We start from the raw sequence: 135,356 nt of genomic DNA on the forward strand, positions 1-135,356 counted from the left end.
AAAAATAAGTAAGCTATAAAAAAAAAATTTTTTTTTAAGAATCCTGTATTAACTTCCATCCAGCTTTCCCCAATAATAGCATCATATGTAACTACAGTACCTTATCAAAACCAGGACTCTGACATTGGTCCAATACTATTAGGTCAGGTACAGACCTTATGTTGAATCATGGAAGAGTTTTAAAAGGAGAGTCATGGGGCACCTGGGTGGCTCAGTTGGTTGAGCGTCCAACTCTTGATTTTGGCTCCGTTCATAACCCCAGAGTCCTGGGATAAAGCCCCATGCTCAGCAGAGCCCCTTGGAATTCTCTCTCCCTCTCCCCCTGCCCTTCTCCCCTGCTCACGCTCTCTCTCCCTCTCTCAAAATTAAAAATTTTTTAAATTTTAAATAGGAAAATCTTGAGAGACATTGAATTTTTTGTGTGATTCTATCTAAGCAAGTTTCTACCCCTCTCTGGGCTTCAGTTTGCCTCCCTGTGAAAAGGGCTTTCCTCTTATCACATAATATTGAGAACTAACACTGAGCATCTATTATCTGACAGCCTCTGATACAAAATGCTTTGTACATATTTAAAACGTGTCTCCAAGTCGCCATTCATTTTTCATTTCTTTCTCTCTCTAGTTCAAGACTCTTGAAGCTTGTGAATTCTTTCTTCTGACAATTCAAATCTACTATTGAGCTCTTCTGGAGGATTTTTCATTTTAGATATCCTCCTTTTTGGCCCCAGAATTTCCATTTCTTTTTTTTTTTAATTTTTTTTTTAACATTTATTTATTTTTGAGACAGAGAGAGAGCATGAACAGGGGAGGGTCAGAGAAAGAGGGAGACACAGAATCTGAAACAGGCTCCAGGCTCTGAGCTGTCAGCACAGAGCCCCACGTGGGGCTCGAACTCACGGACTGCGAGATCATGTCCTGAGCCGAAGTCGGCCACTTAACCGACTGAGCCACCCAGGTGCCCCTCATTTCTTTTTAAAATAACTTCTCTCTCTGTTGATAGTCTCTCTTTGGTGCCACATGGTTTATTGCTTTTAGGGTTTTTTTTTTTTTTTTTAAGCTTTATTTATTTTTGAGAGAGAGAGAGTGCAAGCAGGGAAGGGGCAGAGAGGTGGGGACAGAACATTCCAAGCGGGCTCTGCGCTGACAGCAGGGAGCCTGATGCAAGGCTGGAACTCAGGAGCCTTGAGATCATGACCTGAGCCAAAGTCGGATGCTCAACGGACTGAACCACCCAGGCGCCCTTGCTTTTATTTCTTTAATCACAGTTGCCTTTTGCTCTCCAAACATATTTGTAATGGCTGCTTTGAAGGCTTTGTTCATTCCAACATGTGGTCACTCTCCCCAGGGTGGGCAGTTTCTCTTGCCTCCCTCCCCCTCCAGTATGCCGTTCTTACTTCCACACCTATCTCGTATTTTTTTGTTGGGAACCGGACATTTCAGATAGCACATTATGGCAACTCTGGGCACCGGCCCCAACTCCCTGGGGTTTGTTTGTTTCCCTGGTTAGTGACTGGCTAGGTGATTTAAGTCTATTCTCCTTTCTCCAGCAAGTGTAGAGCAGGGGGGAGGGTGGATGGGGACACAGACTCAGATATGCCCAGTCATCCTGGGCTGGTGGGTTTGGGCAGGTTCTCTGGGTCTTTCTGACTGTGCCGGGCAGGTAAGCTCCACCAACTGTCAGCTGTTTGCTCTACAGTCCTCATTGTTTTCAACACCATGGGGGCATCAACTTTTTCAGAGACAGATCCAATCAAATTAAGGATCCTTTGAATGGTTAGCTCCCAGAGTCAGTTTGAGATTAGTTCTGATCCCAGGAAGGCTCCTCCCAGCTGTCTCTTTCCTTGGCTCTCCAGCAAACTAGCCAGAACCTACCCATCTCCTTCCATCGCTTTCCAGCACAACTTCCGCTGTTTTTGAGGCACCTTCAGACTTGAACTCCACACTGTTGTGAAGAGTCTGTTCCTTTGAGAAAAGACTTGGGAGCTCTCTGTTCTGCAGCCTGCCTTCCCAACAGACAAAATCTCTGAGCCACAGCTCTGATACTGGGGAGGGGGACAATGGTAGGCTTGGCTCAGAGTAACCCCACTTTAGGAGCGGAGTCCTCAGCGGGGTGAGGCGGCGGCCCCAGGTCTCTTAGCTTGCCTTCTGGATGTGAACCCCCTGCCCCAGGAGCCAGGGAGGGACAGTCAGGGCTCCGGCATTCTTGGCCACAACACATCGAACACAGAGTCCCCCAAGTACGGGCTGGGCTGGAGAAGGGAGCCCCCACCTCTTGGTGGTGCTCCCCCAGAAATCAGCCTCAGCAACAAGTAGCTGGTAGCAGGATGAGATAGACTGACGCTCTGCCCCTCCCCTGAGGACAGCCTCCAGCTTGGAGCTGGGGGCGGGGAGGGAGCCCAGGCAGGAATGGAGGAGGGGGGGTGTTACTGGAGCAGGGTGGGGAGGGGGTGGGGGGAGGGTATTGGTTTACTTGTTACTGATTCTCCCTGTTCTCACCAAACGTTTAGTAGATTTTCTCGAATGAACGGTTATTGATTCGCTATGTGCCTTCAGGATCATTCCCAGAGGCTTTAAACAGTTGATCTGTCATTTTGTTTTTATAATTTGCACCAGTTGGCCGGCAAGCGGGTCTGCCGAGCTCCTCCTGAGGTGAATGCCAGGCGAACTCCATACAGTCCATTTTTAAAACACAAATGGTAGCACCCTATACATTCCTTTGCACCTTGTCCCTTCCCCCCCAGTCTTGCACAAAATGCATAGATGGTAATTTCATATTAGCACATCGATATCTGCCTCGTCCTGTTAACAACTGTATAATATCCTATTTATAAATGGCCCCTAATTAATGTAACCAGTCCCCTCTCATCAGACACTTAGGGTGTTCACAGCCTTTCGCTATTATAAACAACCACTGCAGGGGTGCCTGGGTGGTTCAGTCGGTTAAGCATCCAACTTCGGCTCAGGTCATGATCTCACAGTTTATGGGTTTGATCCCCACATCAGGCTGTGAGCTGTCAGCACAGAGCCTGGAGCCTACTTCAGATTCTGTGTCTCCCTCTCTCTCTGCCCCTTCCCTGCTTGTGCTCTCTCTAAAATAAATAAAAACACTACAAACAACCACTGCAATACAGACACCTTTGTGCACAAGTGAAAGTTCACGCGTAATTCGTATCCTAGACACGAAACCACCAAATTGAAGGGAATGTGAATTTTTCATTTCACTTTTTTAATGTCACATATTTATTTTAAGGGAGAAAGAGAGAGGAAACAAGCAGGGGAGGGGCAGGGGTAAAGGGAGAGAAAGAATCCCAAGCAGGCTCCACACTGTCCGCACAGAGCCTGACACCGGGCTCGAACTCATGAACCTAACCATGAGAGCACAACCTGAGCCGAAATCCTGAGTTGGAAGCTTCAGTGACTGAGCCACACACGCGCCCGTGAATTTTTCATTTTAGAAATTATATTAAATTACCCTTCTGATGTTTTGTGTGATACGTCATAAACATCAGGGTGTTGAGGCAGCCAACACAGCTGCATTTTTGGTGTTTAGAAACAAAGCAGCACAACCACGTCCACACAAACCCTATAGCTCTTTAGCACCGAGGCGTCAGGAAGGACAGCTGCATCCCAAACCCCGCACTCACCGGCTCTGTCTCCGCAGTAGTTACTTCCCTCTTTGAGCCTCAACTTTCTCTTCTATAAAATGGATCCCTTCTCCTCTCACTGACTGGTTCTGTTGTGTTAAAAAAGAAAGCGCAGGGGGGGCGCTGGGTGGCTCAGTCGGTTAAGTGTCCGACTTCGGCTCAGGCCATGATCTCATGGTTTGTGAGTTTGAGTCCTGCGTGGGGCTCTGTGCTGACAGCTCAGAGCCTGGAGCCTGCTTTGGATTCTGTGTGCCCCCACCCCTGCCCTCCCCTGCTTGCACTCTCTTTCTCAAAAATGTAAAAAATTAAAATTAAAAAAAGAAAAAGAAAAGAAAGCACAGGCTGGAGGGGGCGGGTGCTGGCTGGCTCAGTAGATGGAGCGTATGACTTATGATCTCAGGGCTGTGAGTTAGAGCCCCACGTTGGGTGTAGAGATTACTTAAAAATAAAATCTTAAAAAAAAAAAAAAGTACAGGCTCAAAATGACGTCACTTGGGTGAAGTCACCAAACTGGGGCTTAATACCCAACCTATTTGCAGTTTCAACTCCACCGAAAAAAATGTAAGTCTTAACAGGTCAGGCAGGAATTTTCTGGTCAGTACCCATAAGGTGATCAGTCACATGGACCTCTCCATCCCCCAAAGCAAGCTGAGGTTAAGTCCCCAATAAGACCCCCTGCCCTTCCCCTAGAGGAAGGTGACAGTGCCTGGAACAATCCTTTCTTTGATAACTTCCTTGCCCCCCTCTCCTTCCTATAAAAACCTTCCACTTTGTGCAACTCCTCCGAGCGTCCCTCTACTCACCAGACAGGAGGCTGCCCAATTCACGAATCCCTTTATAAAGCCAATTAGCTCTTCAAACTTACTCAGCTGTTTTGCCTGCCTGATACAATACTCTCAGGTCTAGTAACAAACCCGGATTTGAGGCAGAGGGAGGGACACTGCTCTAGCCACATTTTCCACCTGATTTGGACAGCCTGACTCACTTCACTTCCCGCCGCACGCTAGACAAATAACCAAGACTGACGAATCACAATAAAACATACTTGGGGGGGGGGGAGGCCACGTGACACGCCAGAGCCAGTGAAAGCCCCGTTTGCAAATGAAGTCGTTCCCAGACACAACTGGAGAAAGGGGGGGGGGGACTCCCGGTCCTGAATTCAGCTCTGCTGAAACTACACCCACTACAACATTCATTTTTATGAACTAATACATTCTCCTTGTTTAAGCCACTTTGAGGTGTTTCTGATCCCTCCAGCAGAGTCTTAACTGGTATGCTTCCCAGGAGACACGATCTCTCCCCTCAGTCCCAACACGAAGTACAAAGCACTTAGCCCAGTGAGTCAAAGCTGAACAAAGTAAGAGCCTTTATAGAGGTCTCTGGAGAGATGGAGAGAGGAGAAAATAGGATATAAATAACCATTATGTACAACTCCCAACAGTAAAATTCTCCCAGCCACCCCCTCCAGCTCCAAAGTGTCTAAGGCAGAACATTGGGCACCACCAAGTAAATACAAAAATATCCGGGTCCTGTCTCCAGGCGCTGATGGACAAGGGGCAGGTCAGGCCTAGAAATGAAATGAGTAGGTGGCATTAGAAAGGGCTGCCCCTCTGCCTCCTCTCCCTCTCCCCAGGGAGGGGAAAACAGTGAAGCTCTGGCTGAGGCTCCCACTGTGACCTCACGAAGGCCACAGGTCTGCCAAAGAGAAGATGGCAAATAGCTCCAAACGACAGCAAAAGGGCTGCAAACTAGAATTAATTTAAGCCATAACTGAGGGGTGGCTTAAGGACCTTCCAGAGACTCTACCCTCCTCAGCTTACAGATAGGGTAAAGGAGGGCTACGGGAAATGCAGGGGCTGCCTCCGCCCAGCGTGCCCAAAGTGCGCGGAGCGGGTAGAGGTGGGTAGCTACCTCCCGGGCATAGATGGAAGGCGCAGATATGACGTAAATCGCACGAGAGTCTCCATCTTCGGGGTGACTCCAGTCCGCGGGCTGGCTGCGGGAGGAAAAGAATAAGATCTCGACCCTTCAAATTCTCAGTTCTTGTTTCCCCCACCCACCATGGAGAGAACCCAAGGCCAACTAAGGGGGCTAAGGAACCTCCCAATCAAAGAGGCCTCGGGCAGATAAGGGGAAGGAACCAATCAAGAAGGTGTATCGAGGAAGCAAGCCAATTGCACTATGGAGGCTGAGGTAAGCAGCCAGGAGAGACAAGGCGAACGTCTGCGGTCCCTCACCTCGGGCCATCCTCGGAACCCTCCTGCGTTCTCCGGTTGTTGAGTGCGTCTGGTAGCGCATGCACCGACGGCTCCGGGGTCCCCGCCAGCAAGCGAGACCCAGTATCCCGGACAGGACCACGGCGTCGCACGTGCACCAGCAAGAGCGCAGTGCCGGCCAAGCCCGCGGCCACCAGCAGTCCCAAAGCCGGGGGCAAAAGGAAGCGCTGGGGATCCCCCTGCCTCAGGCCTGGTAGGGCCGCGGGTAACGCGCCTGTGCCGTCGTCCACGCCGACGGGGTGAACCGGAAACTCGCAGCGCGCGCCCATGTAGCCGGGCGCGCAGGCGCAGACGAGGCCGGAGAAGTGGGCGTAGCAGCGGCCGCCGTGGGCGCAGGGGCGCGCGGCACACGGGTCGGCGCGCTCGCGGCAGTCACGGCCGCCGAAGCCCAGGGCGCAGGAGCAGCGTCGCGCGCCACCACCCTCCAGGCACGTGCCGCCGTTGGCGCAGGCGCGGCCGGTGCAGTCGTCCAGGTCGTGCTCGCAGCGCGGCCCCGCGAAGCCGGCGCGGCAGCGGCAGCGCAGGGCGTGGCCCAGGTCCAGGCAGAGCCCGCCTGTGGGGAAGGGGCGTCAGCAGCAAGGCCCGGACGGCACTTCCTCGGCGGGCGTCTGCTCCTCCGCTCTGTAACCCCTGCCCGCCCTTTCCTCTGGGTCCCCACTCCCTCCATCTAACTCTAGGGCCAGCCTCTGGGAAAGCAAGCCCGCTTTTCTCCCGGTGAAGTCTTGGATTAAGTCGGCCTCACCTCTTCGGCGCCCTGTGTCCCTGTATCTTTCTCTCGGCTTCAACAATACTCAAATGGCAGTTGCAGAACATGTTTTAGCCAGCTGGCCTTTGCCGGTGCCTTCTGCCTGGGATGCCCCTTCCCTTTTCACTTCCTCCTTTCCTCCCATTCTTTTCACCTCTTCTCTTCCTGAGCTCACCCTTCAGGTCTCTGCTGTCTCCTCCAGGAATCCTTCCCTGACTCCATCCCAGCCCTGCGCTCCCCCATCACAACCCGGACAACTCTGGGCTCCGAGGACAAGTGTGCCCTCCCCCACTGGACTGGTACCCCCATGAGGGCGGGGCCCAGAGCTGTTCTGGTCACTGCCACGACCCTAGTATCTCTCAGCCCAGAGTGAACACCCAGGGTTTTGGAGAGTTTTTACACTCATGATCTTCTGACACCTATATCAGATCAGGTCTCTCCACTGCTCAGAAGACTCCTGTCGCTCCATCTCCCTCGGGGAAAACCAAAAATCCTCATCATAGCCCATGAAGTCCCACCGGGTCTGTCACCTCCCTGACCTCATCTCTCACCACTCTCCCTGCTCCTTCTGCACCAGCTTCCCTGGGACCCTTAACCAGCCAGGTACGTTCCGACCTCAGGGCCTCTGCACTTGCTGTTCCCTCTACCTGGAACATACTCTTCCCCCAGATCCCCGCATGGCTCCCTCCTTCACTACCTTCAGCAAGCTTTTCCCTAACCGCTTTGGCTCAAGTGTCAACCTTCCAGCTCATACACACCTGCCTCTGACTTTATTTTTCTTCTTAGTTTTTATCACCATCTAACGTCCCATATAATTATTTATTTAGTTTATCAGCTCTATGAGGGTAGGGATTTTTGTCTATCTCATTCCCTGCTGTTTCCCTAGTGTCTAGAACAGGACCTGGAAGACTGTAGATACTCATTTTTTTTTTAAAGTAATCTCTACACCCAAAATGGGGCTTGAACTTACAACCCCGAGATCGAAAGTTACATGCTCCACCGACTGAGCCAGCCAGGTGCCCCCTACTCCAATATCTTTGAGACAGGAATACCACCTTGTGCATTTTACAGAACAAACAGGCTGGGCAGAGGGGGAGGGTCACTTCCACAGGCCACAGGCTAGAGAGAGCACAGCTAGGATTCCCACCCAGGACTGTCTGAGCCAAGCCCTGCTTTTGCCCACTGACCATGCAGGGGACCCCCCCCCCATATCCCCCCCCCACACCATCCCTCACCATCTGTCCTCCCACCTCACCGTTCCGGCACGGTTTCAGGCTGCACCGGTCCACTCTCTTCTCACAGTTGGAGCCTTGGAAACCGGGTGGACAGTGGCAGACGTAGGCAGAGTCAGGGTCTGCGCCTCCCACACACAAGCCACCATTGAAGCAAGGTCCATCCGCACACGTCACCCCGCTCACCTCACACCGCAATCCGTAGAACCCGCGGGGACAGGCGCATTCGAAGGATCCTGATGTCTCCTGGGTAGCAGCAAGAGGGCTTCAGAACGGGGTCTCCTGGGAGCAAAACCCCATCCCCCTCCTCCCTCGAACATGGGGGGCTGCTCACTGTCCCGTCCTGCCTCACCTGGGAAGTCCCCCATGAAACAATCCCTCGCTGCACTCCATGTTTCTGGATCCGCCCATCCAAGCCCACAGAGGGGAGGCTCTGGAGGCCCGGAGAGCCCCCATTCCCACTTCTACACCTTCACCTACAAATGCTGCCAGCCTGGTCTGCCCTCCCGATTTTGTCCGCAGAGCCAAATCCTACTTCCAGGTCCTAGCCCTAAGACCACCTCCCCCATGAAGCCTTCTCTGATCTCCCCTTCTCAGGCCCTCCCCCTACCTTGAACCCTGACTGTTCTCACAGTCCTTTGGTGGCACTGTTCAGGTGGCCCACGCTGGGCTCCACTTTATCCCAGTACACCCCAGCTTCATGCCCACTGCCACATGTTTGCTTTCCCCAGGCCACTCAGCTGGTCTACCCACTCCACTGCCCCTCAGCCAAATTGGACTTCAGAAGCCCCCAGCCCTGGGCCCATCTCTAGGAAGCCTTCTCTAATGCTCCTCATCCTAAATTCCCAACTCACCTGGCCCCAGTGCTGCCCACTTTGAGCCCTCAGGTTGTTCTCTATTCTGGGGGGGGGGGGGGGGAAGTTGGTAGTCCCATAGGACTCATCATCCACGTGCCCGCACCTTTAGGTGCCACCCACTGGGCCTGTTCTTCCCAATCCTATTCCCATCACCTAATTCCACCTCGTGGCCCCACATGCAGGTTGGACAGCCCCAGGAAGCCCTCCCCTGACAGCTACCCCCAGCCCTTCCCGGGGTGTGATCTCAAACAGCCCCAGATGGGGGTAAAGTACGGATCAGGATGACGTAGGAGGGGGTGATACTGACACTGCAGCTGCCCCCGTTGGCACATGGGTTCCCATCACAGGGCCCAGGCCTGGGTACAAGGCATCCAGTGGCAGCAGAGGATGGGCCCCTGGGAGTGAGGCAGCTGCTGGAGACGGGGATGGTGCAGAGGGGCCCAGTCCAGCCCTCCAGGCATCGACATTCATTGGGCTGCTCACAGAAGCCGTGGTCTGGACTGCAGCCGGCCCGACATGCCGCTACGGGGGAAGAAGAGGCAGAGGGAAGAGTAACATTGATGAGAGCAGGGTCAGGAGGATAGGAATCGGACAAGTGTCTGGGCGCTCTGTGTGCACCACCTTGTTTCATCCTTGTGACAGACAACCCTCTGGGCTATATGGTATTGTAACTTCCCCCTCAGTTTCCAAACAGGGAAACTGAGGCCCAGAAAGGAAGACAGGAAGTAGCAGACAGAGGATGTGAACCCAGGTCACCGAGCTCCAGAGTCTGTGTTCTCAGAAGGAGAATGGAGTGGGGGCTCCAGGGTCTGAGCTTGGAGAGAGGAGAGTGAGAGAAGGAGCTTGGGGCTTGGGGAAGGGCCCCTGGCCTTTCAGGGGGAATTGGGAAGGTCTTGAATTTGGGCAGGTCCGGGAGAATCTGGATAAGCCTGGGAGTCCTACGGGCTTCCGTGGGGCTCAGACGTTTGGGGAGGGGGTCTGAGGGTACCCATAATGGAAGTCAGGGATCCAAGCTTTAGAAAGCAATGGTATCTGGCCCGCAATTGCAAGGAGAGGATAAAGAATCCTTTAATGAGGGGGTTGTGGGAAACTGCGAGGAGTTTCCAAAGCTCCTGGGTGGGGGGTAAGAAGGGCCCCAAGCGTTAGAAGAGTTTAGAGGGTCCTAGCATCCGGAAAGGGGTGTGGCATGGGTTAGAGGTGGAACCGGGCGTGGGTACCGGCATGGGAAATGGGTGTGGGTTCCTATTAGGGAAGACAAAAGTGTTAGGAAGAGAGAAGCGGGTGGAGTGCCCAGGCAGGGCTAGAGAGAAGTCTAGGGTCCTCAGTTTCCCCGAAGGTGGTAGCTGGATCGTGGGGAGGGGGCTGAACAGCGAGTGGGGCTGGAGCGGGGCGTGGGGTACTTGGCCAGCGGTGAGCAGCATTCCCTAGTTTCCTGGAGAGGGATGTCTGCGGTCCCCGGGCTGAGCTCTTGGGTCCCCAGTTCCCTGAAGACGGTAACGAGGTTGTGCAAGGGGCCTGGGGGCCGCGAGTGCAGCTAGGGAAGGGCAGGGGTGGAACGCAGGACTCACGCGCTGCCTCGCACTCGTCCTCGACCGGCGCGCAGGGGCGCAATTCTGGGCCGCACCGCGAGGGGGCGCTGCGCGAGCGGCAGAGGCGCGCGCATGCGGCCCCGACGGCGGGCGGCTCGCAGCGCGCGCGGTAGGAGAAACGTAGTTCCCAGGCGCCTGCGCGCTGCACATCCCGCGCCCACGGGCCCCCGGCCGCTAGGCGGCGCCGGCCGGCCACGCGCGCCAGAAGGCTCCAGGCGGGTCCTGCGGGGAGAAGGGAGCCGCGCTGGGGTGGGGGGCCGGGCCGGAGCCGACCTGACTCAGTCTCGCAATACAGATGGAGCTTGCACTCTCCCGGCTTGTATTCTCCCTGCCCCTCTTAGCGAGGCCCAAACACCGCTTTGAGATCCCTGAGAATGGCGGTTCAACCCTTAGCAAGGCTGTAAACTCCTATAATGTACCCTGGGACCTTTGATGTCGCGATCCCGTTAGTACCCTATGACCATCATGATGAGAACAGTTCTCCCACAGAAGCCGAAATAACCCTATATTTTGCACCAGAATCTGTGTATATTAAGGCAGTAATGAGACCTCTTAACACCCTGTGACATCTGCTGTCTCTATATGACCAAGGGGCAATGGCAGGTCTTTTGAAGTCGTAACACCCCCAAATTGTGTCTCAGGATCTTCCTAGAGCAAAATGGTGACAGAGATCCCAATTACTAGACCATAAATGACCCTCGTTGCCTGAAGCCTTGGGATACCGAGACAGTGGCATTTTCTCCCCAGCAAAACTGTCACCCCCTCCCCAACATTGTGCCACAGCTTTCTATATCTACACGGTGACAGCACACCCCCACTGTGGGCCTTACATGGTACCCAAATCCCCCTCAAATTAAGGATAAAATACCATATCCCTCCCTGAAACCTTTGCTCAATATTCTCTCTGGTGAAACTGTGACATCCCATTAGGGCTCCGGGGACCTCTATAGGGACACCATGACAGAACTCTGAATGGAGAACAGGAAGTAACCCATATTGAACCCCGGGGTTATCATATTCAGATGGCGATAGAGCAGAACTGTGAGATGCTATATCCTGCTCTGGTGGCTTCGATTCTAAGATAGTACGAGAGCTTCCCTCTGGCATACTTCACCTGGGATCCGGCCAGAGACTCCTACATCCAGAACCAGGACATTTCTACACTGACATGCCACGAGCCCCGGGGCTACTAACACCCAGCACCACACTCTGGGAGCTGTGGGGACCTCCTGGGTCCAGCGATCCCGTGAACGCTCCACTCTACAGATAGCCCCATGTCACTATCTTGGAACTTACATCGGGCCCGATTCCCTGGAGCCCCCACACTCTACACTTCAGTCTGATGACTAAAGACACTCACCGCCAATCTGTTCTAACTCTTCTCTCCAGGTTTCGATGATGAGAGAGAAGGTGCCCTGGTTGGGTGGAGGAAGGAGGAAAGGATGGAAGACAGTGGTCAGGGTGGGGGGGGTACTTGATGAAGGCCAGATTTTAGGGGTGATGGTCATTCCAGGGACCAAGCAGACAAGGGACAGTTCTGAGAGGGACTGGCCCAGGGAAGGAATGACAGTTTGGGCTTCCTTTATTGAGCACTTGCTGCAGATGAAAACTATACTGGAGATACCTGGTTGAATCCCTCAAAAGGGACCCCTGTGAGGTATCATGATGATCCCATTTTATAGATGAGGAAACTGAGGCTGGAAAAGGGAAAGTCACCTTGCCCAAAAGGCCAAGGGGTCTAGAATTCATACACAGGTCTGTTCACCTCTCCACTTTTGGGGCTGTGGGATGGGAGATAGGATTTTGAAGGTAAAATTCATGCATATGGGCCCCAACCGGAATATCTGAGAAGGGATAAAGTGAGAGGAGATTGGAGTCCCAAAGACAGGGTATGGGAAGGTCCCAAGTGCAGGGAGATTTGGAGATAAAGGTAAGGAGTCAAGTGTTTAGGGATCCCCAAGGAAGAGAGGTAGTATTCTGTGAGTTGAAGATTTACAGAGGTAAGTTTGGCGTTCTGGGAATTTGGGGTCTCAAGCATGCAGGGCGGGGGTCAGAACATTTGGGATCTCCATAGGGGAAGTTGGAGTCAGAAGTTTCCGGTACCTTGTGAGTAGGATTTACGGGTCTAAGAATGTGGGATTCCAGATGATAGTTACTGGTCTGGAAATCTGGGGTCCCTAGGTGGCAAGGTTGGGGTCTTGGGAGTTGGCGGGCAGAAGGCCATAGAGGTTTGGGTAAGGCCTCCAAGCACGGGGGCGAGGGGGGGGGGGCGCTGGGGCGGGTTCTCACCGGCCAGGCTTCCCGGAAGGGCACGCGCATGAAGCCGTCGGGCAGCGGCAGGTCAGGCGCGGGCGCTCCAGGCTGCTGGGTATAGACCGGTCCGCGCGCACTCAGCGCCGCGCCTAGGGCACACGGAGATTCGCCGGCCTCTTCGGAGACCCCTGGCTTCAGGCAGACCCTAAAGAAGAGGCGGCACGGGCCCTGGGCGCTGCAAGGGGACCGCGGGGCCCCCGGGCCTGGTCCCGGCCCAAAAGAGTGGATCTGCAGCTCGAAGACGCCTGCCGGCCCTGCCTGGGGCCGGAAAGGAGTACCAGGTGAGGGGGCGTGGGGGCCCAGGCTCCCGTCTGTCCCGCGCCTCCGCCGCACGACTCCTGCGTCCCACCCCTTCCCATCCCACCCCTTTCTATTCCTGCTCTGACCTGGGGAAGGAAAAGAAGCGCCAGGATCACCGTCCGGGACAGGAGCTGGGCCATCTGCGGGCTGACCATGGCCTTTCGGGGGTGCCGGGAGCCGCAGCTGCTGGCTCCCGAGCCTTATATCTGAGGGGACGGCTCCGCCCCTTCAGGCAGCAGCCCGGCTCCAGGAGACCCTAGGGGAGGAGATCGCAGGGGAAGGGGAGCTTGCTGGAGCAACCGTGAGATTGTAATATGGGCAGAAGCAATGTAGTGAGCGTGTGATCTTGTGTGTGGTTGTGGGCACGACTTTGTGTGTGGCTGAAGATGAGGTGGGGTTAGGTGCAGCCAGTGTGTAAAGTTATGTATGATTTTAAATTCTGTGCGTGTGTGGTGTGATCAAGAGTTACCGGGTGGAGGCTGCACGTGACTGTGTGCCTAAAATTGCATTTGGTGAAGACAGGTTGTGAGGTTGTAATTCTAAGATTCTGTGGTGTGTGTGTGTGTGTGTGTACGCGTGTGCACCAGCGTGGGAAAACAGGGGTGTACCTGATTTCCTGACTGTGTGACTTCTTGAGACCGGCTGTTGTGGATGTGCGTATCATTGCGTAAATGTGAGATCCTGAACACTGTGTGTAGCCATGTGAACCTTCAAATCTCTGGTCTGTGCAGGCACCTCTGGGTGGCTGCGTGGGGGGGAGGGTCTGCATAAGCTGTGAATAACCGAGCGTCCCTGTGTGAAAGAGGTTAGGTGTGGGAAGTCCGTGGCTGTAGCCCTGCGTGGACGCGACGAAGATCCAGGGTTCTTTGTGGACCCCCATGTGCGTGTACACGCGCGGTGTGTGCTCCCCTCCCGAAGACAAAGCCACCCTTCCAACCCCCGCTTCGCGGATGCACCAGACGCCGGCGTGAGGAGCCCCCGCCTGAGAGGGGGCTCCAGCTGTATGTAAATGCCGCCATCTGCCGGACGGCCGCGCCCCTCCCCCTTTGGGCCGCAGCTGGGCCGCCCGTTTGGCCTCCGGAAGGTGTGAGGAGCAAATGGGCAGGAAATTCCGTCTTCACAAATCAGGGGCCCGCTCCCTCACAGTGGGGGGGGGGGGGGGAGGGGGCACCCCGGGCCCTCCAGAAGCCCCTTAGTATTCCCGGACCACCGCAAGGGAAGCCCAGTTAGGAGCAGATGCTCCGGCTTCTCTGGCTGTAATCGTTCTGTGCCAGGTGCCGAGTGAAGCGCTTAGATGACGTGAACTCCCCGCAAATAACACGTTTTAATAGTTGGAGGCTAATAATTATGGGGGGGGGATACAGGTTCCATTTACAAATTTTTCTTTTGGAGAAGACAGAATGATCAACAAAGCATAGTCCAGCAGAACCGGGCACACACAAGCGCGCAGCGATTTTTTTTTTTTTTAATTTTTTTAACGTTTATTTATTTTTGAGAGAGAGAGAGAGACAGGGGAAGAGCAGAGAGAGAGGGAGACACAGAATGGGAAACAGGCTCCAGGCTCTGAGCTGTCAGCACAGAGCCCGACGCTGGGCTCGAACTCACGGACCGTGAGATCATGACCTGAGCCGAAGTCAGACGCTTAACCGACCGAGCCACCCAGGCGCCCCGCGCGCAGCAATTTTCAATGAAGGAGAGTTCGACGAAGTAGTTTGCTCTTAGGGGCGCCTGGCTGGCTCAGTCGGTGGAGCGATTGGCTCCTGAGCTCAGGGTGGTGAGCTCGAGCCCCACGTTGGGTGGAGATAGAGATTAAAAATAAAATCTTGGGGCGCCTGGGTGGCTCAGTCGGTTAAGCCTCCGACTTCAGCTCAGGTCATGATCTCGCAGTTTGTGAGTTCAAGCCCCACATCGGGCTTTGTGCTGTCAGCTCAGAGCCTGGAACCTTCTTCAGATTCTGTGTCTCCCTCTCTTTCTGCCCCTCCCCTGCTCATGCTCTGTCTCTCTCTGCCTCAAAAATAAATAAAAACATTTAAAAAATTAAAAAAAAAAAATTTTTTTTTTTTTTTTTCCTGAGGCCTGGGGTCTTGGAAGGATTGTGAGCAAGGGGAGCCGTGGTCACTGTGCACACTACCCAGATTCCTTTGTACAGGTCTTCCCTCTAGTTGTGTCTCTTCCACTCCCTCCTCTATTTCATTGTCCTCACCAGATTTCCCCTCCTGCAGGCCTTCCCTCACATCCACCAAGGTGGCCAGGCACCTCCTCTGAGCCCCAGAGCCCCCTGATTACTCTCTCCCAGCTGTGACCACTCTGGCTCAGGGGGCCTAAGCACAAATCTGACCCGTGTCCCTCTCCTGCAGGCTCTTGCATGGCTCTCCTGTGCCTTCAAAATACAGAGACTCTAAGGTTGACACGTGAGGCCCTCCTTCCACATACCCTCCCCCTACTCAGACTGGCTCTGTAGCCCTAAACACAGAGCCAGACCTCATGGACTGATTACCAGGAGGCAAATTAGACCCTTTACTGGGGCAGGTGGAGGAGTGAGCTTCCCATCACAGGAGACATTCAAATGGAATTTGGACAGTCCTTAAAAACTGCTGTGGGAGAAGGCAGATTCCTATCCTGGATAATAACTTGGGAAGATAACAGATTCCAGGTCTGAGATATCTCATTTTGAAGATCATAAAAATAACCAGACTTTATTGAAGGCTTGTGCCAGACAGGATAGTGTTTCAGGTGAATTCTGTCATGTCTGTGTGTAAAGTATACTTTAAGAGATTTCCATGAGTCTCTTTGGCTATTCAGAACTTTTCCTTATTTGCCAACTTTAGGGCCCACAGGTCATGCTGAGGTGACATCCAAGCAAAGACATAAGGTGGGGGGGGGGATAAGTGGGGGGAAGAGAGGGAAGTAATAAGGATCCTGGGGAAATATTCCTGGCAGAGGATACAGCAAGTGCAAAGGTCCTGAGGTGACTGCACCTGACACACCCAGATATCCCCATGGCTTTTCTCATTTCATTATGGTCTGTCAAATATACTTTCCCAGGAGGCCTTCCTTGACTGTTCTATTCAATCCAAAACAGCACCTCAGGGGCGCCTGGGTCGCTCGATTGGTTAAGTACCCAACTTCAGCTCAGGTCATGATCTCACAGTTCATAAGTTCGAGCCCTGCATCAGACTCTGCGCTGACAGCTTGGAGCCTTGAGCACGCTTTGGATTCTGTCTCTCTCTCTCTCTCTCTCTCTGCCCCTCCCCCATTTGTGCTCATTCTCTCAAAAATAAACATTAAAAAACAAAAATAGAGGCGCCTGGGTGGTTCAGTCGGTTAAGCATCTGACTTTGGCTCAGGTCATGATCTCACGGTTTGTGGGTTTGAGCGCCACCCTGGGCTCTGCGCTGACAGTGTGGAGCCTGCTTGGGATTCTCTCTCTCCTCTGCTCATGCACTCGCACACGCTCTCTCAAAAACAGATAAACATTAAAAAAAATAAAAATAAAACAGCACCTCAAGTCTCCCAACCGCTTTATCTCCTTAGCATACCCACTCCCCTTATTTTTCTTTATGCATTTATTGAGAAATATCTGACCATTATCTCCTCCATAAGAACATGTCTGTGAGAACATGAGAGCTCTAGGTCTAATTTGCTCACTGATGCACCCTAGTGTCTAGAACAAGGCTGGGCAGTCAGCACTTAGGAAACACTTGCTGAGTAAGTGAATGAATGAGGGAAGTACTACTATTAACCTCCTATGAATGAGTAAACCAAGACCCCTGAGACTTTGCTGGGGTTACAGATCCTACACCTTGGGGCTGGGGGGGTCATGCAAATTTTAATACTTCTTCGTAGACATCTGTGAGCCCTTAAAAAAACCTATAGTTCAGGGGTTCAATCTGGCCCACACAGTTACATTTTAATTACTGTAACACCAGCAGACGTCTTTTGAAAATATTGAACCGGTACTAGCACTAAATGCCGGCTGGAGGAAAGGCTGGGACAGCCGGGGCTGGGCGCCATCAAATCGGCCCAGGATACTCTCATCTGTGAAGAGTCAGTATGGGCACCTGGTAAGAAGCACCACAGGAATATAGATGCAGCCTGAGCACGGCCTGTCCTGTTTACGCCTCACAACTGCTCTAAGACAGCTCCTACCATCACCCCCATCCGAGAGACGAGAAAGTGGAGGCACAAAGATGCCCTGCCCAAGGGACACAGCTACCATCTGAGCGCCTCCAGGGAGCGTCTCGCTCAGCCCTCAAGCCCAGCCGACAACGAGGTAGGTACCGTTATCTCTACAGATGGAGAAACGGAGGCATGCGAGGCGAAGTAACTTGCCTGAGACCACACAAGGCAGGAAGTGGTAAAAGCTGGGATGTGAACTTGGGACAGTCTGGGACTTACACTGTGGAATGATACACAACTGCACTGTCCGCTGCAGGAGCCAGGAGCCACATGTGGCTGCTTGAATTAAAATTAAAATGAAACAAGGAGAAACTCCATTCCTCAGTTACTGTCATCACAATTCAGGGAATCCATAGCTCCATATGGCCACTGGCTGCTGTGCTGGCCAGTGCAGATCCGGAACACGGAATAAACATCACAGAAAGCCCCACTGCAGAGAAGCACTACATAGTCTGCCTATCCTAGTTAGGGGCCCACATTTAAGAACTGGGAGATTTGGGGGCGCCTGGGTGGTTCAGTCCGTTAAGCATTGGACTCCTGATTTCGGCTCAGGTCATGATCTCACGGTTCATGAGTTTGAGCCCCATGTGGGGCTCCACACAGACAGTGTGGGAGCCTGCTTGGGCTTCTCTCTCTCCCCCTCTCTCTCTACCCCTCCCCTGCTCGTGTGCGCTCACACTGTGCTCGCTCTCTCAAACAAACATTAAAAAAAAAAAAAAATCCCAATTTCTGGCTCTTTTTTTTTTTTTTTTTTTTTTTTGGAGAGAGAGTGCAAGTGTGCGAGCAGAAGAGAGGCAGAGGGAGAGAATCTTAAGCAGGTTTCATGCCCTGGCAGAACCCGACATAGGGCTTGATCTCATCACCCTAAGATCATGACTTGAGCTGACGTCATGACAAGAGTCAGATCCTTAACTGACTGAACCACCCAGGCACCCAACTTCTGCCTTCAATTGAGAAAGCAGTTCAAGCAACTCCAGGCCCACCTTCCCCGAGGGCCACAGCTGGCAGAGGGAACAGCAGCTGCCCTCCTGAGACAGGAGGGTCTCCGGGCTCCCAGAGCCCCACTGAGCCCACACTCGGCACATACACACAGCAGCCTGGCATCGACCTGTCTCTAAAAGCCCCAGTGCCGCCCTCTCTTCCCTTTTTCACAGATGAGGAATCTGAGGTCAAAGAGGCAGATGCTCTTTTTGTGGGTCACACAGCACATGGGAAGACATGGCCAGAGGGACCCAAGTTTTCAGATTCCCAGGCCAGGATTCAAAACCAGTCCTGATCCACCAGAGAACCTACTCCGTGCTCTGCAGCCGATCAGCCCCCATGGGACGATGACCCAAGAGTCCCGGACCTCACCCTGATGCCCCCATCTGAAGACTCTCCGGACACAGGACTGTGGCATCTGGGATGGACTTTATTGGATGTGGCTGCCCGAGCCATGGTCTGGGAGCACTGGGGCCTAGGGCCCAGGACCTAGGCAGTGAGTCTGCAGAGGCTCAGAAGTCAGGGCTGTTTGGAGCGAGGCCATAAGCGGTTGGTCAGAGAGCCAAAGAAAAGGTTCTGCTTGCTGGACTTGGAGAGCTCGGCCAGGCGCTGCTGTTCCTCCTGGGGTGAGGGACAGAGAGCAAGGTCAGCCTGGGGCCCGCAGTCTTGTCCCAGGCTCCGCCAGCCGAGAGGCCACCTTCCTTAAATCTCTACCCAGCCCAAACCCCTTCCCCAACCCCCTAGAACACCCAGCCCAGACTCAAATCGCAGGGATTGTCATGATCCCCTTCCCCAGGTCCCAGGAAGCCCCTGCCTTGAACCCTGCGAACGTATCCCAGATCCTATTTATCCTAACCTGGATGCTGCCGAGACCCTAGGCCCTTCACCAGACTGCACCGTCCTGCTCCCCAGGCCCCCAGTGCCCAGCCCTCAGCTGTATGAGCCCTGCCTGGATGCTGAAGGATCTCAGGCCTAAATCTCCAGGGCCTTGTCCTTTGGACACTCAGGAGCTCCAGCCCTACTCCCAGGCACCCAACCCGAAATCTGGTCAACTTCCATCTAGACCCCTGAGAATCTCTTTCCCAAACTCCATCCGTATTCTTAGCCTCACTTCCAAACTACCAGGATCACATCAAGACCACCAGAACGCCTTGCCCCATCCCTTCCGCGAAGTGTCCGGGGATCCCTCTCCCCAGGCTTGACTCAAACCCTCTGTCCGCACCAAACCTGGGCCCTCAGATCTGCTCAAAGCTATCACAAACTACCCTTCTCCCAGAACCACGCTTGGCGTTTCCTGCCTCCTGTTCTCAAGCAGGCTGTGGAATCTACCAGCCCCTCCCCCATGACAAGAGCCCTCCCAGACAGGTTGTGTGGAAGACAAGGTCCACACTCAAGGTCTTACAGCCAGACAGAGACAGGCTGCTCCACGGCTCCTTCCCTGGGAGCTTCGGGAACTGACGTGATGCCCCCCTCCCCCACCCGCAACTGCAGATCTGAGCACCCACCTGCTCTAGCCGGCTCTGCCGCTGTTTGAAAGCCTCCAGTGGGTCATCCTCCAGGGCGTAATGCTCTAGCACAGTCCGGACATCTTCTACGCGGTTCAGTGCAATGGCTGTGGGCACAGAAGGCAGGGGTCAGCCAGGCAGAAAGGCCGCAGGGAAGGATAAAGATCAGAGCTACCTGGAACATCTCTCAACACTCTAAAAGGGCTCCCTTGAACATCCCCTAAATACCCCAGAGCACCTCTAAACCTTCTCAGAAGCTTCTAAAGACTGCAAGATGCTTGTGAACCTCCACACCTCAAATATATCCAATTTTACATGGAAAAATAAATAAATAGAAGCCAGAATTAAGCATCTATCAGTCCTCTTGAGAGTCATGGGCTCCAGGGTCAGAGGCCAGGAGGTCAGGGGTCAGCCTCACTCTTGAGGAAGGCAGACAGGTCCAATAAGACCCGGTCATCAGAGTTGCCATCCCAGGGCCGCAGAGCAACGCCATTGTAGGGCTGCAGGCGGAAGGCTTCCTTCTTGCAGTCCACGACTACTACGCGGGCAGGGTCCCGATTCAAACACGAAATGTCCTGGAAATGCAAACGAGGCTGAGTCTCATATAACGGTTACAATTACACAGTCCCCAAAACACTCACTTCTGAATGCAGAGACAAGAGACGGCTTCCAAACCTTATATCCATGCACTACCCCCAACCGTCTTGTTTGGAGAGGTCCTATCTACCCCCACTCCCATTCCCAGATTCAGGGGGAAGGGAGAAGAGCCTCGAGGCCCAGCCTGTGCTGGGGGAAGGCTGAAGTCCTGTCAGAACCAGACCTGGGGCAGAAGCAGGATTGAGGCTGGGGTCAGAGCTCTCTCCCTCAGGAAGTGCCAGCCCCCTACCAAGTCCCAGAAGACTGCCCACAGCCCCCACATGGCACCTTGACATGGTGCCCATCCATGTATCTTGTGGCATCCCGGAACAGGCGGTAGGAGATGAAGCCATGAGGGTCCACGCTGTCGATGAGTGGGAATGCAGTCTAGGGGTGGGATGGGAGGGAGAACAAGGTCAGGCTGAGCCCTGACCCTCCCCATCTCCCACCTCACTGACCATCCCTCCCCTGTCCTGAGGCCTTACCATGCCAGTCTCTGACGTAAAGATGACGATTTCATACAAAGGGGCGAGCTGCTGGAATAAGGTCTCGATGCCCGGACGCTTCTTAAACCTCCAGCCAGTGGCCAGCTGGAGAGGCAGTGAGGACAGTGAAAGCAGTGAGGACAGTGAAACCCCAAGACCCAGAAGCCCCCAACAGGATAAAGCTCCCCCCAGCCTGGGGGGATTCCCAGAACTGGAGGGCTCTCCCCCATCTCTGTAGTTCTTGGGGGCTCAGGAGTACATGGCTGTGACCGAGGTCTGGGTCCCAGAGTAACAGCAGACTCCTCCGTAGCACACACTGGGTGCCGAGGCACACTTACAACAACCTACAGGGTGGGGAGTCTCGCAGTTGAGAAAAGCGAGGCAATGAGAGTGACACCTTCTTCCCTGGTGACAGTGGAGCTGGTTGCGGAGTCTCTGCTCCTGACCACGTCATCACAATGCAGCCACCCATGTCTATCTAGTGTCCCCAGCCCGCTGCCTTCCCCGGGACACACCGACCACTCAGGGTGCAGGAGGACGCCAGTTAGCTCCAAGACCAGTGTGTAGGGTGGCTGGTAATATGGCTCCTTCAGAGGGTCAGGGAGGAGACAGGGACTGGTGGGCTCAATGATCATCTGTGGAAGAAGGACAGAATGGGAACACTCAGACAAGGAGGCAGGAGCCGGTGCCGGAGGGATGGGGACCGGGCTCAGGACTCCTGCTCACCTGTCTATAGTCTTTGAAATATTTGTAAGTCCGGCGCAACTGCTGTATCAGAATTGGATCTAGGAGGACACCGGGGCACAAAGGGATTCCAAGATGAGCCACTGCTCAACCTCCTGGACACACCAGAGCTTTATTTCCCTACCAGACACAAACAGGTCTACATACCCACCTGGTATGAATGAGTTCATTTCTAAGTCCGAAGGTAGAAGGCAATGACGTGACCGCCAGGCAGGAACAAATACATGTATTCACCTGCCCAGTTTGAACGTGAATACTTATCCCCACACACCACCCCAAATATAGAACAGAATGTTTATACATCTGCCCGCTTAAAACTCACAAATGGGGCACCTGGGTGGCTCAGTCTGTAAAGCATCCAACTCTTGGTTTCAACTCAGGTCACGATCTCACGGTTCATGAGTCTGAGCCCTGCCATCGGGCACCATGCCGATAGTGCTTGGGATTCTCTCTTGCTCTCTCTCTGTCCCTCCCCTGCTCACTCTCTCTCTCTCTCAAAATAAATAAACTTAAAAAAAAAAATTACTTTTAGGAAAAAAAAAAACCCACATACAACTGTGCTGACGTTACGCCGTCATGTGTTTAGCTCATTTTGAACCACTAGGTTTCCAGGTATGCCTGCTTTTAGTGAGTATGCTGAGCCTATCTAAACTACACTTAGTATATACATACAGCTGTACATATTAAGTAATGGTTTTCAACTTGGAGCCACCTCGTCTGCCACTTTCCAGGGAACTCTGGCAATGTCTGAAGACCTATGTGCTTGTCAACATACTGACATCCAGTGGACAGAGGCCCAGCATGATGTTAAACATCCTTCAATGCACAGGGGACTCCCCCACAACAAAGAACTACCTGCTCCAAAGTACCAATTAAAAAAATCCTGTTTTTTTTTTTATTATTATTACTTTTTCAAACTTTTGTTTATTTAAGTAATCTCTGCACCCAACACGGGGCTTGAACTCACGACACCGAGATCAAGAGCTGCATGCTCTTCTGACTGAGCCAGCCAGGTGCCCCGAGAAACCCTGGTTCAAACGAATATACTGAATCCGATTTAAAGCAGGGAACTTACATGACTGCCTGCTTTATTACAGCATTTTTACTCTAATTAAACCACTATCTATGGACCTGCCTTTTCAAAACCAAAATACCGGGGTGCTTGGGTGGCTTAGTCAGTTGAGCATCCAATTTCGGCACAGGTCATGATCTCAGGGATTCTGGGTACGAGCCCTGCATCAGGCTCATTGTTGTCAGCCCAGAGCCTGCTTCGGATCCTCTGTCCCCCTACTCTCTCTGCCCCTCCCCCGCTTGTGCGCACGCATGTGCACGCTCTCTCTCTCTCTAACATTAAAAAAAACACAAAAAACCAAAAATACTGAAACCAGTTATGTTAATAAACACACACAATGCACGTTCACCTGCTCAATTTAAATCAGTACGCTAATCTGTTTAATCCAGGAAGACTACCCACTTAAAACTTCATACTTACCCACCTGCCCAGCTTAAATAATCAATGTGTTAACATGTGGGTTTGCAAACTTCCCCAGCACAAACAGGTGGCTTTCTGGACCTACCAATTCTATTTTTCTCCGGGGAAGGGCCAAGTGTGACAGAACTGACAACTACTCTCTACTATCCAATTTGTTAGAAACTCTCCACCAAAAGCTGGTTAACTAAAAGAGGGAGGGAGGAAAGAGACATTGTTTTGGAAATGAGGAGCCTGATGGGGTGGGGGACTGGGAGGAACAAGAGGCTGTCATAAAGAGGAGGGGATTAAGGGTGCAGACACTCAGATCTAAGGCACAGGAAGCCATGTGTTTGGTGGCAGACAGGCCCCTCTTCCCAAGCATTCCCACCATGGACTCCCCTCCCCCATCTGTCCCTGACCATCTGCTCCTGGGCCAGCCAAGAGGACTGGGGCTTTGTAATGCCCCTCCCCCCAAAGCCATCCAGCTGCTGACTCCCCTACCCCCCAATGGAAGGAGGTGGAGCAGGAGGGCACCAGATGGGAAGGGCAACATCCCTATAAATGGCAGAGTAGAAAGGTTCAGGGGACCTCAGAATCTGCGCTTTTACTCACCATTGTCGAATTCATCGGGAATCTGGAAGGTAGAGACAAAAATGTAGCATTTGGGATGGCAGGGGCAGAACCCCATCAAACCCAAAAAAGGAATCTCCGGGACCTTGGGAGTAGGCAAAGGTCCCTGGGAGGGAGAGGCTCACCCCTAGACAAGAAATGAGCCCGAACAGACCAAAGGGGAGAGGACACACAGGATGGGACCCCTGGCAAAGCCTCTGGGTCTCTCTCCCTCTCACCTTGGCGCCAGTTTCATCCACAGAGTTGTTTCCTGCAAGGAAGACAGGGAGGAATGAGTGAAATTAGGGCTCAGTCTCCGGGGTCTTGAGGGACAAGAGGGCAGGGGGCCTAGACTCCTGGGTCTGAGGAAAGAAGAAAGAGGCATGGTCTCTTAAGATCAAGAGAGAAAGGGGGCTGGTAGTCAGGATTCTGGGTTCCTGAGAGAAGAGGGACTGGGACAGGGCCTCCTAAGTCTCTGAAGGAAGAAGGGACTAGAGGGAGGGCTGGAGTTTTGGGTGCTAAAGGAACAGGTTGCTTAGGAGGCTGGTCCAGTCCTCTCCTTCTCATCTTTCCCTCTTCCAACTGACTCTCTATATCCTAGTGCAGAACTAAGACTAGAACCTTCAGCAGAGTGGGTAGAAGGAGAAGAAAGGTCACTTCTCCCATTTCCAAGGTAGATGATGTTCTAGTTGGCTGCCTTATGCAGGGAGGAGCCAGGGGATGAAGGTGGGTGAAACCCTCAGGGGAAAGAGGTTCTACAGAAAAGAGGGCCAAGGGAACAAAATTAGGGAACAGGCATATGCCCCTCACCGAAGATATAGATGACGCTCACAGTCCCACCGGCCCCGAGCAGCCCAGCAAGCCAGAGTGCGACTTTTTTGGCGTAGCTGGGACCCTCTGTGCCTCGCTGCTGCTGTGGACCCTGAGCCTGGGCCTTAGTGCCCGTGCGGCTCCCAATCTCTGTGGCCTGCAATTGAGAAAGAGGTAGGTTAGCTGAAAGAGAAGAAAGGTCAGGATGATTGGGGCACCCTGGTTGGAGAAGAATCAAGGTCGGAAGCCAGGAAGCAGACAACCACACAGCCTCGGGGTGTGGTGTCTCTGGAGGCGCAACCAGGAGACTGGATCTCTTAGAATAGTCAAAAACTAGACTGCCCCGGACCAGGCCCCAGGGATTCAAGAGTTGATAGGCCGGGTGTCCAGGATCCTGTAGGGCAGGGAAACGAGATCAGGGAGTCTGGCAAGACAGTGGGCTTCCAGGAGCAAGGCAACAGAGGGCACAAAAAGGGACAGGACGGGTAGGTATGGCATTTGGATGCGCGGGGCTCACAGCAGTAGGGTACAGAAGGGAAGGGATGAAAGCGAGGGCAGAGGGGCCATCGGAGTTTTAAGGGCACGAAGTGATCAGCCTGGAGGTCAGAATGGCTGGATCTCTGTCAGTGTAGAGGCAGGTTGAATCAAAAGCGCAAACATCACCACCAGCGCGGGGAAAATACCCCCAAGGCCGCAGTGGCACCCCAGCATCCCGGGCTCCTCCCCCTCAAGTATTACCTGGGCGGTCACTGAAACAGGGAACAGGTGACCTCCCCTCCCCTGGCGCCCACGTGGGGTCCAGAGGAGGTGGTGTTCTGAGGACGCACTTGAGCCCACAGCATCTAGCTCGGGGGCGCAAGCGTTGCCCACCCCGGGAGGCAGGCAACTCCCCAAAACGCGGGCGGCGTTCCATTCAGCACCCTGAGGTGCTGCGTCCCGGAACCCCCGTGCGGCGGCGGTCCGCCCAGAACTCCAGGAAAGGGCTCCCGGACTCGGGGCCCACCTCCGTCCGGCTCACCTGGTCCGGGGTCCGAGGGGGCGGCGTCGCTAGCCTCGCGCACAGCCCCCGCGCGCCGAGCCGCAGCTCGCTCCACAAGCGCAGGAACAGCGCCGCCGAGGCCGCCATCTTGCGCTGACGCCACGCGGCCCCGCCCACTCGCTCCCTCCTCTCCCGTCCCCGGCTGGGGCCGCGGCCAATGGGGACGCGGGGGACGGACGGGCGGACGGGAGCCCGAGAGAGACAAAGGCCTGCGGGCGGGGAGCCGCGGGCGTGCTACCCTGGGGCCCGCGGGGCACGCCAACCCGGAGGCGGTCCGCGGTGCTCCCTGAGTCTCCCTCGGGCCTTGGGGCGCTCCCCCGCCTCTGCAGCAGCACGGAGCGGGGCACCCAGTGCCCGGGGGGTAAAGCTAAGGCCACCGTGAAGGAACCTTGAAGCCGCGAGCTAGACGGTCTCGCCCTGAGGGGGTCCGCCCAGAAAGCGGGCTGCCCGCCAGACCTCCCAGACTCTCCCTCCCCTCACGTGGAGCCCGGAGGCCGAATCTGCCTTCTCTCCCGTCCTCAGAGTCCTTTCTTGCTCCTCCTCTGGTGACCTTCTAAGGAAGCGCCTGGAACGCCAGCCATTTCACCGAGGGCTCGGCCAAAGGAATGGCGGCCGGCTCTCTGGGGTCAGGCTTATTGGGACAGAAATCAATGAATAAGGGGCTACGGGTGAAGTAAAAGAGTCCATGGGGCGTCTGGGTGGCCCAGTCAGTTGAACGCCCGACTTCAGCTCAGGTCAGAATCTCGGGGTTCAAGCCCTACCTCAGGCTCACTGTGGTCAGCACAGAGCCTGCTTCGTATCCTCTGTACCTCCCCCTCGCTTTCTTCCTCCCTCCCTAGTGCTTTCTCAAAAATAAAATTTTTAAATCTCTTTAAAACGAGGGGAAAAAGTCTATGTAAGCTTATGTAAGCTTTCAAAATGTGGAGAACGACCTTGTAACATTTAGGGATAAATACTAAGGTAGTAAAAGTACAAAGGCAAAAAGATTTGGAATTCAGGATTATGGTCACCTTTGGAGGGGAATGGTCTGGGGCTGCTGCTTAAAGTGGCTCCTATCTGGTACATACTGTTCCCGAAGCTGGGTGCTGGGGACATGGGCGTTCAGGGTGTCCTAAGACCTTTTTGAACATGGGTAACATTTTAGAATACATTTCCTAACACATTTATTACAAAAAAGACGTATCAAATGAAGAAGGTGAAGGAAGGTCAAGGTACCAAGCCCCCTTCTCTCTCCCCCTCTCCACCCCCAAGCCACCAGACAAGCCACAGCAATTCTGGGGTCATTGCTCTGTGGGCTCAAGAGAAAGGACCATCAACAGCTGTATCCCGCACCACAGGAGGAATTTAGGTTTTCCAGGCGGTTTACAGATTTTCACTTAACATAACTCGAGCAACAGTACAACGTGACTAACCACGTGGCAGGCTCTGTTCTAATAATCTCGTGTCTTCTCATACATTCATCCCGAGAACCCTCCGTCTGGAATCGACAGCATCATTTTCCAGATGGGGAACTGGAGGCTTAGGTATCATCCAGTTATTTGCCCAGGAAGTAGGTGGGGTCTGCAAATGACCCCAGCTTAGAAAACACAGACACACACTTTTGACCAAACAGCTTTTTATTGAAAGACCTTAACACAAAAGCAAGCTGGGGAAGGGAGGGTACAAGAAGGTGGGGACCCTCCCCCAGACTCTACTCTGATTCCCATGAACATCAGGGAGGGAAATAGGAACCCAGAAAGGAAAATAAAGGAAATCCTGAACAATCAGATTAGCCCTGGTCCAGGCCCCAAACCTGGCCCAGACCTGTCAGAGCCAAGGGCCAGAGAAGGAAAGAGGACACTCTCCATCTGCCAGATATCTGCCAAAGTCCACCCGCCCTGCGTTCCTTAGGCCTCCAGGAGCTTCCCCAGGAAGCGGAGGTTGAGGATCTTGAGCTGCTCATCAAGATCCATGCGGACGATGCCATCCTCACCATCGATGCTCAACAGGACGCCTGTGGCTTCCCGATCCTCACCCAGGATCACCTTCACCTGGGAGGGGGGGCACAGGGTCAGGGTCTGTGTCAGCAGCCCAAGGCTCCCACGTCCCCTTGGCCCCCCTTACCTTGTTGTTCTTGGTGGGGGTGATGGGCTCCAGGTGCTCACTGGAGATGCTGACAACCTTCTCACTGTCCTTCAGGTACACAGAGCACATGCCGCCCTGTGGGTAGGGACAGCCTGGTCAGCCTGGCCTGTTTCCGATATAGGACTGATGCCCGCACTCAAGGACCATAGGCTCAGGGCTCATTCTAAAAAATCACCTTCCCAAGGTGACACAGGGGCAGGAAAGGCCAAAAGCTGGGCCTAGTTCCTGGGCCTGTGGTGTGTGGGGGCAGGGTGATCAGATCAGCATGGGAAACATTAGAATGAAGCCAACTTAGGCCAAAAGAGAGACCGCTGCTCAGACACCTGACCCTTCATGTCCCAAGTGGGCCTCATCATCTTTCTCACACTTGCTCCTCCTCCTAGGCCTGCCCAGATCTGAGGGATGGCCCCACAGCCCCCAGGCCCCGGCCAGAGCTCTGACCTCAGGTTGGCCAGCTCTTTCACTGAATATCTCCAGCTCTGAGGTGTGTTCACTGCCCTCCCGAGAGTCTCTGCCACCTCCCCCTCTCCTCTCTTCCCTACAGCCTTATAGTGAAGCCTGACCTCCCCTAGGCTCCCAGCCCCCAGTCTCCCCACCTTAATCCATCCCTGCTAGAGCAACATAGTGAATTAATCCCAAACCACAGACCTGATACCACCACCGCCCTGCCTGCTCAGATTCCTCAGGACACAGTCCAAGTTCCCTAGGCGGCCATGTGACCTGGCCCAGCCACTTCTCTTGCCTTGTCACTCACCTTCCCCCCTGGCTCTTTGTGTTCCAGCCACAATGAACATACTTCATCTCCCCAGATGTGCCAGCCTTTTCCTCACCCCCAGGCCTTTGCAAGTCCCCTCTTTCTGGAACACACTTAACCCTTTCCGCAACCATTTCTCTTGGCTTACTCCTATTCATTCTTCAGAACTTGGTGCAGATACCTCCTTCTCCAGGAAGCACCCCCCTGAACCCTCCTCCAAAGTTGACTAAGATGCCTCCTCTAGGTTCCCAGAGCTCCTCTTGCCCTTGGGACTTCCTGTACCCCAGCTCTGGCCACTCAGGCTGTTCCTGTCTGGGGACATGTCTGCCTCCCTCACTAGAATGTGAGATCTGTGAAGGCAGGGCCTGGAGCTGTTTTGGTCTCTGGTATTTTCAAGTAATGTTTACTAGAAGGCCAACAAGGTGCTGGTCCCTCATCTAGGGACTAGGGCTACTTAGGAAGGAAATACAGGCTTAGTAATCAAAGGATCACACCAGAATAAACTTTAAGCTTTTAGGCACCAGGTAGGTAACATGAAAAAAAGTTACATGGGCTTACAAGAGACAGATCTGAGACAGCTTAGGTGTTTCCCTGAAGGATGAATAGCAGTTTACTAGACAAAGGATGGAAGGAAGAGAATCCTAGAAAAAGGAAAGCGATGAGCAAAGGTCCAGAGGCTGGAGGGAACTTGGTGACCGTGAAGAACAGAGAGGCTGGTAATGCTGGAGCAGGGGGAGCACTAAGGGTAGTGGTGCCCGGCACTAAGCTGAAGCCTGGCACAGAGGAGCGCTCAGTCCATGTCACTGAACTGATCTCAGAGGAGTATATTAAAATGTAACCAGCTCCTGGGTACCAGTCACTGCTCCAGGCCAGGGGCCCCAGCCATGCACAGGACAGGCAGAAACCCCCGCCCTGTGGAGCCTACAGGCCACACCTTCTGTACCTGCTTTTCCGGGTACAAACAGGCACTGGAAAATGTGGTTAGATGGTTAAAAAGAAAAAAACCAGTAACAACAGAGACTGGGGACCCCAAAGGAGAGGGTGCCTGCCCACCCACCAGCCTGGGCTCCACTTACCGTGACGCTGCGGATGACTCCTGTCTGCCCCACCACCTGTGTATCCAGGTAGGTGTCCCGCACCTTCACCTGGATGTCAGTGGTTACCCAGTCGCTAGAGTTCTGCTCGATTCCTGAGCCTGGTGTGTGCGGGTTATAGCCACCAGGGGAGGGGGCTCCAGGTGTCATCGGACTGTAGCCAACAGGACTCGGGCTGGGGCTGGCCTGTAAGTGAAAGAGAGTGTTGTTGGAAACACGTCATCAAGCTTGGCTGTCCCTATAGACCCAAGGCCCATTCTAGCCCACCGCCCTTAAGGGCATGCAAGCTCACCAATACCTGATAGGCCATGGGGGAGGGTGTGGGGTGGTAGCTGGCTGGAGAGTGGGTGTTCTGGTAGCCCGCTGGGCTTGGCGCCACCTGGTGGTAGCTTTGGGGGCTGGGGCTGGGCTGGTAGGAGCCTTGCGGGGAGGGGGCGGCATAGGGGGAGAACTGGTCTGTGTTGTACCTGCAGAGTCAAAGACAGAAAGGAGCACTTGCTGGGGATGATGGAGAACAGGAGAAGGTAGTGGCAGTGGAGAAGGTCTGGGCAAGGGTTGATCAGGGCTGGCCACGGTGGACTCACATGGCTGGCGTCCCTGGCGTCTGTGGGTTGTACTGCGGGTTGACCTGTGGGGATGAGGGATCGGGATAGCCAGGTGTCTGGGGGTTGGGGGTGCCCCCATAGGCCTGTGGGGACGGGGTGGGCTCGTCGTCGAAAGCATACTCGTATTCTTCCTCAGCCCTGTTGGACAGAGAAGTCTGTTAAGAACAACTCTGTGGTAATCACAACAACGTAACAAATGCTTCCCGAGCTACACTGAACACCTCAACACCTCACAACAGCCCCATCAGAGACCTCCGTTTCACAGTTGAGACTGGGAGGCAGAGATGAGGCTGCCTGCCCAAGGTCACACACTTGTCATATGACCTAGATCACAAAAATCTGTCTCTGAGCCCAGGTCTTTTCTTTCTTTTTTTTTTTTAAAGTTTATCTTGAGAGAGCGTGCATGCGTGCACCGCTCCCCCCCCCCCACACACACACACGGGAGCAGGGAAGGAAAGAGAGAGAGAATCCCAAGCAGGTTCCCCACTGAGCCTGACTCAGGGCTCAATTTCACAACTGTGAGATCATGACCTGAACTGAAATCAACTATCAGATGCCAAACTGACTTGAGTCACCCAAGCGCCTCTCCAAGCCCAGGTCTTAACTACAGCCTACTACTATGGTGGGGATTGGAGAGACCATTTTATCGCCAGCCCAGCCCCACCTCCCCTTGGCACGTGACCAGCCTGGGGCTAGGAGCAGAGAATTCAGGGAGAGCCACACAGACCCCTCTATCCCACAGACACCCAGCATAACCACCCATACATGCACTCAGGGAACCCTGTCCTCCACCCCAGTTCTCACCGTGATGGCGTGTTAGGGTTGTTGGGGTCCCAAGCACCACTCTGAGCAGGAGTGCGGCTGCCGTCATGCAAGGGTGTCTGGGAACCGTAATGCGGGGTACGGCTGCCTGAAATGGGAGAGTAGGAGAGGTGTGTCTGTCTGTCAGCTCTGTCCTATCTGCAGCTCCCCCACATCGCCCCTCATCCCTGTCCCCTGGGCACACTCACCATCCTGGAGAGGTGTCTGAGAGCCATACATGGGTGTGCGGGAGCCAGAGCCATACATGGGCGTCTGGGAGCCATACATGGGTGTCCGCCCATAGGTTGAGGTCATGCCACCTGGGCGCCGTGAGCCCCTGTGGACACAGAGAACTAGATGGGTGAGAAGGACCCTCTCACCACCGAACAACCCCCCTCCTGCCCCGGCCCAGCCCGTACACCGTAGTGAGCCGCTGACGGTCCACAGAGATGGTCTGGCAGGTGGAGTGCAGCTCCACGCGGGCCGTGGACTCTGTGGCATCCTTCACCACACCGATGTAGCCTGGTGAGGAGGCAGGAGGTCAGGCTGGGTAGGGTTCTCTACCATGCCCCTCCCCAGGCCTCCAAATGGCCTCAAAGCTCACCTTTGTAGGGCCCTTGGGAGATGCGCACAGTCTGGCCTATGAGTTCGTTGTCTCTCCGCCCTCGGCCCCTGCTCATGCCGCCGCTGCCGCCACCGGGGCTGCCAAAGCCACCACGCTGACCTGGGGAGAAAGGAGAAGATCACCAGTCCCCAGGGCCATGCCCTCCCCTCACATGCTCCGTCCACAGACAGAGCAACCTCAAGCCCCTTCTTCACCTGCTTGACTCCCCCACACACCCACACTGGTTTAGAAGTTTCCTCTGGGTGGCCTGCACCAGAGCTCGGGCACAGCTGTGACCACTGCGGGCTGCCACCAGAAGCAGTGACGGGGGAGGGTCCTGGTCTTCATGGGCTCAGAGCCACATCAGGGCCAGGCCAGCCGAGCAGGCACTCAGGAAGTATGGGCTGAATAACCTCCCTCCTCCATCCCCCAGACACATCCCCGCCCAACTTCCCCTCACCTCCAGCGCTGGGGTGCATGGGGCTGCTGATCCGGGGACTCATAGGGGCAAAGCCACCCACTGTGAAGTTGGTCACATCTCGGGGCTAGGAAAGGGACAGGAAGTCAATCAGCAGGCAGGGCCTGGAGGACCGGCTCCTGGTCCCCATGCCACTGCCTGCCTCCATTTGGGAACAGTTCCTGCCTGAACTGGCCTAGCAGCTATCCCTCTCTCCTGGTGACAATGCCTCCATTTCCCTTTGAGAAAACTGTCACCCCAACACCACTGTGGGCCTGTCAATCAAGAGGCCTGGTCCTCCCCTGGCCAGGACTTTATAACCCTGCATAGCTGGGAGAATTCATGACCCCCACCTTCAGGACCATAAGGAAATCACCTCCTGGTCCCAGCTACCCAGATCCTGGGCCCGATTTCCCTTCTGATACGTGGTTCTATACAGCTTTCCTACAAGTCCTAGGACCTCTGCGTCTGCTGTTCCCTTGAGCTAGTCACATAGCTCTGCGTTCCTTCATTCAGGTCTCTGCTCAAGTGTCACCTCAAGGAAACCTTTCCTTAACCTTCTCCATCTAAATCAGCAGCTCCCGGGGCGCCTGGGTGGCGCAGTCGGTTAAGCGTCCGACTTCAGCCAGGTCACGATCTCGCGGTCCGTGAATTCGAGCCCCGCGTCAGGCTCTGGGCTGATGGCTCGGAGCCTGGAGCCTGTTTCCGATTCTGTGTCTCCCTCTCTCTCTGCCCCTCCCCCGTTCATGCTCTGTCTCTCTCTGTCCCAAAAATAAATAAACGTTGAAAAAAAAAAAAAATTTTAAATCAGCAGCTCCCATTATTCTCTATTTCCCAGTCCTGTTTTACTTTTTTTTTTTTTTATGAAGTTTATTGACAAATTGGTTTCCATACAACACCCAGTGCTCATCCCAAAAGGTGCCCTCCTCAATACCCATCACCCACCCTTCCCTCCCTCCCACCCCCCATCCACCCTCAGTTTGTTCTCAGTTTTTAACAGTCTCTTATGCTTTGGCTCTCTCCCACTCTAACGTCCTTTTTTTTTTTTACCTTCCCCTCCCCCATGGGTTCCTGTTAAGTTTCTCAGGATCCACATAAGAGTGAACACATATGGTATCTGTCTTTCTCTGTATGGCTTATTTCACTTAGCATCACACTCTCCTGTTTTACTTTTTTTCATAGTGCCTTTTTTCATAGTGTCACTTCACACTGTACTGTGTACGTACGTATTTATCTGTCTGTCTTCTAGCAGCTCTAGGACAGAAATTTGCATCTTGCTCGCTGTCATATCTCCAGTGTCAGAGACCCAACAGGTGCACAATAAAACCAAGTGGATGAATGATTTGGTGAAGAGCTCTGAATCCCAATCAACTCTGCCAAGGACCCGACACGGACATCTGCCATCCCAATCCTCCACGAGCCCACTGCTGTCGCTCCCAGGGCCAGGGAAGGCTGGGGAGCTGAGCCAGGGCGCCACCACACCCACCTCACCTTCGAGCCCCCTGCCAGGACGAGGTGGCGGGTCTTGCAGACAAACATGCCCCCATTCTCCACCAGTTTCTTGCAATGCAGGAAGGCGAAGCTGCGGAAGAGATGGCGAATTTCGCCCTCCCGGCCCTGGATGAGGAAAGGATGATCACTCTTGTGGCCATGCCGCACCCCAGCAACTTCAGGCGTGGCCGATGGGCAGGAGCTTATACTCACTGAGTGGGGGCCGTCAATGACCTTCACGATGTCTTTCACGTGGATGTTATTCTGTTCTGAGTCCAGGGCCACGGCAAAGCGGTTGTCCTTCTTCCGGGTCACAGCCTGGTGCCTGACAGTCACCACCTTCCCATACATGTTCAGTACCTATGGAGGGAGGGGAGGGATGCTGAGGGGTGAGAGTAGAAAGGGGTGACGTGGAGCAGGACTTTCCTAAAGTGGGACGATCCTTCCTTGTGGGAGGTTGTCCCAAGCTCTGCAGGAAGTCTAGACTCCCCGGCCCCGGGGCACGCAGTCTCAGGGCACCACCCTGTAGGCACTGGATCAAACAAAAACGTTCCCAATCATTCCAAAACACCCTTCAGGAGGAGACTCCATCCTGACTGAGGAACCTGAGGAATGCGTAGAGTAGATATTAACATAATAGCTGATGTCTACCCATCACTCTGTGCCAGGCTCCGTGCTAAATTCTTCACACAAGATTTCACTGAAGCCTCAAAACTTCCCTCTGAGATGAATGCTGTCATGATTCCCATTTTACACAAAGGGAATCTCAGGCCCAGAGAGGGCAAGTCACTAGCCCAGGGTCACACAGCATGGAATAACAGGGCCAAGATATAATTCCAGAGTCCAGGGTCCTAAGCATTAGGCTCTGACTCTCCCATCACCAGGTAGGGGTGAAGGCGAGGAGGGCACCCGCAGCACCCAGCCCCTGAGCAAGCACCTGGGTCTACATATTTGATCTCAGGGCTTCAATCACAATTATTAAAGTAGATGCTACCATTATCTCCATTTTAGAGGATACAAAATAGGCACAGAGAGGGTAAGCAATAGGTCACTTGTCCAACACCACACAGCCAACCATGGCTCACAGAGCCAGATCTGCCACCCAGAGCAGTCTGGGTTCTTAGCCACCTCCCAGGATGAGGAGCTCGAGGGAGAGGAAGACCCCTACACGGAAGCCCCGCCACACACACACCTGGAAGGTCTCCCGCTCCAGCCGCACAATGACACCCACGGTCTGAGGGTCTAGCTGCACCAGTTCCCCCCATTCATGCTGGCCCCCCACATCCACACCCGATGCCGTCTCTGAGCAGAGCTGCAGGTCCCGGGGGAGCACCTTCAGCTGTGGGAAATGGAAAACAGGTGAAGCAGGGTCCTGGTGGCTCATCGGCCTGGGTCTCTGTTCTGGCGTGCTCCACCCCTCCTCCCTCCCCCCCCCCCCCCCCACCTACCTCATGCATGGTGAGGTCAGAGAACAGAATAACAAAGTTCTCCTCCACTCGCACAATGAGGCCTGTGTCACCCTCAAATCGGCCAGCAATCACCTTCACGTGGTCCCCCATCTTAAAGTACTTCCGAAGTTCCTGGGCCGGGAACTCCAACATGTCCTGGGGATTGGGTGTGGGGACGCTGAGCAGGGGAAGGGAAGCCACCACAACCCACCTGCTTCCCCATCTCCAGAAGCCACTCATGTCCTCAGAAAAGACTTCTGCCAAAACCCACCCAGGCTCACACCACCCAACCACAGATTCTTTAGGCCACCTGCCCTGGAGACAGCTGACCTCAGACTCAAGGTATTAGTCAGGATACCCCTTTACTCCACACACACAAAGCCTGTCCCCAAGACGTAGAATGCCAGACTAGACACTCTTCCTCAGACTAGCTGGAGACAGCCTCACCCCAGACACATCATGGTAGCCTGGACAAACCCTCAGACAGACGTACACGCCCTTAAAGCAAACGAAAACCAGGCAGCCATCTTAGATTATCCACAGGTATGGGCAGTACGGTACCCACCTTGAGGTCCTCGTGCTTGGGCATGATGGTGATCTTGTTGCCATCCACGCTGAGGATCTTGCCCTGCAGGTTGATGAGCTCGCCCTCACACACCTCCACGTTGTCCCCAGGCTGGAAGTTGTGTTCCCGCTCCTTCCCTACAGGGACAGATGCAGGGCTGACTTGGGAGCTGCCTGCCAAGAGCCACCCCCTCTTCTTTGGCCTGAGTTACTGACAGGGACCAAATACCTGTGCTCTCAGTCACCACCTCAAGGTCAATGCCCTCTGGCTGGTCCTCAAACTTCTCCAGCTCAGAGAGTGTGGGCTTCACACCCTCCGTGATCTGAGACCAGGAGAGAGGAGAAAGGTCAGTGTCACAGTCCAGCTGAACAGGCTGGAGAGGTAGAGTGACTGCCCTGGGGATACTCGTGACTTGGAAGGCAATCCAGCACAGATCCAGATAACCCACCACTCTGGGGCCTGGACTGAAGGAGGGAGAGAAAGCTTGGCCTCCCTGCTCCCCACCGTCATAAGCAAGAGGCGCTCCAGGACCCTCACCACAGCAGACATGGCAAAGCTCTTGAACAGAAAGCCCTTCCGGCTGTAACGGTTCCCCTCGAAGATGAGGAAGTCACCATCAGAGGCAACATCGCCGCCCAGGGACCTGGGATTTTGGGGGAAAGAGAAGATTAGAAGGGGGATGAAGAAGAGAGTCTCAGTGAATCTCAGGCTCCTCTGCTGGCGAGGGGGGAAGAGGATCACAGGACGACTGACCCGTCCCGTTCCGCCGCACCCTGCTGGCCGAGCAACCCATCCCAAGCTGAAAGGCTCCTTCCTGCACTCTGCTGCTCTCTCCCCTGCTTTATTGTTCGCCACAGCCCACATCACCCTCTGAAAATGAGCCACTGTTTGATCCGTCTCCCTGACCAATAGCAACTCCCAAAGAGCAGCTTTTCACTCACTGCTATGTCCCCTAGAGCAGCGAGCATCTCGCACCCCGGAGGCGCTCGGTGAACACTAGCTGGACAAAGTATTGAACCATGCCAAACTTTCACATGCACGGAGCCCCGGTCTGCACCTGGCCTGGCCACACACCTCCACAACTCCTCCCCAAAGCCTAGGACATCACTAATGTGACCTGTTTCCTAGCGAAGTGAGGGAGTGAGGCTCGCATAGGGCACATCTCCCAGGGAGAGTGGTCTGAGTCAGGACTCAAATGTGGGGGGTGGTGGGACTCCCAAACCCGTGCCTTAACTCTACTGGCCCTGCCTGTGGGGCAGGAGGACACTCTGTCCCTGCCCACGCTTCTAGAGAGAGGAGGGAAAGCCCACCCCACTCCCAAAAAGGGAGCATAGGGGAGCAGGCTGAGCTCCCCCTGCCACTCACTCAATCCTCTTCTCACTCAAGTGCTGAGTTTGGTGGAGGCCCAAACAAGCTCTACAGGCCAGGTCAGGGCACTCAGTAAAAGGAGGTCCAGTCAAGTGGACAGCAGTGGGAGAAGTGGGTCCAATCTAGGCATGTGAAGTATTAGCCAAGTCCTGGGATGCAGCTCAAAAGGAGTTCTGTAATCCCCCTTTAACAGAACTGAAAACAGGCTGGCGGCTCATAGTGGGTTCCAGAACAGGACCAGTGGCAAAGGGTCACTGCACCTCTTGTTTCTTCCCCTCCTCTCCTGCCTTTCCCATCAGGAGCCCTCTGGCTAGCCCTGAAATGCTGGGGTCACTGGGCAGAGCTCCAGAGCTCCCTCCAGCTGGGGAGGGTGAGGGACACATCCTAATGGGAAGGGCTCTGTACTCCCACCTCAGGTGCCCAGGCACCAGAAGATCAGTGAAAGAGACCTTGTAAGGCCTGACATGTCGAGAACTCCCATTTCAGCGTGTGATACCACTAATCACACTTACTAGGAGTCAAGTGCTATTCTGGGTCCACACGCTTATTAAGTCATTTGATTCTCTCTACAGTCCCAGCAGGCAGGTATTGTTCTTTACAGCACAGGAAACAGAGGTCCAGGGATGTTAAGTAACTTGGCTGAGGCACTGCTGGCAGGCTAACCACTCATAAAGTAGACCATGGATGGGTCGGGGGACCCACTCCTATGGGGGGAACCTGCAGAAGGCACTCTACATCACAGCTGTGGGGACCCAGCCCAGCCAGTCCCCAAGGACATGCACCTGATCTTCTCAGCATCAAACAGCCTCTGTGGAGGTCGCTTAAACTTCTTCCTTTTGGCAAACCAGTCTTTCTGTGGAGGAAAGGTGGCACGGGTGGGAAGGGTGAAGGAGGAGGGCCCAGCCACCCGCAAGGATCAGGCATCCGCCCACCCGTGAGCAGCGGCATGCCCCCTCGTACCAAGCTCATACGGGCCTTGATGCGGTCATAGTCGATGCGTGGGATCATCTTCAAGGAGATGGTGTTTTGGCTGGGCTCCACATAATCCACCTGAGGAGATGGGGGTGGTCAGGAGGGCCCTGGCCCTCCCTCTCTAACCCCAGACACAGGAAGGGCATGGAGATGGCAGGGACAGGGGGTGATGGGAAAGAAATCACACTGATGACAATCCCCCAAATTCTCTCTGTCCTGTTTCCCCTCAACCCCGAAGCAGACTGTCCATCTCTCCTCGGATGTCTAAAAGGCCCCTCAAACCTAGTGCAACCACAACTAACCTTAGTCACCCCCCCACACCTGCTCCCTGCCAGCCTTCTCCCACTCCATCATTCCTTCTGGTCTGGCACACGAACTGGCAATTGTTCTGGACTCCCTCCCTACTCTTCCGCTCATCTCCGGTGTGTTAGCAACTCCCATGGGCTCTGCCTTCTAAACCCCTCGTCCCCCCTCTGACCTCGTCCCCCTCCTCTCTCCTACAACCCTGGGCAACCCAGGACTATGGTGGCACAGTCCCCTCGCTGGTCTCTGTAGCCCCATCTGGTCCAGTCTGGGGTTTGGCAGCCAGGTCCTTCTTTGTTGTGGGGGGCTGTCCCCTACACTGTAGGGTGCTAGCAGCATCCCCGGCCTCTATCCACTAGATGCTAGAGCAACTCCCCCCTCAGTTGACAGAACCAAGAAAAGGGACCACACTGTCCCCGCTTGAGAACGAGGAGTCTATCCTCGATGAAGCTCCCAGAGTAATCCTATTAAAATCCACATCACACCGTGTCCCTCCACCTCACTCCGGAAGAAGCCGAAGCCTTACGACAGGCCACAGGTGCAGTCCCCTCCCTGAGCCCACTCCCGGCCACTCTCACCCTCACACACTCTGCTTCAGCCAGGGCAGCCCTGTTCACATGCTGTTCCTTCCGCTGCAACACTCTTCCCCAAGATTTCCACAAAGCCCCCTCGCTCACCGCCTTCAGATCTTTACTCAGTGTGTTTTGAACTCTCACAGGAGATGGTCATCCATTCCCCTGGATGTGTGCTCCCAACAAAATCTAGGCTCTGCATCACCTAATCTGCCCTCTGCACTAGGAAAGGGCTGGGAATGACAAAAGGAAAAGGGAGGAGGACAGAACAGGGGAGTAGGGGCGTGAACACAGGCCCTGGCCCCTCAGCCACCCTGCCATATCCCCACCCCCGGCACCTGGGCGATGTCGTCCTTATAGATGCCCCTCTTGAGGCGGACCCAGGACTTCGGCTTCAAGTTGGCCACCTCCTTTACGACTTTGAGCACATCTGTCATTTCCTTGATGGGCACCATCTGCTGGTTCCAGTAGCCAAGCCGCAGGTTGCCCACGCCCTCGATGGCCTGCTTCACGTGCGTCTGCTTATAGGCCTCCACGTAGATGTAGCCCTTCACGTGCTCTGGTGCCACCACTGACTTAATCTGCAGGGGCTGTGGGGCCACGCCAGCAGAGGGAAACAGTGAGACGCGACTGCTACTAATGGTAATGGCCGCCACTACAGTGCTCTCTCTTCTAGGAATTCATCCCACAGTGTGTGCAACGACCCCAGGGATAAGGATGTCCACTGCAGGGTTATTGATTACAGCAAAAAAACAAGACTGCAAATTTTTAAATGCCCCCAAAAGGGATTTGTTGTGTCACAAATGTTCTGTGAAATATAGTGTACCGCTTAAAAAGGAATGAAACTCTATGTAGTGACACAGACAGGTAGCCAACACACACTATGTGTAAAAAGCAACAAGAGTGAAGAGAAATGGAACAATTACACTAAAAGCAAACAGAACGCGCTTTAAGACAAAACCTGTCACTGGAGACAAACAAGGGCATCCTAGAATGCTAAAAGGGTCAATCATTCAAGATGTCAGAATTACAGACATATATGAATGTAACAACAGGACCTCAAGGTACACGAGGGAAAACCCGACAGAAGAAACTAGAAAAGGAAAGAAAACTACACACAAAACAAGCAGAAGGAAAGAAATAATAAAGATCAGAATGGAAACAAGTAAAAGAGGGAGAATAGAGAAGTCCATCAAAACAAAAGCTCGTTCTTTCAAAAGATTAACAAATTTGACAAACCTATAGCCAGACTGACCCAGAAAAAGACAAAAGACTCAAGTTGCTAAAGACTCAAAAAGAAAGGACATTGCTACCAATCTTTTTTTTTTTTAATTTTTTTTTAATGTTTATTTATTTTTGAGACAGAGAGAGACAGAGCATGAATGGGGGAGGGTCAGAGAGAGAGGGAGACACAGAATCCAAAGCAGGCTCCAGGCTCTGAGCCATCAGCACAGAGCCCAACGCGGGGCTCGAACCCACGGACCGTGAGATCATGACCTGAGCCGAAGTCGGATGCCCAACCGACTGAGCCACCCAGGCGCCCCCATTGCTACCAATCTTACAGGGTTACAAAACAATACTACAAATAAGTGCACACCGACAGATAAGATAACCTCAAAGAAATGAACGTTTCCCGTAGAAAAACAGAAACTACCAAAACTGACTCAAAAAGAAATACAACATCTGAATAGACCTACAAGAAGATATTGAATTAGTGATGGAAAAATACCCACCCCCCCCCCCCCACACACACACAGTGTCAGGACTAGACAGTCTCACTGGTGAATTCTACCCAACATCTTACACCCAGCAAGGAGCCCAACATGGGGCTTGAACTCACAACCCTGATATCAAGACCTGAGTTGATGCTTAACCGACTGAACCACCCAGGCACCTCACTATCCAACATTTTAATAACACTGATCCTTCACAAACTCTTTTTAGAAGAGGAGATAACATTTTCCATCTCATTCTGTAGATCCAGTATTAACCTGACACTAAAAACAGACATCTTTAAGAAACTACAGTTCAATATTGCTTATGAACACAGATGTAAGTACAGTATCTCCAATTAAATAGTAGAACTGGATCCAGCAACATATCAGAAGGATCATACACCATGACCTTGAATTTTATGTTATGTGAGTTATATCTCAGTTAAAAAAAAAACTACCCATTTGTTTCAGCATTGCCTGTGATACCAAAAAATGGAAACAATCTTGTATTTACTGGGCATGGAAAGATAATTAAGGTCTTGGCAAAAAGCTCACTGCAGAATAACACATGTACGGCATAACACCATTTTGTTTTAAAAACAGGGCAAAGTTTTCAACATGCAGACGATGATCTGGAAAGACATAAACCAACAAGAATTCCTTCTGAAAAATGGGACTTAGGGACGGAGATTTGGGCTTCTACAATACACATGTACTGTTCTGGTCATTAAAAATAATAATCAGTCATAACTCAAGTGATCACCAGAATTTTGCCCGGGACACATGACTGAGGTCTGAGTACACTTGAAATGATTTGCAAATCCAACTGTCCACTTGGGCCCACTGACATACACCCACTGCTTCAGCAGGTACAAGCAATGTACTCAGCCTGACATGGACTATATTAAGTAAGAACATTACCGGCTAGCACAGAGTTAGCCGTAGCCCCATGTTTCATGAATTTTGAGCGTACCCTTCATTGGATTTGCCCTTGTTCCAAAACTGACAATTATGCCTCTGACAATAACTATATTTACTGAACACAAGCTGCAGGCCAAGTCCCACATGAAAGCTGGACATGTCCAAAGCTACTTAATCCTAGCAATGCTGAGGAGCAAGCAAGGCACCCAGAAAGGGGAAGCAGCCTGAACAAGGTCAGAGAGGTAGGAAGCAGCAGGGACAGGATTCAAACTCCAGCTGTCTAAAGAAATATCTGTGAACTTAATGTTTATTTTTAAGAGAGACAAACGGGGAGGAGGATCAAAGAGAGGAGACACAGAATCGGAAGCAGGCTCCAGGCTCGGAGCTGTCAGCACAGAGCCTGACGTGGGGCTCAATCTCACGAAATGTGAGATCATGACCTGAGCAGAAGTCAGCCGCTTAACCCACTGAGCCTACCCAGGTGCCCCAAGAAAGATCTGTGAACTTAAAGCAGCACCTTCATGCTTTGTGTGTTGTGAGTGAGCCCTGAAGGGACAGGACCAGCCCTGGCATAGTCACTGCTGTATCCTCAGCATCTCCCAGTGCAGAGACCTGACCACGGGAAGAGTTCAGCAGATGTGTGAAAACTGCACGGAAGAGGGAAGGAAGGAATTCTCCCCCTGTCAGGCCTGTCCCCTGACACACTCAGCCACACTGTCCTATCCCAGGACTCCTCCCAAACAGTAAAAGGGGGGCAGCTGCCCAACAGGGCTGGTGAACAGGCAAAACTCACTCAGGCAGAAAAGGTTCAGGAAGCTAAAGGCTGGGGTGCCTGGGTGGTTCAGTCGGTTAAGCGTCCAACTTCCACTCAGGTCATGATCACATGGTCTGTGAGTTCAAGCCCTGCTTCAGGCTCTGTGCTGACAGCTCAGAGCCTGGAGCCTGCTTCAGATTCTATGTCTCTTTCTCTCTCTGGGCCCCTCCCCCACTCCCCCCCCCCCATAAACATTATCAAAAAAAAAAAAAAAAAAAGATGTTTATTTTTTTTTATTTTTTTTATTTTTTTATTTTTTTTTTTATTTTAAAAGACTCTTTTTTTTTTTTTTTTCAACGTTTATTTATTTTTGGGACAGAGAGAGACAGAGCATGAACGGGGGAGGAGCAGAGAGAGAGGGAGACACAGAATCGGAAACAGGCTCCAGGCTCTGAGCCATCAGCCCAGAGCCTGACGCGGGGCTCGAACTCACGGACCGCGAGATCGTGACCTGGCTGAAGTCGGACGCTTAACCGACTGCGCCACCCAGGCGCCCCAAAAAAAAGATGTTTAAAACAAACAAAAAAGGAAGCTAAAGGCTGACTTCTGGAGGGCTACAGGGGGCTGCTGAACCCTGTCAGGAATGCAGAAAGAACGAAGACAATACCTCTGTCAGGCACAGAAGAACGCTTCAATCCAGGGAGTGGTTGTTTTCTAGCTAAAGCAGCTCACGTAACAGACAATGCTGTTGACCGTAAGGAGCACCTGGTACCCTTGAACCTATACTGTCCCTCCCTCTGGGTTTTTGCTCTGTATCTCATTTCCCAGGTGCCTGCCTATCTGACTTACCGTGTCTGTGAACTGGTAGGCAATGAACTTGCGCATCAAGGAAATGGCCGTGGCCCGTTCCTCCCCAATCTGGAAGAGAGACAGACTTCAGATGGAGATGACAAGGTGAAGGACGGACACAGATAAGGGGACAGAAGACAACAGCAATGCAGAGTAATCAGGCAAGAAAGATAAAATGGAAGAGAGAGAGGAACAAAAAAGATGGACAGATACAGAGAAAGAGGAATGGATGGTAAGAAAGACAAAGGTGGGAGACAGTGAATTAAGTGACGGAGGAGTGATGAGGGGCCAGGGGACGGGGGATGAAGAAGCAGAGACAGGACTAAGAGACTGATATGCCAAGGAGACCCAGGACAGAAAGCTGGGAGCTCTCCCTGACAAGGTCATTTCCCCCATTCCCCTGCATCCTGGAGCACACACCTTACATTTGACAGTCCACAGATTTGGATCCCTAGATAGGAGAAGAAAAGGAAACCCTTCAGGGAAATGGCCTCATCACGAAAGAACCGAATCCCCACACCCATCTATCTTGCTCTCCCTCCACACCCTCTCCTCCTCCATCCCTCCTTCCAGAAGCAGAAGAGGGCAAGCGCCAACATGCCACCTGTTCCCACTATCCACCACTCTGTGTCTGCATAGGCACATCACCCCAATACAAGATTCCCCCATCTCAGCCCGTCCATCCCAACCCCCTTACTTGACTCCCGGAAGCAGCTGCTGCTGAGTGATGTCATCAGAGAGCTCATCAGATCCTCCATACACCCTGGAGAGAGGACAGCAATTGGGAAGGAGGGGTGATGCTCTGTCAGAAGCCTGACCCTTCCCGAGAAGGGACCACCTGCCCCCACCCCATGCCCTTACGTCTCTCCCACAGACGACTTGGCATATTTCTTCATGTAGTACTCGCCCAGTTCTTCCTCTCGCTGGTCCCTGGGGTGTGAAGGGGAAAGTAAACATGAATGAAAGGCTGTGGAGAGGAGGGTGGGCTGACTTGCTCCCAAGTTCCCCCCTGGAAGCCAGTCTCACCCTTTCACCCACCCCTACCCCCCGCTGCTTACCTCCAGAGGTTTTGTAGGCGGCGAGCCCCAGAACGGTCTTCATCCAGGACGACATTATCGATGTTGGAGGCTGCGAAAAAATGAGCAGATGGGGTAAGTAAGGGGAGGTGAAGGGCAAGGGCGTGGAGGAAGTGATGGGGGCTGAGAGGGCCGGAGCTGGGCCCTGGGGCAGGAGATACCTCACTGAGGAACCCCCAACCCTCACCCTCTACTCTGTCCTGTCAGCATCTTGCTTCTCATGAAGAAGACTTGGGGACAGGGTCCAACAGGTGGGGACATCCAGCCGTTCCCCATCTCACAGCCATTAAGTATGCCCTGAACTCCACCCCCCACCACTTATCCCTGCTGCCACAACGCTCACACGCATACATAAACACACACACTTCCCCAGGCCGACGGCTGGATACCTGGCCTCAGAACCCCCTGAACTCTGGACCCTGTATGAGTCAGAGCCCCCAGGGCCAGACAGGGGTCAGGGGTGGAAGGAGGGTACTGTGGGCAGGAAGGAGATGTCAGGATATGGGAGGAAGGTCGGGAAATCACAGTTTTCAGATTCTTACCTTCAATCTCTTCTACTTGGAGGAAGAGGAGGTGGTGGTGGTGGTGGTGGTGGTGGTGGTGGTGGGCGAGGGCAGACAAAGTATGAGCCAAATTATAGCAGCGAAATCAACCAATGGGTTGGGGGAAGGGGAAGGGAGGGACACAGGAAGGTTGAAAATCAAAAGTAAAGGCCAGGCACCAGGTGGTTGGGGGAGAAGCCGAAATGTATGAGGCGCACAAAACGGAAAATAACAGGGAAGTGGGGGCACTGGCCCAGGAAGTGGGGGGTTATCTTGGGACAGAGCCCACCCACCCTACAACCCCCATAAGGGATTCACGGGGGCCCTGGGACCCCAGAGTCCCCTTCCCACAACACCCACCACCCACAACCCCCACCCCCCAACTCATGGGCCTAAAAGGAAAAGGGTACAGAGCTGGTCTCTCTGGCAACGACAGAAAGAAGCGAGGTGAGGAGGGTGGGAGTTGGGGTGGTGCAGGGCATGGGGGTTGGGGATGGGCTCTCAAGACCCAAGACCCCAAAGTGGGCTTGCAGAGGTGGGGCCCACACACACCTTTCTCTAAAATGTCCTCTGCTCCGTCCTCCCACTGGTCCTCATCCTCATACTCATCGTCCACATCTGCAACAAGAAAGCCACGTGGTCAGGGAGGCAGCTGCAGCAAAGGTGACTTCGCGACAGTGGTTCCCAGGAAACATCTCTGGGGGGACAGGCACTACGAATATCCACCCTGCAGATCAGGACTCAGGGCTAGACAGGTGAGGCTCTCACCTGCTGCCCTGGAGCTGCTCCAAGCCGCAGGATCGAGTCTCCGTTGCAGCTTCGCTGCCACCTGGCTCTAAAAGCCATCCCTCCCCTAACCCCATCCAGGAGCCCATTTCAAAAATCAGATCAGGGGCGCCTGGCTGGCTCAGTGAGTAGAACACGTAACTCCTGATCTTGGAGTCATGAGTTCAATCCCCATGCTGGGCGTAAAAATAAAAAATAAACTTAAAACAAAAAAAATCAGATGGGGTGCTGGGTGGCTCAGTCGGTTAAGCATCCAACTCTTGATTTTGGCTTAGGTCATGATCTCACAGTTCGTGGGTTCGAGCCCCGTGTCAGGCTCTATGCTGGGATTTTCTCTCCCTCTCTTTGCCCTTCCCTCGTACTCACTCACACACGTTCACACACTCTCTCTCTCAAAAGAAAAAAGAATCAGATCAAATTAAGCAAGCAGAAAAGTTCCCTCCAAACTATCAAAACCAATAAATAGTTTGAAAAAATTTTTTTAACATTTATTTATTTTTGAGAGAGACACACACAGCATGAGCGGGGGAGGGGCAGAGAGAGAGGGAGACACGGAATCCAAAGCAGGCTCCAGGCCCTGAGCTGTCAGCACAGAGCCGGATGTGGGGCCCCAACTCATGAACAGCGAGATCACGAACTAAGCTGAAGTCGGACGCTCAACCAACCGAGACAGCCAGAGCCCCATTAAAGACACAATTCGTGATCTGTTGGTTTTGTTTATTGTTCCCTTCGGTTTATAACACTATTGCTTACCGAGTGTACTGTATGCCCTGCTCTGTTGTGAGTTCTTGCCACAGATTCCTCATTAATCCTCCTGGTGACCCTGAAGGAGGTAACACCACCGTTCTGATTTACAGTGAGGGCTCTGAGGCCCAGAGAGGTGATTTCACTGGCCCAGACTCTCAGCTAGTACCTGAGAAACAATCTGGCTTCGGGGTCCATGCATCTAATCTCTTCACTACATTACATATCCTCTTTTGTATGCAGCCAATGTTACACTAAAAACTGAAAAGTGGTATCTGTACGTGATGAAAAACGCAAAGTGTTCAGAGGATGTATGGGTACAGGTAAGTCTCCCTCCCATTTCTAACCCTAGCTCAGTCCCCTTTACCAAAGGCAACTCTATGACCAGTTTCTTGTCTAGAAATAATCTGTACTTAAAGAAGAAATGCATATAACACCCCCATTACCTGCCCCATTTTTTTTTTTTCCCAATGCAACTTTTTAGCACACTGTTCTGTACTTTCCACTTTTTCTAAGCAATGATACTACCTTGGAACTCTTTCATAGCAGCATATGCTTCATTTACTATTATCCGACTATCTGCCTCATAACTCATTTTACCAGGCTATTACCATCAACAGACATTTAGATCACCGAACACTTACAACTGCAAACAGGACTGCAGCAACTATCTTTGGCCTCATATCTTTATGCACCTATTCGAGTTTAACTGTCAGATGAACTCCTAAAAAAGAACCGCTGGATCAAAGGGTCCCTGCATGTTAAATATCAATGGGCCCTGCCACATAGCCTTCCCACAGGCAGTGCCCAATGACACCCCAGAAAACACATGGCTGTCCCGAGCAGTCCACATCCAGGTCACACGGCATGTTATCCATTCTCTTGATCTGGGCACTTCTGCTACCTAAGATCTTTTCTCTAAGAAAGGACTCGCTTCCCTCAGCTGTTAGGAAAAGGGCCAAAGCTCTCCAAGAACAGGAGTGTTCTGAGCATTTCCTGCCCCTCTGCTCCCTGGTTTTCCCTCAGGTAAGAGGGTCCTAAGAAAGGGAGGATGGCATTCCAAGTAGCTCTCCCTTACATGCACGTGGGGAACAGGCACTGTTGAGTATGGCTGGAGGGAGTATCTGGTATGATCTTTTCAGAGGCCAGTATTCGGCCACAGACATCAAAAGGCTTTCAAATCATATACATTCCCTTTGCCCAGTAATATGACCCATACAGATTTGCCACGTAAAAAATCTTCAGGGCCCACGTCAGATAAAATACCACATCTTCGGGGCACCTGGGTGGCTCAGTTGGTGAAGCATCCAACTTTGGCTCAGGTCATGATCTCACGGTTCATGAGTTTGAGCCCCACGTCAAGCTCTGTGCTGACAGCTCAGAGCCCACTATGGATCCTCTGTCCCCCTCTCTCTGCCCCTCCCCCACTCATCCTTCTTTCTCTCTCTCCCTCAAAATAAAAAAACTTAAAAATATTACATCTTCATTTTCACTAATCTCTAACTGAAATTTAGTATTTACATCAATTACGAACAATGGAAACAAATCACGGCAATGTTAGCAGTGAACTCTGATATTTTCATGGCACGTTATACAGCTGAAGATATCTCAAAATATCATTTGCACTCATTGCTACTTCAAAATTAGATTCTTATCAGACCCTCCACTAAATCTTGTTATTTCAGCACATTCCTAACGAAACACACATGTTCTTTGAGTATTTAGGTACCGTATTTCAATATAATTGTTGTCTCTGGAATCCTATGTATTTTTTCCTTAAGCATTTCAGAACACAATTCTAAGAAGGGGCCCACAGACTTCACCAGACACCAAAGAAGCCACAGCACAAAAAAGGTTAAGAAGCCCTGGTCTAGGCAATACCTTGTGTCTGAGTCTCAACACGTATGAGAGTGTTCCCAGCAGTGCTGCTTGTAATAATGAAAAACACAAACTCCAATGTCCAACAAGAGATTGGTTACATAAAACAGATTATGGAAAAAATACTATGCAGCCATTGGGAAACAAACGGGTATTTCAAGGATGAGGACGATGACAGCATGAGCACTTAAGTGCCATACGTTGCTCAGGAAACTTTCTTTGAGAAACCAAACAGCAACTCACCCAGGGCCACATGGAGAAGAGAGCAGAGCCAGGCCACAAGGGACCCAGGCCTGTTGGCCTCCACCACCCTGTCCTGCCTACATCGAGGTCGTCTCAACTTCCCACGAGAAGCACAGACTTCAGTTTCTTAAAGGATGATAATACTGTGACTGTTTTAAAATGATTGATGTTTGGGGAATATATAAAGAAATATTTGGGGGTAAAATCATATATTTGGGATTTGCCACATCATCCAATAGTGGGCAGGAATGAAGAGGAAGAAGCAAAACGATCGGTACTAAGGTGTTAAGTGTTGACACGAGGTGACGGGACATGGAGGCTCCATACACTATCCTACTACCGTGTGTGTTCGACATTTACCAAAAGAAAAACCTTTTGGAAAAACTCATTCAAGAAATAGAACCGAAGGTACAAGTCCGGCCAACGCTCAGCACCTGCCAGCCCTGTGACATACCAGCCTCGTCCAGAATGAAGCCGCCATGGCGGGGTTTCTTGGGAGGCCTGTCATCATCTTCCTCTTCCTCTTCCTCATCATATTCTTCCTCCTCTTCCTCCTCCTCTTCTTCCTCGGGCTCTTCCTCCTTCTCGCTGCCTGCTACACTCCGCCGCTCTTCTTCTACCTGCAGGGTTACAAAAGGTTGGGGCACCAGGGTTCTGTACCCCAAAATCCAGATACCAAGCTCCCCAACCCCAAATCTGACCTTAATTCTGGCTGGCTAGTCATAAGCCCCTCTGCTCTGCATACCCTCCCTTCCACCCCAGCCTCTCTGGGAGCCATCCTACCTCAGTGATAGCACTGCCACCCAGTCAACCAATACCTGGGAGCTGACCCAGACTCCCTGCTCCACTAGACCTCCTTGCTAGCCTCCACCTGGCCCGTAAATGTTTTAGCTCCATGAGGTCGGTCCTTGGCCCTCGTCTCTTTCCACTCTACAACTCCCCAGGCCGCCTCATCCACTCCCTCAGCTGGTGGGCATCTCTGTGACTATGATTCCCAGATCTCCGGTTCCAGTCTACACTGCTCCCCAAGGTCATCGCCTGCCTCTTGTTGCTAATCCCGAGGACAATCTTCTGTTGTTACCTACGAGACACTTCACACCACTGCCTACTCCCTCCCTAAAGAAATGCTCTTCCCTTGACATCTGTCACATCACATTCTCCCGGCTTTTCTCCAACTTCTCTGGCTGGCCCTCTGCAGGCCCCTCTTCCTCTCTCACCCCTCAAGTGCTGGCTTCAGTCCCCAGGGTTCAGCCAGGGGCCCGCTCTGCTTCTCCCTGCATACACTCTCCCACTGGGCCACTTTACCTTCCAGTCCCAGTTCCTGTTTCTGCAGGTGATACCTCATCTGTCTCCAGCTCCCCACTTTCTTCCAGAACTAGAGGCCCCCCCATATGTCAGCAGCCTCCACAGATGCCTCCCTTAGATGTCTTCTGAACCCTTCACGCCCACCGTGTCCCACACTGATCTCAACGTCTTCCCCTAGACCTGTGCTGGCTCCCTCTAGCTCTCATCAGGCACCAAACTCTTGACATTTCTGCTTTTGGAACACTGTCCCTCCAAGCTGTCCCGTCTCCCCCATCCCTACAGCCCTAGCCTAGGCCAGATCACTGCCCTCTAAAACCTAGCCCCCTGCCCAGCCTCCTTTCTGGTCTCTTGGCCTCCAAACCAGTCACAAAAGGAAATGACCCAGACAAAACAGTGTTCCCCAAACTTCAATCTTTTCCGCACTAACTACACGTCTTCTTGCCAAGTTCACATCAGTTCAACCTGTTTATCTGGTATTTTAAATTCACTCATGTTTTTATTTAACTTAACAAAGAAACTTTTCCAAACTTTGGAATATTTCAGAAACAAAAACATTTTTAAAGTTAGCTTGTTACAAGTAAAAAGTAACCATAAAGATAAAAGCAAAACAGGGGCGCCTGGGTGGCTCAGTTGGTTAAGCGTCTGACTTCGGCTCAGGTCATGATCGCACGGTTCACAAGTTTGAGCCCCGTGTCGGGCTCTGTGCTGACAGCTCAGAGCCTGGAGCCTGCTTCGGATTCTGTGTCTCCCTCTCTCTCTGCCCCTCCCCACCTCTCAAAAATAAATAAAAACATTAAAAAATTATGATCTAAAATATGAAACTGATCATTTGGTCCCCTGCTTAAAACAGGGCCAGGGCTCCCCACTGCCCCCAGGTAAAGAACCAGCTGCTTAACAGCTTAGACTAGAAGCACACACTCTGCTACCGCCTCTCCTTCTTATCCTGCCTCTTCGGGCTCCCCCTCCCAAGTGCTAGGTCCCAGTCACACTGAACCATTCGTTCCATACTCTCTCAGTGCTAGTATCATCCGTGCTGGTCCTCTGCAAAAAAAAACCACAAAACGTTCTTTTGCCTCTCACTCATACTTCAATCAAAATACTCCCCCTTCTAGAAAGTCATGCCTACCCCCTACCCCAGCAAAGTCAGGCACATCCTCTGAGCTTCCTCCATCACAGCCCCGACCACTGTGAGCTCTCTCAGGCTATCTCAGGCACTGCTGGGTCCCCAACATTACCCAGTTCAGGGATGGGAACAGAAGACAACTTAAACATTTGTTTAGTACATACTCCTGGCTCATCCACAATGTCCCGCCTTTTAACAACTCAAACGACTCTGAGTAGCCTGATTTCAAGGAACCCTGTCTTCATTCCCCTGGCTCAGTCCCAGCAAAGCCTTCTTTCCAAACCTGGCTCCCTGATCCCTGAGGAAAAGAGCTCCCATTACTATTTGTGTTATCTTGGGGCCGGAACGTGCTCTTACACTGTCTGTCCTCAGCATCCCCTGAAGTAACCGCTGGTTTATAAAACTATCTCCCCTCCAGGACAGAGAGCTCCATGAAAGAGCCTGTGATCCCAGCCTGATAGGAACACTTGCTGAATGAATGAATGAATGAATGGGCAAGTTACTGTGGCTGAGAATGGGGAAACCGCTGATTCCCAACAGTGGCTCATCATCTGCCATCCCAACCTTCTATCCACAGGACCTGGTCCTTCAAGGACCATGCTAACCTTTGGCTATCCAAAAAGCCTATCCAGTCCTATCTCTAGCTGGCCTCTCATTGTCCTCCTGCCTCATCTAGTGACGGGAGACAAGTGAGCAGGTGAGTCAAGAGCCTGGTGTGGTGTTGGGGAAGTGAGATTTGCATAGAGCAAACCAGATGTCCCAGCCAGGAAAAGGACCCAGGGATCCTGGCCTCATTACCACCAGGCTTTAACCACAAGCAAAGTGCCTTGAAGCCATGAGTCGGGGAGACCAAGAACCCAGTACTGCTGCTCGAAGCAAAAACCTTTCCTAGCATCCTCCCACTTGCCTCACCCCCACCATGGCTTCCTGACTCTTCCAACTCTTCACTGGAAACTGAGGCCCCCCCGACAGGGCACAAGGATTGACAATCAAATGCCTACCGAGGGCAAGCAGAGAACAAAAATAAATGGGGCAGCTCAAAGGAAACCCATGGCACTCTCCATCTACCTGATGTTTCCTAGGACACAAGTAAAGGAAAACTTCCTTTTACCTAAATCTTCTGCCACAAGGCAGGCATCATGATAAATGGCAACTGATATATCCCAGGAATTGGAGAAAATTCCCCATTTTAAAGCAGGCTGCCACTTCTTGAGCAAAGAGCTGCTTGTTGGCTCCTCTAATTTTCCCAGAAAAGCAGAAAAATCATGATTTTTACATGAAATCGCCCTTGCAAGTGTTGGCAACTACCTTTAAAAAAACTGATCTATGCTTCTGTAGGTTAAAGGAGACATCTACAATCATCCCGTCATCTCTGTTAGTTTGTAACTGTTGCCTACTAAGTGTAAACTCCCTGAAAGCAAAAATTTGCCTTGTTCTATTCTCTCCAACACCTAGAAAGAACCTAGAAGAAAGTTGTAGATGCTCAAACATTCATTTGCTCAATAAATAAGTTAGAAATAAATAGACAAGGAAAATAGCTAAAAGGAGACTATTTAAAGTCAGTTATGTCCCAGGAAATGTTTATTTGATTCCTGAAACAGTGATCCTTTTAAAGCATTAGATCACATCCCTTCTTTGCTCAAAACCTCAAGGCTCTGTCGCACTCAATCAGGACAAATTCCTCACCAGAGGCTTCAAGATCCTATATGATCTGGCTCCCGTCACTTTCTTGTGGCGCTCACTCTGATCCAGCCAAACTTGACTCCTTGTTACTTTTTTGAACACGCAGACATGCTCCCAACTTGGCACTTGCTGTTCCCCCCTTACTGGAACACTTTTCTTCCACACATGACTCACTTTCTCACCTCCAACACATCTTTTTTCAAATATCACTCTCTCAGACTCACCCTATTTAAAACTGACCCAAGGCTCCCTATTCCCCTTCCCTGCTCTTCTCCAAAGTACTTTCTGCTTTACTAAATGATACCCACATCAGTCACGTTTGTTTATGTTCACAGGGGCAAAGACTTTCAAAATGTTTTACTAGTGCAGCCCAAGGGCAAAAAAGTGTGCCTAGTACACAGTAGGCACTACTAAAAATACATTTCTGAAATGACCGTGCATACTCCAAAATAAAAGCTAACAGTGGGTGCTTCCTACATGCCAGATCCTTTAAACACATCACCTGTGGGGCTCCTGGTTTGCTCAGTCGGTTAAGCCTCTGATTTCAGCGCTTGTCATAATCCGATGGTTCATGAGTTTGAGCCCCGCGTCAGGCTCTGTGCTGACAGCCCGGAGCCTGCGCCTGCTTCAGATTGTGTGTCTCCCTCTTTCTGCCCCTCCCTAGCTCATGCTCGCTCTCTCTCTTAAAAATGAATAAACATTTAAAAAATTAAACACATCACATGTTATTTCACTGTATTTGGAGCATCCCTGGCCTCTCGCACCTGTCCTTCTGCTTGACTTAGGCTTGCCTACTTCTCTGTCACTACCAACAATCTGGAGCCTCCCAGAGGCCAGAGCTCGTTCTGATACCCTCCGAGCTCCCACAGGGGCCTTTTTGTCCCGGTCCTGTCCCCAGGCTCAATGCCTCCCCACAACGTCCCAGCCACACACCTCGGCCTCCTCGCCGTCACTGCTGCGCTCGCTGTCCTCCTCCTCGGAGAAGTTGCTGTCCTCACTGTCCGACATCTTCTGCTCTTGCAGGAAAAGACGGCCTCAGTGCGTCCCCCAAACAGCAGCCCCACCCCTGCCTCGGTTTCCCCGCCGGTTCCCGGAGAGAAAAAAAAAATCCCTCAGCGCACTTCCGGCAGCCTGGTTCTGGCAAGGGTGAACCCGAAAGGCTACCCCTTAAGCTATCTGCTACACCTTCCGTGTCCCGGAATCTGGTCTCTAAAGCCTCCCTATGCCCCGGCGACCCCCGGTCCTGCCACCACGGCGTCCTACCCAACCCTCACCGCTCCGGTTCCACCTCAACCTTCGGTACCAGCAGCTGTTCACACGACGCCTGGCTGGGACTGATGTGCCCTCTCGCGAGAACCTACGCGTCGACCTCGCTTAACGCGAGATTTCCGGGGCTAGTCCCCGGCGACGCACTTCCAGGACGCCATCTTGAAAGTGGCAGATCCGGCTCAATGTAGAGCATGGAGTCGACATCTTGGGAGGGTCAAAGAGGAAGGATGGTTACTCCCCTTCTGGACGGCACTTCCAACCGGGAATTCGTGTTTGAATTTAATAGTGTGGTGTGCCAAGCCGTGAAGAGGCAGGGAATGACCAAATAACAATGAGTTAGCAAATAAATCAGACTTTATCTTCTACCTCCAAAACATTCCTCGGAGGTAAGTACCCCCATTTTGCTGACAAGGAAACTGAAGCTCAGAAAATAAACTGGACAGGGGCAGACCTAAGACTCCTTCCCCCAAGTTTGAGTGACTCTTAAAACTCTTGTTTTCCTTTACAAATCCCGAAGTTTAAATCAATGTGAATTTACATATTAGTAATTATTTGTCAGACAGATGGCAAAGAGGACCAGGCATGATGAGATAAGGATAAGAAAAATTCACTCGATGAAGAGGGAAAAAATGAGAAACTTTTTTAAAAAGTGTTTTTATTTTTGACAGAGAGAGAGAGCGCGCGCGCGCGAGCGAGCATAAGTCGGGGAGGGAGAGGGAGACACAAAATGTGAAGCAGGCTCCAGGCTCTGAGCTGTCAGCACAGAGCCGGATGCAGGGCTCGAACTCACCGACCAGGAGATCATGACCTGAGCCAAGGTTGGACGCTCAACCGACTGAGCCACCCAGGCACTACGCCCCCCCCCCCCCGCCCAAATCAGAAACTTTTAAAACACATTGCTAAAATTTCTTGCATAAGCATTGAGACACCTGGATTCAGTTTACAGAAATTTAATATGCACCTGGTTACAGAGTAAGATGGCGTGGTCAGGCCAACAGTGGGCTCACAAGACACTATCAGGGAATGAATACACCACAGGTGTGTCTGTGTGAGCACACACTGCTTGATCCAACAATCTCAGCCTGAACCCAAGACAGACTGGGGAGGGGCTGGTCATTCTATAAAAATGTTTTCCCTTCTATGAGCTTGGTCCCCACATGTTTATACATATTTAATAATTAGGCTTCATGCGTCTAGTGGAGCCCAATGCAGGGCTTGAACTCGTGACCCTGAGATCAACAGTTGGACATGCAACTGACTGAGCCACCCAGGTGCCCCCAAGTTTGATTCTTTTAAACACCAGCTCTTTAAAATAGGATCCCACATTGGGGCGCCTGGGTGGCGCAGTCGGTTAAGCGTCCGACTTCAGCCAGGTCACGATCTCGCGGTCCGTGAGTTCGAGCCCCGCGTCGGGCTCTGGGCTGATGGCTCAGAGCCTGGAGCCTGTTTCTGATTCTGTGTCTCCCTCTCTCTCCGCCCCTCGCCCGTTCATGCTCTGTCTCTCTCTGTCCCAAAAATAAATAAATGTTGAAAAAAAATTAAAAAAAAATAAAAATAAAAAAATAAAATAAAATAGGATCCCACATGTAAAATGCCTATTGACACTGCTGCAGAAAGCTATTTACTCCAGGAAAGTGAGGGAGCAGTAATTTTCTCCTCGTAGAAGTTTCTTCCTTGGTGTCTCAGTGGTTCTCAACCCTACCACTATGTAAGAATATGTAAGAAGATAGAAGAGAGATGCACGATAGCCCCAAAGTGGAAACAACCCAATGTCCACCATGAGGAGAATGGATAAACCAATTCGGGTGCATTCATACCATGGAATAGTAACAAACTGCTGATATGCACGTGAGTGAATCTCAAAAAGATCATGCTGAGTGAAAGAAGCCAGACACTAGAATATGTATAGTATGATTCCGTTCATATGAATCTCTAGAGGAGGCAAAGCTAATTCTATACAGACAGGAAGCAGATTAATGGATGTCTACACCTGGACGTGAAGACTGGGAAGGGGCATAAGAGATGATGCTTTGGGGTGATGGAAATGTGGCTGTGTGTATATATTTGTCAGAACTCATTGAAATGCACGTTTAAAACGTATGCTTTTTACTGTATACAAATTACACATCAATAAAGTTGTTATTTTCAATAAAGTTGATTTTCAAACTATAGCTGTTCAGGATGCACCAGAGACCAATTATCAACATCTAGCCTAACCATCAGTGTCACCCGAAAGCTCTCCAGATGGTAATTATTTGCAGCCAGGGACATGAGGCACAAGACTCTCCCTGTCCTGTAGGGGTGGCGTGAGGTTGGAAGACACCTGTGCAATGCTTTGTCCCTTCCTGGAAGAGGAGAGAGGAGGGAGTGCCTCAGATGGAGAAGAGGGGCAGGTGGGGGCCAATTTACCTAACCCCCTACCCCTGTAGGTCAGAGGCTTCAGGCTTCAGATCTTATTTTCCTCCTTCTCTCTTCCCCTTGGTTCCATGGGCTCCAGATGGGAGCCTCTGGCCAGAAGGAGAAGGCTTTGGATTGGCAGCTGGGGCTGGAGACCAAGTGCCCTCTGTCTCACACCTCCCGGGCCCTCCAGCAGTACTAGGGCGTCTGTGTCCTCCCAGGCTCATGCTGAGGGCAGGTGCCTAGCACAAGCCCCCTGTAATAACTCCAAGAGCTTGGCCAGAAAGAGGGGGACGGGTCTCTGGGGATGTCCTTCACAGGGTGGACAAGGACCCTGGCCAGTCACCCACAGCCGGGACCCCAATGCATCCAGCAGACGCTGTAGCCGGAACACAGCAATCCCCATGGATCGGCCCTCTTCGAACTGGATCACAGAAAGCTCCAGCCGGAAGCATCCCAGAGTCTCAGCAGGACAAACCTGTGGGGACAGAGTGACTTGGTGTCTCTGGGCAAGGGTCTGATCCCAAATCCCCAAACCTAGGGTTTCTGAATTATGTCCTGGCATAAGCCCCTTCACCTCTTTGGGCCTCAGTTTCCTCATCTGTAAAACAGAACTCTGAATAATGCCTATCTTCAGGGATGATGCTAGCCTATACTGTCTGTGCCTGTGTAAGTTAGAAAATGACCCTTCTTGGGGCATATGGGTGGCTCAGTCGGTTAAGCATTCAACTTCGGCTCAGGTCCATGACCTTGTGGTCCGTGAGTTCGAGCCCCGCCTTAGGCTCTATGCTGACTGCTCGGAGCCTGGAGCCTGCTTCAGATTCTGTGTGTCTCTTTCTCTGCCCCTCCCCCCACTCGTGCTCCGTCTCTCAAGAAAGAATAAACGTTAAAAAAAATTAAAAACAATAAACTTAAAAAAAATAAAACAGTACTCCTTAAAACACTTCCAAGTGCTGATTTTGTCGGAACAAGATATTTCATTGCCATCTACCAGAAATTGACAAAAATATCCAGGATGTGGATGCTGACCTTGTTGTGGGATTCTTGTGCAGTGTACATCCTTCACATCCATACATGGTGGCCCTATGTACCTCATAAGGTCAGTGTGAAGACTAAGTAAGCTAATATAGTTAAAGCGTTTAGACCAGTACCTGGCAGAGTGAGCACTATTAAAAATGTCACTATCATCATCAGTATCTGTTGTTAGGTGCCAGCTGCTGTTCTCGGCGTGGGAGACAGCAGCGAACGAAATGTATTTGTGATGGCTGGGAGCTGGGTCAGCAGCTGGACAGCCAGAACACCAGCCTGCTGCCTCCTGCCCCAAACATACATGTGTTCTCAGCCTAGTGGAATTTCCCTAAATTTCCAACTCCAAGTAAAAAGCTAATGAAATACTCACCGAGAGATCATCAGGGGTGTAGAGAGTGCCATCATTTTTGTTTCCCTACAATTGGGGGCAGGGAACAGAATCAGATCTTGGAAGGGAGAGCCTGACCTTTCCTCAAACGTGCCCCACACCCTACCGCCTCCCTGCCTGTCTGCTGGCTCTCCCCTCCATCTTCCTCACCAGCATCTTCATGATGGCAACAAGGAAGTAGAAAGGCTCCCGAGGGCAGAGGGGTGATCCTAGGCCTCCCAAGGGCCGTACCAGCAGAAGGATGGTCCAGAGAGGCCACATGGGCACCCTGCCCACCCCCCAGGCCTTTTCTGGTCCCAGCCCAGGGTCCTGGAAGCAAGAAGTACAGGAACACTTGAGTGGCTCTGTCGGTTAAGTGTCCGGCTCTTGGTTTGGGCTCAGGTCATGATCTCACAGTTCACGGAACAGAGCCAGTGTTGGGTTGTATGCTGACAAGCTCAGAACCTGCTTGGGAATTCTCTCTCTCTCCCTCTCCCTCTGCCCCTCCCCCACCACGCACGTGCGCACAGGCAGTCTCTCTCAAAATAAATAAACAACAACAAAAAAAGAAGAACAGAGAGATAAAGCAAGCTGGAAGACTGAAGTGTCCTGTCCCCTTCCTGTCCATCTCCACTCAACCCACAGATACTCAGGGAATGTTCTTCAAGAGGCCAGGGAAGATGGTGACCCTAGAGTAGGCCCCAGGTCACAGGCCTCCCTGACACCTCTCCCCCACTCCCCACAGGAAGATATAAGACTGAGCAAGGGTGTGAGGATCAGCCTAGAGAGATTGGAGGGTTGGGAAGTCCCATCCCCACCCTCCCCACCGCCCCAAGAGATCTATCAGGCAGTACAGCATGTGAGTGCGTGTGAATCCTGTGGCCTGTCTTGTCAGTGGGAAACGCCTATGCGAGGCTTTAGACATATTTGCAGGTGTATATTTGGGGGGGGGGTCCTTGCTCTCTTTTCTACTTCTAGTTCTTTTTTCTTTTTTAAATAAATGTTTATTCATTTTTGGGAGAGAGAGGAGAGAGAATGAGAGGGGGAGGGGCAGAGAGAAAGAGAGGGGGACAGAGAACCTGAAGCGGGTTCTGTGCTGACAGCCACAAGCCTGATGGAGGGCTCGAACGCAGGAACCGTGAGATCATGACCTGAGCTGAAGTCAGACACTCAACCAACTGAGCCACCCAGTGCCCCTCTACTTCTATTTCTGTATCAAGTACGGTATTTCTGTATTTCAAACATCTTGAAATCTCCATGCTTGTCTGTACCTGTCTGTCTTCTTTCTCTGAGGGCTGGTCTCTCTGCCTCCGAATCGCCGTCACTTGTGTTTTCTGGGTCCATCTGTAATTGATCTTCTGTCTACCTTCTTTCTCCTCTTCTCCATCGGCCCCTTCTTTGTCTTTCTCCTTCATATGCGCCCGTCTCTCTCTTGTGCTGTGTATCTGCGTGTGTGTCCTCCCAGGTCAGCCTCTGGATGCTCCCTTCCTTCACCTCTCCCCTCTCCCACCCTCTTGGAGCTGGACTCTGGGCTGGAGGATCCTCCCTCCTGCCACAGACCCACCTACCAATCTCCACCCTGTCTCCATTTTCCAGGCACCAGGTAAGCGACCACACCCCTTTGAACCTTGAACCTCGGATTCTGCTGCCAGGGAAACTGAAGAAACTGTGGGCTCTCTGCAGCCCTGATAAAGAACCCTTTTGACTGGGAAAGGAGTATCCTGTGTGTGTCAAGGGGAACCCGATCCTGAGATTCCTCAGATGGGATTGGGGGGGACTGGGGATGGAGAATACTATGGGGAAGGAGCCTGGAGAGTTGGGTGATTTGGGGGAGTGAAGAGATGATTTGAAGGACCCCAGAGAAAGAGGGATTTTAGGGTAGAGACCTTGAAGAGGGGGAATCTGGAGGGAGGGTCTCTAAGAAGTGGAGAATTCTGGGAGAGGGAAATGCCAGGGGAGGCAGTTGCTGGTTAGAGGACGCTCTGAAGGAAACGGAATTCTTAGGAAAGGTAGATTCTGAAGGAGGGGGCTCTGAAAGGGAGAGAAAACTTGTGAAAGGAGATTCTGGCGGGGACGTTCTGGGAAAAGTGGACTGCGGGCAGTGGGAGATTCTGGGGCTCTTGAGTGGAGGAAGATTCAGAGAAAGAGGGGGGGTCTGGTTGAGGGCTCTGAAGAGGAGAGTTCTGGGGGGCGGAAACTTAAAACGGAAGGAAATTCTGGTGAAAGGTAGATTCTGGGGGAAGGGCTCTAAAAGGATTAAAAACATTCTGGGAGAGAATTCTCGAAGGAGGTGGGTTCTGAATCCTGAATCTGGGAATCCTGGCTGAGTTCCTGCTGTGGGTTCCGTAGGTGAGATTCCGATGGAGGCGGATTTGGGGAGAAGAGTGTCTCGAGGGCAGGATGGAGTGTACAGGGGAGGATGATTGCTAGAGATAAGGGGCTAAGAAGGGCCCTTTCCAGAGGGTGAAAAGCGACATTTTGGGTGGAGGAAGTGGAGGGAGAGTATTAAAGAGCCGAAATGCAAATGAACCGGCCGCTACCAATGAGGACAGAGAATAGGAAGAACAGCCTGTCCTCGCTCTACTTCCGCGACTGCACCCGGCACATTCCAGGCCCCGCCCCTTCCACTCACGGGTCCCTCCTCCTCCGCTCGGGGGCCCACCTTCCCGCCGCGAATCCGAAGTCCCGCCCCTGGCTACAATAGGAGCCGTAAAGCTCTCTCCCGTCGCGACGCAGCACCCAAAGCGCCTGCGCAGACCCTGAAAAGCGGCCGGGGTGGCCCCGCACTTTCCTTTTCCGGTTGCGGCGCCGCGCGGTGAGGATCTCTTGTCTACGTTTGCAGCCATGCCGTCCAAGGGTCCTTTGCAGTCTGTGCAGGTCTTCGGCCGCAAGGTGGGCCGGGCGCCCGATGGTAGGGGCGGAGGGAGGCCGGGGTCTGCAGAGGTCTGTGGGCAGGGTTCTAGGGTCCACATGGGAGCCGGGGGCCGAAGCTCACGTGGTTCCGCTGTTTCTCCCTCGCTTTCCACAGAAGACGGCTACAGCCGTGGCGCATTGCAAACGGGGCAACGGCCTCATCAAGGTGAATGGACGGCCCTTGGAGATGATCGAGCCGCGCACGCTGCAATACAAGGTGCTGGGGTTGAGGGTGGGCGTTTGGGTTGAGTAGGGGGGCTCTGGAGAGAGATATTTAAGTGGATTCCTGGAAGTGATCTTGGGAGGTTGAGGGATCCGGTATCAACAACGGGTTGTATAGAAGGGGGAGTTGGGGGCAGAGAAAATGGGGCATTTGGAGATGGAGCTGTTTTCGGAGGTTTCAGATATTGTGCTAAAAGCTTGAGTTGAGAGTGAAAACATGGATGTTGCAGATTAAGAGAGGATGGTTTCAAAAGTGGGATATGGAAGCTCAGTGACAGTTGGGGACCCAATGGCAAGAGGAGTTTGTGTGGCAAGTTGATGGGGTCGTGTATCCTGTATACAGTCTAACGTTTGTTTTAACTGGTAGAGTGTGTATACGTTTTTTGAGAACAGTAATTAATTTGTTAAAAGATACGGCCTAAAGGTAGGGTTTAGACATTGTAGGTGCTTAAAAAGCATTGGGAGAACAGGACCAGAATTTCTGTTTGTTGTGCTTTGCTGTGAAAGGGGTTCCTTCCCTGCTTGTTTCTGTTTTGGCCTCGGTTTTTTCAGCTCAGAATGGAATGAGTGGAGTCTGTTTTTTGCCTGTTTTACCTGTGTTGTTATTTGAGGCATGTAATCTCGTTTGTTTTTTTTTTCCCCTTGGGTCATCCATAAAATGGGGATCATTTCTCCCTTGAAGGGTTGTTGTGAGGGTAAGTTAGATTGTCCGGGTAAACTTCTTGGCATGTATGAGAATGCATTTGTTTCTTCTTTAAATTTTGTTGCTTTGTATTTCTTTTTTAATTTTTTTGACATTTTATTTATTTTTGAGAGTGCAAGCGGGGGAGGGGCAGAGAGGGGGACAGAAGATCTGAAGCAGGCTCTGCCCTGACAGGAGAGAGCACGATGTGGGACTCAAACTCAGGAACTGTGAGATCATGACCTGAGCCAAAGTCTGACACAACCGACTGAGCCACTCAGGCACCCTCTAATTTAATTTTTTAAATTTTAGTGTAGTTGACACGCAATGATATGTTTCTGGTGTACAACGTAGCGATAAGAGTGTCACTTTTAAACGTGAAGAATAATATGTGTTCCAGGCTTAGTTAGAATGTCATATGATAGTGTCTGAGATCTTTCTGTGTAGCAGATATCAAGTGCTGTGGTTTACTCTTCTCGATTGTCAGTTTTATGAAGGTTTTGTTATGTAACCGGTGTTGGGTGTTGGGGACCCAGCAGTGACCCAGGTGACCCCAGGCCCTGCCCTTATAAAGCTCCGAGTCTAGTGGAGGAGGCAGACTGGTCCCAGTATCAGACCCTGCTCCAGGGTAGTCAGGGCTAGGATGGGGGAGCCCAGAGAAGGCATCTGGCTCGAACCTGGGTGGGAGGATAAGTACAGGCTTCATGGGGGGGGGGTCGGAGGGATGGGCTGGGGGAGGTGGAGATGGGAATCTGTGAGCTGAGAGCTAAGACCTAAAGTATAGGTAAAATAAAAGCTTCCGGGCACGTGCAAAAGGTGTAGAGCTGGCAAGGGGAGAGCAGGACACACAGGTAGTGTAGTTTAATTTGGAAATGTGAGGCTCAAAGGGCTGGGTGGAGAGCCCAAGGGAGGGAAATCCAGAGAAAGCACCTGACATGGCCCAGGAGTGGTTTTTCACTGTTCCAGGCAGGTATGGTGGCTGTAGGGGTTTTCCTTGTTGAGCTAAAGTGCCAGAACTGGTCCTGGAGATGGGGACTCTGAGGCCCAGAGGGACACAGATGGGAGGGCCCAGCTCGGGTTCCCTTCAGCAGTCTGTCATCTGTCTTCAAATCGTCCCTGCTCTCCTAGCCGTGCAGAGAGGTCAGCGATGGCAGAAGCTACTTGGAGAGAAGTAGGGTGCTCGGTGCGGTGGCTCAGCTGCCCAGCCTGTGATCTAAAATCCTGTCATGTCCCTTGTTCTTCCAGCTACTGGAACCTGTTCTGCTTCTGGGCAAGGAGCGGTTTGCTGGGGTGGACATCCGAGTCCGAGTGAAGGGTGGCGGTCACGTAGCCCAGATTTATGGTGAGTCGCCGGAACGGGGCATACGGTGGGAGGTGGCTCTGAGAGCAAAGCCCTACTCTCGGGGCTTCCCAAAGCTGATACGTCCTTTTGTGTGTCTTCTTCACAGCAATTCGCCAGTCCATCTCCAAAGCCCTGGTGGCCTATTACCAGAAATGTGAGTAAGAATGGCTCCTTCCCATCGGGTGGGTGGCAGGCAAGTGGAGGACCAGCCCCGCATTTAGCCCCAGAGACCAGGAGGGTGCTTCCAGGGTTGTCTCAATCTTCACTCTCCTCTCATCCCCAGATGTGGATGAGGCTTCCAAGAAGGAGATCAAAGACATCCTCATCCAGTACGACCGGACCCTGCTGGTAGCTGATCCCCGGCGCTGCGAATCCAAAAAGTTTGGTGGTCCTGGTGCCCGTGCTCGTTACCAGAAATCCTACCGATAAACCAATTGCGAGGATTAGGCTTCACCTTTATAATAAACGATTGTCATGGGACTTCAGGTTTCAAGGACTGTGCTGTGGTTGTTTTGTGGTGGGTCTTTGACTAAAAGAAATGCGAGAAACAGCCCGGCTCACTGCCGGTCTGGATTGTAAGGCTTTCCAGCGTTTTCAGAATACACCACGCCTGGGTTAGTGTGGGTGGGTGGGGAGGCGGGGGGGCAAGCTTGAGACCCAGTCTCCCCGCGCTTGTAGTAGAGTCCAGCGTGCGGGCACCGTGGAGGCGGGGTGGTTCTAGGCCATTGGTTGTGTGGGGTGTCCTCGTGAGTTTTTTTTTTTTTTTTAGTCCTTTTGCTGCTATTGTGATGGCGTGTCAGGGAATAGAGGGGGAAATGTGTAAGATCAGTAAACATTAATAGAAACTTGGGTGCAGCCTGAAGTCAACTAGTAGGGCCGTGATTGGATTGGGAAGGGATCTTTCCTAATGCCAGTCTGTAGGTAGATAGACTCGAGATGTGGGAGGGGTGGGATCCTTCTGACTGGCTTCAGCCTTCAGGATGTCAATACTACCTCCCGGGGCAGGGCCCCCTGTGGCCTCTTGAAAGCAGGTCCCGATTACACTCATTGCAGCAACTGCCTTTACTGGGCTCAGAATGTGGGTCTGAGGACTTGTTCATCTGTTGTGCCTGCCACGTAGTAAGAGCCAACATACTGTAGGCTCTCCATTGCTACCACTGGGCTACACGGTATTTCCATTGTCGAAAGTTCTGTGGACAGCACTGGTGTATGTTTAAGGAAGCAAAATGTTGCTTGTGGATTCAGTTACTTTTGGTTTTCCCTCCCCATTTTTACAGTGAAGCTAATGAGCTTCATTGGGTGGGAAGGGCATCTCTGCCCCATCAGCCCTTGCAGCCAGCCTGGACACCTCAGCCATCTGTCCCCAGGCAGGGTCCCACGTGCTCCCCCTGCTGGGGGTACTGGCGAGAACAGCGTATGGCATCTGGACATTGATGGAGAGGGGAAAATGTTAATTTTTTCATGAAAGAAGGAACTTGAAATGTATTGACCAGTTGTCTTTTCGGTATGTGCCCCACTCCATCTAGTATTCACGTGCAGCTGGCAAACGGGGCAGCGCAGATGAGAGAACGCTGCCGTCGTTGAGGAAAATTGGACTGGACGCGGCACTGATGTGTGGGGAGCGTATGCAAATAGTGTTTCTTACAGGTGGACGGTGGGGTTGATTGGTACCAACCAAGCGCCAGGCTAAGCATTGTTAGGTATACTTGACGACGTCCTCGTGAGGTGGCTGACAGGCTGGTGTCTAAATGTTAGGTAAGAAGATTAGCCTAGTGGCCGTGTAACTGCAGCTCATCAAGTTTAAATTGCAGCTGTAGTTAACGGGTTTGGATGGCATTAACCTAAATGTCCTGGAGAGGGCAGGAGGCCACTACCCTTGCACTTTGAGCCTGATCGGTAGCTCTAAAGACGGCTGGGCTTACAGTGGACGAGCAAGGAAGGTGTTCCTGAGGAGGTGTCGGAGCTGGGGCTGTGAAGCAGGTAGGAGTCAGGCAGGTGGGAGTAATGGAGGGGGGGTCAGGGGTCAGGTGGGGCTTAAGCGAGCCTGGTGTCCCTGGTTTCCTACAGGGTTCAGAGACCCCCTTACAAGACTCCTGGCTCCCTGCCAGAGGCACAGCTGGGATGCATCTCGCATCTGGAAATGCTAAGGGGGCTCGCCTCTCTTTCCCCACTTCAGGCTTTGGAGGAGACGGCCCCTTTCTCCCTCCCTGCCGCCTCCTCAAATACCGGGAATTCCGGCGCCACTGGGAGCCCAGGCCAGGCTGAGAACTTTCCTTCAGCTGGGAATGTGCAGCTGGGGGTGGAGGAGGGGAGGGCCAGAGTCCTGACCCTGGCGAGGCTGCGGTGCAGTAGGCCCAGGCCACTCAGCCCAGGCCCTAGTGTATGGCCCAGTAACCATCCAATAATAAATACCAGAAGCCAGCAGCTAATACTGAGCCAGGCTCTGTTTGGGATACTTTACTCTGCCAAGAATCACCTAGAGCCCCTGGTGCACTAGGCTGCAAGCCCTGTTCTGGTAGGGAAGGGTTTTCTTGAACCAGGCCTGGCACAGGATAGACACTCAACAGCTCAGAGCATGGACTCGGGCTACGTGGTGTGGATCTGAGTTCCAACTCTGTCCCTTAGCAATGCGACTGAGCAAATCCCTTATTCTCTCTATGCCTCTGTTTCCTCATCTCCACAATGAGGATCAGAAACCATCCTTGTGGCACACGGGCGGCTCACTTGGTTAAGCATGTGACTCTTGATCTCAGCTCAGGTCATGATCTGGTTCGTCGGTTCGAGCCCCGCGTCGGGGTCCACATTGACAGTGCGGAACCGGCTTGGGACACTGACTTCCTCTGCTCTCTCTCAAAAAAAAAAAAATATATAAAAACTTAAAGAAACCATCCTCATGTGCCTTTTAGAGATGAGGATTCAGAGTGAATGAGTTCACATAAAGTGACTAATGCCTGAGCTATGCAGTTAGCACTCCATAAATTTCCACTTTTTTTGTTAGCCGATTGTTAAAACTTCCGATTCCTAGGCTCCTGCCCTGGAGGTTCTGATTCCATAGGTTGGGACTATTGGGGGATCTGTTAATTTGAACAATGCCCCGATGAGTCAGGCTCAGATACATTTGGGAAATGAGGATATGCTCACTGTATCTTTCCAATGATCTTACAAGGCAGGTACTGTTGTCCTCATACAATTGAGAAAACCCAGACTCCCAAGGGAGGTTATACACCAACTGGAAAAGTCAGGACTTGGAACTCAGCTAGGACACTGAAGCCGTAGGGAATTCCAGGAAAAAATAAATAAGACAATGTGCAAAAGCACAAGAGGTTTAGCATTCAATGAACAAAGCTAGTATTCCAAAGAAACTGCTTAACTTAGGCAGCTCGCTGGGCATGCCATTGCTGGGAGGGGGCAGAAGGATTCTAACATAAAAGTCTTTGTCTCTGACCTGAATTTCTTTTTTGGGGGGTGTGGGGGCACGCCGAGGCACTCTAGAGGCCCCAAACTAGAGCGAGGGGGTGAAGAGATCCAGTGTGTGTAGGTGGGCACAAGAATTGGAACATTCATGACGCTGGGGAGTGGTTGTCCAGAGAACTCAGATGTGGAACAGACTTCCAGAATCCCAAACACATTCATTCTGGTGTCCGCATGGACTGGTCTCTGAAATTCTGTAGTCCCAAGACCCAGTATGATCTAAGGAGGGATGGGATGGCGATAGAGAACGTTGGATGGTTGCCCTGCTGGATTAGATGGTTGGGTAAATGAGACGTAGGAGCGGCTGGAGGTGACATTGTGAAGGGACAGATGGATGGAGAGGGCTGGCTGGTTGGAGAAAACAGGTGGGATAATGGAGGAATGGACTGGTGTTAGAAAGGATACTAGATGGCGTGGGGGTAGGGTGATGATGGATGAATAGGATAGAGATGGTTAAATAAAGCATGCTGTATGGATTGGGAGATGGACAGGCAGACGGGAGGAGAGGGCTGGGGAGACAACCGGATGGATAGACCCAGGGATAGCTGAGCAGAAGAGAGGACAGAACACATGAACTGGATAAATCGCGGAGGGAACGGACTTCTACGTCCGCCTGGGACAGAGCTGCTTAACTTGGCTTTCCTGGATGGCATCAAGCCGTTCATAAACTCTCTGAAACAGCACACACCAAACTCTAATGGGTGGTTGTCAGCAACGCTCAAAGAAGTTTGAGATTCCCCCCCACCCCGTACTGAGCCACGGATTCGTGCTGTGTCAGACCTTCCCATTCGTTGTCTGGTCCTCCCCCACTGCCTCCGGAATGGGAAAAGATACAGAACTTCAAAATATGAATGAACAAAATATTAATGACAGCCCCTTCCCCCATCCCTGTTGAGTTAATCAAGGTAAGTAAGGAGAGCCATTTGCCAAAGCAGATCCCAGTTGCTGGAAAGCTGTGGCAATTTTTACACCTTTGTTCAGTGTCTGGACATCTGGGTGAAGTTCTGAGGGTCTGTGGCATCTGGTTGAAGTCCTTGCTTTTCAAGAAGTCTGATATCCTGGCTCACATGTGGAAAGGGGCATCAGGAGCTCCCTGGGCCCTACGAAGGCCCACAGATTCCTGGGTGGGGGCCAAGAGAGCAGGATGGTTTAACCTGACCTGGGCCTTGGCTGGCCGTAGCCGCCCACCGCCCCCGACATGGATGTTGACCGTGGTGGCATAGCTGAGCCTCCTGGCTGGGGGTGGTGGGGGCTGAGGCTGGGGTGGCGGTGAAGGTGCCCGCGATGCCGGGGCAGAGGAGGACCAGGGACCCCGGGAGGCTGGGGGAACTTCTCCCCCAGACCCTTGTCTCCGAGCGAGGCTTTGGCTGATGTAGGACGCTGCCAGGTATCTTGAGAGGGCAGCTGCACTGGGACCCAGGAGCTGACGGGTTGGAGGAGGGGGACTGTGGGGTGGGGTCAACTCTGAAGACTCTGACCGGGCGACCTGAGACACCGGGTGGCCTCCTGGTTTGGAGAAAACCACGGTGGTTGGAACCGGGATGGGTAACAGGCCCTGACTGTCCCGAGAGCCTTCCTGCTCAGGCAAAGCGGTCGCAGCTGGAACATGAGTGTCCGTGAGGCTCTTCTGCTCCAACAAAGGTGTAAGTTTTTGGACGTGGAGGTCTGTGAAACTTTGTTCCTGAAGCAGAGGTGCAGCAGACAGCCCCTGGACGTCTGGGAGGCCTCCCTGCTTGGGCAAAGGCGGGAGGGCTTGGAGGGCTTGGGCCTGGGTGTCCGTGAGGCCTTGTCGCCGGGGCAAAGGTGCGGCAGCTGGGACATTCGGGTTCTGGGACAAGGACAGTGGGGCGTCGGCTGGGATCTGACGGTCTAGGCAGCTTCCGTGTGCAGGCACAGCTGAGGTGCCCGGAACCTGAATGTCTGAGAGGTCTTGGGGCAGAGGCAGCGGGGCGTTGGCTGGGGTCTGGTGGCTTAGGCGGCCTCCGTACGCAGGCCCAGGTGAAGTACCTGCGACCTGAACGTCTGGGAGGTCACGCCGTAAGGGCAGTGTAGTGTTGCCTGGGATCTGATGGTCCGGGCTGCTTCCGGGCGTAAGCAAAGTGTTGACGGCTTGCTCACAAACAGCAGCTGGGAACTGAACATCCCCAGAACCGCCTTGCTTCGTTGACAGGGTGGTGGTTGGGCTCTGGCTCTGTAGGTGGCCTTCTTTCTTGAGCACAGGAGTGGTGGCTAAACCCATGGCATCAGAACCACGTCCCTGCTTGGGTACAGCTGGGCTGGTCGGAACCTCGATGTCCATGTGGCCTCTGTGCTCAGGCAAAGGTGTGGTAGCTGGAACTTGGGTTTCCGGGTGGCCTTCTTGATCAGGTAAAGTTGTAGCTGGAACCTGATCGTGTGCGGGGTCTTCTTGCTCGGGCAAGGGTGTGGGGGCTCCAGCCACACTCTGTATATTCCAGAGGCCTCCTTGCCCGGGCAAAGGGGTAGCAGCTGGAACCTGGATGCTCAGACGGTCTTGCTCAGGCAAATTTGAAACATTTAGACCCTGGCCACCCAGGCAGCCTCCCTGCTTAGACAAAGGTGTGGCAGCTTGAACCCGGGTGGCGGGACCCAGAGGGACAGATTCCTGGGCACACGTCAGCGGGAAGGCCAGCTCACATACCAGCACGTGTCCAAAGGCAGGCAGGGGCCCTGTGTGCACAGAAAGAACGGAGTCAGGACCGCGATCTCAGTGTGGGCCGTCTCTGCTGACCACACACCCGGACCTCACCTGGCTCGGCCTGCTCACGGGGCAGGGAGGGGGACAGCTGCGGCTGGGCCAGAGCACGGGGCCGGCGGCGGGGCGCGTTGGCCGACGCCCGGGTCTCCGCCCGCTGCATCTGCTGGATCCGCTCGCTGTAAAGCCGGGCCAGCTCTCGCACTCGGGAAGCTGTCCTCTCCGAACTCGGGGCTCCCGCCTTCCCACTCCCGCCACCTCCACCCAGATCCGAGTCTTCCAGGATGAGCAGTGGCTCTGGGAAACCGGGCCGGGTCAGCTGCCCCTGCTCCAGTGCCTGCCAGGCGCTCCGGATTTCTGAACAAGAGCGGAATCCCAGCTCATCTGAGAATCCCTGGTCTCGGGTGACATCCTGGGACTGGAAATCTGGGAAGGATTCCCCTTCCTCAGGATCCTGCTGCCCAACCCCGCCCCCAGAGGACCGCTCTCCTTTGGTGGAACTGCTTCCGGGAAACAGTTCTCTCCTCGTGGCTAGAGCCTCATCGGGCTCCCGCAGAGCTCCCTGAAGCCAGGAATCACAGGGGAGGGCGGGAGTGCTGGGAAGGCCAGGAATGTCAGGGACACTAGGTATGGATGGAAGGCAGGGCATTTCAAAAACACTGGAAATGTCAGGGAGGCTGGGAAGGTGGGGAATCTTGGGAATTTCAGACAGGCTGGGAATTTCAGGGAGGTTGGGTACGTCTGGACTTTTGGTACGGCTGGGAACGTCGGGAATTTCAGCCGCACTGGAACTTTCGAGCCCTTCTAGCACATGGAGTGGGGAAGGCTCCCGTTCATCCAACTCCAGCTCTTCCTCCTCCTCCTCTTCTGAAGAGTCCCGGCTGGGAAGGGCTTGGAATGTGAGGGCTTCACTGTCGCCTGGCACCTGGGAGTCTCCAGGGAACGTGGTGATGTCGTGGGGGGGCGGCTGTAGTGGGCACTGGGGAAGAGGCCAAAGATACCATGGTGGGCTGGCCCTCCGGCCCCCTGGGCTGTGCCTCGCCGAGCTAAATCCCAAGGACGCCCTGATGTGACACCCAGCTCACCCCTGGATCCCGGAGGCCTCTTTGGTTCAGCAGTTCCAGGATCTCCTCCGTGATCGAGGTCCCGGAGGGTTCCAGCGTGGGGGGGCCAGTGTCCTCTAGGTCCTCAGGGGGTCCGGAAGCTGGAACTGGTGGCTGAGGCTCCAAGGGGGGGTAGAGCTCCCCCTCACTGCCAGCATGCTGTGAGCAAGGAAAGAGGACGGAGGGCAAGAGTCGAGGGCCGCCCATCTCTTCCTCCCAGACTCAGGAGTCCGGGTCCCCAGACCCTGTGCTAGGGTATTTCTTACCTTGAGTCTAGGCTTAGCTGGGATGGAGAGATGAGAAAGAGAAGAGTGAGAGGCAGGATCTGGATGATTCCTTACAGCCGATCCGCTGCCCCTATCAGCCCTCCCCCACGCACACGGGGCATCTCTCGGGAAGAGATAGACAGAGAGGCATGGACCCGGCCGGGCTAGGGCGGCCACTTACCATTCTGTGCAAACATAACATACGGGTCCTTTACTGGCTCTGGGGAGAGGACACAGGAACGTCAGGGGCCCAGCTCCCCCCGCGTTCTCCCGTCAACTTTCAGGTGGAAGACACTCACCAGACTGTCTGCGGCCACGGCGGGTAGCAGAGGGTCCTGGAGACGGAGCTGTGGGAGAGGCAGAGGAGAACCCCACGATGAGCCCAGCTCCAGGCTGGAGGGGGCAGGCCGGGGGTACCATTCCTGGGGGAGAAGCGGGGGAACCTCAGGATTTCATCTTCTTTACCTGTGTTCCTTCGTCCAGGGGTGAAATTTCTAGCGTCCCGAGGTCGGGGAGACCCAAGAGGGGGTGTCGGGGGCTCTGGGATGGGCTTACTTTTAGGAGCACCTGCGGAGAGACATTGGGAACCCCGTGATCTACTTTTCCTTGGAAGTCATCCTCCTACTTCCACATCCTCCCAACCCAAGGCCCCAACTCACAGTGCAGGCTGTTTTCAAGGAGAACTTGCTTTGCCTGAAAGAGACCAGGGTGAGGGGCTGTGTCGCTGGGGGCTGCCTCCGAGCGCCCCAGTCACAGTCCTATTAACGGGTGCTACTCTGTATGAGGCATGTCACACGACTGGTGATTATTAGTAGTCACCACAGGTGTGCGAACTCGGTGCTCTGACTCCTCCAGGTGAGGAAACCGAGGCCAGAGAGGTAGCGTCACTTGCCCAAAGTCACACAGCAGCGACGTGGCGGAGCTGGGATTCAAACCCAGGCAGGAATTTATTTTTATCTACTTGTTTTTTTTAAAGAGTTGGCATCCGTCTTACTTACTTTTTTAACGTTTTGTTTATTTTTGAGAGAGTGGCGCCTGGGTGGCTCAGTCGGTTGAGCAACCGACTTCCGGCTCAGGGCATGATCTCATGGTTTGTGAGTTCGAGCCCCGCGTCGGGCTCTGTGCTGACAGCTCGGAGCCTGGAGCCCGCTTCGGATTCTGTGTCTCCCTCGCTCTCTGCCCCTCCCCCACTCATGCTCTGTCTCAGAAATAAGCGAACGTTAAAAAAAAATACTTTCGAGAGAGTGCAAGTGGGGGAGGGGCAGAGAGACGGGGACAGAGGACCCCGTGAAGGCTCTGTCTCGACTGCAGCGAGCTCAATGTGGGGCTCACACTCATGAACCGGGAGATCTGAAGTCAGATGCTTAACCGACTGAGCCACCCAGGTGCCCCCCTCCTTTTCTTTTTAAAATGCAACTTACTGATCACGGTCTAAGCGAGCCCCCTACGCTCAGGGTCTCGTAGCACTACGGGAGGGGGGTGGTCCTCCAGCATTCCGAAGCCCCTTGGATATGGCAGGAGCTGTACCTTGGCGGGGATGGAGGCGGGGTGGTTCTCAAAGAAAAGGCGCTGGAGACAGTGAATCCACAGCCTCTTCTCTTCTTGGTTCTTGGCCTGGGGGTGGGATAGGGAGTCGGGAGCCAGGTGGAAGGTCTGGGGGCTGAGGGGAACCCTGACCGCCCAGCCCCACCTTGCACTCACCTGGAGCAGGTGCCTGTGTTTGGGAATGGTCAGATCGGACACCTTGAACCCTAGAGGATCTCGAGGACTCTCGCTCACACTCAGGTTGCAGCACTGGGTAAAGGGGACAGAACGGGGCAGGGAGCTCAGGGCCCCGAGACTCAGTGTGTATCTGGGTTCCTACCTCCTAGAAAGATGTGCCCCATGAGGTTGTGTGGCGGGTCCCCTTACCCCCGTGGAACCCCCCCACCAGGCTGGGCTCTGCTCTCCCTCACCAGTCCCTCGCCCTCATCTGGGTCCAGATGTGCTCCCCTCATGAAGACGCTTGCCTGGTGGGCAAATCCAGCCCCCCTGCCACCGGCCCTCACCTGTATCCTGATGCCCTCACCCTTCATTAAGCTTCACCCCCATCCTTGGACTCAAGAAAACACGGCCCTCAAATTGAGGCTGGGTTGTTCCTCCTTGGCAGACCCCGCCTGCCCCCAGCTAGCCCGTAGGTACACAGGTGTAGGTATACAGAACACACCTTGCAGGTGACATCCTGGTCCTGCCCCCAACCCTGAACTCACGAAGATATGGCCCTTGTAGGTGTACTCCGGACCCCGGCGTTTGGCCACGAGCAGCATCCGTGAGAAGAGAAAGAGCAGCCTCTCGCCCCCTCGAAGTCGGGGGCCGCCCCCTCCGCCACCTCGGAACGCGCCCTCTAGCACCAGCTCCCCGAAAGCACTGAGCTCCGGGCCAGTCCAGCCGCCAAGCCGCCGCTGCACTTCCTGCCGGGCCCGCCAGGTGCGCAGGGCACAGGGGCGCGCACACACACCAAGACCAGGAGGTTAGCAACAAGGCTGCACTACCCCAGCCCGTCCTCCGAGGCCACCCCCACCAAAGGCCCTCGTGCCCACTGCCCCCATCCAGCAGCCCCAGCCCACCCTGGGGTCACCTGGAGGCGCGCAGCATGCTCCTGCTTGCGTTTCATGTCATTGATGTACCAGGCGACCGCTGTCATGGACACGATGGCCTCCTCCACCATCTCACGGCCCCCGGCGCCCGGGCCCTCTGCCCAGTGCTTGCCTAGCTCCTGCCAGGCAGGCACCCAGGGAGGGAACAGAAACAAGAGAAAAGGATGGTAACGATAGGAGACAGACACCAAGGCAGCGACAGAGGTGGCGACCCAAAGGAGGACAGAGACAAACAGGCAGAGACAGAAAGAGGAATCAGCTGGAGCCAGTCCGCACTGGTGGCAAGAACTTGCCCCCGACTGCTGGCCCAGTTTCTAGGGACTTGTCCTGGGTCCACCCTGCAGCTGTACCACCGGGCGGTCAACGGCCAGGACCTTGCCCTCCCCGAGCAGCACCCCCAGGGCCACGGCTGACCTGCAACAGCAGATGGTACTTGAGGATGCGCTGAACGGGCTTCAGCAGGAAGCTCTGCAGGGGCAGCGAGTGGCGGAGCTGGGCCTGGCGCTCCTGCAGCCACAGGGCTGCGGGCGGGGACAGCGACAGCTCCCGGAGCAGGGCTAGGGAGCTGGGGGCGGGGCACAGGTCAGGGGGCTGGCAGCCCCCAGCGGGGAGGGCGCGGCGGGGCGTGGCCAGGGTTTCAGGGGCTGGCAGGGGTCAGGGGCAGCTTAGGGAGAGCTCGGTTAAGGTCATAGGCTGGCAGGGGCTGGAGCTGGATGGGTCGAGGTGGAGGGAGGTTAGCTGGCACATCAACTCAGCGGGCCAAGGCCTGGGGCCCAGCGGGGGCTCCTCACTCCTCACCCCTCACCTCGGGTAGTTCATGCAGTACAATGTGTAGATGTCAAAATCCTCACTCTGTGGGTGACACAGCAGTTAGGGAGACCTGAGGTCCCAACTCCCCGGGACCCCCCGCCTTACCCCAGCCCCATCCCGGACTGAGAGCCCCCACCCTGACTCACCCTTTGCACGAAGCACTCGGCAATGCCCCCTGCGCTGCTGCTGCCCTCCAGGTCCTCCAGGAGCTCACTGTGGGGGAGAGGGCGAGGTCAGGGACTGCCCTGTCCCCACAGCCCCCCGTGGGACGACTCCAGGAGGCTGGGGACTTGGTGGCTGCCAGGATCTCTCAAGGGGCTATCGTATCCGAAGGGAGTCTTCTGATTGCTACGTGGGGAGATCACAACCCCGCTCAGACTTTGTCCACGGACAGCGTCCCGTTCCTCAGCCCCAAATCTTGTCACAGCTGCCATGAGCCTAGGGGTCTCGTGATATGACCCAGGGAGAGGGGTGTCATGGCCCTCAAAGCTGGGATCATCTTAAGAGGCCGCTGTGATCCTGAGATCTCGTCATGTCATCTCAGAGCTCCTGCAATAACGTTGAGATCGATCTCTTCAAGACGCTCGGAGGGCTCATGATCCTTGGACGCCAGCATCTTCCTCACTGGGTCCAGGCCAACCATCTGGTTTGTCTGGGACTGAGGGGCTTCTCGGGACGACGTGGTCACGCGAATGCTCACGCTATCATGATCTTTAGGCCCCCCACGTGAGCCGTGGGTTCACAGTGATCTCAGACCTGACCTAGTGCTGAGACCCATCCCCGTACTTAGATCTCATCTGGGTCCTCGGGCTCCTACCCAACTCCGCCTCCACCACTCTGGTTCCTTCACTCCCCATCATGATCCCTGCCCAATGTCACTACCTCCCATGTACCAGCCTGGAGAGGGGGTCGTGGGACTCCAAGGTTTAGGTTAGGATACAGCCCGCCTCCCCTAGCCCTACCAGCTGGTGCCCCTGCCCGTCCCTCCCGCCTCTGACCTGCTGAACTCGTAGATGTCCTCGATGTTGGCAAACAGTATGCCCACCTGCTCCGTGCTCAGCCCTAAGACCCCGCCATCCAGCAGAGGACCCAGGTAGTCCTGTGGGGATGACTGGGGTTATGGGGGGCGGTGGAGGGCTGGCCTGGGTCCCCACTGTGCTCGGGTACCCGCCTGCCTCACCTCCACAATGCTGCGAAGGTCCCGGACGTAGGCCCGCTCTGTCTCCACGATCTCGCGAGCCACTCGCTCTAGCCTCGAGGGTTTGGCGGAACCCGGAGTCCCCACAGGTGACAGATGCAGGCGGATGGGGGGTCCTGGAAGGGGCTCTGGCCTAGAGGCTGAGCAGGCTGGGGCGGGCCCTGGAGCCGGGTCCCCCTCGGAGCCCACCGTGCTCAGGGATGTGGAGCTCCCAGAACCTCGGGGGGAGGCCATGGCAGGGGTTGCAGGGGCTGCCAGGGGTGAGAAGCAGGAGATCAGGCCGTCTCCCCGGCTGAACGAGTGCAGCCCTACACTCACCCACCCCAGGTCAGCATCTGCCCCTCCCCTCCTCCCGGGGCTCCCTTCTCCTCTTGCCACTGCACTGCCTTGGTCCTGTCCTGTTCTCTCCCATCAGGATCTTCTCTGGGCTTCGACCTCCACTTTTCTAATCCACCTCCGTGTGTCAGCCTGGGAGATCTTTATTAATTTGCCCGTTTGACCCTGTCACTTTAAGTATAACCCCTTCATGCCCTCAGGAGAAAGTCCAAACTCCTCAGATCCACACTGCCCTATGCAACGTGGCCATCAGAGACTTTTCCAGTCTGTTCTCTCCCCACAGACACACCACTTCTCACACTCCAGACTCCAGTCGTATTCGGCTGCCTTCAGTTACTTAAAAACACAGCCTTCTCTCACCTCTGCACATACTTTTCCCTCTGTGTGGAATACTCTTCCTTGCTTTTCCCAACTCATTGCTGCTTATCTTTTAATTCTATTATGTCTCCTCCTCCAGGAAGCCTCCATTGAGTTCCCATACTGGGCTCCCACAGTGAGAGGAAAGGGCTATCACCCCCACCCCCACCCCTGCCCAGGCTTGACCGCTGGACTCTGGGTGTCCGCCTCCGGACTGTCACCATTTAGGGATGGTTCCATCTGCCCCACCAGACTTGGGAACTCTGTGTAGGCAGAGCTGGGACTGTCTTGGTCACCCTATGTGGCCAGCACTGGGCCAGCCAGTGTCTTGAATGAAGGAACAAATGCCCAGCAAGCTCCACCCTCCCTTGGACTCTCACCTGTCTGGGTCTCACACACAGCTGCGCAGTCACACACTTCACCTGTGGGGCCACGGCCAAGGCTAGGGCTGGGTTTGGACAGGCTCGGTCCGCGGGCTCCCTCGGGCATGGCTGAGTGGCTCAGCGGCTTCTGCGGAAAGACCCCCTTCTCGGATATCAGGACCCCATCGGCTTCCCCGCCGCCCACGCTCACAGATTAGGCCAGAGAATTAGGAGTGTGATCTAAGTCCAGGAGGGACCGGAGAGTAAATAATGGGGCAGACAGAGGCATAGTGATAGAAAGAGGGGCACCGGGAGAGATAACACAGAGAAAAAGATGGAAAGGTTGAGACAAAGAAGAGTGAAGCTAGGAGTCTGGTCTGTCTGGGGCCGGAGGCTCAGGGATCCTGGGAACGTTTGGGCTCTGGCTGGAGCCGAGGGCGAGGGGCAGGGCTGGGAAAAGCCGTGGGCGGGAGGCCGGGAGGTCCCTGGGGAGGGCGGAGGAGGCTGGGGGACCGGATGCCAGGGTCCTGCAGACGGCTCCCTCCCCCGCCCAGGGCTGCGAGTTGGGGCGCTGGCCCTGAGCCCTCGACCCACTCCCCTCTCCAGCCAGTCCCTCCGCGATCCGCTTACTGTCCCCACCGCCTCAGCGAGGGTCCCCAGCGCCTTCCCACACCCTTTCAGACCCAAACTCCCGCCGGCGCCTCCGCTCGCCCCCCGCCGGCACGCCCCCTCATTGTTCAGCGGCAGCGGCGCCGCCCCCTCCCCCAGCCCGTCGGGGCCCCTCGCCTCCCCCCTCACCTCCCAGGGAGTCTCCAGCCCCGAGCCGAGGCTGCCGGATTCCTATTCAACCCTAGCACGGTCCCCGGGGAGACGCAAAGCCGGACTCCTGGGTCTCTGCAAGTCAGGGGCGTGAACTTCGGGCTCTCAGCCTCCGGGAACCAGAATCCGAGGTCTCTCGGAGAGTGGGATGCAGCGGTCCGAATCTCCTGGTCCTCTCAATGGGGGATGCTGGGAGTCTCGACTCTTGGGTCTCAGATGGGGTGCTGGGGACCCAAGTTCCTGAGTCTTCTAGATAGGGCCGCGGGGCGACCGGATTCCTGAGTTCCCCTAACTCTAGGAGCAGGGATTAAACCATCTCCAGGCGGGAGCGGAGGGGAGTCCCCAGTTCCTGGGTCCCCTGGAAGGAGTGGGCGTTTCAGCACCAAACAGACTGGCCGGGGTGCTGGGAGTCCGTTTGCCAAGTTCGGATGCTGGGCTCGGATATCTGGGAACCGTTGGAGGTAATCACCGATCTGGGATCCTAAGTTCTTTAAGACGGGGTGCAGAAAGCTCGGCCTCCAGGAACGCGCGGGGCTGACGTCCCGGACTCCCGGCTCCTCCAGGAGGGGGCGCTGGGCACCTGGATATCTGGGGTCCTTTAGCCTGGACGCGGGGTCCCGGGCTTCGGGGTCTCTCAGGGAGCGGTGCACAGACTCGCGACGCCAGAGTCCACGACTTTGGACCCTTCGGGTTCTGGGATGAGTACCACGGGGCTCCGGCGGCGGCAGCGCCACATCTGTGGCGGGAGAGTCCGGTCCCAGCTGTGAGGCGGGGGGCGGTCGTCTAGGGCTTCCCCTCCCCCCCGAGCCGCCCCGGAGCACATCCTGTTCCCGCCCGCGGGGGGGAGGGGCTGCCTTCCGGCCAGCCAGCCGGTAAAGGGTTAAGACCCCTCCCCCCTGATTCTGAATATTCATGAGAAGGCGAGTCCCAGAAAGGCTACACCCCCGCATTCCAAAAGCTTCTGACTTTTCCCTTTTACAGCAAGGGCCTTCAGGGCGTGAGAATCCGGAACTGGTAACGCACTTTCTCCCATTGGTCAACCGAACAATTCTTATTTGCATATGCAGTAAAGGCGGAGCTGTCCAGCGGGGAGGGTCACGTGTCCAAAAGCGACTGAAGGACCTCGCGGCGCGAGGGTGCGGCCGGAGCTCCAGTGGCGCAATCGGTTAGCGCGCGGTACTTATACGACAGTGCGAGCGGAGCGATGCCGAGGTTGTGAGTTCGATCCTCACCTGGAGCACCTTTTTTTCTGTTACCAGCATTTTACAAATGTACACGTCTTGTAAGTGAACTAAAACATCTACATCACCACTGAGGGGAGCGAGCATTCGATCTTCGGAGTTTTTGGGTTAGAAAGACTCCTGGAACTAAGGCAGCTGCCCGGGAGTGTTCTGTACTGTGGGGAGGTGCCCTTTCCATCTTGGCCGCCAGAGGGTGGTATCGCCTCTTATATGCCTGCGAATTCAATTGGGTCTGCAAATCTCAGTTTAAGACTTCTGTAGATGTGTCGGGTTCTCCTCCGCAAACTGTCCAAGGCATTGCTTTTTCTTCTCCATCTTTCTCTCTCTCTCTTTTTCCCAGTTTCATTGAGATATAATTGCCATATAACATTGTATTAGTCCAAAGTGTACATGATTCGATATATGTATAAATTGAGAAAAAGAGTTTAGTTGACATCAGTCACGTCACATATTTTTTTTCTCCTGTGTCTTGGATTTTTCACTTTCCCTTTTCCTCCCTCTTTCTGAGTTGGTTTGTTCCTTTCAACAAATACTAAACGTGCACTATGTGACTGACTCCTGTTTAGGGTTTAGGTGTGAGTGATAGAGCAGTGAACAAGACAAAGTCCCTGCCGTTGAGGATTTGACATTCTTAGCTGGAGAGACAAGTTTCTATAAACATGAAAACTAAGTATATTTTATATGTTAGGTGGTGGTGAATGTCGTGGAGAAAGTAGAGCAAATGAGAAAGAGGATGGGGTGTTGGAGGTTCGGTGTGGGCTGCAGTAATAGTAGTCAAACACCATCTCACTCAGAAGGCATTTGAGCAGGAACCTAATGGAGGGGAGTAAGCCATAGGGATAACTGGGGAATATTTCAGGTAGCCATAGCAGCCTGTGCAAAGGCCCTGTGGCTGAAGCAGGTCAGGTATAATGGTGGAGCAGCTAGGAAGCCAGTGTGACTAGAGCAAGAGTAGCCAAAGGTAAGAGTCAGGCCACGTAGGCTGGTGAGGTCTTAGGACTTTGCCTTTCATGTGATGGGACTCTGACTCAGGTGTCAGGACAAGTTCCCTGTGGTTGTTTTGTTGGGGAGTGGGGAGAGACTGAGGGCAGGTCCTGGGCCAGGAAAGCAGGAAGGGACTGCTATGAATGTTCAGGTGGGAGATGATGCTGGATAGGACCACGGTGGGGGCCACAGGAGGAGACAGATATATTTAGAAGGTGAATCAGACAGAATTGCTGTTGGACTGGGGTGTGAGTTTGACAACGAAGAGTCAAGGGGACTCCCAGGTGTTTGGTACCGGTAGCTGCTGGTAGGGACCATTTTCTCAAATGAGGTTCGCTTTTGTTTTTAGCAGCAGAGACTGTTTTTGCTAAGGCAGGGGCCAGAGATGTCAGTTTCTAGTACCTCAAGTGTCTGTAAATGTCTCCTCATGGCTTGTTCTTGCTCTCTGCCTCCCCACTGTCTTTGGGTCTCCGCATTTCTATATATTTTTTTCCAACCCTCTTCTAAGTTTGGGGATCTGAGCCCTTTCCCAAAACTGAGGCGGGGGGGGGGCAGCTTCCTGGAAGAGGAGATCAATGGTCAGGGCCTGCCAGTGTGCAAGGAGAGCGAGCCAAAGAGGAGGGCAAGGGGAGGGGAGAAGGCAGAGGAGGGGAAGCGTCTGGAGAGGGAGAACCCCGACAGGAGACAGCAGAGGGGTGGGGAGGATAGGTGGAACCGAGGCGACAAGGAGTGAGAGGCAGGGGGGGAAAGGGTGGAGAGGGCAGGAAGAGGCGAGAAGGGAGAGGAAGAGAACTGAAGGAAAGAGAAAAGGGGGTAAAGGGACAGGGGGTGGGGGCTGGAAGGGGAACACAATAAAAAGGGGAGAGGAAGAGAGGGTGAGGGGGGAAGGGTGGCGCAGGAGGGTAAGGGAGGAGGAACTGACGGGGGGAGGGCGGGAGAGGAGAGGGAAGTGGGGATGGGGAGAGGAAAGCGGAGGGGGGGGGAAGGGGTAGGGGGGGCGGAGGCGGCGGCGGAAGGGGGGCGGGGCGCCGGCGCTGACGCGGGGCGGCTTCCGGGCTCGGGGCGGCCGGCTCCCCCGCCCCAGGGTGGTTCCCGCCGCCTTGTTGCCTTGTATGGTCCGAGGACGCCGCTGTCCTCGGGGCCCCGCCCGACGCGGCCGCGACCCACACTCTTGGCCCGGCGAGCCCGACCCCCGGCTCGGCCCCGCCTGGAGCGCGGAACCTCGAGCTTCCGAGGACCCCCAGATGCCGAGATCCCGCAATGCCGAACTTTTCGGGCCCCGTCGGGCCAAGACTCTGCAATTCCGAGGACCTGGGGGCCCGGAGAGCCAGAATGCTGCCTTCTGGGATCCCGGAAAGTTTTCTGAGACACCCAAGGGCCTCGAATTCTGAGTCGCCCAGACTACCTCTGAGATTCTGGAATCCTGAGGCTTTCAAGCTTGCCTCCCCCAGGGGGTTCCGAAAGGCTGAGTCCCCCAGGCTCTCACGTCCTGGAACGCCGGGTAGTGGGATCCCAGGACGGCCCGACTTTCGGGACGCCCCCTCCCCCACTCGCCGCGCCCGGCCGCCCCCGTCCGCCCTGGGCTCGCGCCCCGGCACATTCCGTCCTCTCCGCCCCGCCCCGCCCTCCTCCCTCGGCCCCGTGGGGACGGAAACATGCCGTCCCCGCCCGCGCCCGGCCGAGAGCTGGGTCGAGGAGCCCGGCTAGACGGGAACGCCTGCACCCCCGCGCCCCGGGAACTGGCTCTCCGAGTTCTTGAGGTGACCTCACCTGGCCCCGCCCTCTCAGGTGGACGGCCGGGCCAGGTGACGTCACTTCCTGCCAGGTAAGCGCCGCCGGCTGCTCAGTCGGCCGGGGTTTCGGTTGACCCTGTCTATCCCTAAAAAAGGTGCCCCGCCACCCTCCCCGCCCCTCTTACTGCTTCGAGACCGCACAAAATCCAGGATTCAAGTTTACACACAGATTCCTTTTATTTAAAAATTCCAAAAAACACAAAAATAAACTTTTAACAATATATATTACTTAATATATTATTATAGTATACTTATAACAATAATTATTCCATCTTTTCCAATATTACAAAAATGAAGAAGAAAAACACAAGGGAAGCAGACGACCCAATATATATAAATACTATAAAATCTATTAGAATAAATAAAGTCGTCATAAATAAAGGGCCCAATGGCTGGGGGGATGGGGCAGGGTGGGTGTTTGGCAATGGCTTTGGCTACTTGCTTTTGGAGGGAAATTTTGAGCACCAGGATTCCCCCTCAGGGGGAGGCTCCAGTCACCACCAGACACTGGAACCTCAGGGTCTAGGAGAAATGGGGAGGGGGGGGCAGTAGGAGCCTATTATTCACAGCATTGGGAAAGAGGGGCGGGTAGAGGGCTCACTGCCTTCCTCAAATCTGCTACATTTTTTTTTTTTTTACAGGACCCAGAAAACACTCCTGCCCCCAACACCATGAACACCGAGCTTGCACACTGGGGACCTGCCCCAGCGTGGGGTCAGGGGAGTGGGTTAATGCACTTTGGAAGTTGGGGGGGGGGGAGGCTACTTGACTGAGTCCCCCAGTTCCCCACAGCCCCAGGGCCCCTGTGGAGCCCACAGCAAAACAGAAATGGCCCCCTTGAGATCCAGCTGATCTGTACCGGGCAGGCACTTCTCACTCAGAAACAGAGATTCGATTGAAGATGGGGAGGCGCCGGGGGGCTGCAGGTGGCTGAGGTGGCCCAAAAACCCCAGCCTCGAAGACGGGTGAGTCGGATCCCCCCAGGCTGCTGCCACTGCTGGCATATTCGTCAGGATCAGATCCCAGGGAGTGTGCAGAGGGGCTCCGAGCCAGGCCACCCAAGGGCCCCCAGACGCTACCCGGCGTAGCCCTTCGGCAGGAGGGGCAACAGGCTGGGGTGGGGTCCCTTCGGGCCACAGGGGTCCCAGGGGCAGCAGAGAAAGCAGAGGGTGAAAGCGGAAGGTCCCCAGGTGGTGGTGGTGGGGAGCTGGAGGGAGAGAAGGAGCATGAGGACAGGGAAGGGCCTGCCAGGCCCGCTGGTGGTGGTGATGGTCTGCGGCCGGAGGGCAGGCCTGAGAAGCTGATGCTCTGGCGAAGCACATGGGGGTGGCCTGGGACAGCCAGATCCTCGCTGGGGTTGTGGATGAAGTGGCAGCGTGAGCCGTAGGGGCAGCGGCCCTGGAGGTAGAACTTGTGGCAGAGTTCTGTCTTGTACTTGGGGTGGCGACTGGCCTGGCGCAGCTCGCCCAGACCGTGGGCAAACTGGCACTTAGCCCCATAGCGGCAGCGCCCGCTCTCTGAGAAGGTCCGACATAGCTCAGTCTTGTAGCGGGATGAGGTGGTGGGGGTCGCAGTAGGTGAGGTGGGTGAGGGTGACAGTTCAGGGCCTGGGCGGGGCGCCAGGGGTGCGAAGCCTGGGGGTGGCGGGACCCAGCCACAGCTTCGACCCTCCACCAGGCTGGTGGAGCGGCCAGGCAGACGGGCACCGACCCCAGCCGGGCTGTTGTCAGGCGAGCTGAGGCTCCAGAGCCCGGAGGAGGCCCAGCCTGGGCTGGACTCAGTCTCTCCGTGGTCAGATGGCAGGTCAGGGCTCAGCGACAGGAGGCTCTGTGGGAACAGGGACCGGTTAAGACACCGAAAATGCTGGGTGACGCCCCACCACAGCTGCAGGGCACCTAAGAGCTTGCCAGTCCGGTTTGTGGGCTCCCGGCCCGAGCCCCACCTGCCCACGTTAAAACATGGGCTCCCGATTTGGAGGTTCTGAGTTTACTCGCGACGGAAGCCCCTCCCGAGGCACCCAGGCACTCCGGCTCCCCCGGCTGGATCAAGAGGAGACCCCAGCCTTCCCGAAGAGGACAGGCACGCCACTGTCCTCTCAGTTTTGAGCCTCTGGGCCTCTCGGGATCTGACCCCCGCGCCTCGGGTTCTCCAGTTTCACAACTGGAGGAGCAGGCAAACTTCACCCAGGCAGGGGCCGGGATCTCGTCGCTTTTCGAGTTCCCAGAGTTCCCCGCTGGGTCAAGGGGTGGAGAGACAGAAGTCGGCTTCCCCTCACCCCGAGACTCCAGCCCCAGAAACGCCTCCGCGCAAAACCGCGCCCTCAGCAACTACTAAGGGGGTAAAACCAGGTGTGGGGCCATTTCCGCCTCCAGACAGCCCTAGTCTGAGAAAAGTCTTCCACTTTTCCACCTCCAAGGGCCACCCCACCAATGTCTGGGCCGAGACCCGAAAGTCGCAGGCTCCATTTCACCTCTAGAGGATCGCACAGGTCGGAGAAGGGAGGCAGGGCCCCCGGGCTGGAGTGTGAGGCTCTATGGAGCTCCAGTTTGAGAAAGGAGCCGGAGGTCCCGGGCCAGAGTTTTCGGCGCTGGGAGCCCTAGCTTAAGAAGGGGGTCAGGCATGCGGACACCGGGGGGGCCGGTCGGCGGGGGCTCACCTCGTAGATGGCGGCGAGATCCATGGCGGCGCGAACGGCCGATGGGCTGAGAAGTCGGCCAAAAGTGGGAGCGCTGAAGTCAGGCTGCGGTTGGCTGGTGGAGCCGGTGTTTTTATAGACACGAAGTGAGGAGGCGGGGCCAGTGGGGCCCGCCCGGGTGGGTGGGGCCAGGAGGGGCGCTTCCCGGACGCGCGCCCCCAGCAAGGCCCGCCCGGCACCCCGCCGGGACGCGCGGGGAGGCGGGCCCGCGACCGGGCGGGGAGTGCCCACGGTGGGGGGCGGGGGGGACGGGTGTCGGCCCAGTTTTCAAGGCTGGAGACTGAGGCGCGGAGAATCGAACTGAGCCGTGGTGGGGGCAGGGCTCCTGGGGGAATTGACCTGGGCAGGGGCCAAGAGGGCGTGCGCGGGAGAGACGGCCGGGGGGGGGGGGGGGGGCGGAGAGAGACGCAGAGCGAGAAAGAGACAGAAATGGAGAGACCCGAAGAGAAAAACCTAGAGACAGGGAGGGAGAGACACACACTGGGAGACGTACACTGACAGGGTGAGACAGGGCAGGGAGAGGAGGATAAGTTGGGAGACAGAAAAGACATGGTAGAGCGTCCCAAAGAGACAAACTCAAGGAGACAAGCGAGAGGGAGGGTCACAAAAAGAAATAGAAAAAGGGAGAAAAACAAGCAGAAACAAACACCTACATACAGAAATCCGTAGGGAACGGAGAGGGGACCAACAGGCCAGGTGGGGGATTCTGAGACCTGCCCGCCTGGTTCGGTCTCCTTCCCAAACAGCCCAGATTCAGCGAGCTTGACCGCCGTCCCCTCCACCCCCACTCGCGGGGGCGAGGGTCCCGGATACCTGGCGAGGCAGGAAAGGAGCCTCTCCTGCTCACGCAGAGCACGGCACTTCCGATCGTTTCCTCTGGGCTAAGCACCGTTCTATGAAAGTGCTTTACAGACGGCAACTCAAGGAGGTTATACACCCGTTTTGCACACGAGGAAACCCAGGCACAGAGAGGCCAAGTTACTGTCCCAAGTGCGTGTTAGTAAGTGGCAACAGTCTAACATCAGGGTCTGGAATTATGTAAAGAGTGTGCCGCCTGAGAAGCCTCCAGATTGGAAAGGAGGAGGTCTTTTATTGTGGCGGAGGGTTGCCTCGACGGAAAGGAAAGCTGTTTTGAGATGGAAGAAACGGGTCATCCCCCAACTGATGGTCGGATGGGTCTCTTTTGAATGGGTGTGCCTTGAGAGAATTCTTAATTTGCTAGGATTCCTCCCCACATTGGCAAGTGTTTGATGGTCAGGAGGGTGCCCTGAGTGACAATCTGTTAAGACCTGGGAAGAAAGCTTATTCTTAAAGGGGGTCTTGGTGAGCTGGCCGCCCTGAGTGAAAACAAGGGGGTAGAAATCATAGCCATAGCGTGCAGTCATGAGGGTGGCAAGCTCATTGTTGCAGGCTGTGGCCGCGGGCTTGTGTTGAGGTGGGAAGAGTCTGCCAGGCACACCGACTTGCCTCGTCGGCCCCAGCTCGGGGGAATCCCTGGTGCGGCGCTTTCTGGGGCTGAGGGGCCTTCCCGGCCGGTCCCGTGAGCTGGGCGGCTGCGGGCGGCTTTGGCACGGTTGCAGCCTCCCGCTTGCCCGTGACTCACTCGCAAGGGGCGGGGGAGGGGGGCTTCCTGGAAGCCGTGACGAGGAGGCTCGACCCGGACGCCCGGGTTCCTCTCTCGTAACCAGGGCTTCTGTCGCCTGTAAACACAGCCTGGAGGACAACGGGGAAAAGGGAAAGGGGAGGTGCCTGGCACCCACCTCCCCGCTGGGCTCCAAATCCCAGTGCCGCTAGTAGGACGGAGGCGGCGGGAAAACGGGAGGTGGGGGATACCCTGGGGTCCCCGGAGTCTGGCTCGGCTCTGGCCGCGATCCTGGAGGAGTTTCGATTCCCTGGAGACAGGGAGCATTTCCCATCCCTGAGTCAGACGGACCCCCCCTCCGCTCCCCTATCTGCTGAGTCATCGGCCCCGAGAGCCAGGACGCTAGGGATTGGAAGACGCTCAAAGAGGCTGGAGAGGGGGCTTTGCGCGGGGAAGGGCCGACCATCCACCGAAACACGGACGGGTGGGAGCCAAGGGCTCGGGCCTCGGCCCCTCCTTTTTCAGATTTAGGGGTCCGGGTCTCCGAACCACCTCTTCGCTCAGATGCAGACCAGGCCCCCCAGGCCCTCCTACAACAGACCCACAAGTTCGGGCGCCTAGCCCTCCGTTCTCTCAAGCCTGAGTCTGAGCCCCCCGCCCCTCCTTCCTCCGATTTGGGAGTCTGGCTCCCACCCCCCTTTCCACCCCGTCCAGGCCCCAGTCGCCCCAGATGCCCCAGCCGGGGAGGAAGTTCAGGGCAGGCCTCCTCCCCGCTCCCCACGTAGCCAACGGGAAAATCCGTGGCCCCAGCGGCGGCCGGGAATCCCCTCTGGAATGACGGTGGGGAAGGGGATGGCCGGGGTCCCCCGCGGGGTGCAGGGGGGCAGGTCCTGGGCGGGCAGAGGGAGGAGGGAAGGGGCGGAAACCAGCGAGGCTAAAAATACGGCGAGCACTTCCGGCCTAGGGGGAGGGGAACGGAGAGCAGAGTTTCCAGAAAAACAAGCGGGGACGGGAAACGCGGGGGTGTGAGAGCCGGTGCGAGTGCGCGGGCGAGCAGGGGTGCGTGTACCCGCGGCACGTGTGCGCGCCTGGTGTGACTGGGCGTGAGCGGGGCGGCCGTGCGTGCAAGTGCGCGGGCCAGCCGGTGGGCGGACCGTGGCCGTCGCAGCGTGACGGTGTGTGCACTGCGGGCGCGAACGTGCGTGCCCTGATGTGCCCAGGGACGCAATTAGAAGTAGGTGTGGGACACGAGAGTGTGCGCCCCGTTTCCTGTGTGAGGGCTGTGTACTTACAGCCCCGCCTGCCACGGCTGTGTGTATAAAGGTGCGAAACCACCCGTGCCTGTGTGGTCGACGACGCTGTTGACTTTAACGGCCTCTGGCTCTAGGGAGTGTATACTCCACTGCGGCCGTCGTCCTCGAGATGTATTCGCAAGAACGTGTGACCCACACACCCACCTGCACATCGAGGAGTGCACTTGAAAGCCGTGTGTGTGTGTGTGTGTGTGTGTGTGTGTGTGTGTGTAAAGCCACCTGTGTGTCACCGTAGGTGGCCGTGGCTGTGTGCCAGCTCCCTGTAGCTCTTTTGTGTAGTGGATGGTGTTCCCAGGTGTCTGTGTCCTTTTTTGGGGGTGAGGCTGAGAACAGGGGAGGCTAGAATCTGGATGAGGTTCCTCTGAGGCCCAATCACAAGGTAGTGGCACTGGTGAACTTTGGTTCCTGACGTCTGTATCGCACATCATGGGGAGGGTGGCTGGTCACTGTTTGCCACATCCGGGGGCACAGCAGACACACACACACACACACACAAACCTTCTCTACCTGAGAAGCATGATCTATCCCCAGCTAAGGCTGCTTTTGATAATATTGAGCTGAGTGTAGGGCTGACTCAGCCTGTGATGGGCAAAGTCTGCGATGGGGTGAAAGATAGTGGGTTAAGTGGTGATTAGAGAGTTGTTTATATATTCATGTGGTTGGATTGTTCCTTTAGAGTGTGTTTGTGGGACTGTCACTGGGTCGGAGAGCCTGGGGACACTATGATTGTAGGATGGTGGGTTATGCTGTTCTCTGCTCTGGAGGAGGGGTGTCATGTGCGCCCGTGTCCCCATGGTCTGTTTTGCTCTATGTGGCTGTGCATCTCACGTACACCCTTCCCTGGAGTTGTGGTTGTGCACCAGCCTCTATAATCTCCCTTTGGGTCTAATAATCTGGTAAAAATCTCCATGAAGGTCCTTCATGACCTGCCTCAACTTCTGTCCGTGCCCTGTGGTCAAGGCCTCCACATTGTTCCATAAACACATCAGCACATTCCTGCCTCATGGCCTTTGCACTTGCTGTTCTTCTCCTGGTGCTGCTCTCTCTCCAAATGCCCACATGCCTATTCCCTCTCCTTCAAGTCCGCTCCAATACCACCTTCTCAGTGAGGCCTTCGTGAGCTCTGTCAAGGACTTTTTAAGTAAGTCTTATCATCTATTTAACAAATAATACATATAACATCTATTTATAGGCTATAATAATAATGAGTACCCATGACCCACCACCCAATCTAAGCTCTAATGTCTTACTAATGTCTTTTAGTAAAGTAACATAATTCTCCATATGCAAATCTTGCATTTGTGTTATATTTATTCCTGTAGATAGCATCATCAACTAGTGCCCAAGACCTCCACTGCCCTTCCTGAGGGTCAGCCCGACATGCCAGGCACTTCAAGAAAGGAACTTTCTAGGATGTGTTCACACACACACACACACAGGGCTGGCCATTTCCCAGGACTCTAGTGTGGGGACTTGGGCTCTGGGTGAATCACAGGTCTTCACAGTCCCAGGGTTTCCTTGCAGATGTGGGGTCTAGGACACATCTGGGCAGTGACACAAGAACCAGGGCACAGAAGGTGTTGGGTGGGGCAGTCCCACAACCCGGCTGACTCACTTGAGCCTTTCACACCCCAACAGCTGAGCTTGGGCTTGCCCAGGCCTGAAAGCCATGGCTGAGCTCTCGAAGCTCTCGTTCTTGGGGAAGTGGAGAGCCTGGTGGGCTCCTCCCTCCCTGAAGCCCCCTCCCCAAGGCCTGTTTCCCGGAGCTGGGGCCCAGGCGCCTGGGTTCTTCCCCAGGACTGATGATTCACCCCTACTGGGCCCTTTTCACTTCTCCTTTGGGGCTAAAAATACAGGGACCCAGGCATCCAGCTGGACCAGGCTTCACCACGGATTGCACAACGCCCCTAGTTTGAGTGCTGCTGACGCAGGCTCCAGGTTCGGGTGGGGGAGTGAGTTGCTCCCAGGCCAGGCATGCTGAGGTCAGGGCCTAGAACCCTTTCACTTCCCCTTTCCTTGGCTGAGGACCCTGGGGGCTGGGTTGACATTGGAAGTGTTGGGGATCCCTGGACTTGGTTGTGGCCCCTGGAAATGAAACTGCTTCCCCTAGCCCCAGTTAACCTAGGGCTCCCAGAATCTGGCCTCCTTCATAATAGACAGAGTTCCAGTTAGGAATTGGGGGCAGAAGACAGCAAAAGGGGGCTAGGATAGAGATGGTCAGAGACAGGGAGACAGGAACACAGAAGCGCAGAGAGAGAAAGAGAGAGAGAAAATGGCCAAAAGAGAGAGAGAGAGAAAGTGAAAAAATAAGAGAGAGAGAGAGAGAGAGAGAGGGAGAACAGACACATGCCTTAGAAACATACAGGACAGCTAGAAAAGGGAACAAAATCAGAGAGACCACCCCCAAACTGGGACAGAAGCAGGAAGGATTGAAGGAGAGGGAGAGGTCAGGGATCCTCGCCCAGGCCAGGCTGGGGGAGAGCCCCTGGAAGAGGTCATCAACAAGCAGTCCAAAGTGCATCCTGGGCTAGGGAGGACAGCAGGCCCCTGGGCGAGCAAGGCCCCGCCCTGCAAGCTCCCTGCTAGCCTCTGCTGCCCCCTGCTGGCTGTGGCCACAGTGCTCCGGCGGGAAGAAAAGTCAAAGACAAGGCGGCTTTGAAGTCACTCTTCATTCCCTCCCGGTCCCCTTCCCCTACGGCCTGCCCCACTCCCAGCCCTGCCAGCTCACAGGGTGCCCCCAGGGCCTGTAGGTGGTGCAGGTGTCTTGCCCGTGACCTTGTTGGCACAGTCCAGCAGAGCGGTGTGAATGTCCTTGGCACAGGCAATCTGGGCTTTGATGACTGCCAGGTACTGCGGGTAGGGCAGGCTGTCAGGCTGCACAGCGTCCGGTTTGGTGGCTGTGGGCACCAGCGTTGGAGAGTGCTTGGCGCTGTCGCAACTCTGGGACAGGCACTCATGTGCCAGGCGCTGTGGGCAGGTGGGCAAGGTACGGCAGGCATCAGTGTCGCTCGCCCCGCCTACTCCCAACCCCACCCCAAGGGCCAGCCTGGGGTAGCTTGCTCAGCCTCTGGACTCCCAGGGTCTTGGGGTCAGAGCCTGGCCCCCCTGCCAATCACTTGCTGGGTGACTTCCGGCGTGCAGCCTGCTCCTCTCGGAGCCCGTTTCCTTCGCTACCTCATCAGGCAAGGACGAGAACGCGTGTGAACAGAGAACACGAGAACAGTGTGAGAGCCACGGGCACTAGCACGTCACCTTAAGTGCTAACTGATGAATGTCGGCCAGCTATTACTGTGACTGTCCTAACTGCAGCCTTTGGCACTGGCAGTGACTTCTCCGATGACACCTGCTCCTGGGTTTCCTCCTTCTTCTCTGGCTGCTCTCTCTAGACACTTCTTAGTCTACACAAGCCTTAAAAGGGGGTAATTCCCAGGTCCCGTCTCCTCTCCCACCCTCAGGCACCACTCAGTTCCCACCCCTGCGCTGACACCACATCAGTGTCCCCGGCCTCCCCTGGAATTCCAGAGCTCTCATACCCTCCCCACCAAAACGTTCCTCTTCCTGGGTCCCTGTCTCAGGAGCCTGTCTTGGTGCGGCCTAGCCCCCTTGAGTCCTGCCATGGTTGCCTCCTGGGGCTCCCAGTCTCCACTCTTGGCTCCTCGAACCCATCCTTCGTTGGGCAGCCAGAGGCATATTCCTAAAGAAGCCAGCAAGCAGGTCCACGGTCTTCTCTGCTTAAAACCCTCCATGGCTCCCCAGCGCCCACAGGGCTATATTCAAAACCCAACAAGCCCTAATGCCTCCTACACCTCAGTAGCAAAACTGAGTTTCATGACATTCCTAAAGGAGAGTTCAAGCAACAGCCTGTTCCTTCTGGCTGGAACACCTTTCTACCACCACCAGGCTTCTCAAATTCTGGTTTTTCTTTCAAAACCTAGTTCAAAATGATGACGACGACACTACAGGAAACATTTGCCACGTGCTTAGTACCACGTTCAGCTTTTTACATATGTGATCTTGCTGTCTTTCCCCAAAGTTAATTTCTCAAAGGAGAAACCCAAGGCTCACAGGTGGCAATTGGTGGTCCATCTGATTCCAGAGGCTGTGCTCTTAGCCACCCACTCTCCCCAAAACTCCTATGCCTCTTCCATTTATGTCTCAGCCTCAGCTCAGATGTGCTTTCCACCAGTAGCCCTCTCTGAGCCCCCTCTCCTTACCCTACCTTAGGCAGAGTCAGGTTCCTTCTCTGGCCTTCTACACTCCCCTGAGCTTCCATCGCTTTACTTTTTTGTTTTTTCTCTCATTTTAATCCTGACACCTCCCCTATCATATCAGGCTATGTGCCTCCCCCATCATAGCCCTGACTTGTGTGGGCTGGGCTTTTCCTATCACAGACCTGACCACCCTGAGCTGTCATTGTTTGAGGACATATGTCACCCCAGTGAACTGGAGGCTTTGTGAAGGCAAGGATCAGGACAACACTGTGTCCCCAGCATCAGCTGATGCACACATCTGGCCCACAGGAGGTGCTCAGTGTGTGTGTGTGTTGACTGACTGAATGAGGGTTCCTGACGACCTGGGGACTGAGGCAGGATTGTGGTGCCCCAGTGTCTAGAAGGCCCCTTACCAGGCAGAGCTCCAGCTGGTCACAGAGTGCGTAGAACTCCTCCAGACACTTGTCAAAGCGCTGTATAGGTCCGTCACTGCTCTTTCTGTAGTCCAGGAGAAGAAGGTGACTGGAGAATGGATTTCCAATCTCTGGGATGTCAGTGTCTACCCAACCAAGTATCCATCAGGAAACCAGTTTAGGCCCAGAAGCCCCAAGGCAGGGCCTAAGGGACTGTTTTAGAAGAAGCAAAAAGAGCAAGGCCAGACGCTAAGGAGTGGGGCTTGAAAACAGAAGGAAGGTGGGGGGAGGTGGATGGGAATCCGGGTATGAGTTTCTAAGACTAGGAAAAGGGGACTGTACTCACTGTCCGTTGTCAATGTTAGTGTTCTGAATCAAGTTCTGGGCTGCGACTTTCATCAAGGTCTAGTTTATAAAAAAATAAAAATGCACGAAATGGAGAAACAGAGGGGGATGCTTTTGGTAGATCTGCAGTCTTCCTTAAGATCTATTCAATTTCAAGCCTTCTCTTCACTTGGCACGTCTCCTCCTGTCAATCCAGAGTAGCACCTGTATTTTCCCAGAAGCCCGCTCTCATCCAGGGTTCTCGCCAGTAATCTCCCCGACAGATCTTAGATCCTCCCTCACCCACCAATCACGGGCAGAATCTCTGTACAGGCTGGTCCCTTCCTCAGGCTTTAACAACCAGAGCCTTTTTGCCCCTTCAAACTCCCTCCCACTCGAGTTCCGGCCATTCAAAGGCCTAACATTCGCGCTTATCCCGCTCACACTGTAAATCAGCAGAGCTTCGCTTTGGCCTCATCAAAAGGGCCAACTCATATTCCCGTTCCCTGCCTAACGCTCCTTTGCTCTCTCCCACACTACAGAGTCCCTCTGCCCTCCCCTGTCCCCCTTGGAGTCAGAGAACCAAACCCCGCAATCTTCTCGCCGTTCCTAGCCAATCACCTGCAGGCTCTCCTTCAACTGCGGGATGAGCATCTTATAACGCTGCACTGGATCGAAGTCCTGTTGCTGTTGCTGCAAAAGCCCGCTCTGGGCAGGCCCCACTAGCTGTGCTGGTGGTTGCGGCTGCTGCTGGGGACCCGGGCCACCAGACGAACCCGGACCCGACACACCTGCAGCGGACGAAGCCGCAGCAGCCTGCTGCTGGGACGCAGCCATCTTCCTCGCTTAGCGCGCCGGAAATACGCCACAGGCGTGTCTCTCCCGGTTTCTTTCTAGCTTCTGTGTTTCCAGGCCCTGTTTGATCGTTAGCTCCTCCTCCCAAGCAAGTCAGCCAATGGGGGGAAAGAATGACTACCCGCACTTGACGCTCAAATAAAACGTCATACGGAGATACCGATTCACCAATCACAAGAGGTTTTTCTCCCTTCGCTCCGCCCTTTACCCAGCTATTTACCAATCCGGGTGTGGGTCTAATACGGACTCTATTTCCCAGAAGGCCTCGCAGCTTGAGGCTACTTGTCGGGTCCTCAGCGTCTTGGCGGCAGTTGGTGGAGACGGAGCTGCGAGTCCGTCTTTGGCGCTGCCTGCGCGTTTACCTGAGTCTCTACAGGAGCTCTTCTCACCAGCCCACATCATTCCGACCCTGCTTCCTCAGAGAGCGGCGCCAACCCGAGCCTTCCCTCGGATTAGGCGTCCGCCGACGTCGGTACACCCTTCCGCCTCTCCCCGCGGCTCAGCAAGGACCCCGTCCGGGCTTCCTTCGCCTTGTCGCCATGGCGCCCACCATCCAGACCCAGGCCCAGCGGGAGGATGGCCACAGGTAGGCGCCACGCCACCTGGCTGCACCGCTTTCCTCTGGGTCTATTCAGGTTTCGGCGAGGCGGGGGGTCGGGCTCGGGTATCCTCCTACAACGTCAACAGCCCCCTAGGTCTGCCCGTGATGTCATACCCCTCCCGCGAACGCCGTGAGGTCACCGAGCGCTCACCTTTGACATAGGGGGGTAGGTTCCTTCAGGGGTGGGGTGCTGCTCCCTTCTCCCTGCCATGGGAGTTCAGGGATTAGACTCTTGGGAGGCTAAGTAGAAGGGACTGTGCTTTTAAGATTCCAGTCAAGCGTTTGGAGACCCCCTTTTCCAAAATCAATTGAGTACGTAGTTGTATTAAAGCACTTGAAGACATTCCCTCCAAAAGGGATTGAGCAGCTGGCTTCATTCATGGAAGCATCTGCAGACACTTGTTTTTAAAAGGAGTTAAAATACTAGACTCCCTCCATTAAAGTACTTGGAGCACCCCTCCCAAAAGGGATTAGCATTTGTCACCCCCTTCTCCCCTCTTTTAAAAGCTTGGAGCCCCCCCCCCCCTTCTGTAAATCCTGTTCATCTTTCTGTCAATGTCTTTCTCTCTTACCTACCAGGCCCAATTCTCACCGGACTCTGCCTGAGAGGTGAGCCCCATTGTGTTTTCTCAGAGGGACGGGCCCGTGGGCGCTGGGAGCAGAGGTGGGGCAGCAGGGGCTAGGTTTTAAGCTACTGTATTCCCAGGTCTGGAGTGGTCTGCCGAGTCAAGTACTGCAATAGCCTCCCTGACATCCCCTTCGACCCCAAGTTCATCACCTACCCCTTTGACCAGAACAGGTGAGACTGACATGGAGGATGGTGAAACAACCCACTTTGAACAGGAGTTCCTTGAGAGAGAGAATTGCTTCTCTTGTTGGCCGCTTTTTTCAGAGCCTAGAACACTATCTGGCATATGGTAGTAGGTGCTCTGTAAATATTTAATGAATGAAACCATTGGTGTCTAAGTCTTTACCCATTGAGGAGCCAGCCTTCTCACTCTGAAAAGGGGGGGAGGGGGGACACTGCATTTTGAGTTCTTCCCTGGAGAAGCTTGGGCTCTGGGAAACAGGGATATGAAGGGTAAAGCTGGAATCAGGAAACCATAATAGGTATGTTTCCCCACCCAGGTTCGTCCAGTACAAAGCAACTTCCTTGGAAAAACAGCACAAACACGACCTCTTGACTGAGCCAGACCTGGGGGTCACCATTGACCTTATCAACCCTGACACCTACCGCATTGACCCAAATGGTGTGTGAGAAGGCGGGGAGGGCTTGCACTAGGCCAGCAAAGGCTAGGACCTCCCTCATAGTCTTCCTGGCCCCTTGTTCTCCTCTAGTACTCCTAGATCCAGCTGATGAGAAGCTTTTGGAAGAGGAGATTCAAGCTCCCACAAGCTCCAAGAGGTGAGTGTGTGTGTGGAGGGGGGACTGGAGATACGGGGGATCTATGATGGGAGGAGGGTGATGGGTCCTTGGTGCCTAATACTCCACCCCAGATCCCAGCAGCATGCGAAGGTGGTGCCGTGGATGCGGAAGACAGAGTACATCTCCACTGAGTTCAATCGTTATGGCATCTCCAATGAGAAGCCGGAGGTCAAGTAAGTTGTGGTGGGTAGGAAGGGAAAAGTGGAGATTTCAGGTGTGTTCAGTGACTCCTAAAAGCCTCTCTTTACTCCTAGGATTGGGGTTTCTGTGAAGCAACAGTTCACTGAAGAAGAAATATACAAAGACAGAGATAGCCAGATCACAGCCATTGAGAAGACTTTTGAGGACGCCCAGAAATCAGTTAACTGAGGGACCGGGATGGGATGGGGGTGGGAGGCAGACCAAGGTGCAGCTCCAGAGCTCTGCATCCTCCTCCTCACCCTGTTTTTGACCCCACCAGATCTCCCAGCATTACAGCAAGCCCCGAGTGACACCGGTGGAGGTCATGCCTGTCTTCCCAGATTTTAAGGTCAGATCCAGGGCAGGAGGCAGAGAGAGGTAGCCTGCCATCTCTGCTCGTCCCAGTCTAATCCCAGGGCTCTCCGTCCCCCAGATGTGGATCAACCCATGCGCTCAGGTAATTTTTGACTCAGACCCAGCCCCCAAGGACACAAGTGGTGCAGCTGCGTTGGAGATGATGTCTCAGGCCATGATCAGGTAAGTAAGTGGCCCCACTGCCCACCTTGACCTGCTTCTCATTGCCCCTTTGTCCTCACTCTTCACTGCTCTTCTCCCAACCAGAGGCATGATGGATGAGGAAGGGAACCAGTTTGTGGCCTATTTCCTGCCTGTGGAAGAGACACTGAAGAAGCGAAAGCGGGACCAGGAGGAGGAGATGGACTATGCACCAGATGATGTGTGCGTGGGGTGTGGGGTTTTGGGGACTGAAATTGGGTTTTCTTTTCTCCTTCATAAGGAAGAAATGGAGCTGACCTTGTTCCCCTCACCAGGTATGACTACAAGATTGCTCGGGAGTACAACTGGAACGTGAAGAACAAAGCTAGCAAGGGCTACGAAGAAAACTACTTCTTCATCTTCCGGGAGGGTGATGGGGTTTACTACAATGAGTTGGAGACCAGGTACTTGGCACACTCCTCCCTCGGATTAGCCTGGGCCTGTGCTTTCGAATCAAGGTCCTGGGGTATGTGGGAACTACCTTGGAGGTCATTTGTACGTAAGGATTGGTCGTGTGCATTTTCAGTGAGAGCAGCAGAAGCCTGCTCAAGCATGTGACCTGGGCCTGGTTTTAACATGAGAGCCCAGAAAGAAATCTCAAGATTGAGCTTTTTTGTAGGGTAGATAACCAAGTTTCTTCTGATGTCAATAAGAGACTTCACGTGAAAGTAAACGTAGGCAAAATACAGAGTAATATGTAAAATTAGCATAAATAGTTTAAATGAAATCCTAGATACCCAAATTAAAAATGTGACCTCCTGCCCAACTCCCCCGAGAGCTAAGTTTATTCCTGTGCTAGAGCCCTTGGTATAATTTGAGGGTTGGGAAAGGAAGTGTGATCCTGGGTTTGTTGAAAGCAGAGGTCACAAATTCTGATCCTATGTAAAAGGTGGCACAGTGGGCTGGGTGGGCTCTGGGTGACCTGGAGCTCTTGGCAACCTCCAAGAGGCACCATGACCTAGCCTGGCAAAGGGCTCCAACCTATTGTTACTATGCTATGGGGGTTGGGGGAGGGGAAGTCCCAGTGGGGCCATAGATTAACATTTTCCAGAAGCCAGCAATCTAGATTCTGTGCTTTAAGTGTTGGTAACTAATTCGCCTTAAAAATCTCTTATGGATACTCCTATATGTGTATGTGTGTGTGCGTGCGCGCGTAGACGCTTTATAAGTACAGGAGATTGTGGAACTATTATCCTTCCTTTCTCCCGTATCCAACCCCTAAGTTTAGTCCCCTTATCGAACTCGCATTTATTCTGGTCTGTTCTGGAGTAAGCAGCGGTAAGGAAGTAAGAACCAAGTCAGACTAGATACCAGAGTGGGGTCTTCAGATGCATTTTCTACACACACCTCTCCACCACCATGCCCGCTGCAGGGTCCGCCTGAGTAAACGCCGGGCAAAGGCTGGGGTTCAGTCGGGTACCAATGCCCTGCTTGTGGTCAAGCACCGGGACATGAACGAGAAGGAATTAGAAGCCCAGGTAACAAACATCACTGGCCCAGGGCACCCGTAGAGAGTGGTGGTGGGTAGGGAGAGACGCAGAGGCCTGACAGAACACCCTCCTTCCCCTCAACCATGCTGCTTCCAGGAAGCACGGAAGGCCCAGCTGGAGAACCATGAACCTGAGGAGGAAGAGGAAGAAGAGATGGAGACAGAAGAGAAAGAAGCCGGGGGCTCAGGTAAAGCTGGACAGGCCGAACCCCAGGAGCCCTGGGAAGGGTGGGAAACTGGGAACTGGGTCTCACCTCTCTCTGCTCCTTTACAGATGAGGAGAGAGAGAAGGGCAGCAGCAGTGAGAAGGAAGGCAGCGAGGATGAGCGCTCAGGCAGTGAGAGCGAACGGGAAGAGGGTGACAGGGACGAGGCAAGTGACAAGAGTGGTAGCGGCGAGGACGAGAGCAGTGAGGATGAGGCCCGGGCCGCTCGGGACAAAGAGGAGATCTTTGGCAGCGATGCGGATTCAGAAGACGATGCGGATTCTGATGATGAGGACAGAGGCCAGGCCCGTGGCAGTGATAATGATTCGGACAGCGGCAGTGACGGGGGTGGCCAGCGGAGCCGGAGCCGCAGCGCCAGTCCCTTCCCCAGTGGCAGCGAGCACTCAGCCCAGGAGGATGGCAGTGAAGCAGCAGCTTCTGATTCCAGTGAAGCCGATAGTGACAGTGACTGAGTCCCAGGTCCTTCAGGGTTGGTGCAGACACGATTACAATGCGATTATTATGCGCAGGAAGGCACTTTTCTTCGGGTGGTCTATTTGCGAGCCCTTCGCTTTGTTCATTTCCCTCCTCTGCAAGCCTTGCTGTTAATAAAGCCAGTGTCTTTCCCTTTACTCCCCCATCCAGCCCTATGGTCTCATTCGGCTTACACCTCGCCTTCCCCCCACCCCAGGAGCTCCAAGGCCTCAGGTCAAGGCCACTAGGTTTTCCATGAAATGTAGCATAACAAAGGTCAGAATCCTTTTTTTTTTGTTTTGTTTTTGTTTCTTGTTTTTTTTTTTTTTTTTTTTCCAAAATAAGCCCAGACCATTAAACAAGTGAAACTCCAACAAGTAAGTCTTCTCCAACAGCGAGAAAAACTGTACAGTTACTCAAAGCTGATTCTGCCAGTGGGGCTGGGGATAGGAGGGAAGGTGAAATCATGGTGGTGGGGTGGGGTGGGGGGGGGGGGGCGTAGGGGCCTGGGGAGGGGCTGGAGCAGAAGAGGATCAGGGTCCTGCCCGTCAGAGTGGGGCCGCCTGCGTCCTGCACACTCTGCTGTCAGGTGGGGGGGGGGGGGCAGCTCTTGCCTCCCGCTGGGTGTGGTGGGGGGTGTCCCTCACCACCTCCCAGTGCCAGGCAGAGCCTGCTCACCCTGATGGGTAGCAAAGAAGACAGGACTTGGCTGGGAGGCGGTGAGGGTCCTGTAAGAGGGACACCCTGCTGATTCCAAACGAGGTGGCCCCTGTCCATCCCACTTCCCGGGGCTATTGGGAGGGGGACTGGAGAAGCCCTGGGAGCTTGAGGGGAATGAGCAAAGGCACAGAAACATGGCGGGGCCGGGGTGGGGACTTGCATAGGTTGATGAGTGTGCAAGAGGTACATAAATAAACCTGACACCCCACCCAGCCCGGCACTGGGAGAGGAGGTGGGGACCTTAGATCCCCAGGGCCACCCTCCCCCCTGGCTTCCTCCCCCTCCCTGGGCTCAGAGCTGAGGGAGGGCCAGACCAGGAGGGCAGAGGCAAGAAGGTCTGGGGAATGGGGTGAGAGTGCAGGGAGGGCGGTGGTTTTAAAATTTTTTTTTTTTGGTTTTTTGTTTTTTCCCAACATTTTGTATCTTTAATAACATACACAATGGTTACCAGCCATATTCATAACAAAAGTTATTCATAAAATGTATCTAAAAATAACATTTTTTTTTCCTTTTCGGTGTGAAAAGCTTGAGAATGTCCCAGTGAGGGGGGTGGGGTGGGTTGAGTAGGAAGAGGGGGTTGGAATAGGGGACCCTGGCTTCCCCACAGCCTGAACCCCCAAATCCCCTCCCTCCACCTGGGCCCCAGCACAACCCCTCAGCAGGAACAGAGACCAGAGGGTTTGTATGATTCCACGGCTGGGACAAATCTCTGGGTTATGATATAGTGTTTCACTTAAGTGAGGTCATGACAGAATGGGGGGTAGGGGAAGGATGAAAGAAAAAGCGGGGTGGGGAAAGAAACCAAAAACCAAACAATCCCCTTTCCCTTATTCCTTACCCCCAAGTCTTTAGCAACCAGACCCGGGAGTGGACAAGGGTGTGTTGGTTGCGGGAAGGGGATGTTAAGGCAACAGACTTCCTGACCTCACTCGCTGCCCTGGCTCCCGGCCTTCAACCACTGCATCTGGGGAGCCCGGGCTGGGGGGAAGTGGGGAAGGGCTAAGGGGTCTGGAGGAGGGGGCTCTGCCCTCTCCCCTTGTAAAATTCAGGCTCCCCCTGCCACTTTCTTGGCTCAGAGGCCTGGGGATTCTAAAAATGAGAGGGAATGATCAGAGAGAAAAACCGTTAAGAACTATATAAATATGCATCTTAAATAGGCCTAAGAAATTAATTGTAGAGAACCTCTGATAAACAGGGCAAAAGGAAGTGAGGGAAAGGAGGGTGGCTCCTGTCCTTGCGAATGACGAGAATGGGGAAGAAGGTGGAGAGGAGAGGAGAAGAGGCTCCTCCACTCATCCACCACCTTCACCTCAGCCCCTCCCAAATAACATCCAGGAGAGCAGGTTATGTATCCCACTTCTCTCTCCACAAATGTCAGATGGTTCTGAGCAGGCCCCACAAGATAGGGGGGAGCTGCTCCCCTGGGAGGGGCAGGGGGCCGGCAGTCTGGAGGAGGCAGGGGTGGGCCGGGGCCGGGTGGGGGAACGAGGGAGGGAAGGAGGGGCAGTCGGGCTGGCCAGTCCCTGCCCCTTTATCCTGGCTGCCCCCTACCTCCCTGAGCCTCAGCAGAGACCCCTTGACGGGCCTGGGAGTGAGCAAGGCGTGTGCCAATGTTAAACAAAAGTTAAAAGGGTGAGAGAGTAGAAAAATACTAGAATGTATAGCTGAGCCAGCCCACCCTCTCGCTGTCGCGGAGAAGCCCGTTGGGGGTTGGCCCCCGCCCGCCGCCCAGGGAGCCTATGGGTGCGCTGGGCTGTGGGTCCCGTCAGATGGTGGAGGTTTTGTCTGTCCCATCTGTGATAAGAAAGGGAGGAAGGGAGGAAGATCAGGAACTGGCGGGAGGCCCAAGAAAAGGCGCTCGGGTAGCCTGTCATCCCAGTCAGGCCCTCCCTGGAGGCTGGCCTCCCCTAGGGACCCCTCAGGTTGCTCTGAGTTGCTCAGTTCAGAGGTGGAGACGCTGCTGGGTAGGTGGGAGCTGGGTCAGGGAAAGAGGAAATGCTCACCACCCAAGGCGTGTTCTGTCATGCTCAGACATAGAGACTCCAGAGTGGGATTGATCTCCAGGTCAGGCCCAGGGACCGGGCAGTCTGAGGGCGAGAGAGAAGGGAGGCGTGAGGACTGAACTGAGGTGGGAAGCAGAACCCAGGAGACAAAGGACTGGATGGGCTGGCATGGGGGAGGGGCTGACAGGGACAAGAGGGAAAGGAGGGAGGGAGAGAGTGGCAAGAGACCGAAAAACTGCGTGAGACATGGCACACACCAGACGGAAAGTATGACCGGGCAGAGATGAAGGACACAGACGGGCCTGGGTGCGTCATGGCGCAGGCAGAGGCTTAGCAATGCAGACAAAGCCTGATCAGCCGACCGAGGAAGTGATGTGAAGCTGAGGGAGCTTCCTGGAGGCCACACGCTACATGTTGCCTTAGGCACAGTCTGGGCATCTGCCCCAGGCACTGGGCAGCCCCGGGCTCCTGGACTCTGTATTTGGTGCAGAAGCTTCATTAGAACCCTTCCCATCCCCACTTGGACTTGCTTCTCTGGGCTGGATGTCATCTGGGCAGGCCCAGCAGGCGGGGCAAATCAGGACAGCAGCCATGGGGCTTGTCCTCAAACAACCTCTCAAAAGGGTCTCCTGTTCTGGTGAAACAACCCACCTCCCTGAGCCGCCCTGACCCCACCCTGCAGTGCTTAAAACCCCTCCCTTGGCTCCTCACTGCTACAGGGAGGAAGCCTGAGCTTTCTGCCTGAGTTCAGAGGACCTGCTCCCCTCTCCAGCCTCACCTGTCGTCACATTCCCAATGAACCCTGAGCTCAGACCATGTCAAGACACCTAACTGTCTCTCCTTAACAAAAAAATGTTTTGACCTTGGGCAAGTCACCTGAGTGTCAGATTCACGACTGATCTGATGGGAATGACACCAGCGCCCTCATGCGTGCGGCCGGGAGGCTCTGATTTGCCAGCGCAGGAGAGCTGCTGGACACACAGCGCAGCACAGAGCACGCCCGTAAAAAGAACGGTTTCAATTTTTTGCTCGTGCACTTCATCCATCCAGCCATTTAGCACCAGTTACAGAGGCCCACCACGTGCCAAGTCCTAGGCTAAGACGAACACAATGGCAGGGCCTCTGCCTGTGACAGATGGCACTTCATGTAATCTCCTAAATTAAAAATCTCCACCGATTTGGCAGTTTATGACACAAAGAGCTTAGGGTCACCTGCAAATCTAATTAAAAAAATTTGGGGGGGGCGCCTGGGTGGCTCAGTTGGTTAAGTGTCCGACTTCGGCTCAGGTCATAATCTCACAAACTCAAAGTTTGTGAGTTTGAGCCCCTAATCAGGCTCTGTGCCGACAGCTCAGAGCCTGGAGCCTGCTTCGGATTCTGTGTCTCCCTCTCTCTCTGCCCCTCCCCTGCTCATGCTCTCTCTCTGTCTCAAAAATAAATAAAACATTAAAAAAAAAATTTTTTTTTTTGAGCAAACTCTACCTCCAATGTGGAGGGTCGAACTCACAACCACAACGTCAAGTGTTGCATGCTCTACTGATGAGCCAGCCAGGCGCCACCCTCAGCCGCAAACGTAAGATCTCTCCAGAGGCAGCCCTTTCCAGACCAGCCGCATCTGCCTCTGTGGCCTCGATGGCCGGTAGCAGGCCCAGCACGGCCCAGGGCGGGGTCACCCCCACTTGACGAGCAAGGCAAGGTTAGCGTTCCTCTAACCTCCCTTTTGCCCACTTCACCTCATTCTGCTCTCTCACCTCTAGGCTGGCCTGTGAACAGAGAGAAAACCGCTCTCTTACATCATCCTCTAGTGTAGACCTGATCCAAGAACTGACTCTTGCCTGGTTCTTGCCTGAAAGAATTCCCACTGGTTCCCAGTGCACTGACAGGCAGGACTCCTCTCCATAGAGGCCTTGACGCTCTGTCTCATCCCCTCCACCCCTTCCAGACTGAGTATTTAATGAACTTCTAAAGAGATGGTGATAGAGACCAAGAAGGACCTTAAGATTGCAACACAGGGAGGGAGAGGTGAGGAGATGCAGGGCTGGGAGTAGGGGAGAGAAAGACTGAGAGAAAGCAGACAGGATCTGAGAAAGAAAATTGAAGTGGGATGGGGGAGGGTACAAGAAAACCCACGATGTGGGAAGATGGGTGCAGAGTGGCGGGAGGTATAAGGAGAGGTGAGCAGATGAGAAAGGACAGTGGGAATCGGATTGAGAGAAAGGCCACCTAGGGTGTCACTGAGGCAGAGCCCCATGGGTAGGGGCAGTTTACCTGGAGGGAACATGAGAATGGCCTGGGGCGACGAATGGACCGGGAGGGAGTGGGTGCGCTGCACAGAGCTGCGGCTCTGGCTGGGCATGCTGTTGCTGCCTCCGGGGTTGGCAAACCACAGGTTCTGCACGGGGCACGGGAAAAGAGAAAGTGGTGAGCTGAGAGGGAAGAGTCCCAGGCCCAGGCGCCGTGGAGCTGGCAAAGGAGCCTCTCCCTTCCACGCCGGGCCCAGATGCAGAGATATGGACACACACAGCCCAGGCACCACCACCCCAAACCCAGAAGTGCCACGTCCTCTGCTTCCAACCGGCTCACCTGTCGGCCCTGGCCCCCAAGACTGGGGCTAGTGAGGGCATGTCGTGGGGAGATGCCCCCAATGCCCGAAGGGCTCAGAAGGCCCATCCTGCCGGGCGGGAGGGCCCGGGGAGGCATGGGGAACTGCCGCTGGGTCCGCCGGGCTACCCCCATCCCCACAGAGCCAGCTATGGGAAGCGAGTTGGAGCCGAACGCCCAGCTGTGAGACAGAAGGCAGGGTGTCAGTTTAGGTGGATGGGGATGGGGCCCCTCTGTCCGTCCCTTCCTCACCTCCCCCCACAATCCCCATGGGAAGGACAGAACACAGACCTGCTCCGAGCAAGGACTCCCCGTCCAAGCCCTTGCATCACACACGCTCTCTTCTCCTGCCCCAAGGTACCCCCAGGATGGAGACAGGAGCAAACAAAGGTCTCCTCACATCCACTTACAGCACTTCTCCTAACTTCAACTCTCAAATGCGATATTTGCTATTTGGGGTGAGAAGGGACCTGAGAGCCCCCTGCATGCAGGCGAGAACAAGGGACAGGCAAAGGGACGGGTGCTGCTTTTTGCCAGCTCGGCACCCTGTTCTGGTGGTCAGAACACACCCTGATTTTCTTCTGGGAGAGTCTTCACTGGGTGACTCGTATAAGGCCACTCAGCGGATTGAATGAGGACAACCAATTCCCGGCCCGCCACGCCAGTGACCCTCTCCGCGCTCTCCATCCACCAACGAGGGCCCAGGGAAGGAAGGTCCCTGCGCCCCAGCCCCCACCCCCCACTCACCCTTTCTGCTGCCGGTAGCTCTGCATCTCTAGTGCGGCTTTGCGCGGGAAGGTCCGCAGGAGCTTCAGCACTTGCTGTTTCCAGGACAGCAGCCGTTTCTTCTGCGTCTCCGTGAACGCCTAGGATTGGGAGGGCGAGGCAGGGAGGGTACGCTTTCAGATCTGCCTTCCACTCACCCACTCATTTACTGACCGCCTGCTCGGTGCCAGGCAATGCTGGGACGCAGGGGTGACCTGTGCACACACAGCTCACAGTTTAGTTGAGAAGATAATACACACGTGATCTAAACTGTGACGAGCCCTGTGAGGGAGAAGCCCAGGAGCAGAAGACTGATCTGCCGCGAAGGCCCAGTGAAGGCGTTCCTGAGGTGTATACGCTGGAAATGAGAGCCGAGGGACCAGCAGCAGGGAGGGGAAACTGGCTCCCAAAAAAGGAATAGGTATTAAGGCTCTGAGAAGGAGAGCACAGGGTACCCACTGAAGCCAACACTGGTGAGAGACGAGGGTGGGTGCCAGCCGGGCAGGGCCCTGAGGACCACATGAGGGTGTGGATCCTGAGAGGGACAGGGCAGCCTTTCCCTTCTTGGGACTCTAGAGGAGGCCTCACCTCATGAGTCAGGCACTTTTCAATGAGCTGGAGGTAACTGGTGATGTTCTCCTCGTCTGGTCGGGACACCAGCAGCTGGGTGCACACTGTGGGACAGGGGAGAGGAAGGTCGGCCCCAGCACGTCCCCTGCCATAGTCTAGCTCCCCCAGTCCCTGCCGGCCAGCATCGGAGGAAGAGGAAACTCAGGCTGGATGAGCTCTAGCTATGTGCCAAGCACAGCCCCTGGCTATCGTTAGGATATAAAAGCCCACCAGAGTGGTACAGAGAAGTTGAATCATTTGCCCCAGGTCACACAGCTAAAATGATATGGACCCAAGTGTAAAATCTGCTATGCCATGCTGCCTTAGGAAAGGCTGAGCCCGTTATGAGTTTCAACATATCCGTCTGTGGACTTTAGTTCCTTGTGAAAGAAGCCGTGGGTTTGCCTCGCACCGACTGCACACCACTTCCACCGACACACTGTCTGGTCTTCTGCTCGGGCTGGAGACACTCTGAAGGTAAGTAAAAGTTGTCTCGTACCATCAACCTGGACACACCTGACGGCAGACGTTCTGCTCTGGACACACTTGCTACTTTCAGTCTCAGCTACTCTCTGAAGTGATCTAGTTCCCAGGATACTCTAAAAAAGCTGTTCCCACCATTTAACTTGGATTGGATCCCTGACGACTGGTTCACTTGGCTCCCTGTCCCCGAACTTCTTTAGGGGCCTTGGGGGGGGGGGGGTCTCACCTTTGCCCATCACCCGTGTAAACTGGCTGGGGATGTCTCCGTCGGCGACGGGAGCCGGGGCTGGCTCACTGCCATCAGTGGGAGCTGGAGCTGGTGGAGGGGGGTAGCTCTCTGCAGCTGGAGGGTCCTTGGCCTCAGTGCCCTTGTCTGTGCCGGGGTGAGCCAGGGGAGGCTCAGCACCTGGCAGTGGTGGCTCCCCCCGGCTCCCATCCTTGGCAGTAGGGGTGGCGGCAGCGGCAGCAGCCACGGTGGCTTGGAGGACGCTGTAGGCCTTGATGGGGGTGATAATTATCTGCTGCAGCTCCTGCAGAGCGTTTCGCAGATTCCCTCCTTCCAGCACATCCTGAGTAGGGAGGACACAGACAGGGTCACATGCTGACCCCCACAGCTACGTAGAATGACTATACAAGCGAGGTCAGACAGAGATCGGAGAGGGCTGGTGGCACCCTGGGTCCTAGCACTTAGAGAAAGGAAGTAAGGGCACTACACGCTCACACATACGTACACATCTGTATATGCATATCCTTCTTCCCCCCTCGAGGTGACGTTCCATGGGGCTCAAGGAGGTCTGATGCTGGGGTCTCAGGGTCCCGCCAAGAATGGGACCAGATTCAGACCCAGAGATTCAGATCAAGACACTGGGGGTGGGGGTGGGAAGCAGAAGTCAAGTGGCAGGAAAAGGGGACAAGGAATGCAAACTGAGGCAGATACGGAAGGGGAGCGAGTGGATGAGAACCAAACGGAAAGAGAGATCATGCACACAGGGAGACATTCAGACATCAGACACCAGAAATACCACTAAGAAATGGAAACGAGAGGGAACAGAAGGGACTGAGTTAACAAAGTCTGGAGACAAAGACCAGGACTAAAAGGGGAGCCTCTCAGCCACAACCAAGTGACCCCGGTGATCTGACTTGCTCCTGGCCTCCCTCCCTAGGGCTGGGGCCACTGGACATCAGACCTGAGGGCTGTGAAGGCCCCAAGGGGAGGCTACCCAGAGCCAGTAGGCAGCCGGGTGGCCTTGAAGACGGGGATACCAGGTCCTCACCTTCTCCAGGGACTTGAGGACGCTCTGCCTCTCACGCAGCTTCTGGATGCTGAGGGCTATCTTGTGGCGGGCACCTTTGGTGACATTCTGTGGTAGGGGCAGAAGGGGATAGATACTTTGGGGTGCCCCAACAAGGCCTGAGGAGATGCAAGAGGCTTGGGCTTCAAGAGTACTGTCAAAATGGTGTCACCCCCAACACCTTCCCTGATGGTCCCCTTGGCTTCACCTGAGACTCCAGGTGCTGCTCAGTCAGTGTCATCATCTCCTCGTAGCTCATCTGTGAGAAGAGGGCTGCGTACTTGTGCAAGCGGAGGCTCTTGAGCCATGAGGGTACATCTGTGGAAAAGGAGACCAAGAGGTCAGGAGTCCGGCCCTTGTGACCAGGGCAGAGGGAGGACTGTGGGGAGGAACCAGGAATAAACCAGAGACAACATTAAAGATGCAGAAAACTGGGAGGAGTAAGCGGAAGCCAGGGGTCCAAAAGCCACTTCTTCTGCCCAGCCACACCCTTGTAGGTGGCCTTCCCTGACAGCAGGACATCTGACCCTCCTGAGCTGTCCGACTGGATATGTACTAGGATGGCCTCATCGACGTCCCTAAAAGTCTTCCTAGAAGCTCTGTTCCATCAGCTACCACTCTGTCCTGGCTTCCTTGTCAGGCTAGGGTGTCTGAGGGCACGGATTTCTCCCACATCAGACTAGGGCCTGTGGGGATCTCTCTGCTCAGTCTTGAGCCTTAAGGGCAGGGACTCTCTCCTCCCCTCAGACCTGTCCCTGCCTAGGGCAGGGTAGAGGGTGACAGGAAGGTGGAAGCTGGAAGCTTCCAGCTCCCTTCTGTCCTCTAAGCCATGCAGAAGCCTCTCTTCAGAGGGTCCTAGTGCTGCCCTCCCCTGTCATACCTTTCATGCCACTGCCGTCCTCCTGGAAGGTGTTCCGGCTGGAGCCCTGCTCCTCCGTCTGCTCACTGCCAGAGGAGGCCACGCTGCTCTGGGGTGAGAGGGGTGCGTGGTCGGGCGTGGTGAAAGCAGCCCGGGCCCCGAGCTCCTCCGGACTCGGCCACTCACCAGGGGCCTGGGGGCTCGTGGGGATGAGAGACATGGAGCGCTTCAGCGGGCTGGGGTGAATTTGGCAGGGGAGACCTGGCCAGAGGGGGAGAGGCAAGAGGTCAGGCTTGGAGATCTGACCACAGGAGATTGTGCCCCCCTGGTTGGTGCCGTGGATGGCCGCTCAGCCCCAGAATCCAACAAGGGCAAGGGACCCTGGGGTGTGAGGGGAACCACCTCCCAGATAGTGCTCGTTCCCTCACTCCCCACACTCAACCCATCGGCAAGCTCTCCGCCACATCTCTGAATCTCTCTACTTCCTCTTCCAGCACTCTGGTCCTAGTCACTGGTGTCCCTTGTTGGAATTACTGCCACAGTCTCCTTATTGGTTTCTTGCCTTCCTTCTTGCCTCCTACAGCCCCATTCACCTCACAGAAGCCATGTTGATCCTTCTAAAAATGCAAATCTGACCAAGTCAATCCCTTCCCTTCACACTGAGCATAAAATTCAAACTCTTCCACATGCCTACAAGGCCTGGCAGGACCTGGACCCTTTGACCTCTCACCTCCCACAGCTCACCTGTCAGTTCAAGCCTTTTTAGCTTTTACTCCCCCACCCCCACCCCCCATTTGGTCCTGGAACACTCAAGCTGTCCAACCTCAGTCTTGTGCACTTGCTTTCTTCTTGTCTTCCTGATCTTGGCAGTTGGCTTCCTCAAATCTCATCTCAAGCAAGCATGACATCTCTTCCGAGGCCTTCCTTGACTAGCTGCCCACCACCAATCTTGGTTACTCCATCACAGGATACTTACTTATCTTCTTTACAGCACCCATGACAAACTGAAGTGATCTTACCTAGTTATTTGTTTACCTGCTTATTAACTGTATACCCCCCTGCTACGATACAAGATCTGTGACAGCATCTTTGTATCGTCAGTAATTACAGGGGAGCCTGGCCCAGAGGAGCTGCTTCATTAGTATTTGTACAGTAAATGAATGAACGAAATAAACTGCTTCCTCAACATCCCTGTCATTGGGTCTTACCACCTGCCAAAGTTTTTTTCTGGTACTGAGCTAAAATCAGCCACCCGTGAGGCCCAGTGACTCAGGGTGAATCGAGGCCTTCTTCCACAGGATGTTTCACACCCTCCATCCATCCCATTCCTGAGGTAGGAAAAGGGATTCAACTTGATTTGAACCATTCTCAGGACAGGGCAGGTTTCCACGAGCGTCCAGACCTTCACATGGAGCTATTCCCTCTGCCTAGCTCACTGTTCTTCCACCCTTCCCTGACAGCCACTTCAGCGTTCGCTCCTCACTCAAGTGTTACCTCTTCTATGACTCCTTCCTCTGCATTCCCTGGGGCCCTCAAGCCTAGCATTTACTGCCTCCATCACTAGCCTGCCTCTTGCACTGGACTCTGGGCTCATGTAGAACAGCAACCCCACCCACGCATTTCTGTATTGCCATGACCAGGTGCAGGGTTATGATACACAAGAGCCCTCATTTCATAAAAGCCAAAAAGAGGGCACCTATGGACCTGAGGGTGCCTCTAAGCTTGGCATAGGGAATCCAAAAGTACCCAAAGTCAAAAAAAAAAAAAAAAAAAAAAGACAAGGAAACGAAGCCAAAAAACCTCACCCTGGGTAGGTGAGAACATCAAGGCTCAGGGAACAGAAGCCCTTTGCCCCAGTTCCCAGAGCAAGTTTGGGAGGCACAGACCTAAGACCTAGCCTTGTTTCTGATGGAAAGGCTGGAATTCCTGTCAGTCCTCCACTGAAACTCAGCCCAGGAAGGACAACCAGCCTGGTACAGGCTCCAAAGCACCTTCCCTCATCTATTACAATATCTATGTTCCTAGCCAGGAAATCACCTGAGGGAAAGGGCAGTGCACTGATAGCCCCCTAAGGCTAGCCTCCACCTCTGCTGTGACCTCTGGGGTCCTCTGCTCAGGGCTCCTTCCAAGGCTCTGGCCTTCCAGAAAATGGCACCTTCTAGGCCCTAGGGGACTTGGTATAGGTTTTTCTTTTTTTCTGTGGCCTGTCTTGGTGCCTATGGCTTCTTCCTCCTTCCCTCTCAGCCAAGAAGAAGGCAGGCAAGGCTGAGAGGGCAGGAAATTATCTTGATTGGAATGATCGTGCAGTTCCCGAGGAGGGCTGCTTGGCCAGGCACTGGGGTGGAGGCTGGCCACAGCATGAGGGCTATAAAAACAGGAATGCCGGCCGGAGATCCAGGGCCTCACACTCTCCGAGAAACCCTGGTCTGTCCTTGGCAGCACCCCAAACCCACCCTGCCTGCCCTTACAGGCCAGTCCTTGCTGCTCCCCACTCAAAAATATTTTAATGGTTTCCTGTTTCCTGCAACTGCTTGAAATTGAAAAGCTTCACCCTATCCTTCAAGGCCCCCCAGAATGTGGCCCTAATATACTGAGATCTGAGAGTCAAGACAGATCTGCACCAAAATTCTGGCTCCGCCACCTATTAACTTTATGATCCTGGGCAAGTCACTTTGTTTGCCCCCTCTGCCTCCGTTTCCAAGTAATGTCCTTGGCACAGGGGCAGGCACATAGTAAACGTGGATGTTGGCTACTGCAATTACTCATTTAAATCCCTGCACCTCTCCATCCCAGCCAGACATGTCTGCATACTCCAATTTGCCACCCCGTGCCTTCCTTTCATGCTATGTCCTCTACCTGGAATGCCCAATTCCTTTCTCTCTTCTGGTTCACACCCCCTTTCTGACAATGTTCTTGCTTAGTCCTTTCATAGCTGCTATTCCTATTGGGGGGAGGAAGAAACGCATGGGCACCCTGCATGGTAACCCCTCCCATTGATGAGGTCTGAGCATCTATGGGAGGGTCACTTTTAGGTGGAGGCAATGTAGCAGAGTAGTTACAAGTATGAGCTGTGGAGCCACACTGCATGGATTTCAATGCTGGCTATACCACCTGGGGCAAGTGACTCTTCTGTGACTCAGCCAAAGAATCTGTATGTATAAAGTTCTCAGAACAGCTTTTGGAAAAGACCGAATGCTCAACAATCTTAGCTAGAATTATCATTATTAGTATATTTTCTCCATTTGGACCCAGAAACTATGATGATCTGAGACTATAAAACAAGGTCTAACACCCTCTGGGTTGCCAGAGTTGCCAGAAATGCCCTCCATCCCTGTTTTCCCTGATTCTTACCAACACCTAGGAGGGAGGCAGGTGGCCAGGACATCCATATTAAACTGGGGAAAGAAAGATACTCAGGGGACAGAGGGTGTGTACCAGGTGCCACAGAGCTGGGTACCAGAGACCCAGGGTTCACCCCGCCCACTGGCATGGATGACATTTCACTGCCACTCTCTTGACTTGTTTTAGCCAGTACCAGCCAGCCAAAGGGGACCAGCCATCTTGAGGGGAAATCTTGGAAACCTCTCACCTGGAGTCAGGTAATATTATCTCACCAAGTCTCAGAAATCCCGCTTTCCCTTACCTTGTTCATTTACACTAGTATTTCAAAAACTCACTAGAATACCAGCTCCTACTGCTCACCCCAGCCTCTGGGGTGCTTACCAAGATAGCCCTTTCTAGACCACTTGGTTGGAGAACAGCATTGTGGCCAGAGGCAGGATCTGGTGTCAGACTTCCCAAGTCTGAACCGTGGCCAGTTCTACTACTTGTTATGACTTCTCCTCTTTGGATCTCAGTGTTCTCATCTATAGAATGAGGCCGATGATAAGGTTGTGACCAGGACTAAACGAGATCACGTCAGAAAAGTGCTCACAGCACAGTCAATGCTCAACACTACCTACCGTTACTACTACCATATAGAGTGAATTACATCTTATATATAAACAGGCTTACAAACACAGATTTCTCAGAAACAATGCTATTAGCTGAAACCACATCCACAAATCCACCATGTCTAAGCTGGAATGGACCTTAGATTTTGGCCATTAACTCAATACTTTCAGAGGCCAAGCAGGTGTCAGACATGCCCAAAGGGAGGTGGTGGGGCCAGAGGCCAACTGGGGTACATGTGCAGGGTCTGAAGGGGGTGGACAATATTTAATCCTTCAACCCCTTCTTACTGCTGCTATAGGAATACAAGCCTTGAGTTTTCAGATTTTTTTTTTTTTTTTTCCTTTTTAAGAGAAGCTGAAATCTGGAGTTTTAGGGGAAAATTCTCAATTTCTTATGTCACCAAATTTATTTTAAAGCATAAGACAAAACCAAAGTTTCAATGTGTTTGGGCTCAACAAAACAAGTCTGTAGGTCAGATATGGCTTCTGGAATGTCAGTTCACAACCTCTGCACTGCCTCATAAAGCTGAGGCCCGGATAAGTTATGAGACTTGCCCAGGACCAAAGAGCAAGTAAAGAGAGAGAGCCCAGTTTGACCTTTTTCAAGTAGGGACCCCCCACTCCCTCACCTGTGTTTGCATTGCTCCCAATACTGTTGATGGCTGGCGGCACTGAGCTGGATGGGTGGAAGGGCACGTGTCCATTTTCCCGGGGTGGTTTGTCCTGCCAGCCTGGCCCTGCCTCCCCAGGGCCCAGCTCTGCAGGGCCCCCCCATTCATCTGAGCCTTGGCGTGAGTGGTAGGTAGGCTCAGGCCGGGTGCGGAAGCCGCTGGCCAGCCGCTCTTCCAGGTGGCTCAGCCAGAGGGCCAGTGCATTGCGGTCCTCCAGTGTGGTGGCCGGGTGGATGAGGGCGTAAGAGAGCAGCTGGCGGCTCTCCTCGATGAAGGCATTGCTCTCGATTGAGTAGGCCAGCACTTTCTGCAGCAGTCTCATGTACTCCGACTTGGCCTCCGTGTTGCCTGGCTGAAGCAGGGGCAGGTGGGACAGCAGGAGGGATACCACCTTCTCTTTGGACTCCTGCTGCCACTGGCTGACGATGGCTACAGAGGGAACAAAGGGAATGTCAGAGAAGCCAGGGTAGGGGACTCCCTCAGCCTGCTCCCTCAGCTCCAATCTCCTTTCCCTTCTCCCTTCATGACCCCTTGACCTCTGAGCTGGTCCTTCATACAGGTGAGACCAAATGCACTCACCCTACTTCCAGAGTAATTTTTCCTGGTTCCAGCACTCCTACTCTCCAATACCTGCTGTGGCCCCCCAATCAGCCAAACTTGCTACTCTGGAATCTGAGCTCCTCCTGCTGTCCCCAGGCCTGCCCTTCTCGTTGTATCCCTGTTCTTTATCTCCATGGCCTCTATCTCCTTTCCCCTATCAGAAGAGCCTCTTCCCTGACAGCGGATGACAATGGAACACAATGGTTAAAAGTCTGGGCTCTGTAATCAGATAGTTTGGACTCCAACTTACTAGCTAGATCTTGGGCAAGTCATCTTGAACCTCACTGCACACGGATTTCCTAACCTGAATAGTTTTGGGGATAATTACAGTACCCAATTCACAGTGTTCCTCTGAGATCCAATAAGCTGATAAAGAACGGAAAGTGGCCAGGCATATAAAAGAATATATTTACTAAATGCTTGCTGTTTAAGTGGTAGAGACCAGCCTCTAGATTTTCCTCTTCCAATTGGTCCCATTCACCCAGACGGATTTGTCTTCTCAAAAGCACACCAAATGTCATGTTCCTGACCAGGAGCTTCCAATGGCAACCAACAGACTCAAGTTCAGGAACTCCTAGCCGACAGCACCTTCATTTTTAGGGCACTCGCCACCTCCTATTCCTCCAGATAAAGATGTGGGATACCCCCACATTCCCTGGGGCTCTCTCCACATCACATTCATCCAAGTTTCCACACTTACACTGAGATCCAAGGCTTGAACCTACAATAATATCTTTCCTCCCATTTGAATTCTGTCTTTTAATGGACTGCCTAAACCTGCCCTCCTCCAGGAAGCCTCACTGACCAGTCCATGCCACAGTGATCTGGTGACATCTCCTTCCTATCCCACAGTGTGAGGGCCTAAATCTGTCTCATGGATATGAGCCAGGTTTCCCCTTTTGACCCAGAAGGTCACTCCCTAAGTAATAAGGCCCCAGACCCGCCACATAAAGGTGGCCTTGGGAAGGAGCTATTACAGGTCTTCCTTGAAAACCTTGTTACCACTTCTGTGAACTAGCTCAATGGACTGCAGGGTGGGAGAAAATGCTATAGGGCAAAGGAAACACTTAACATCTGTAGCCCTAAGAAAATGAATCATACACAACTCCCAACTCACCATATAACTGCACATTCTCTTGGCCTGGGACTCTCTGCTCTAAGCTGCCTAAAGAACCTCTGTTTAAGTGCCCAGGGATTCATCTATTCATTCAGAGTCATCAATTCCTGCTATGCCCATAGTACTGGCCAAAATAGAACAGTAATACTACACAATAATGATAATGAATAACATTTATTGAGCACTTACTATATTCCAGACACTATGCTAAGAACCTCACCTCAACTCTTTTTAACATTGCCATCTTATGTCTGCCCCTCCCCCACTCATGCTCTTTCTCTCTCTCTCAAATATAAACAAACATTAAAAAAAATTAAAAAACAAAAAAAGGGGCACCTGGGTGGCTCAGTCAGTTAAGCGTCTGACTTCGGCTCAGGTCATGATCTCGCAGTTTGTGAGTTCGAGGCCCACATCAAGCTCTGTGCTGACAGCTCAGAGCCTAGAGCCTGCTTCAGAGTCTAGTCTCCCTCTCTCTCTGCCCCTCCCCTGCTCATGTTCTTTCTCTTTCTCTCAAATATAAATAAACATTAAACAAACAAACAAAAAACATTGCCATCTTATGGATGAGGGACTAAATTTCAGGAGGGGAATCACTTTCTCAAACAGACAGAGCCAAGACCTGAGCCCAGGTCTGTCAGCTTCTAGAATTGGGAGGAACATTTACCAACAACACTATACTAGTTCTTCAATGCCAAATCTCTTGTTCTCCACCCCCTTCCCCCTCCGCCATCCTTGGCTTTCCTGATCTCATGCAGGACCTACCACTCAAGGCTAGGAAACCTTGTTGAACCAGCTTCCCATGACTACAAGGCTGTCTCTTAGGTCATCTCCATATCTAAGGATGTTTCCAAGGTGGGACAGGCCTTCCTGACTTGAGGAAGCCTTCACCTTTCCCACCCCCCCACCTCCACATGGCACTAGATCATATAGGAATGAATACCCTGGTACCCCATTCCCCTGGCTTAATCCCTGAGTTTTTGGCTCTTGATGAGGAGAAATAGCGTGATGAAGATTAGGGACAGAAAGTCAAAGACTTATATCCCAGCTGTGTTATGCAGTTGCCTGGGCAATACACTTCCTCCTCTGGAAAGGAGGGATTACAGGTCTGCTGAGAGGATTTAGGGAGACAGTGCATGTAAAGCACCTGACAGAGTCTGCCCACAGTAAGCACTCAGTATGACTCAGTGATTGGTGTTTTTCTCCCTTCTCCTCCAACAGTCAGCCTACTCCTTCCAGCCCTACCCTGATGTTCTCAATCGCTGTTGTTTAGGCCTTACAGAGTAGCCAGAGGCATCTGGGACAGAGAGAAGCCTTGTCTAGTCCCTCCCCCACCCCAGGATACTGCCAGGACCCCAGGGCTAAGGGACACAGCTTCTCCTCTGGTACTGCCAGGGGACGTGACAGAACAGCCCCAAGGGTTGGGCTCAATGAAGGACCTTGTTCTACCATGGATAAAGGAGAGAGTGGTTTTGGACGACTGGAGGCTGACCCTGGGGAAATGTGTGCTCATGTGTCTGTGTAGCGGTGTGGTGGGGAGGGCGGGCCTCCCATGACTGGGAAGCATCAGTGAGCATTGGATCTGGTCCAAGGAATTTGCGCAGCCTCAGGCCCCTTGGGGTGAGCCCAGCTGGGGCTGCAGATGACGGGTGGGGATGAAACTTCGTTTCCTGCTCAGATCAGAAAAGTCTGGCCCAGAGTTGGGGCACAGCGAGGGCCCAATGAATACCTGCAGAATTGAACCCAGATGGTCTCCTAGAAGGTAGTGGTGTCTATGTGTGTATAGCGTGCCCTCTCGAGGATCCCCTGACCTCAGGTGACCCTGTTTCATATCCTAGCAGAGTATACTGAGTAAGGGCACAAGTTCAACAGGCAAACTTGCCTGGATTCAAAATCTACCTCTGCTTCTATGAGCTAGGTCAACATATTTGTGGGCCAGTCCTTTAACCTCTCGGAGCCTGGTCTCCTTTTCTGTACAGTGGGGGTAGTAAAAGCCACTATGTCACAGGGTTGTTGTAAAGGTTCAATGAGACAATCATGCAAAGCACCTGACATGTGTTAAGTACTCCTGTCATTTTAAATATTATCATTGCTTTTGGTTGAAGATCTAGAGCCCACGCTGTTTCAGGGCTGTGGGGAGCAAGTAATATGGGAGGGCACATCTGGGACTCCCCCTTAAGATTCCCAACAGGGGTGGGGGATTTCGTGCAGTTATTTACCAAAAACAGACATATCTCTGGTTCCTCTGAGCTAGACGTACAACAAGCAATGATGAAATTCTGGAGGTGGGCGGATGGGGGAGGGGGCTGGGAATGCCATGATGCCAATGGCTGCTTCTCACCAAGCTGCAAACCCAGATTCTGCAGGCACGGAGAGGACCAGAGACACTGTGCATGAGTACCCTCCTTGGCCAGGTGACCAAAGCTAAATAGGTCATGACCCTGGGTCCTGGCAAATCATAGGAGCCAAATATATCTTGGACACTGCCACAGAGCAAATCCATTTTTACGTGCTGGGCTGTTGCAATAATCGTGGCAGCCTCAGGCACTAGTCACAGGGGCTGAGGTTTGGCTGCAAACATGCCCTTCTCTATCTCACCCCAGCTCACACAAACATGGGGGAGGGCCAGGGGGCTCACATTTTTGTTTGATGAACTGTGTCAGTAGAGCTTGAAAGGGAGGGTGGAGGCATGAGAGTTGAGCTCTGGTGACTCATTCAGCCACGGCCCCCTCCTGACCTCAGTTTCCCCACCCAGATTCAGTAAGCCAGATAGGGAGGAGCTTAAACCTGCTGGATACAGGGACTCTGACTCAGAGGACAGGAGGAGGAAAGAAATGCAGGAAATGTGGCCTAGGAAGCTGAAGGACCTGGGAGGGAAGGGGATTTCAGCTTCCCTGGCTCTATTCTTTTGGTCCAAGTCAGCATCAGGAGGAAAGAGAGGACTAGCATTACTGTTACAGCTCCACACAGGCAGGGAAGACAGCAGTGGGAGAAGCAACAGGGATGACAACAAGGGGAAACCTGGGGCCTCTCCTTCCTGTTCCACAGACCCTTAGGGTATTGCTTTTCTGTTCCTGGGTATTGTTTCAGATTCTGCTTCTATGAAACCAATGCTGGCTGCCTGGGTTTGGGGGACTTCCTTAAACCCTCCCAACTGCTTGAGAGGAAGAGCCCAGACCAGATTCCCCTTCTACAGCCCCAACTCCCCACTCCCAGCAGGTCACCACCTTCCTGGGCCCACCCAGCATCAGCGTCAGTATCAAGACAAGTGGTTCTCCACTGGATGCACGCAAGAGCCAACTAGGGAGCTTAAAAAATATTAGACTCGCTGGGGATAGGACCCAGGCCTCAGATTATTTTTATAGAGTTCCTGAGTGATTCTGACATGAAGCCAGGGTTGGGACTCGCCTAGATCAAGCTGTCTGTACTCCCTGCCTTTTTTTTTTAAGTTTATTTTATTTGAGAGGGAGGGAGAGAACGAGTGTGCAACATGCAATGAGCAGGAGAGGGGCAGAGAGACAGAGAGAGAGAGAGAATCCCAAGTAGGCTCCGTGCTGTGCTGTCAGCGCAGAGCCTGATGCAAGCCTCAATCACACAAACTGTGAGATCATAACCTGAGCCGAAATCCAGAGTCAGATGCTTATCGAACTAGCCACCAGGTCTCCTATCTGCCCATTTCTTTCTTTCCTTCCTTCCTCCCTCCGCCCCTCCCCCACTTTTTTTTTCAAAAGAGAGTGAGCACAGGGGAGGGGGCAGAGAGAGAGAAAGAGAATGTTAATCAGGCTGTACACTAAGTGCGGAGCCTGACACAGGGCTCGATCCCACAACCCTGGGATCATGACCTGAGCCAAAATCAAGAGTTGGAACACTTAACTGACTGAGTCACCCGGGCACCCCCCATCTCATAAAATATTAAGAGCTATTCCTTTAGAAAAATGTGCTGAGCCCCCAAAGTTATATGCTTGGCTGTGGCTCTACCTTCTTTGGTACATTATTTCAGAGCCCAAGAGGCACTTGGAGAGTTATGGATCCTCAGGCTCAAGAGGGGTGGAACTGGTCCAATGCACAAGAGGTTTTAGTGGCAGAGTTGGATCTAGAACTCCTGGATGTTCTGATTCCTATTCTCATGTCCTGTAACAAATGAATCATCCAGCAGAGCATCATCTCTCAAACCGTCCAGTCAGCAGAAGAACTTGTGTTCCCAGGCCCATCCCCTCAGGATTCTGATTTCAGGGGTTGGGTCAGGGTTGGGGCGGTGGGGAGGCTGGATTTTAAGAGTCACTTCCCTCCCACCAGGTGATGTGGACAATGACGCAAGTTTGGGAAACACAAGGGAATGGGAAGCCCATAACAAACAAGGGAAGAGATAAAGTCAGAGGATGCACAGTTCCTCCCACAAGGTAGGCCTCTAGGCCCAGGAAGAAGCTACTTCCTTCACAAATAAGGCAAGGGGGCTGTTCTACTTGAGGGAGGGACCGAGACAGGAGACACAGGCCTCCTTAGTCTTGGAGCCCCCATGTCTATTATTATTATTATTATTATTATTATTATTATTATTTTAGTGTTTATTTATTTTTGAGAGAGAGCAAGCAAGTGTGCACGCAAGCAGGGCAGGGGCAAAGAGAGGTGGGCAGAGGACCCAAAGCAGGCTCTGTGCTGACACCAGTGAGCCCAATGTGGGGCCTGAACTCAGAAACTCCAAGATCATGACCTGAGCTGAAGTCGGATGCTCAACCGACTGAGCCACCCAGGTGCCCCAGAGTCCCCATGTCCATTAAGAGTCATTAACAGTCTGTAGAATTTGCCTCTGTGACCACTTCTCTCTCTAGTCATGCTCTGCTCTAGTCCTGGCAGGTTTCCTGCTGACTCTGATATACACCATAGCCCTCCTTCTCTCATTCTAAGTTTTCCCTACCTCTCCATCTAAGTACCAGCTTGTTATATATTCTTGCCATCTGACCTGGGGCTGCGGCTGAAGACCTTGATTCCTATTTTCATTCATCAGTGAATTCGTTCCACATCAATTCTCAACCCTGGCTAGGCATTACCCCCAAATCCCAGTGCAAACCATCTGGGATGAGCATCAGGTTCTTGGTATAAAGGGTGCCGTGTCTTTTTAAGGCGATGTGGTAACCAGGAATCTTTTACATCCACATCACTTCAAACTAGCAGTTCCACAGAATTCTAGGAATTTATCTTAGAGATGCTTAAAGGGTACTCATTGCAGCACTGTTTGTATGAGCGAGACCAAACAGACCATAAAGTAGAGCCTACTGGTCAGGAGCAAGAGCTCTAAAGTCAAATTCCAGTTCCACCTGTGACCAGTGGTATGACCCAGGGCAAGTCACTAAACCTCTCCAGACCTCAGTCTCCTTGTCACTAAACCTCTCCAGACCTCAGTCTACTCATCTATAAAATGAGGGAACCGTAAGACTACCTTACAGAGCTGTTGTGAAGACTAAATGAGTAATAAACGTAAAGAACTGTTTGATACCCAGGTAGGCCTCTATAAATACCTATTCTTCCTATTACGCAGCCATTAACAATGAGGCATATACATGTGTGCTGGATATGAAATGATCTTCAAGTTACACTGTTAAATGAAATTGGTTAATATGCACAGTGTTCTACTCTATATATTAAAATGATCTGGGCGCCTGGGTGGCTCAGCTGGTTAAGCAGCCAACTCTTGGTTTCAGGGCTTTGCGCTGACAGCGTGGAGCCTGCTTAGGATTCTCCCTCTCCCTCTCCCTCTCTCTGCCCCTTCCCTTACACATGCTCTTTCTCTCTCAAAATAAATAACTAAATAAACTTAAAAAAAAAAAAAAAGATCAAAACAGGGGTGCCTGGGTGGCTCAGTCAGTTAAGCATCCAACTTCAGCTCAGGTCATGATCTTCAGGCTCGTGGGTTCGAGCCCCATGTCAGGCTCTGTGCTGACAGCTAAGAGCCTGAAGCCTGCTTCGGATTCTGTGTGTCCCTCTCTTTCTGCCCCTCCCAAACTCGTACTCTCTCTCTCTCTCAAAAATAAATAAAACATTAAAACATTTTAAACAAATGATCAAAATAATGAAAAAGCTGAAGGGAGACTATGTGCATACTCATACATCACAGAATCTCTCGCAAAACATACACCAATTGGGAAGATGGAAGTATGGAAGGGAGGAGATCTCACTTTTTACTTTTTATAGGGTTTGATTTTACAAGTTTTGAAAACAAATGCAAAAACTAAACATGCTCTAATAAATAGAATAAACACCACTGGTGATTCTGAGATACAGACAAGATTGGTACTTAGTGCTCATCCAACTGCCTTCACAGGATGGGGTGGTAGGGAAGTGTGACAAAGCTGCATAAGAAAATGGCCTGCCCCACAAGAGCCCTACTTGGGGGCACAGCCATACCACAACCAAGAACTCCTGCCACCGATGTCAGAGCAGAGATGAGCCCTCCCTGGTGTGGAGGGGTGTGAAGCTGCTGAGTTCTGAGCCTGCTGTAGTCTTGCTAGATTCTTGCTCTCACTGTCTGCCAGAACTGGGACTTAAAGCCGGTGTGAGTCCTGGCCCGAGGAGCCACCTCACCCTATAACCATGGTGCTTCTCTGACTTATACGTAAATATTCGGAAAAATAAAGGGGATTGTTACGAAGGCAATGGGCCTGGGGAGATGAGGGAAGCCAGGCAACTCTGTGGCTCCTAGCAGCCCATGGGGATTTCCTTACCTATGAAATGGGGAAAATAACAGTACCAATTTCATGGGGTTGTTGTGAGGACTAAATGAGTTATTCACAATAAAAACAATTGACATTTACTGAGTGTTTACTACATGCCAGGCACTGTTCTCAAAGCTCACAACGACCCTAAAATGTAAGCATAGTTACTATCTTGGTTTTAGAGAGGAAGAAACCAAGGCTCAGAAAGTTACTTTGTTATATTGCAAATGACAGACCTGGGATCTAACCCTAGACAGTCTGACCCTAGAGCCACTAAAAAACACTGCTTTCCAAGTTAGTATATAAGTACAGCCAGTACTTGGTGTGTCGTAAGGGCTTAACGTGAGCTATTATTATGGGGGAGAAGGTGGGAAGGGTTTGGATGCACTGACACGGAGCCCCTGGGTCCCCTTTCCAGTTAGCTTCAAGTATGCACGAAATGTCCTCTTCTCTGGCCTCCATCTCTCTCACCCATCACTGAGGTCAACAGCTCTCCATCCCGCCCTGTGGAAGCCTAGAGGCCAGAATGGCTTCAGCAGTGTGTCCTGAGAGGGTTCTCTGGCCTGACTCCTGTCTATGACTGGGGCCCCTGAGAGAGTTCTAGAGAAGCCTGGCTCACCAGGCTCCTGGTACACACTCTACTGAGTGCTTAGGGAACTGATATGGACTATACCTAAATTCAAAATTCTCTTGAAGCTATTTATGCCTTAAGTCCAACCTACCTTTGTGCCTACAGAACAGTTTAAGATTACTTGTGAATTTCTAAAATTCTCTCCTAGCTCTGGTGTCCCAGAGCTTGAGAAATGACTTATTTGTTCGGCTTCCAATCCCCTTTCGTAAGTAATGACCTTAGTCCCTTCCTCTCAGTCGCCCAGACAAGCCACCCTATATAGCTCTTCCTCTGCTATAGGTTGTTTCCAGTTTGCACTGCCATCCGCCAGTAGCCCCTCATTTCATGCCTGAGGATATCTGGCAACAAAGCCCCAGGAGACCAATGATGATGACTTGGGAGGTCAGGGACTCCCCCTCCACCAACAAGCTGAGAACCCACATTTCTCAGCACATTGTGGGGTGGGCCTCCTCAGCCCTCCGATATCTACTCCTGTTCCGGGGTGGAGACTCACCAGCACTGTTGGCCTCCGACTCTAGCAGGTGGATGTCATTGCAGTCCGCCAGCGAGTGCTCCAGGCAGAGCTGCAGGAACCGGGCCTGGGTGCGAGTGACCCGCTTCAGAAGTGACAGCAGGGCCACCGTCTGCTCACACTCATTCCAGCCCTTGAACCAGCCAGCGAGGATGCCCACCTGGTCGCGGAACATCATGGTGCCGGGCCTGGGGCCAGGGTGGGGGGGACGGCGGTGGCGAGGGCCAGCGCCGTCACATGGTCTCGGCTCAGAGCTCCTGTTACCTCTCCCCTGAGGGCCAGGGCTTGAGGATGTTCCCTGGCGTGGTGGCAACGGGCGGTGGGGGGAGGAGGAAACCTGCTCACATCGGGGGAGGTCTTGGTCCAGCCACACCTCTCCAGGCTCCTAGAAAAGGAAGGAAGGTGGTCAGACAGAATGAAAGGGCTGGAACTGGCCTGGTGAATGCAGGTTGAGAGGGTAAGGAGGCTTTATGCCTTCCTCTCCTAGGGTGTCTGCTCTGCTGAGCTCCTGGGAGAAAGAGGAAGCCAACACCAGACACTAAACCAACTTTCCCACCAATCTCCAGATGTAGAAAAAACACCTGATTGGGACTCAGCAAGACTAAGAAGAGGTTGCCCCTCAGTCCTAGCTATCAAAGGGCCAAAGGAAGCAGAATTAAGTTGGTAGGATTTTCCAGCAATGGGAAATAGGAGAGGCTGCACACTACAGGGAAAGATCTGAATTAATGGAAACCTGGCCTTATGTGACATGTGACCCCCAGCACATGCCCTGACCTACCTCTTCTGAGAGTGGGAAAGAGTGATTGCTCACCTGCTAAGAGGACTCCATGGAGTTTACGTATGTCAATCTAAGACTCATAAAGCTAGGATGTGAGTGGGTGGTGACCTCAGTGGAGATCTCGAGTATGCAGATAGCTAAGTGATCAGTAACTGCCTAGGTGCCCAAGGGTAGGGGCATGGACAAAGGCTTTTTCAAAGATTTGGGGGAATCTTACCTCCTTCAACCCAGCTCTGCCACTCTGGAAAAGGTGCAGCTCTGATCTCTAAGATCCCACTCATCTCTGCTCTGAGGTGAGTCTCCCCCAGACCTCTTCTTCATTCCTCTGAAGGCTACCCTGACCCAAGTCCCCTGGCTTCCAAAGATGCCTGTCATCCAGACTCCTAAGAGCACGGAGGATGCCAACTTGAGAAGGGTCACATCCAAAGTAAAAAACTCCCAAGCTAGAAAGTGTCCAAATTCCTCTCTTGGATGGGAACTACACAGGAGCTGTGTTAACTGGGCAGACAACAGGCCTATTCTTCAGTTGACTGATTTCTGGACACTACTCCGAAGCCTTTTTTTAAGTGTCTCGAGCTCCAGGTCTCTACTCGCATTTCCTGGTCTGTCCCACAACCAGTGCCTTGGCTCTATCCCCAAACCACATTTGGCTCCACGGACTGAGAACTCCACACAAAGACCCACTGAACTTGCTGGGCTCATGTCTTGCCACCTCCCTGAACTTCCATCCTCTTGCTGAAGAGCGCTGTGAGGTGCATCTGACAATGGCTATGACTCACCTGGCAGATCCTCTCTGGGACACCTGAACAAAGCAAACTGACCCAGATGTCAATCCCTTTGCATATAAGGGCAAGTGTAGGGGAAAATGAAATCTTTTTAAGTTTATTTACTTTTCTGATTAATCTCTACACCCAATGGGGGGCTTGAACTCAAGACTGTGAGATCGAGTTGCACGCTCTTCCAACTGAGCCAGCCAGGTGCCCCAGAAATCTTTTTATTATTTTTTATTTTTTTTAATTTATTTTGAGAGAGAGAGATGGAAAGAGAGAGTGAGCATGCATGTGCAGAGTAGGGGCTGAGAGAAAGGGAGAGAGAGAATCCCAGGCAGGCTAGGCTCCCTAGGCTCCCTCAGGACAGAGTCCAATGCGGGGCTCGATCTCACAAACTGCGAGATCGTGACCTGAGCTGAAATCAAGAGTTGGACGCTTAACAGACTGAGACACCCAGGCACGCCAAGACATCTTTAAAAAGGAATCAAATGTTGCTCCTGGCTTAAAATCCTCCAATGATATCCTAAACTAAACCTAAACTAAAACTGAATGGATCTTGGTCTACAGGTCCCTGCAAGACTCCTGTGGCCTCTCCAATTTCATCTGGTACAAGTTTTCTATTCACTAGAACTCTTTCTTCAGACCTATTTGTGGTTGGCCCCTACTTGTCACTCAGGTCTCAGCTCAATGTTACTTCCTCAGAGAGAGCTTCCCTGACTATCGGATTTAAGGGGTCTGTCACACTATTTAGGCTATTTCTTCTATATAATTTGACACCCTCAGATATTATTTATGTTTGTTATTTCTCTTTCCACCAAAAAGCAAGCTATATGGTTACCCAGTGCCCAGAATGGTGACTGGCATACAGACGGTTTTCAGTATGTATTTGCTGAAAGAATGAATAAATAAGGTGAGCATGGAAGCCACAATTGGGATTTCTACAGCCCTGGAGAAGATGACAGAAGGAATGGCCCATAGGATGGGAAACAGACTTGGAAACTCTGTCCTAAGAGAAGTTTGAAGGCACTGAGGAAATTTCCCCGGTGGAAGAGAAGACTTAGAAGGAATGATATAGCTGACTCTGAATATCTGAAGGGGTAGCACACAGGAGAGGAATTAGATTTGTTCTTTTGCTCCAGAGGAGAACCAGGGTGGATGGCTCTAAGTGAGAGGGGACACGGGAAATGTTGAGAGTCAAGAAAATTCAGTTCTAGTCTTGCCCTAGACACTGATTCACTTTGACCTGGAGCTAGTCTGCTTCCCTTCTCTACAATGTGTAAGATAAGGAGTCAAACTGGATCAGACACGACAAATGGGTTTTACCTCACGGGCTAACTCCCAATGACTGGTAGTGGCTGGTTGGGGCACTATGGTGTGAAGGATCCAGAAGAAATGAAGCAACAGGAGTATCCATCAAAGGGCAAGGATTAATCAATTGGGGCACACCTCATACAAAGAGATATTACGTAGCTACTAAAAACATGCTTGATTCTGATAGCATACAAAAAACATAGCATGTTTACATCTATATATAGTGTTTGATCTTTCACCACCAACCTGCAGGGCTGATCATAAGCTCCATGGTAATACATACAATACAATGCCATTTTCATAAAAAGAAGATAAAAAGCCATACAAAAATCCTTACACACCTCATTATATCTACATGTGTATGTGTATAGAGAAATGTGTATAAAGACACACCCTAGGCCGTTCGCATTGGTTTACCTCGGAGAGGAGGAATTATTAACAGTCTCTTTATGTAACTTTGTAGCACTTCACTAGTTGTAAGTAAACACGTATTACTTCTATAATTTTTAAAGAATTAAAAAAAAATTTTTTTTAAGGCTGCATTCTACTATCTGGCTCAGTGAGAAAGAATACTGTGACTGATTATCAATGTTTGCCCTGGATGCAGGATGGATGAGTGGTAGTTCACATGCCTGAAAAATCAGTTTCTCTTCCTACCTCCAACATTTTGTGGATTTCAGCCCTAAGGAGACAGCATCTGCCTTAACATAAGGAAGAATTTTAAAATAATATATCTATCCAAGAATGGAACTGGCTGCCACGTGAGGAGGTAATAGCTCCCTGGCTGCTGGAAGTGGTCAAGTGGAGGCTACATGAACATCCCTTGGGAGTGGGAGGGATTCCTTCACTGGGTGGCAACTCATAGGATAGAAGGACATGTTACTATTTCAGACAGAACATTTGTGACGAGAGGTTTGATATGCCAACAACATGTACGGCAAAAAGATGACCAAATCCACAAAGAGACCAAAGTTGTGCACACTCTTTCCCATAAACTTTTTCTGGGTTGTTAGTTTTCCAAAGCAACAGCACTGTGCCTCCCAAATAAGCTGACGACCAGAATCTTCTCCCAAGCCAAATGCTATAAGCAAAGGTTTGGGACAGAGCAGGGTCTCAAATATGACACTTATTAAGTCCAGGTTTTGAATGAAGCAGGCTGGTGAGGACTATGGTGAGTTAGAAAGCACATACCCTATCTAAAGGGAGAAGTCGTGATTTTAGCTCTAATCAACTGCTGCCATGTGGGAATGTGGGTCCAGTGTTGTTAGGTTTTAGATTTTTTTTTTTTTAAAGGGGAACCGGAAATCTGGACTTTTAAATAAAATTTCCCCTATTTTTAAATATTGGAAACTAATTCACATTAAAACAGCAACAGTGAACCACCATGAGGAACAAACAAAGCACGTGGCCTGCAGTCCTTGGATCAGATGGACACACACTGGGAAAAGACCAGAAGTCTGTGAACTGTCCTTCCCTCAGGCCTCTCTGGTTTATACCTTCAAGCTGCCCAGTTGTTCAGGGAACATGACTGGCAGAGAGGATCTAGCGCCCAACAATGGCTGTGACAGTCCTCAGTAAACACTGGGGGCTTCAGAAAAACAAACAGTTGCTTTTAGGACAGGAGAAGGATGTTGGGTATTTGTTCTGGATGGTGACTAGAGAGGAGAGTGATATGGCTTCTTCCGTCAAAGGGCCAGAGGTCCCCGGCTACCTCTTTTCCTGGGTGGTTGGCAGCAATGAGAAGGGGAGACCTCGGTTAGTGACATGGGCCAGGAAAGAGGCATCACGCTGACTATTCCAAGGCACCTTACACTGTGATGGATTTTGGTGGATCTGCTGCCAACCATCCATGCCCATCTTCTGATACCAGCCCCTGAGTTCCCTTTGGAAAATTAACTGTCTTCCTTGGCTCCAGAAGTAGACATGGCAAGTCCACTGGTCAAGGAAAGTCTTCACTGGACTTCTGCTGGAACCATTGAGGAAAAGAAGTTCTCCATTAGGGTTGCTGAGATTATACATCGCCTGATGTTACTGGCTGCCCCTTCGGCTACCTCAGTGAGAGAGTGCCTCAGAATGAAGCCAACACAGATGAAAGCAGAGTCAAGAGATGAGGGGACAAAGAGGGAGACCTGTTCACATCTGAAGATCTGGATCCAACCTAGTCAGACTGAAGCCACCTCACTCCAGACTTTTCAGTTATACGGACCAATAAATTCCTTTTGGGCTGATGCCAATTTGTGTTTCTATCACTTGAAGTTGGAAGAGCCTTGACCGCTCCCATACAAAAACAGAATTCACCACTGCTCTGATCTCTTTGTCATTGTGCGACAAAAAAATGACTCCCTGCCTTTGAGGAAAGACACTAGAGGGGAATTTCATCGGAAAAGTTCTCAAACAGCCCAACTTACTGCTGCCATATTTGCTCTCTAAGGGACCAAGTAAGCTTCTGTGGAAGCATCTACCAATCCTGGAGGGTGGAAAATAAAGCCAAAATTGGCTAAGAGGTTTTAGGAAAAATTACTCACTAGGCTCCCTTCATTGGCTTCAAACAAGAAGCAGCCCACAGATAGGAGGTGCCTCTGGAGCCAGCTCTCCTCACTTGGAACCAGCACTGTGGAGTCAGATGTAGCTGAAAACGGGGCTCTCCTGCTGACACTTACTTGCTGTGTTGACCTTTGGCAGGTAACTCAGCTTCTTCCTCAGTGAGGCTGGTTATAAGAATGAAGTGGAACAATGTACGTAAAAATACCTACCATGATGCTTGGCATGTCTTCATATACCATATATCGTGTCATGGGCCAGGCCCTATGCTAACAGCTTTCTGTGGGTGAGTTCATTTAATTCTGAAAATAATACATACACTATACCTTACACATATATGTGACATACGCATATATTACACGCACATATGCACATGTACATGCATAACACTATTCTCATTTTATAAATGAAGAAACTGACACACAGAAAAAGTTAAGTCACTTGTCCAAGCCTACACACAGCTAAGCTGAGATTTTCAAGGTCAAACAGTCTGGTTTTAGAACCCTTGCTTGTTCCTAAGAATATTATAGCCTCCTGTAAATTCCCTTCCATTGCCTAGGAAAGTTGGGTAACAGGCACACCCATTAATGCCAACATCTCTGGATGAATAAGGGGGTTCTATTAGCCTTCCTACCCATTCCTAGCCCTTCTACAGCACACGCTGTAGTTACCTAAGGTTAGTTACCTAAGGTTAACTCACCATCCTGACCTGAGCAAGAACAAGAGAATGTCAGATGCCAAGGGAGCTCAACTTCTCTTTTGTAAAAACTAACCATTATTTTCAGAAACTCCTGAAATATGTACACAAAATATGCATACTATTGCCTCAGCTAAGAATGAGGCTTTTGTATGAACAGTCCTGGGGAAGGGAGGGAGAGGAGTGGAGAAGTCAGGGGGGCCTCCTGGAAGATAAGCATAGCCTAGGAAGCTGTGGGAAACCCTGGAGTAGAGAAGCTGGTTCCCTCTCCCCTTGCCCCCACGTATTGCTTTCACTCATCCCACGCTTACAGGTGTTGACCCTTCCCCACTAAAACTCTATCTTTAGCTCTTCCCTTTCTCTATACTTGTATCCTCTCACTTGGATGTAATCAACTCCTATAGATTCAACTATCATCTCTCTGTGGACAACAAAGAATTTCTTAAGTCATCTTTGACTCCTTTTTCTTCCATACGATCTAGTCATCTGGTCTCGATAATTCTTTTTTCTTAACGTTGGCTAAACATGCTATCCTTTTTCTTTCCCAAAACTCAAGTGGCTCTGGGACCAGACTGTCTGGGTTGGAAACAGAATCCTACCACTTACTACCTGTGTAACTTTGGGCAAATGATTTCACCATGCTGTGTCTGTTTTCATTTGTAAAATGGTTTTAGTAACACTACCTACTTTCATAGAGTTGTTAGCTATTATCATCATCTTGTCACCAATCCCATCAAGTCCTGTTTTCTCTATACACCAAACATATCTATTTCTCTTATTTTTTACTACCATCACCATATTCAAGTCACTATCCTTTCTCATCTGGACCAATGTAATGCCTCCTAATCCACCTCCTGCTTCCATTCTTACCCTTTTTCTCCTTGCAGAAACCAGTGAACATTCTTAAACAAACAAAAAAACCCAAAAAACAAAAAAAAAAATCCAATCATGTCACTGTCTTGCTTTAAAAACCCTTTAACAGGGGCGCCTGGGTGGCTCAGTTGGTTGAGCGTCTGACTTAGGCTCAGGTCATGATCTCGCAGTCTGTGAGTTCGAGCCCTGCGTCGGGCTCTGTGCTGACAGCTCAGAGCCTGGAGCCTGCTTGTGATTCTGTGTCTCCCTCTCTCTCTGCCCCTCCCCCACTCATGCTCTGTCTCTCTCTCTGTCAAAAATAAACATTAAAAAAAAATTAAAAACCCTTTAACAGCTTCCCAAGTCTCTTAAGTGAAAATATAAATTCCTTACCATGGCCTACAAGGCCCTACATGATCTAGCCTCTGTCCCCTCTCCCTCACACTTGTCTCCTTGTTGTTCCTTGAACACATCTCAGGGCTTCTGCCCTTGTTAACCCCTCTACCTGAAGTTCTTCCCCAGATCATCACATGGCTGGTTCCCTGTCTTCAATTAAATCTGGATTCCCGTGTGCCCCAATCTTCCTCATCTCCCCAGTAAAGAGTTTTTGGTCTGAAACACTGAAATCAAAGGCTGCAGCTCTTCCAGAAACACTTAGATTGTAAGATCCATGGGGGAAGGAAAGACTGTGACTGTATTATTCACTGCCATATATTTAAAAAAAATTTTTTTATTTTATTTTAGAGAAAAAGAGAGAGAGCACATGAGTAGGGGTGAGAGGGAGAGAATCCCAAGCAGGTTCCATGCTCAGCGTGGGGCCCGGAGCTCAATCCCATGATCTTGGGATCATGACCTGAGCTGAAATCAAGAGTCAGATGCTCAACCAACTGAGCCACCCAGGCGCCCCATTACATTTTCAATTCCTAACCTAGCACCTGGCACATAGCACATCCTGAATAAAATATCTGTGAAAAAAATTTTCCACCTTGCAGCAGTCCTTTCTCCACCTAAAACAATGTTTAGATTAGCCTTACTCCAAGATCGTCCCACAACTTGGTGCCTTCTCATCTTTCAGGTTATCAGTCTCGATTGTCACCTCCTCAGAGCCCAATTCTGACCTTGAGTATAGTGGCCACAGGCACCCTCTCTTCCATACTATTGTTTTAATTCCTTCATAGCATGTATCACTGATTTCTTTTGTGTATCCTCTCCACCCACCCCCATCAGAAGGTAAGGGCCATGAGTTCCAAGACCTTGACTGTTTCAGTCACTGCTCTATGTCCAGAACCTAAAAAAGTGTCTCCATAAATTGTTTAACTGCTGGAGTTGAGACTTGCATACTCTATATACTGTTGTTCTGTAACTTGCTCTCAATCAGACTGTATTCAACAAATTTACACTAAAATAAAACAAAACAAAACTCTACCCAAAGTAATTTACTTAACTCTCTCAAAGTTCAGAGTCCTGAAAACCCAAAGCTGAGGTACAGGATTGAATACCACTACTCCTGGATTCCATTACCCTACCCTGAGGCTACCACCAAACCTGGCCAGTCACCTCTTCCCTGTCTCTCTCTCTCAGTGAGATCCCAAAGGAAAGTCTGGTTGGATGGGATTAGCCATAAACTCTCTCTGGATCCAAACGATCACAGACTGGAGAATGACTGAGGCTAGAGAACAAGCAAGGAGGGGAACGGCCACCAATATCAGAAAGCTCATGGGATGGAATCACAGCAACCTCAGTTAGCAAGAGAATTAATTCCAGGGTACAGAACTCCAAACATGTCCCTGAGGATCTTCTGTTAGTATTTCACACTTACTCAAGGAAGAAATTGTTTTCAAACTGGGGCTTTCGGGAAAGAGTTCTCTTTCCGCTAAGGGTGTTGAGGTAGGATTAAAGCGTAGGGTTGCTGAAGGCCATCTCTGTCACCACAAAGTAGAAACTTGTTGAGGATGAAGACACTCCTTGTAAAAATGGGCTGAGATTACTGAGAAGATTGTTTTAACTCCTGGATGAAGCTAAGACTGAAGTCATCCTAGCTCTGGACTTTTTAATAATACAAGTCAATTACTTCATTTTTTGATTAAACTAGCTTGAACTAAGGTTCTGTCATTTATGTCTTTAGAGTCCTGGCTGACGTGAACCATTTATTTTTTTTATTAAAAAAAATTTTTTTTTTAATGTTTATTTATTATTGAGAGACAGAGAGACACAGAGCGTGAGCAGGGGAGGGGTAGAGAGAAGGGGAGACATAGAATCTGAAGTAGGCTCCAGGCTCTGAGCTGTCGGCACAGAGCCCGACACGGGGCTCGAACTCACAGACTGCGAGATCATGACCTTAGCCGAAGTCGGTCGCTTAACCAACTGAGCCACCTAGGTGCCCCGAACCATTTATTTTTGATAACACTGAGCACTTATACGCAGGACACTGTTTTAGCTACTTCATGTGTTAACTTATGTAATTCTTATAATAACTCTAGAACATAAGATACCATTATTGCTTTCATTTTTTAGCTGTGAAAACTAAGAGCCAGGGAAGTTAAGTAGTTGTCTAGGTCACAAAACTGGTAAGTGACAATGCGGGACACAAATCCTGTCTGGCCCCAGAGTCTGCATACTTAACTTATACTATGCTATAATGCCTCCTCATTGCACCCAACCCTACCTGAACAGAAAATCCAACTCTATGACTCATGGCACTATCATCTTGGGATGGACAGGGTCCAGAAACCTTCTATTTGTGCCACCTGTCCTCAACATTTATGAGGTTAGTTGTAGTTTACCTAGCTCGTAGGATTCCCTATGAGGAGCATGAGATGAGACTACATGTGAAGCATTTAAACAGTAACTGGCAAATAATTACTCAATGAACAGTAATCATCGATATTATCACTCTACGGGTCACAAGAGTATAGCTGGCAAATATAATAAAGATGGAAGAGATCTGTTTTCTTTCATCTCTGTCCTTTAAGTGAAGAGAAGAGATGCCATGAGTGGGAGATGAGAAGCCCTTCTTATCTTTGACCTATTGCAAAGCTGTTACCTCTGCCTGGAAGACCACTCATCATTGTCCCAACTCCTGTGGAACACCACCGAGCCCAAATACCACCTTTTCCATGACGTGTCTTTCCAGATAAAGGGTTCCTTCTTTCACTGCCAAATTTCCACAGCATATAATTTGTACCTCATGTTCTGCCCTGTGTACCTGCCCAACCCCTCTAATGTACTGTGAGCTCACTGAAGGCAGGCCCCAGTGTTTATCCTGTGATCTCCATTTCCCCTTCTTGACCCCAGAGAGAAACAGAATCCCTTGGAGAAAGCTGAGAGCCCCAGACTTATAAAGACTTATAAAGGCTGAGGGAGGCTGAGTGGCCAATGAGGATGAGGTGAGGCAGGTCACCAAGCATAGGACCTAAGGTAGCTCAGAATCAGGAGGGAGCACAAAGAAAAGTCCCTCAGATAGCAGTGGGTGGGGCACAGAGCTTCTTCTAGGAGGAGAGGCAATGTGCGCTGGGTACAGGAAGAAGACAGGAGGGGGTGGGGAAGGTGTATACAGCCTGAATGGGGAGTGAGATCTGAAAAACTTAGAGATTTCTGGCCAAATGCAGAAGAAAGAGCTACCCTTCTCTAATGATTCCCAATAACTTACAGAAGGCAGATCCCACTTTGTGGGATTCAGAGAGAAACAAGACACATCCCAGTACTTTCTAAACTTGCAGCCCAATGAGGGTGAGTGGACGAGTACATGAACAACTAAAGGGAGAAGGTGAGTAGTGCTCTAGAAGGGAGGGCTCCGGACAGTAAGACACAGAATGAAAAGACCTGAAAGTGCCTTTAAGGGAAGGTACCTATGCGGTGAGGAACAGATGGAAGATTGGAGATGGACACATGTGTTGAAGGAGACAGCAATTTGAAGCGAGAACACCAAAGGCTGGGGTATGGTGTGCAGGGGAAGCCAGAAGGTGAAAGTGCCGAGGAAGACCTGAAAGGAAACTATTCAAAGGTAGAATATGAAGTAATTGCTCAGAGGATGGGGTAACCTTTCACGGTAACCAGAATCCTTCCAAGGAGGGGAAGAAGACTTCCTGGACGGCGGATATTTCCCACAGGCGACTCTTGGGAAAATGAGGATGGGCAGCAGTTCGGAGGCACACCCGGAAGCCTCTTTCAGGGGGTTTTCTGTGGGGGAAAGGGAAATCCTCTCACAGGACAATCATTCTCAAACTTGAGCATGCAGCAGAATCACCAGGAGGGTTCCTGAAAACATTGCTGGGTCTTACGTTCAAGTTTTCTGATTCTGTAGGTCTGGGCTGGACCCGAGAATGTGCGTTTCTAACCAGTTCCCAAGTGATATCGGTGCTGCTGGTCCAAGAACCACACTTTTAGAACCACTGCTATAGGGAAAGGGATTTTTTTTTTAATGTTTATTTTGGGGGAGGGGGGGAAGTACAAGTAGGGGAGGGGCAGAGAGAGAGGGAAAGAGAGACTTCCAAGCAAGCTCTGTGCTGTCAGCGTGGAGCCCGATGTGGGGCTTATCTCACAAACAGAGGATCATGACCTGAGCCGATATCAAGAGTCGGAGGCTTAACTGACTAAGCCATCCCGACGCCCCTAGGGGAAGGGATTCTTTAGCGAGGAGGCCCTCAAAGGGGAAAAGGAAGGAGAAGGCTGCTGAAAGGAAAATGGGACGAGTCCTCAGGAAGTCTCTAAGGAGGGTGTTAAGTGTCGCTCAGTCTCCAAAAGGAGGAGTCTGTGAGGAGGAAATCTAAGAAAAAAGGTCTCTGAAGGTTGGGATTTCAAGACCTGAGGCTGTCTTTGAGGATCTTTTTATTAAAAGGAGACATGGAGGCTCCTGGAGGGGAGAGGACTGGAGGATGTTGGCGGCCTCTGAGGAGACAAGGAGGCTCAGATCTGAGAGGGACCTCTAAGTTGATTTCAGAGGAAAGAGAATGGAGGAGACGAGAGGGTGCAAACAGGGATTCTAAAAATGGTAAATCGGATAGGGTCCTGAATGGGGATGCCACAGAAGGAAAATGAAGGGGATGTTCCAAAGAAGTCTGAAGAAAGTGCTGGGGATAAGGTTGCTAATACAGGGCAATTTCGACGAAAATTCTCTAAAGGGCGTCTGCGGGAGGTGTGGCTTTCTCAGAGAGATCTTGGATGTACTGGAGCACGATGACAGGGGTCTTTTCAGGAACTCCTCAGAGAACTCAGATGAGGAGAAACCTCTGAGTAAAGTCTTCGAAAGGGTATAATACGGGAAAGGTGGGTCTTCTGAGTGGAATGGGCGACTGTCAGGGCAGAGAGCTTTTCAGAAAGAATTCTGGGACTTTCTAAGAGCAGGAGCTCAGTTATTTTGAGGGAAGACTGAACGGGGAGGGGGGCTCTAAAGGACCTGAGAGAACCTGTGAGGAAGAGTTCAGGGAGGGAAATCTCTAGGAAAAGTGTCTTAGTATAACGCAGGGGGTCTTGGAGCAGTGATTCAAGGGCTTCTGAGGGGGGTGCTAGAAGGGTCTCTGGGAGGGATTTCAAGGGCTTATCTCAATAGGAGGGCTTGAGAGGCTGCTGAGGTCTCTGAGAAGATGTGAGGAGGTCTTGAAAAACTGCATCTCACAGAGGTCATGAAGAGGGTCTTAAGATTTAAGGGGTTCAAGGAGGTCGGGGGGGATTTTTAAGGGCTCTCTAAGGAGGATTCTAGAGAATATCAGAAACTACAAGGGACTTTTTGAGAATCCTGAAGAAATCTCTGCAACATGTGGTGTAGTTTACTGGGAAAGATTTGGGATACATAAAAGCGGTTGTGGAAAAGGCTTTTGGAACATGGGATCAAAATTCTCCACAGAGATTTCAGTTAACCTCTGGAGGAGATATTTGGGATAAGTGAGGGAGGTCTGCGGGGAAGATTCGTAGGGTATGTGAGGGTGATCTCTAGGGCATTTTGGGGTGGTGAGACTTGGGGGAACAGAGGTCTTTGGGAGAAACCCTTGGGATCTGTGGAAGGATCTTAAGGGACGACTCCATAAAGGGGGGAGTGTGTCTGAGAGATGGCTGGTGTGTGTGTGTGTGTGTGTGTGTGTGTGTGCGCGCGTGCGCGTGTGTCGGGGGGAGTCGTCTGGGTGACTTTTGGGGACCTGAGGACATCTCAGGGAGTCTCTGAGGAAGTCTTTCAGGGTACACTGGGGACGTTCCAAAGGACATGGTGGCGGGGAGGGGGCTCAGAGATTTGGGGGGCCATGAGAGGAACGTCTCCCAGGCGATTTCTGGTACGGAGGTAGGTAGGAGGGAAAATTCTCGGGGACGTGTGACAGGGAAGTCCGGGCAGATTGTGGGGATATGCGAAGTAGGTGTCTGGGGGAGATTTCTGGAATGTGCGGGGTCTGGAGGGGCTCTCCGGGAGACTGCAGGAGATTTTTAGGGCTTACGAGGGAGGCTCGGGGAGGAGATATGACACACATTGTTGGAATAGACGAGGAGTGGCCTCCGGGGAATATTTCTGGACGGAGGAGGAGGATGGGGGATCTGGGGCCAGAGGAGGGGTTCGCTGAGGAAGATTTCCAAGACCTACGCCGGTGTGTGGACAGGACTGTGGGGAGGTAAAGGGGGGGGTCTCTCGGAAAGATTCCGGGCCGGAGGAGGGGTGCGGGTTTCCAGGGGGCTCGGGGGCAGGTTTCGGGGCGCCGTGGGAACGCCCTCCTGGGAGGTGTCCGAGGCAGACCTGCGGGGGGTGGGGGTCGCGGGGAAGGTCCCCTGGCCCGGCCCCTCGCGGTCCCCAGGGTGTGAGGAGGGTTTCGGAGGGAAGCGTCCCAAGCGGCCCCGGCGGGCGACTCGAGGGTCGGGGCTGGGGGATTCTCTCGAGGGCCGGGACCCCCGAGGCCCGCGCTCGCCGCCGCCCCGCGGCTCGGGGTCCCTGAGGGGGCGGGGCCGCCCGCGCGGCCTGGGGCGCCCTGAGGTGAGCCCGGCGCGCCCCGACCCGCCGCCGCCCCGCCGCCGCCCGGCCCTGCCCGCGACTCACCGCCTCGGCCTCAGCCGCCGCTGCCGCCGTTCGGGCCTCGTCGGGCCCCCGCCGCCGCCGTCGCCCCCTCTCCGGCCCGCGAGCTCCCCTCCCTCCTCCCGCACCGACCACCGCCGCCGCCGCCGCCGCCGCCGTCGCGCTGCGTCACCGCGCCGTGCGTCACCGCCCCTGGCCCCGCCCCGCCGGGGCCGCCGCGCGCCGGCATTAGCTCACGCCGCGGTGACGAGCGGCGCGCCCGCCAACGGGCGGCGAGGGCAGCCCGAAGGGCGGGAGGTGTGCGCGGAGAAAGGCGGGGTCCCGGCGGAGAGGGGAGCGCCGGGGGTTGAGCGAGGCCCAAGAGGCCCGCCCCCTGCGCGGTGGGATTGGCTGGCCGCGGGGCTGACGGGCAGGCGGCCCCGCCGGGGCCTCGGGGCCGGCGGGCGGGGAGGGGGCGGGGCGCGCGCGGCGTTGCCACGGGCAACGGGCGCGGCGGAGCCGGGGATTGGGCCTCCCGGCCCGCAGGGGGCAGTCTCGCGCGCGTCTCCCTCAGCAGCCGCTAGCTAAGTCACAATTCCTGAACCTGGTGATCGGGCGGGCCTCCCCGCCGCTCTTGCACGCCCGGCCTGAGGCCTGGGCCCAGCTGGGCCGAGCCGCCAGGTTACGAGTTGGCGCTCAGGTTTCTGGAGTCTCAGCTTTTACCACCGCAGCCCTCTCTGAGCCTGTTGCTTCGTCTTTCAATTGGGACTAGGATTGAAAGAGACGATGCGTAGAAAGCGCTTGGCACAATGGAGGCCGTCAACAAATGGGAATTGTTGCTTTGACTATTGTAATCTGTTCATTCCACAAACTTTCCTGGATCTGGTGACTAAGCGGAGCGGGGGCCCTCACCCAGAAGGTGACAGAGAAATGGCTTGTTAGAGGAACTCAAAGAAAATGCGGTCGGGGTGGATGGAGTGTAGAGCTCCAGGCAAGGAGCGGTGGGAAATGAGCTGTGGCCAGGTGTTTGGCCGCTTGAGGGAGTTTGTCTTGAGGACACTAGGGAGCCATGGAAGGGCTTCAAGCCAGGGAGA

At 53.2% G+C, this 135,356-nt stretch overlaps 9 protein-coding genes and 1 non-coding gene across 14 annotated transcripts; 3 read left to right on the plus strand and 7 right to left on the minus strand.

The window, feature by feature from the left end:
• Window positions 1–5,454: 5,454 nt before the first annotated feature.
• Window positions 5,455–13,110, minus strand: DLL3 (delta like canonical Notch ligand 3). Its single transcript, XM_047079109.1, is given in 9 exon segments — window positions 5,455–5,532; window positions 5,534–5,639; window positions 5,881–6,472; window positions 7,920–8,142; window positions 9,061–9,275; window positions 10,322–10,564; window positions 11,703–11,757; window positions 12,632–12,913; window positions 13,042–13,110. Coding segments are annotated over 9 exon segments (1,863 nt in total).
• A 5,415-nt stretch (window positions 13,111–18,525) lies between these two features.
• On the minus strand, window positions 18,526–25,513 carry TIMM50 (translocase of inner mitochondrial membrane 50). The gene is made up of 11 exons (XM_047078059.1): window positions 25,394–25,513; window positions 24,376–24,532; window positions 23,805–23,836; window positions 23,569–23,590; window positions 21,468–21,526; window positions 21,257–21,376; window positions 20,742–20,846; window positions 20,545–20,643; window positions 20,039–20,195; window positions 19,621–19,727; window positions 18,526–18,736 (listed from the first exon to the last, which is right to left on the minus strand). Exons 1-11 carry the CDS (start codon window positions 25,499–25,501, stop codon window positions 18,635–18,637), a joined length of 1,068 nt encoding a protein of 355 aa, XP_046934015.1. The 5' UTR covers window positions 25,502–25,513; the 3' UTR covers window positions 18,526–18,634.
• Window positions 25,514–27,012: 1,499 nt separating this feature from the next.
• SUPT5H (SPT5 homolog, DSIF elongation factor subunit) lies at window positions 27,013–53,553 on the minus strand. Of its 2 annotated transcripts, none has more exons than XM_047078060.1 (30): window positions 53,466–53,553; window positions 53,125–53,202; window positions 48,535–48,700; window positions 44,982–45,047; window positions 44,430–44,441; window positions 43,870–43,939; window positions 43,673–43,741; window positions 43,509–43,574; window positions 43,232–43,262; window positions 42,812–42,880; window positions 38,911–39,162; window positions 37,686–37,775; window positions 37,508–37,578; window positions 35,895–36,000; window positions 35,586–35,679; window positions 35,358–35,494; window positions 34,793–34,948; window positions 34,537–34,683; window positions 33,558–33,704; window positions 33,345–33,470; window positions 31,857–31,941; window positions 31,397–31,516; window positions 31,212–31,314; window positions 31,002–31,129; window positions 30,796–30,901; window positions 29,971–30,129; window positions 29,685–29,853; window positions 29,369–29,572; window positions 27,518–27,613; window positions 27,013–27,444 (listed from the first exon to the last, which is right to left on the minus strand). In XM_047078060.1, the coding sequence occupies exons 2-30, from the start codon at window positions 53,197–53,199 to the stop codon at window positions 27,301–27,303; spliced, it is 3,264 nt and encodes a 1,087-aa protein (XP_046934016.1). In that variant the 5' UTR covers window positions 53,200–53,202; window positions 53,466–53,553; the 3' UTR covers window positions 27,013–27,300. The 2 variants fall into 2 exon arrangements, with proteins under 2 accessions (XP_046934016.1, XP_046934017.1); XM_047078061.1 differs by having other exon boundaries at window positions 53,455–53,525.
• A 6,481-nt stretch (window positions 53,554–60,034) lies between these two features.
• Window positions 60,035–62,905, plus strand: RPS16 (ribosomal protein S16). Its single transcript, XM_047078062.1, has 5 exons — window positions 60,035–60,145; window positions 60,282–60,383; window positions 62,316–62,412; window positions 62,519–62,566; window positions 62,696–62,905. The coding sequence occupies exons 1-5, from the start codon at window positions 60,098–60,100 to the stop codon at window positions 62,839–62,841; spliced, it is 441 nt and encodes a 146-aa protein (XP_046934018.1). The 5' UTR covers window positions 60,035–60,097; the 3' UTR covers window positions 62,842–62,905.
• Window positions 62,906–66,729: 3,824 nt separating this feature from the next.
• Window positions 66,730–77,406, minus strand: PLEKHG2 (pleckstrin homology and RhoGEF domain containing G2). Of its 3 annotated transcripts, XM_047078066.1 has the most exons (19): window positions 76,463–77,406; window positions 75,683–75,812; window positions 74,592–74,860; window positions 74,410–74,510; window positions 73,558–73,624; window positions 73,407–73,453; window positions 73,016–73,166; window positions 72,583–72,720; window positions 72,215–72,415; window positions 71,667–71,759; window positions 71,493–71,579; window positions 70,625–70,658; window positions 70,431–70,532; window positions 70,265–70,312; window positions 70,147–70,185; window positions 69,966–69,982; window positions 69,682–69,858; window positions 68,651–69,575; window positions 66,730–68,571 (listed from the first exon to the last, which is right to left on the minus strand). In XM_047078066.1, exons 2-19 carry the CDS (start codon window positions 75,789–75,791, stop codon window positions 66,947–66,949), a joined length of 4,230 nt encoding a protein of 1,409 aa, XP_046934022.1. In that variant the 5' UTR covers window positions 75,792–75,812; window positions 76,463–77,406; the 3' UTR covers window positions 66,730–66,946. The 3 variants fall into 3 exon arrangements, with proteins under 3 accessions (XP_046934022.1, XP_046934020.1, XP_046934019.1); XM_047078064.1 differs by having other exon boundaries at window positions 71,493–71,759; window positions 75,725–75,812; XM_047078063.1 differs by having other exon boundaries at window positions 71,493–71,759.
• A 224-nt stretch (window positions 77,407–77,630) lies between these two features.
• Window positions 77,631–77,723, plus strand: TRNAI-UAU (transfer RNA isoleucine (anticodon UAU)). The gene is given in 2 exon segments: window positions 77,631–77,668; window positions 77,688–77,723. It is a non-coding gene; the product is annotated as a tRNA-Ile (tRNA).
• Window positions 77,724–80,829: 3,106 nt separating this feature from the next.
• On the minus strand, window positions 80,830–83,263 carry ZFP36 (ZFP36 ring finger protein). The gene is made up of 2 exons (XM_047078067.1): window positions 83,158–83,263; window positions 80,830–82,328 (listed from the first exon to the last, which is right to left on the minus strand). The coding sequence occupies exons 1-2, from the start codon at window positions 83,179–83,181 to the stop codon at window positions 81,375–81,377; spliced, it is 978 nt and encodes a 325-aa protein (XP_046934023.1). The 5' UTR covers window positions 83,182–83,263; the 3' UTR covers window positions 80,830–81,374.
• A 4,089-nt stretch (window positions 83,264–87,352) lies between these two features.
• On the minus strand, window positions 87,353–91,905 carry MED29 (mediator complex subunit 29). The gene is made up of 4 exons (XM_047078071.1): window positions 91,661–91,905; window positions 91,062–91,120; window positions 90,716–90,800; window positions 87,353–89,058 (listed from the first exon to the last, which is right to left on the minus strand). The coding sequence occupies exons 1-4, from the start codon at window positions 91,874–91,876 to the stop codon at window positions 88,816–88,818; spliced, it is 603 nt and encodes a 200-aa protein (XP_046934027.1). The 5' UTR covers window positions 91,877–91,905; the 3' UTR covers window positions 87,353–88,815.
• Window positions 91,906–92,175: 270 nt separating this feature from the next.
• On the plus strand, window positions 92,176–96,982 carry PAF1 (PAF1 homolog, Paf1/RNA polymerase II complex component). Its single transcript, XM_047078070.1, has 14 exons — window positions 92,176–92,480; window positions 93,075–93,104; window positions 93,202–93,294; window positions 93,624–93,745; window positions 93,834–93,900; window positions 93,993–94,094; window positions 94,176–94,281; window positions 94,382–94,450; window positions 94,535–94,638; window positions 94,723–94,839; window positions 94,932–95,060; window positions 96,029–96,134; window positions 96,243–96,333; window positions 96,420–96,982. The coding sequence occupies exons 1-14, from the start codon at window positions 92,434–92,436 to the stop codon at window positions 96,821–96,823; spliced, it is 1,587 nt and encodes a 528-aa protein (XP_046934026.1). The 5' UTR covers window positions 92,176–92,433; the 3' UTR covers window positions 96,824–96,982.
• Window positions 96,983–97,136: 154 nt separating this feature from the next.
• Window positions 97,137–134,382, minus strand: SAMD4B (sterile alpha motif domain containing 4B). 2 transcript variants are annotated; one of them, XM_047078068.1, is made up of 13 exons: window positions 134,308–134,382; window positions 120,329–120,731; window positions 110,739–111,209; window positions 106,178–106,417; window positions 105,506–105,615; window positions 105,280–105,366; window positions 104,232–104,574; window positions 103,502–103,587; window positions 102,896–103,014; window positions 102,131–102,329; window positions 101,816–101,939; window positions 99,548–99,631; window positions 97,137–99,338 (listed from the first exon to the last, which is right to left on the minus strand). In XM_047078068.1, the coding sequence occupies exons 2-13, from the start codon at window positions 120,522–120,524 to the stop codon at window positions 99,310–99,312; spliced, it is 2,088 nt and encodes a 695-aa protein (XP_046934024.1). In that variant the 5' UTR covers window positions 120,525–120,731; window positions 134,308–134,382; the 3' UTR covers window positions 97,137–99,309. The 2 variants fall into 2 exon arrangements, with proteins under 2 accessions (XP_046934024.1, XP_046934025.1); XM_047078069.1 differs by lacking the exon at window positions 134,308–134,382 and adding an exon at window positions 131,336–131,719.
• Between the last annotated feature and the right edge of the window lie 974 nt (window positions 134,383–135,356).

The sequence above is a fragment of the Lynx rufus genome, unplaced genomic scaffold (assembly GCF_022079265.1).
Source record: "Lynx rufus isolate CCGP_SWC_20201006 ecotype Redwood Valley unplaced genomic scaffold, mLynRuf1.p SCAF_16, whole genome shotgun sequence".
Taxonomy (NCBI): domain Eukaryota; kingdom Metazoa; phylum Chordata; class Mammalia; order Carnivora; family Felidae; genus Lynx; species Lynx rufus.

What these genes read in the sequence shown, in the direction of transcription:
- SUPT5H (XM_047078060.1), bottom strand. Translation starts at nt 53,199, where the DNA reads ATGTCGGACAGTGAGGACAGCAACTTCTCCGAGGAGGAGGACAGCGAG. An exon ending in GCTTTGCCATGTCTGCTGTG is followed by an intron (nt 35,680 to 35,894) that starts GTGAGGGTCCTG and finishes TCCTGGTCTCAG; the next exon opens with ATCACGGAGGGTGTGAAGCC. An exon ending in TCATTGACGGCCCCCACTCA is followed by an intron (nt 33,471 to 33,557) that starts GTGAGTATAAGC and finishes TTCCTCATCCAG; the next exon opens with GGCCGGGAGGGCGAAATTCG.
- TIMM50 (XM_047078059.1), bottom strand. Translation starts at nt 25,501, where the DNA reads ATGGCGGCCTCGGCGGCGCTGTTCCTGCGCTTGTGGAGCGAGCTGCGG. An exon ending in TTACGTCAGAGACTGGCATG is followed by an intron (nt 20,644 to 20,741) that starts GTAAGGCCTCAG and finishes TCCCACCCCTAG; the next exon opens with ACTGCATTCCCACTCATCGA. An exon ending in GGCAGAGCCGGCTAGAGCAG is followed by an intron (nt 18,737 to 19,620) that starts GTGGGTGCTCAG and finishes CCCTCACCCCAG; the next exon opens with GAGGAACAGCAGCGCCTGGC.
- SAMD4B (XM_047078068.1), bottom strand. Translation starts at nt 120,524, where the DNA reads ATGATGTTCCGCGACCAGGTGGGCATCCTCGCTGGCTGGTTCAAGGGC. An exon ending in GGACGGCAGTGGCATGAAAG is followed by an intron (nt 105,616 to 106,177) that starts GTATGACAGGGG and finishes CCTTTTCCACAG; the next exon opens with ATGTACCCTCATGGCTCAAG. An exon ending in TACACGGGTGATGGGCAAAG is followed by an intron (nt 103,588 to 104,231) that starts GTGAGACCCCCC and finishes CCTGTCCCACAG; the next exon opens with TGTGCACCCAGCTGCTGGTG.
- PLEKHG2 (XM_047078063.1), bottom strand. Translation starts at nt 75,791, where the DNA reads ATGCCCGAGGGAGCCCGCGGACCGAGCCTGTCCAAACCCAGCCCTAGC. An exon ending in CCGTGGCCGCAGACAGTCTG is followed by an intron (nt 70,186 to 70,264) that starts GTGAGTGTCTTC and finishes TCCTCTCCCCAG; the next exon opens with AGCCAGTAAAGGACCCGTAT. An exon ending in CCGTGAGCAGGCCGAGCCAG is followed by an intron (nt 68,572 to 68,650) that starts GTGAGGTCCGGG and finishes CTGTGCACACAG; the next exon opens with GGCCCCTGCCTGCCTTTGGA.
- PAF1 (XM_047078070.1), top strand. Translation starts at nt 92,434, where the DNA reads ATGGCGCCCACCATCCAGACCCAGGCCCAGCGGGAGGATGGCCACAG. An exon ending in CACCGGACTCTGCCTGAGAG is followed by an intron (nt 93,105 to 93,201) that starts GTGAGCCCCATT and finishes CTGTATTCCCAG; the next exon opens with GTCTGGAGTGGTCTGCCGAG. An exon ending in TACCCCTTTGACCAGAACAG is followed by an intron (nt 93,295 to 93,623) that starts GTGAGACTGACA and finishes TTCCCCACCCAG; the next exon opens with GTTCGTCCAGTACAAAGCAA.
- ZFP36 (XM_047078067.1), bottom strand. Translation starts at nt 83,181, where the DNA reads ATGGATCTCGCCGCCATCTACGAG. An exon ending in ATCTCGCCGCCATCTACGAG is followed by an intron (nt 82,329 to 83,157) that starts GTGAGCCCCCGC and finishes CTGTTCCCACAG; the next exon opens with AGCCTCCTGTCGCTGAGCCC.
- MED29 (XM_047078071.1), bottom strand. Translation starts at nt 91,876, where the DNA reads ATGGCTGCGTCCCAGCAGCAGGCTGCTGCGGCTTCGTCCGCTGCAGGT. An exon ending in AGTTGAAGGAGAGCCTGCAG is followed by an intron (nt 91,121 to 91,660) that starts GTGATTGGCTAG and finishes TTTATAAACTAG; the next exon opens with ACCTTGATGAAAGTCGCAGC. An exon ending in ACTAACATTGACAACGGACA is followed by an intron (nt 90,801 to 91,061) that starts GTGAGTACAGTC and finishes CCTGGACTACAG; the next exon opens with AAAGAGCAGTGACGGACCTA.
- RPS16 (XM_047078062.1), top strand. Translation starts at nt 60,098, where the DNA reads ATGCCGTCCAAGGGTCCTTTGCAGTCTGTGCAGGTCTTCGGCCGCAAG. An exon ending in TGCAGGTCTTCGGCCGCAAG is followed by an intron (nt 60,146 to 60,281) that starts GTGGGCCGGGCG and finishes CGCTTTCCACAG; the next exon opens with AAGACGGCTACAGCCGTGGC. An exon ending in GGTGGCCTATTACCAGAAAT is followed by an intron (nt 62,567 to 62,695) that starts GTGAGTAAGAAT and finishes TCTCATCCCCAG; the next exon opens with ATGTGGATGAGGCTTCCAAG.